General features: G+C 42.1%; 1 protein-coding gene and 3 pseudogenes across 1 annotated transcript; 2 read left to right on the forward strand and 2 right to left on the reverse strand.

The window, feature by feature from the left end:
* Olr1793-ps (olfactory receptor pseudogene 1793) lies at nt 21518–22155 on the reverse strand (annotated as a pseudogene).
* LOC134481114 (Y-linked testis-specific protein 1-like) lies at nt 40767–42954 on the forward strand. Its single transcript, XM_063270956.1, has 2 exons — nt 40767–40893; nt 41927–42954. The coding sequence occupies exon 2, from the start codon at nt 42054–42056 to the stop codon at nt 42732–42734; it is 681 nt and encodes a 226-aa protein (XP_063127026.1). The 5' UTR covers nt 40767–40893; nt 41927–42053; the 3' UTR covers nt 42735–42954.
* Nucleotides 98567–98929, forward strand: Olr1848-ps (olfactory receptor pseudogene 1848; annotated as a pseudogene).
* On the reverse strand, nt 104473–105311 carry Olr1847-ps (olfactory receptor pseudogene 1847; annotated as a pseudogene).

Genomic DNA, 144179 nt, shown 5'->3' on the forward strand with positions numbered 1-144179 from the left:
CCCGGGGTTCGGTCCCCAGCTCTGAAAAAAAGAAAAAAAATAAAAGAAGAAAAAGTGGGGAAAAGCTTGAACACGTGATGACTATGGAAAATTTCTTGAACAGAACCCCAAACAAGTGGCTTATGCTCTACGATGAGGGGGTTGAGAGATTGGACCTTGGAAAATTGCAAAATGTGTTCAAGGCAAAGAACGCTGTCATTATGACAAAATGGCCACTAATACATTGAAAAAAGTCTTTGCCCTCCTATATCTGAAAGAGAATTAATATTCAATATGTACAAAGAACTCAAGAAATTATGCTCCAGAAAGTCAAATAACTCTATTATAAATGGGGTACAAATCTAAATAAATAATTTTCAGCAGAAGAATTTTGAAAGGCTGAGAAATACATAAAGAAAAGATCAATGTCATTATTCATCAGGGTAATGCAAATCAAAGGATACACCAGGCAGAATGGCTAAGATCAAACATTCAGTTAACAGCAGATGCTGGTCACCATGTGGAGAAAGGGTAAGACTCCTCCATTATTGGTGGGATCGAAATGAGTTACAATATTCCAGGAATTACTCTGGGCTTTCCTCAGAACATTGGACATAGTATATGCTGAGGACTTAGCTACCCCACTCCTGGGCATATTCCCAAATGATGCCCCAACATAGAACCAGGACACACATTGTACTATGTTTACAGCAGCTGTATTCATGATAGTCAGAAGCTAGGAAGAACCCAGATGATTTGACCACAGGAATGGGTACAGAAAATGTGGTTCATCTACGTAATGGTGAGTCCCTCAGTAATCAAATACCATGACATCGTGAAATTCATAACAAATGAATGAAACTATGAAATACCATCCGGAATGAGGCAACCAAATCACACACACACAAAACAAAAACAAAAACAAAACAAAAACAAAACACACACACACACACAGACACACACACTCTCAATACCCCAAAAGCTTGAATTACCCAACATACAGTTCACATACCGCAACCAAATCACACACACACTCACAAAAACAAAACAAAAAAACACACACACACAGAATATATATATATATATATATATATATATATATATATATATATATATATATATGTCAAATCTACTTTTAATCTGGTTCTTGTGGTAGGATGTTTCATCTTTATCCCAGAACTTTAATCAAGATCTATTTGTTTTTTTTTTATTTTTTTAGTCATCTGCAGATACATCTTTTTTAGGAATGAATCCTTCTCACTGGAGACCAGAGAAGAGACCTGCAGTTCCATGATTAATAAACGACATTGCAAGACACCAAAGCAAAATGTAAAAGTGTGAATGGAATAAATATTTTAGGACAGTGTTTTGCAAGCAACTTCTTTCATAGGCAGTCTTTGAAGGAGAGCTCTGAAAGTTTGCATTTCATATTTGACTTTTCTGGGACTCTGACTAGAATGTACTCACAACTGTTTGGGATTTTCTTGGCAATTAACCAGTTTGTGAACAGAGATGAATTCATCAAATGGTCTGCTGTATTTGTTAATATTACTACAGTGAGGAACAACAATGCTAAAGCTCTTCATCTGCTTTTCAGACAGCATCCTCATACAAGTGTGGACTTCTGTGGGTTGTGGTAGGGAAAGGTTGAGAACACTGGCTGAGAGCTATAAATGCAGAAGTACATGCTTGAGGGAGGGAAAGGCCAGTGTGTAGATCATAAACAACTTCACAACATTCATTGTTTTAATAATCGTTAGGAAGTGGACTTCTGCAAAATGACTTCAGCAGAACAGCATGGTAGAAAAACAGTAACTGATTCACTGGAGATTTAGATGCACTGGATTGTTAAACATGGGCTTAGAGGTAGAGACATGTCAGCACATGAAGAATGGATAATCAATCCTGTGTGATCTGTTAAGCTTCCCTACCTCATGATTTCAGGCAAACAGCATCAGATTTTAGCACTGAGGAATAGAATAAAACCAATTTGTAGAAAATCCCAATCATAAGAAAATACTGTCCCCCTCCACGACACACATCATCTCTCAGGTGCACTTGCCTCAGCATGACTGAATGTCTGCTGTCAGCACGGGCTTTTCCTGCCACCCCTTTCATACCTGCAGAGCTCCAATCTGCTTCATCTAAGTCATCAGCTCCTCATGCTGTTGCAGGTAGATTAGATCACTGCGTCTGCCTATGAAGTCTTTCTCTATATATAAAGGCGCAAGGAACTGTTCTCACTCCAGTGAGCTGGTGTGAGTAATCTTGAATCTCATTGGTGTTGTTAGGGGCTGTAATGTCTTCAAATCCCAGAAGACCATGTTTGCAAAGGAGTTGATTGAGGACATCTTGGGTATTTCTGTAATAGGGGCAGGTGGGATCGATGAACAGGTCGGCCTTCCCAGACTGGATCTTGCAGTTCACATACACCTGAGCCAGGCTGACAGGGTGCAGCTTCCCAGAAAAGAATGTTGAGTTGAAGATACTGGTCTGTTTGAGAATCGCAATCCCAATGTATTCTTACCCATGCATTCTACTTGAATCCCCATAGAAAACACGGAAGAAAGAAGCTTTTACTTTTCATGTTTGCACTCACAATGCTACCAAACCCTCACAGACATTAGAACCTGCATTCTGAAGATTTATCCGTATACCAGTGACCAGATGAGACATCTAGCCTTTTGGACTAATAAACTAATGGATTCTAGGACTTTACAAATAGTCAGACATTGTTACAGTATGTGGTCCATAGTCTGTGGTCATTGTGCCTAGTCCGATTCCTCTATACAGAGAGATGCATCCTTTACTCTCTGTTGGGGAAAACCAACTACTACACCAGGAATCTAGAGAAGACCTTTTAGAGCAGTTTGTCTCTAGTAAGAGTTTCAGCTCAGTTACAAGTTTCCAATGACCTCATTCCCTTAGTCGGATTTTCATATGATGCTTTGATACAGTCCTTCATATTTTCTATAGTTCTTGTCAACGGAATTAAAATAGCAATAGTAGGGGCTGAGGATTTAGCTCAGTGGTTAGAGCGCTTACCTAGGAAGCGCAAGGCCCTGGGTTCGGTCCCCAGCTCCGAAAAAAAGAACCAAAAAAAAAAAGTAGCAATAGTAACCTATCAATGAAGTGCACAATAATTTATTTGCATGAGTGCAGCAGGGAGAAGGATTGTAGGATAAACAAGAATTGGAAAGCAAGATGGCCTTCCTTCTGAGGACCAAGACCAGGAAACCTGAACTACATAAATATCTGAGGCAAGTTGTCTGAAGTTTGTTCTTTCCTTCAATCATGGGGCTCCTAGTGAAGGAGCTCAGGTCTCAAGAGTTGGCAAAAATTATCTTTATTGCTGAGCCAGGTCAACTGCTGAATACCTCATTCATGGACTGAAGAAACTCTGTATCCATCCTGCTATAATGTGTATATATCTATGTGTCATTCAGATAATGGACACTTCACTGTTGGTTTGAAAGCAACAGTTTGTCCCTGAAGAGACACAGATTCCTCATTCACACATTATTTCACAGGCTGATGGTGGGTCTCATAAGTGCATTCCGGGATTTGCTTTACAATAATCATTCAGTGATCTGGAAGAAACACTTTTTAATGTTGTGAGACCTACTAGAACAATATCCACCATCATTTTCCCTTCCCAGATTAATACTGAATCATTCTCCACCAAAGGTCTGTGGTCTCTGATGAAGGCAGCATCTCCCCAGACTAGTCTGAATATTGCTCTTGGCTCTGCATTTATGATACATCAATGTGATTTCCTTACCACGTTCATTCCCAGGAGAGTTTTTCAATTCTTCATTGCACCCGATGGGTCTAATCTACATCGTCACCCAGGATGAGATTTGAGAGTTTTGCAAATAAATAAATAAATAAATAAATAAATAAATCAATCAATCAATCAATCAATCAATCAATAAAAAAATGAAAGAAATAAAAGAAAGGAAAACTCCAAGCTTATCTCACCATTTGACTCAGAAATCTAAAGTGTTAGTCAGTGTAAATACTAGTGGAAAGACTGAGATGATGAAGTCTCAGCCAGAAGCACTTCTCTCCCCCAGATATTAGTGAAAGACACAAACTGCACTATTGGCATCCAAAGCCTGGAGGAGTTTACTCTGAGCTGAGGACACAATTCTTGTCTTTCCCTTCTTACTTAGGACATTTTTATAATTGCCAAAAAAAAAAATAAATAAATGCCACGAGCTCCCAGGAAAACGTGTATGACCTTCCAAACACTTGGCTTTTGGAATAAAGAAATGAATGATATAAACTCTCTGACTTCCAGGATCCATAAGAACTGAGAAGTGCAGATGCTTCTGAGAGGCACGCAGCTCTGGACTCCCATATGTGGATGGCTCAGATCAAGTCTATCTCTTCAGGGATCCAACTCAACCCCCACCCGGGACTCACTGAGCTTTCCCAAGGACCACGTATTTCTTCCTTTTTTTATACCAAGACAGAAGGCCAGCTTCCTTCTCCCCATCTCTGATGTCTTCATCCTCTTTCTTCTCACTCCCCAATGGCTCGTTATTCTGAATTACAGGCCAGTTAGTAAACCCTAGAGGTCCTGAAGGAATATCAGAAAGGGAGATGCAGTCACAACAACACTGTGACATCACAGTAAAAGCTAAGGATCTCCAGGTTACAATAGAGTTTTCAAGGAGGGCCTAATGGTGATGTCACTGACACCTGCCGTGTCCTACCTGCTGAACAGATTTCCTTACATTGACCAGATACAAGGGTGCCCTTTCCAGGTATGTCTCCTGTGACACGGTGGAATCCTTTACGTACTCCATCTCTCTAAAGCTGCAAACTTCTCTTTGCTTCATTAGTGGTTTCATGCTCTGAATGGTGAAATTTGGTCAGGGACTTGGCATGGGTAGAAAAGATTTAGCAACATGGAGTGTAGGAGATTCTTCTAGATAATATTTTATTCCCAGGTTAATTACTGTGAAATACAATTCAATTTCTATGATTTCTCTGTCTCCCAAAGGCCAGTATTTTCCCTACAGACCTTTAGTTGAATGAATATTGTATTTCACTTTTTATTTTATATTCCTTGATAGCTGATTTTATAAATGTTCCTGAATGTGTACTCAAAAATTCTGATTTCCTCTTCCATTTTTTGCAATGATTTCTCAACAAAGGCGCACAGCTATAGACTGAGTATAACAGTGTAAACATGGTGTACCGACATCAAATGATAAACTCCAAAATCCTATTTTAACCAAAATTTCCAGATATCACTAAAGCAAAGGACCACATGGAGCCTAGAATCCTGTTCTCTAGTCACTTTTGATACCATCTGCAATATCTACATTCCAGTGTCTCAGGCCCAGATTTAAGGGTTTAGGATGTTTTACCATGATTCTTTCTTAAGGCCAAACGTAAGATAGAGGAGGATGGGCAGAAAGAAAATGGCTTCTGGAGCAGTGAAACCTCCACTTCAATAGGTTTATAAGAACAGGAGAGAGTCTATTTGGCAATGTCATTTGTGGATTCTACCTTCTTGACCTAGTTGTGCAGAATCCATGTAAAATTCCACCTATTTTCATAACTGTAGGAGTCACCAAAAGACTATATATATATATATATATATATATATATATATATATATCAGCCACCAAAAGTAGATAAGATTGATGAAGCTAAGAAGTGCATTCTGCAGGCACCCAGATGTAGATATTTCCTGAGAGACACAGCTAGAGCATGTCAAATACAGAAGAGAATGTTAGTGGCAAACCAGGGAACTGAGAACAGACTCTTGTTGGTAGATTTTGAGAAAGGATTACGAGAGTTGAAGGAGATTTCAACACCATAAGAACAACATGACAAATGAACCAGCGCTTCCTGGTACTAGACCAATATTGAAAGACTTTACATGGACAGACCAATTGCTCTAAATGGATATGTGGCAGAGGATGACCTTGATGGGCACCAATGGAAGGAGAAGCCCTTGATCCAACCCAGGATTGTCTTCTAGTTCAAGGGATTGTCAAGGGGCAGAAAGTGTGGTTAAAGAAGGGATAGTGAATAGGTAGGGATCTTATGGGAAGGAAAATGAAAAAGAAAATAATATTTTACATGTAAATATCGAAACATCCAGTTTAAAAAAGCACTAAAATTTGCTAAAAAATAAATAAAAGAAAGATATGAAAGATAAGAAAACTGGCAACTAATCACACCAATTGACTCGGAAATCTAAAGGGGTAATCAGAGTAATACTAGTGGAAAGACAGAGATGATGAATTCTAAACTAGAAGCACTTCTCTCTCCCAAATATCAGAGTCAGATACAAACTGCACTATTGGCATCCAAAGCATCGAGGAGTTTACTCTGAGCTGAGGACACAATACTTGTCTTTCCCTCCTTCCTTAGGACCTTTTTCTTTTGGACAAAAAGAATAAAGGCATGAGCTCTCAGGGAAACAACTGTGCCCTTCCCAACACTTGGCGTTTGGAGTAAAGAAATGAATGATATAAACTCTCCGACTTCCAGGAACCATAAGATCATGGAAGTCCAGATGCTTCTGAGAGGCTCTCAGCTCCTGCTTCCCATATGGGGAAGGTGAAGAACAAGGCGATCTCTTAAGTTACTCCACTCAACACATACGAAGTAATCACTTAGCATTCCCAAGGACCACATATTTGCTCTTATTTTTATACCAAGGCAGAAGGCCAGGTTCCTTCTCCCCATCCTTGTTGGGCATACGGGAGTAGAAGCCTTTTGTCCTCCCTAAGTTTCTCTCCAAGTTCAAGGGAATGCCAATTTGCAGAAAAGGGGGTTTGAGAAGAAGGGGAAGGGAACGTGTATGTATCTTATGAGCAGGAATCCGGGAAAGGAAATAATATTTTAAATTTAAATATAGAAACACCCAGTTAAAAAAAAACAATAAAATTTGCTAAAGAGTAAAAAAAAAAAAAAAGAAAGATATAAAACTGACAACTAATCACATCTATTGACTTGGAAATCTAAAGTGGTAGTCAGAGTAATACTAGTGGAAAGACTGACATGATGAAGCCTCAACCAGAAGCACTCTCTCTCCCAGATATCATGTCAGACACAAACGGCAGCAAACACATCCAAAGCCTGGAGGAGTTTACTCTGAGCTGAGGACACAATACTTGTCCATCCCTTCCTCCTTAGGACACTTTCTTTTTGACAAAAAGAAAAAAGGCCATGAGCTCTCAGGAAAACAACTGTGCCCTTCCCAACACTTGGCTTTTGAAATAAAGAAATGAATGATATAAATTCGCTGACTTCCAAGAACCATAATAACAGGGAAGTCCAGATGTTTTTGGGAGGCTCCAGCTTCTGTTACCCGTATATGGAAGGCTCGCATCAAGGCTGTCTCTTCAGCATTCCCACTCAATCTGAACCAACGACTCACTGAGCTTTCCCAAGGACCACGTATTTGTTCCTTTTTAATTTCCAAAAAAGAAGGCAGCTTCCTTCTCCCCTTCTCTGATCTCTTCATCCTCTTTGTTCTCCCTCCCAAATGGCTGTTTACTCTGAATTAGAGTTCAATTAGTAAACGCTAGAGGTCCTGAAGGGATATCTGAGAGGGAGTTGCAGTCACGACAACACTGTGACATCACAGAAGCTGGGGCTCTCCAGGTTACAAGAGATTTTTCAGGGATGCCTAATGATGATGTCATTGAGACGTGCCACGGTTTACCTTTTAAACACCTTTACTTTCATTGATCAGATTCGAGGGCGCCCTTTCCAGGTATGTCTCCTGGTACACAGTGGAAACCTTTACATACTCGCCTGCATACTCTAACAGCCCCCCTCCAAAAAAAACAAAACAGAAACAACATGCAAACAAAAAAACCATGTACCCGATAGAACAGATTTTATACTAACATACAAACTCAAACATCCCACCAAAAAAACAAACAAACAAAGAAACAAAAACCAAAAATACATGCAAGCAAGAAAATCCTGCACCCGCAACATCAAAATAGCATGAAGTAAATATCACTGGTCATTAATACTGTTAAGCATTAATGGCCTCTATTCAACAATAAAAGGACAGAGGCTAACAACAATGGATTTAAAAACAGCATCCGTCATTCTCTTGCATTCAAGAAACACACTCCAGCAATTGAGATAGACACAACCACAGACTAAGGTTTTGGAAAAGCTTTTCCAAGAAATTGAAACAGGAAACAAGATGGTGTAGCCATCCTAACATCCAGCAAATGAAACCTTCAACCAAAAGTAATCAGAAGAGAAGGGGAAGGACACTTCATATGCATCAGAGGAAAATCCACCAAAATGGCATCTCGATTCTGGATGTCTATATCCCAAATACAAAAGCAGCAACATTAGTGAGAGAAATATTGCTGAAGCTTAAATATCACATCGAACCTCACACACTCATAGTGGGGGACATCAATGTGCCATCTCACCAAGGGCAGGCCATTAAGACAGAAGCTAAAAAAGGAAACAATAAAAATAGAAGATGTAGCTGTCACAGGTTTCAATTATTCTGACCTCATTGATATCTACAGAATATTTCACATGAACACAAAAGTACACACTTTCTTTTCATTACCTCATGGAACCTTATCCTAAACTGATCATGTTCTCCCTCGTGAAACCAACCACAGCAGATACAGAAAGACTGCGCTAACCATTGGATCTTCTCAGAATACCATGGATTAAAACTGGACTTCAACAATAACAAAAAGTCTATAAACTCATGGAAATTCATTAGTTCGCAACTGAAGACTTTTTTTCAGAGAAGACTTGAAAATAAAAGGGTTCTGAGAATTCAATGGAAATGAAGGCACATCTTCTCCAAACTTAAGGGACATGAGGAAAGCAGCGATAAGAGGAACGTGCACATGCAGCACAGAGCGCTTTCATAAAGAAACCGGAGAGACCCCACACTAGCAACTTCCCAGAACACCTGAAAGCTCTAGAATAAAAAGAAGCAAATACATATTAAAGGAGGGGACAGAAAGAAATGATCAGACTCGGGGCGAGAGTGATCCATCAGAAAAAAGAGAATACAAAGATCAACAAAAACAAGAGCTGGTTCCTTGGGGAAATCAACCAGACAGACAAACACTTAGACATATAAAGTAATACGAGGTAAGACAGCATCCAAATAACAAAATCAGAAATGAACAGGGAGCCGCATCGATGGACAATGATGAAAGTCACAGAATCATTAGGTCTCACTTCAAAAACCTGCTGTCTACAAAATTAAATGTCTGAATTAAATGGATGATTGTGTAGATGGATAACACTGACCACAGGTAAACTGAGGTAAGATAAACTATGTAAATAGCTCTACAACCCCTAAAGAGACACAAACAGTAATTAAGTTTCCTCACTGAAAAATCCTCAGGGCCAGATTGATTGAGCGCAGACTCCTACCAGATTTTCAAAGAATTCTCAACCTTCTCCAAAACACAGAAACAGGAGGAAAACGCCAAACTGATTCCAGGACACCACTGTCGCCCCGACACCGAAATCACAAAACGACTCAACGAAGAAAGAATTTCAGACGAATTTCTCTTACGAACATTGGTGGAAAAAATACTAGGTAAAATGCTCGAAAATAATATCCAAGGGCATTTCAATCCGCCATTCAGTGCCATCATGTAGGCTTCCTCCTGAGGATGCAGGACTGGATCAGTCTATGAAAACCCATCAAAGTGATCCACCATATTAACAAACTGAACTGAAAAACAATTCTGCCCTCAGCATTTCCCATTAACGTGGGAGGATTTAACTTTTGGGTAGTTGCATATCATGCAATGTATACATATATACATATATATATATTAATAAAGTAACATATTAAATTGTTGTATCCTAACATTATTATATATAACTAATATTAATAAATTATATTAATATTAACATATTGTATTTATACATTAAATTATTATATTAGTATGGTAAATATAATTAATATTAATATATTATGTTACTACATTAAATTAATATATAGTGATATAATAATATAAGTGATATATCACGTTAATATATCAAAACTAATATATTAATTATTAATATATTTAATATGAATTATTAATATTCACTATTACACAAGGGTGTGAAAGAGCAGAATTGAAGAAACAAGAAAAAATGCAAGACTATCTCATTATATGCTGAAAAAGCCTTTGACCAAATCCATCATCATTCCATATTAATGGTCTCAGGGAGACCAGGGATGTCAGGCACATACCTGATGCAATAAAATACTAAAATAAATACAAAAAATATTACATAAAATGCAATATAGCAAGCCAACAGTTAATACCAAAATAAGGGGGGGGGAAGCAAAAGGCAATTCGACTAAATTGGAGAACGAGAACAGACTGCTCATCTCGCAGCATCCTTTCAGGAAATTCCTTAAATGTTCAGCTAGAGCAATAAGATAACCAAAGGAGGTCAAGGGGATGATATCGCAAAAGGAGAACTCAGTGTATCGCCATTCACGCATCATATAATAGTGAACATATATGATCCCAATGTTTTACCAGAAATGACCTACATATGAAAAACACCTTCAGCCAAGTGGACGGATGAAAAATTAAATGAAAATAATCTGTCATGCAAATGACAGAGAGGCTGAGAAGAAATTATGGAAGAAATGCCAATCACAATGGATATATGTATATATATTATAAAATATGAAAAATAAAATAACTCTAACTCTAACATGTCTGGTGTGAACTCCAAGTCTCTGAAGAGAGAAACTGAGGAAGGTAGCAGAAGATAGAAAGACCTCTCATGCTCACGGACAGGTAGGATTATGGGAGTCAAAGACGCCATCTTACTTTTGGGTGTAGATTCAAATCTATCTCACAGTCAGGTGTGACATGGTTGCCAAGGTGCATGCAGGACAAGAGGCAATCTTGCAGTCACGTGTGGAGTCAAAAACGACATCTTGTTGTTTGGGTGTGAAATGGTTGCCCAATGGGCACATGTGATATCGTTGGATGTGGAAGCAGGGTCAACCTGAAACATCTCTGCCTTTCTAGCATGCAGATGGTGTCACAATTTCTAGATCACATCAGTCACCGAAAATAACGAGGGTAAAAATCTCTGACAGAGTGATGGCGGCCATTACTGGAGAAGGAAATGACTTTGATGTGCGTAAGAACAAACTGCTCATGCCACGGCCATTCTATCACCCCAAGCATCATGGGATGAGGAGCTCTAGATTTAGAGACTGAATGTTTAATGTTTTCTTGGGAAATTTTAGTCTGCTCCCGACGGTTCACTGTTATCAGGAAATATTTGAAGTGGAATACTATGCAGCTATGAAAAATAAGGACATTGTGAAGCTGCGGTCAACTAGATGGAACGAGTTGAGAAACCTGAAACTCCTCTGGGTGAGAGCATTGAAGACCTCGAGAAAAAGGAACACTGGGCCTGGGTCACTGAAGACACAGATGACCATAGAAAATACAAGAGTCATGACTGAGGAAGAAACAGCTGTGTCTACTGGACTATGGAGCAATGGTTAGAGCCCCTACAAGGGGAGATCTCTATTAACAGAAAATTTGATCCAGAAATACTGTTGAGGAAAGCTTGTTGGAATTTCCGACTCCAATGAGCCCATAAAGGAAACACAAAATCTGGTTATTATAATTATAATCTATAAACGTGTATTGGGCAGATCTAACGTTATCATAACTTATTCCCCAACCGTAAAACCCCTTGCTACATGTGCTTTCTCCAGGCCATATGGATTGTTTCCATCATTACTTCCTCCTCTTTTTTTTCAGTCCTCTCCCTTCCCCTCTTACCCTCTTTTGACTCTACCTAACCCCACCCTCAAACCTCTAGTACCAACTTTCCCCTCCAGCTCTCAGTAATAGGCTCTAGCATTTAATGACCAGTTAAAATGGGAAGAAGGTTCATATGCGATCACCTGAGTCCATGATAGAGGGCTAGTCGGGGGGAAACCTCCTTTGAGGAAACAGATAAATATCAGGATACAAATTGCATTTGCTGGGGGAAGAGGAAATCTGAATAATGCTTTCCATATCTATCCAGTGGATTCTGAGAAATTGGGAAATATTCTTCCTAAAGACCCAGCTATACCACACCTGATCTTATATCTGAAAAGACCTGCCATACCGCAAGGACATAAGCTCCATCATGTTTCTAGTGGATTTCTTCATAATGACCAGAAAATAGAATTAAGCCAGATGCCCCTCAACCAAACAATGGCTACAGACAATGTGGTTCATTTACACAATGGAATACTACACAGCTATGAAAAATAAGGACATTGAGAAGCTGCGGTCAAGTATATGGAATGAGAAAGTCTTGTCCTGAATGAGGTAACTGAGACCCAAAATAACATGTACATACTCACTTAAAAGAGGGTATAAGCCATAAAGTACAGAATTCACACACTATGATCTACGGAACCAAAGAGGATAAACATGAAGAAAGACCCAAGAAAAATGCTTGAATTTCACCCAGGAGGAGGAATAAACTAATGAGAGGAGGCAGATGGAAGGAAAGGATTGGGTGGCTGAGGGGATGGGACGGGAAATGGGGTGTGAGAATCATTTCTTGGGAGAGACGGGCAAGAGGGACAGAGGGCAGGAGAATAGACTGAATCAGTGACTGTCCAGGGTGGGCGCTATCTCTATGATTATCCTGCAGTCTGGGACGGGTGAGGCTGCCCTGGCGTCTATGAGGGTGACTTTAGCTGAGACTCGGTGCAGTGGGGATACGGAGACTGAAATGGTCACTTTCTGTATCCACGGAGGACCCCAGGTGGAAGGATAAGGACACAAACACACCCCCAAAATTTTGACCCAGATATTGCCTTCTCTATAATAGACACAGGGACAGAGATTGAAGAGGAAATGAGGGAATGACCAAAGGATGAGTGGCCGGATGTGAGACTTATCCTATGGGCAGACGGCAAACCCTGACATTATTGATGGTCCTTTCTTGCGTCTGCAGACGGGAGGGTAGCGTTATTGTCCTCTGCAGGCCCCACCGAGCAGCCGACTGACACAGAAGCACAGACACACGGACAAATATCGGATGGACCTCAGTGAGTCTCACTGAAGAGCTGAGGGAAGGACTGAGAGAGGCAGAGGAGCACAATGGTCCTCACGTGGGGTCACTAACCTGTCGCCTGTCTGTGGATCCTGTTCTCCCACCCGGCTGCGTTTTCAGGACCTGGTGGGAGACGCTGAATCTCGTCCTGCAGAGACATGATGTGCCAGGGGAGAGGGTGCACCCAGAGGGGTCCTCCACTCTCTCAGAGAAGAAGGGGGGAGGATAGGAGGAGGGACTGTAAATGGTGGGAGCCTGGAGGGGTGTGGTGACAGGGCCGCATTCAGAGTGTTACCTGGTGAATAGATACAACCATTCTAGCAAGGAGGGGGCCGGGGACATGACATCACAAGGACGGGGGCGTGACATCATGGTGGTGGGGCATGACCTCGTGGGGGTGGGGCGTGACATCAGGGGTGTGGGGAATGACATCATGGGATTGAGGAATGATATCATAGGGATGGGGGCATGGTATCATGAAGCTTCATGGAAAATAGTTAGAACTAGAAAAAAAAATCAGCCCGAGAGGGAGCTGAGACCTAGAGACGCAAACATGGCGGCATTTACCTATGGATGGTATCGGCTGTGAGATAAATCTTATTCTATCTACAATCCACACATGCAGAGAGGACACAGGAAAGGAGAAGGCCCGTGAGGGGGAAAGCACCGACCTCTCTGAAAGGAAAAGTGGAACAGATTCTGTGGGTGAGTGAGGGCGACTGAGGACAGGAGAGGAAGGTCGGTGGGGACGATGGAGGGAGAGCGCGGTGCAGAGAGAACCAGCCAGAATTAGGGGACACATGGGTTAATGCAGACACTCGATGGATGCGCTGGTTAATTCATGGTGTCTAGAGGGCAAACTCCGGAGGATTTAATCTGACAGAGAACAAAGAGTCTGAACCTTCAATCCTTTGAAATCGAGCAAGTGGGACCTCGGGGTGGGGATGGGGCACATTCAGTGGAGTCGGTGTCTGAGGAGGTCACATGGAGATCCCTGAACAGCAGACCGAGGCTGGGACAGAGATTATAAAGATATAGCAAATGAGGCTTTCCTGGTACCTTAAGCCTCCATCGATGTAAATGCACCCGAAAACCCCTTCCCGCTCTCCAAGGTTTGTGTAGCCCTCGTTCACCCTGAGTAAAATATATGCACACAGCGCGTCCCTGAACACCTTCTAACAGAGCTGTGACACGGAAATCCTTGGAGCAAATACAAAACTCACTTGCAGGCAGAAGAAGATTCTGTTGACCGACTAGTTCCTGAGTCCCTCTTCATCCTTTTGCACCTGGACACTCGAGGCAGCATACATCAGAGATGTGTGTGTGTGTGTGTGTGTGTGTGTGTGTGTCTGTGTGTGTCTGTGTGTCTGTGTATGTCTCTATGTGTATTTTTATGTGTGTGAGTGTTTGAATGTGTGTGTGTCTGTGTGTGTCTCTGTGTGTGTACGTGTGTGTGTATATGTGTGTATGTGTGTGTCTCTATGTGTGTCTCTGTGTGTGTATTTTTATGTGTGTGAATGTTTGTATGTGTGTGTGTCTGTGTGTGTCTCTCTGGGTGTATGTGTGTGTGTGTATGTGTGTGTCTCTGTGTGTGTCTCTGTGTGTGTGTCTGTCTGTCCGTGTCTCTCTGTGTGTGTCTTTTTGTATGTGTGTGTGTATGTGTGTGTGTGGGTGTGTGCATGTGTGTGTGCATGTGTGTGTGTCTGTGTGTTAATCATGCATAAGCTAACCATCCTCACACACAGACCGTCTGGATTGCTTTTCTTTTGGAAGGTTGGCGAATCTTTCTCTTGTCCTAAGAAAAGACCACACTGGTTCTCACCTCTCTCTGTGAAGTCATGACAGGTTGAGTGATTTTCATGTATGAGGAGTCAGTCCTTGTGAAAATTGCTTTCATGGATACAATAAACCTTGAAAACCACATCTCAACATTTACTTTTCTTAGTCTGTGATCCCTTGAGGGGATTATTCCATTATTATTATTATTATTATTATTATTATTATTATTATTATTATTATTATCATCATCATCATCATCATCATCATCATCTTTATTGTATATTATTATTATTATTATTATTATTATTATTATTATTATTATTCCAGGATTATTTCATTATATTATTTTTGCGCTGTTACCAGTTTGCTAATGTTCACTGATGGCAGGAAGTTTTTGCTTCATGTGGGTCCCATTGGACGGCCATGTTTTGGTTCTTGAAACGGAAAGTTTTATTTACATGTTCCCAAGAGAAAATACATGCAAGTACAGAAAGTTCCTTGGTCTTCTACTTGAGAGTGACACCCTCACGTAGTCCTATGATCTATTTGAGAAACAGAATTTAGACAAGCAATGAAATGGTTGGTGACCAAAGACCCAAGTTAGGGAGACATAAGACAGTTTTTCACAATGTTTCGGGCTTTGGGGATTGGTAGACATTACATAACCGTCTTTTCATTCATTGCAGGAAAAGTCAAAATTATCAAATAATAGTAGGCAGAAAATTTTAACAACATGTGTGTGCTGGCTAATTTAAATTCCCGTATTTCATCTCTAAAACATTATATATTCTCTTTCAGGTTCTTCTTGAAATTCTTTGAAGGCGTGAAAACTGGTATGTGTTTATGTGTTCACATTCATAAACCATGGCCGTCGCTCTAGTGATGGACACGACACGACTGTCAAGAGACAGACTGACTTTCTTGCCAAAGAAATAAAACTTCAACTTCATGGAGGCAGTTTCGTTCTTAGGTGCAGAAGTTTAAAATCCCATGAGAAAGCTTCCTACAGCTACCATTTAATGTATATTGTAATATCCTAGGAAATGGGTTTTCTCTTTGCATGTTGTTTCAAGTGTTATAATCTACAAGAAAGTTTGACTGCGTGTACTATTTGGAGATGTTGTTTTTCTTCTTTTCTATAGATGGATTCTGGGTTGTAGACACTCAGGCATTTTCTGAATCATCTCTAACAGTAAGGGCTGCAAATGAGATGAGTCTTCATTAGGAATAAAGGAGAGAAGACAGATAAGGTAATAGATGACTCCCTGATGTATTTATCCCTGTGAATCTGAGGTGACTGTTGTCATCAACCTATATATATAAACTTTAACTTTACAACAAAGTACACTCACATGAGTTTAAACCTTTGTACTTTTCATTGTGTAAATATTTGCAATAAAGAGAGCTTTCAAAGTGATAAAGTTGTGTGATGTGTGTAACTCATTTAATAGATTCTCTTGTATAACTTAAAAGAATATATAAATGGTTTTCCTTCATGTTGAATGTAATAAAGACAGTGACTCTTCTAACAATATATGTAGTACTTTTGGCCTCCATATAATTTAATATGTTCATCCTAAACATCCACCACAATTACTTATGAGATACTTCCTATACTTACTCAGTGTTTTTTCCTAAATATTGACTTTAAAATGCATTTAGCAGAATAGATATTGAGGCAGATCGAGGGAGGGAGGAAACTGAATGGGAGGGAAGGTAGAGAAGGGAGTGGATAGGAGGAATTAGGTAGAGTGGGTTTGGAGGAATTAGGTAGAGTGAATGGAGGGAAAAGGGAATGGAAATCACAAGTGTGGGGTGCGCATCTCTAGGAAGTGCCAGAGACCTGGGAAAGGTGAATCCCCAGGGTGTCTATTGGGGTGACTCTAGCAGTCGGGATACAGATCCTTAATTGTCCACTTCTGTAGCCAGGCATGACTCCCAGTGATGTGAGGAGAAAAAAACCACCCACAAAACCTTCAATCCAAAATGAACACAGACTACAAGACCTTCAGAGACAGAGATAGATAGAGCAGACATGGAAGGGTCGTCCAACCAATGGTTAGCACAGATTGAGATCTACCCCGAGTGTACCGTGCGTGACTTTCCGCCGGCAAGAAGCACGCGGACATTTAGAAATCCTTGCTATGACCAAATTGTATTTTAATCTTAAAGAGAAGCGCCCGCCGTGCCAAAATGGCAGGCTTATAAACACCCTAGTGCGGCGCAACCACACCTGATTGGTCGCTTACCCATGATCTCAATAGGCACGCCCCGGAGTGGGCAAAGACCTGGCACGAAGGCACTCTTGCACATGCGCACACAGTTAACTTCCTGAAAGGGGGCCGGCTGGCGCGGCGAAGGTTGGCGCCATCTTGTAATGGCGGAGGCTACCCTGGCCTTCCACATGGGGTGCAGTGGAAGCCAGCACCATCTAGTGGTGGCAAATGTTATTGCGGCCCTCTACACCCGAGGGCAAGCAGTGATCTCTGACACTATTAAAGATACTCTATCGTGCTTGCAGACAGATTCCTAGCATAACTGTCCTCTGAGTGACTCTACCCAACAGCTGAGAGAAACAAGTGTAAAGATTCACCACCAAACATTAGCTGGAGCTTGGGGAGTCTTTAAAAAAAACATGTGAAGAATCGAGGCCCAGATGGTATGAGGGACTCCACAGGAAGACCAATAGAGTCAACTCACGGGGACTCTTGGAGTTTGCCAAAGACTGAACCACCAACCAGAGAGTGAACATGGACTGAAACTGAGCCCCCAGGACATAGGAAGGAAATGTGTACATTTTGTATTTTTACAGGTTCCCCCTACAATGGGTGTTGGCATCCCATGAAGATGGAGACCGGTTTTGGGATATAAAGTGAGTAAAAAAAATTAATGAATTTTAAAGACGCAGATATCCCATCTACAGACAACATGTTTTGGGAAAGCCCAATTCTAGTTGTTCGATACCCGCATGAAGACAAAGCCTGTGGAGTGCCTATGCCCTTAGAGGCCATAATCCTTTTCATTCTGTTCTTCCATCAGAGTCCCAAGCTCCACCCGTGGTTTGGATAGTGGGTATCTGCTTCTGTCTGAGTGAGCAGCTTAGTGGAATCTCTGAGAGGGAAGCCATGATGGACTCCTGACTGCAAGCATAACAGAGCGTCATTAATAGTGTCAGGGATCGGTGCTCATCCATGGGGTGGGTCTCAATCTTCACTAACCATTGGTGGATCATTCCTCACTCGCTGCTCTATGCACGGCCCCTGCATGTCCTGTGGTCAGAATAAATTTTGGGTCTAAAGTTGGTGTCTCTATCACTCCATTTGGGTTGCTCTCTGGCTCCAGGAGATGACTTCTTCAGGTCCATATCACTGAGGCTGTGAGTCTCAGCTAAGAAAACACCCATGATTCATGGGCATCTCTTACCCCAGCTCTCTGCCTTTCTTGATGTGACCTCTACCACCCCACCCCATCCATCCAGGCTGCTGTGTCTGGCCTCAGTAGCAGAGGGTGTGATCACAGAGACTGGATATGCAAGGTGAGGGGATACCCGTGGGGTCCCCTCCTGCTCAGAGGAGAAAGGGCTGGGGGAAGGATTGTGAGAGGGGTGAACTGGAGGGGGGCAGTGTGCAGCATGGAAAGTGCATAAATAAATAACTATGAAAATAACTAAGTCTACTTGAAGGTAAGAAGCAGGTGTGTGTGTGTGCATGTGTGTGTGTGTGTGTGTGTGTGTGTGTAACTAAGTGAATTTGAAGATAAGAAGCAGGTGTGTGTGTGTGCGTAAGTAAACGTGACGGTAAGAGCTGTTATGCATGTGTCTGTGTGTGTATGTGTGTGTGTGTGTATATATATATATATATATATATATATATATATATATATATATATATATATATATGAAGGTAAGAAGCTGGTGGGTGTGTGTTTAATATTAAATTATCACATTTGAGAAAACCGTGGTCTATGCAAAAGTCAGGACAGCTTAGGCACTATATTCACAAAGAAGTGGCATTTGCTGAAGATGAAGAAATGATTCGGTGATTAATAGCATTATCGGTTCTTCCAGAGGACCTGGGGCCGATCCCCAGCTCCGGAGTGACAGCTCACAAGTGCCTTAATTTCAGCATCACGGAATCTCACACCCTCTTCAACCTCCTGGACACTAGGCACATGTGAACATGCAGGTAAAACTCTTACATTTGTACAACAAAAATAATAAAAACAGAAGAGCAGTTCCTAATTGACATACTTTGATTTTCGTGAATATTCATAGTGATGATCACAGTCAAATAAACACTTTATTGATCTATAATGCAATCAAAGCCACTAAAAGTTAATGATCACGAGTCACTTAAAATCTATTTATTAAAAAAATTGCAATAAAAATTTGCAGTTTTCATTAATTAAATTTTTATTAATATACAAATTAATAAACATTGATGTTCTCATATAGAGCTGAAAATAATACTTTCCACATATTTGTTTTGCTTTTATAAATATTGCAGCTTGTGGTTAGTTTGTTGTTGGTTTTTGTAGGAGTTTATTTCCAGGTATTAACCCATAAACTCTATAACCTCATGCAGAATACACTACAGGAACGTAGGCTCTCCTGTGTTGAATCCAGGAAGGTTGCTATCTGTTTTCCTTCTTGTGTGATCAATTTTCTCTACGTACAATTCAAGGATATTTTTGTTCTTAGATTCTTGCAGTTTTGTCAAGCTGACAGCTGATAGCTGATAAATGGAGAATATTTAATTTTTGAAGATCACTTTTGAAGCTATTTCCTGATGTCTGCACTATCAATGTTCTCAATTTTCAAATTCGTGGCCAAATGAACAGCTATTCAGGGACTGAACATGACTTATAGCTACTGTTGTTTTGACTTTTTGAAAGAAGAAATAAGATAGGGATGGTGTTTGGAGTAAGTGACTCTGTGGGGGAAAACGACATAAATAAATTAATAAAATAAATAAATACAAGAAATATAGCAGAATTCAAACTATACAAGTAAATCAGATTTGTTTGATAGGTAAAAGTATGGTTTTATATCTTAACCTAATTTCTGAAATCTATATACTTTAATCAATCTAATGACTAATTCTCAAAAATCAGAAAAATTAAAAAAAATGTTACAAGTAACACAGTAGGTTGACCAAATAATAACAACAATATTTCTAGAACTGTACACTTTCTATGCCCGTATCCAATCCAGAAATCCAGTTGACATTTAGTTATTGCATGAATTATGTCATTCTATTCTGTGATAATTCATCACTATTTTTATCTTCTGTGATCACACCTTTGAAGATAAATAATTACTTTGCTAGAATGTCTCTGAATTTGTATTTACTCAGTGATTTTTCTCTTTTAGGTTGAGATTATACGTATTTGACACAGATACCTAAATGTGTTTCTTGCTTTGCTTATCACAGTTAAGCATTAGGAGGACGCCTGTCATCTTAACAACACACAATTACGGAGCAATGAAATTATTTTAAATTATTTTCCTTTTGTAGATAAATTATTTTAATGTATTGTTCTTTCGTATTTCCTATTAAAGTAATAGAAGTTATAGGAGAATCACCTAAAGCCTAAAGAAAGACTGTGTGTCTCTTCAATACTTTAGGCTTTATTTTCACCATCTCGGTCATTTTTTACTAACATTTTGACCTGAATGGTCCTTACTGCATGTAAGTAGACTCAGAAGCATGAGTCCGAGGATTATGTAATTATTGTCTTTCTGTTAGTGTGACTCATGCCTAAAACATTACTGTAGTTTTAGTGTCATGATAATTTTTCTTAATGTCTTCCATTTTTTCAGCACAATAAAATGGAATTTTATTTTTGTTTCATTACACTCATAAAGACTCAAGATTCTAATTTTATGTTATTTTATTTTCTTGTTGAATAGCAACGTGAATCTAATTATCTGACACTAGCTGACTTTTATATTTGTATTCTGTCACTTGTAAACCCACTGAATTCCTGTATAATGAGTGCATGCATACTTGTGTGTGTGTGTGTGTGTGTGTTTGCATGTGTGTCTATGCTTGTGTGAGTGTGTGCTTGTGTGTGTTTGTGCGTGTGTGTGTGTGTGTGTGTGTGTGTGTGTGTGTGTTTATCTGAAACTATGATACTGATGTAGAATCACCTGGCTGAAATTTGTTTAAACAGCGCTATTAGAAATCAAAAAGTGGAGTAAAGACTACTCCTCTTCCAAAATGATAGGCCCTGGGTGCCCAGAACTGACCAAATGGAAGAGAAACCAGAGGCTAAAAATTCACTGTCCTGAGAACTACTTACCAGTTCCAGTCCAATGCAATGTATTTACATGTACTGAGGGATATGGAATTGTAGCATAACGAGCTGAGATCATTTACAAACAATTTCTGGATTGGATAAGAATGGACACAGAGAATTTTCAGGGCCCCTGAGACATTAGCATGTGGTTTAAACTCTGTCCAGAGTTAAAAATTTTAAGTACTGGACTGATCTACTAAAGTAATTTAGTAGCAAGCAAACTTTACAATTCATTGCAATTAAACATGGTGGTGAATAAAGGGAATACACTAAACAAAGTTATGTTTCTTAAAGTTTGTTTCAAGACAGCAAGAAATATCACAGTGATTTTGTTTTCGTTCTTTCACAGACTTTGCACCTTTTTGAAACAGCACTTTGGGATCCTTAATTACCTATTTATTATCAGAACTTTCTTCTGACCCAGAGTCCTTTTCAGTGCTGCCGTGACTTCTTGGTTCATTAAGCTATAGGTGATGGGGTTCAGCATGGATGTCACTGTGGTATGGACTATGACCAAGAATTTATCAACTCCTTGTGGGTGGTTAGATTTGGGCCTCAAGTAGTTTTGTCCCAACCCTGCAAGGCAACCTATTCCTCATGAAACAATTGCCAAATGGGCGCATACCTCACGACTCATTTGGGTTGCATAGTGAAGCAGGGCCATACGGTGGCCAAAGGCCATGACTGCCAATAGGAAACACTGAGTTATACAAAAAGTGTGAAGAACAACATCTGCGGTGCACATCCCTCCTGAGAGACTCCTCAGATCTCACTCACACGGCTCTCCATATCTTGGGTATGACAGAGCCAGTGTGACCAATTTCCAGGATACATAAGTTCACCAGAAAGAAGTGCATGGGGGTGTGTAGAGATGGACGGGTGCAGATAGCAAAGGCCATGAGAGCAGGATGAGGGTGAACAGAGGGAGCATTCTCCAGGGACCTCACAGTTCTTGGCAATTGCAAAGCATTTGACAGACAAGCCCCTTTCCTGCCACAAAGTGCAATTGACACACTCGACACTCATCTCCAGAAACACAGAGCAGTAAGCCATTAGTAGGATTCTTGCAGATAAGATATATTAATTTTTTTAGTATTTTAGAGGCTCAGTTACATCAGAGTCAAAGTCTTTGTCTGCAGTCACAAAAATCAAAGCTTAGAAAAGATTTTTTCTCACATAATTTCATAGCTAATACTTTCTCTCTTAACACCAGGGGATTTTTCAAAGTGTGATAAGCATTTAGCCAAGTGTCCAAATACTTACAATAGAAGGTGGAAACATGTAGTCCTGGATCTAATGAAGCTCAGGCAGAAGGTTTACCTTGGGTCTGAGTTCAGTTTCACATGCTGCATAATCAATCATTCAAACGAAGGAAAAGAAAACCTTGACTGTATCTCGATTTTTACCCATTCTTATCATTAACTAGTTATCAATGTTATACAGAAAAACTGATCAATCCACTCATCTCTATGCTTTCCTGATGACACAGGTATAGCCTCTCCAACTACCCTGTATGTGTGTTGGGCCCCGACTATCCTCTGATTGCTATTATGAATATTCAAACCCACACAATAAAGGTATCATTTCCTCAAGACTCATTATTTTTGAAGACAAAGTAATATCAAATAATCATTTGATAAATAAATGATTACTGGTTTTAATACATAGAATTAAGGCAAGGCACATCTCACTATCTGCACAGTAACGACGTCGTCAGAGAACATTTTTAAGAAGTGTACAGTGAGCCATGAAAGTGAAGAAGGATCAACCAAACAACACCAGACCCCTTCATTCCACAACCTTCAATATGACAGCTGGCATTTGTAACTTAATAATTACTGTCTCTTTATAGAATATGTTTTCTTAGCAGACATATCACTGCATAGGCATTAAATGTCTGTTTTCTTAATATTGTTCATGATATTCTATCAATCGGTCTATTGATTTAAATAAAGAAAACAAGAATAAAAGATGTATTGTCTGGATATGTAGTCCATGCTAACCTGAAATTCCTAATTTCTCTCCCTCAGTCTCTTGAATGTGAGTATTCTAAGAGCAAGACATGGTGCCTGGCTTGATAGAAATTCCTTCCTATTCTTTCATCTCAACATCTTAGAATTCCACCAAACTACCTGTATTTCTGTACACATAGTATCTACACAGTTCATTCCTCTTTGCTCACTTTTGCATATGGCACCTGCTGTGTGCTTGCTTGGTTACTTACATGGAAAACTGTTCAGGTCCAGCACAGCCTTGTCTGTTTTCAAATATCATCCTTCTCTTCTGTCTATAGTTACACTCTGTTTTTCACAATGTGACTGCTAAAGTAGCTGTTAGCTCTGTGGTGGTGACTCTTTCTCACCTTGTTCACATTGTAGCCTTATATGGAGACTGAGTATGGACTGCAAAGTTCTTATCATTATGTTCACCATCCTCACCAATCTATGAGTTCTCGTGTAATGAGAAGCTCCTTGTTTAGCTTACTTTGGATCCTTGGAGATTCTGCCAGTCCCTTCCCATTATATCTTCTGCAGTTCAGTCTCATGTCCTTCAAATATTGGAACGTGGCAAACTCATTTTTCTCCCCGTCTGATAACTTTTCCCTTTAAATGAGATGGCCTTTCCTGTTTTGTGGAGTGTATATGTCTTTGCTGAAGTTTGGGTTTTCTTTCCAAAAATACATCACTTTTTCCTGACAAGTGAATAGGAGATATCACCAGCCTGTTAGGCTCTCTCTCTATTCACTTGATATAATGAAATGTCAGAGATATGTGAGTAGATCAGCACATGGTTGATCCACAAATCAAATGTGATTTTCAGTATTTCCAAATTATAAATAAACATGTTACCTATGTTTAAAAATACCGTATAAGACAAACACACATACACCCACATATGAACACACACTCACACGTATGCCACATACACGTGTCGGCTTATATATTCATGCAGAAACACAGACACAGAGAAACACAATAGAGAAAGAGGACATGGAGATTTACATGAATTAAAATGTCAGTATAAACAACAATGCAGGGTAACAGTATTTCTTTACATCCTTTTTCATCATTTGGTCAATTTTAAATGCAGCGAAGAAAAAAAATGTAATCCCTATGAGTTTGCTTCTGTGTTAATTAAGTTAATTTCCCAAATCACTTAAGTTGACCTGGTGTTGCATGCTTGTCAGCTACATGGGACAAGAGCATGAGTGCATGTCTACACACAAACATTTTAGATTTACCTTTGTGTAAACTCTATTTAGGGGAGTTTCTCATCACAACACATAATTTTTGTTTCTATTCACTAGTTGATCACTAGATTAATTTTCTATTGGGGATAATGAAAAACACAGATACCCAAACAACAACAACAAAAAAGCAAAACAATACAAAGTTTTCTCATAGGAGCAGATGACATAGTCAGGTATACTAGCTCATTAGATCTATTAGATTAGATCTGCACTCATTCATGAAAAACTTATAAAAATCTAAGTGTAGAGAACATAGGACAGACTTAAAGCTCTGACAATTAGGAAGCAGGAGGTCTGTTGTACATACATGACCATCAGTGGACTCTGCTCTTGTAGAAAAATTGCTGGAATGAAGAGGATTCTATTGTGATGCATTTCACACTTATTTTGATGTACTGTAAACATTTCTCCATATTAAAACAAACAAACAAAAAACAAGTAAACCATCTTCCCACAGACAAAACAGAAAATGAATACTTTTCTAAATTTGAAATATTTTTAAAGCAACGTACTTTTCATTAGTAGTTTCTGTATTTGTATAGGTAGCTCGCTAGTTAGAGAGTGAGGCCTTGCCTCTCCCAGTTAAATTTCCAGAATATCAACTCAAGAACCAGAATGTTATACTTACATTTGAATTTGTGCAATAAAAATGATTCAGGAGAAATCCTGAGGTTTCATAAAAGAAAGCTTACTAAAGTTAAAAGCACACATTGCACCTGACATGATAATAGTAGGAGATTTCAACAACCCCCTCCCATCACTGGAGAGATCATGGAAACAGAAATTAAACAGATATGTAGAGAAAGCAATAGAAGTTATGAACCAAATGGATTTAGCAGATATTTATAGAACATTCCATTCTAAAAAATAAGGATATACCTTCTTCTCATGATCTCGGGAACCTTCTTCAAAATTGACCACATAATCGATCCCTCAACAGACCTTAACAGATACAGGAAGATAGAAATAATCCCATGCATTCTCTCAGATCACCACACACTAAGACTGGTCTTCAACAATAACAATAATGACAGAAATCCCTCATATACATGGAAGATGAAAAATGCTTTACTCCATGACAACTTGGTGAAGGAAGAAATAAAGAAATTAAAGACGTCTTAGAACTTAAAGAAAATGAAGATAAAACATTCCCAAACATATGTGACACAAGGAAACAGAGCTAAGAGGAAAACTTATAGCTCTGAGTGCTTGCAAAAAGAAACAGGAGAGAGCATATGTCAGGAGCTTGATAGCACATGTAAAAACTCTAGAACAAAAAGAACTAAGTAAACCCAAGGGGGATAGAATGCAGGAAATTATCCAACTCAGAGCTGAAATCAACGAAGTAGAAATGAAAAGGACGATACAAAGAATCAACAAAACCAGGAGCTGTTTCTTTGAGAAAAACAATAAGATAGATAAACCCTTAGCCAAACTAACCAGAGGTCAGAGAGACAGTATCCAAATTACAAAAATCAGAAATGAAAAGGGAGACATAACAACAGAATCTGAAGAAATTAAAAAAAAATCATCAGCTTGTGCTATAACAGCCTATATTCAACAAAACTGCAAAATCTGGAGGAAATGGACAATTTTGTAGACAGATAACAGGTAGCAAAGTTAAATCAGGAATATATAATCTATCTAAACAACACCATAACTCCTAAGGAAATAGAAGCAGAAATTAAAAGTTTCCCAACCAAACAGAGCCCAGGTTGAGATGGGTTCAGTGCAGAATTCTATCAGACCTTCTGAGAAGACCTCATACTAATATTGTCAAAACTCTTCCACAAAATTTAAACAGACGGAGCACGAGCGCATTCCTTATATGAATCCACAATTACTCTTATACCTAAACCACACAAAGACTCAGCACAGAAAGAGAACTTCAAACCAATTTCCCTTATGAATATTGATGAAAAATACTCAATAAAATTATGGCAAACAGAATCTAAGAACACATCTAAAAAATCATCCATCATGATCAAGTAGACTTGAACCCAGGGATGGAAGGATGGTTTAATATAGGAAAATTCAAAATTTAATCCATCATGTAAACAAACTCAAAGATAAGGAGCACAAGGTCATTTCATTAGATAGTGAGAAAGCATTTGACAAAATTCAACTACCCTTGGGGATAAAAGTCCTGGAAAAATCAGGAATTGAAGGCTCATATCAAAACATAGTCTAAGAAATATGCAGCAAACATGTATCTACCATCAAACTAAATGGAGAGAAACTTGAAGCAATGCCACTGAAATCAGGGACTAGACAAGGCTGCCCAATCTCTCCCTACATATTCAAAACAGGACTCCATGTGATAGCCAGAGAAACCAGACAGGAAAAGAGGGTCAAAGGGATTCAAATTGGAAGGGAAGATATCAAAATATCACTATTTGCAGATGATATGATAGTATATACTTAAGTGACCCCAAAAGTTCCACCAGAGAACTACTTAACCTGATAAATAAGTTCAGCAAAGTGTCAGGGTATAAAATTATCTCTAACATACCAGAAGCCTTCCTCTCCTCAATGGATAAACAGGCTGAGAAAGAAAATAATGAAATCACACACTTCACAATAGTCCCAAATAATATAAAATATCTTGGTGTGAGATTAACCAAGCAGGTGAATGATCTGTATGAAAAGAAGATCAAGTATCTGATGAAAGAAATTGAGGAAGATCTCAGAAGGTAGAAAGAGCTTCCATGTTCATGGATTGACAGGATTAATATAGTCAAGATGAACATTTTGCCAAAAACAAACTACACATTCAATGCAATATCCATCAAAATTCCTACTCACTTCTTTAATAGAGATAGAAAGAGCAATTTGCAAATTCATTTGGAATAAGAAAGAGCCAGGATAGCTAAAACTATTCTCAACAATAAAAGAACTTCTGGGGGAATCATCACCCATGAACTCAGGCAGAATTACAGAGCAACAGTGATAAAAACTGCATGGCATTCATACAGAGACAGATGGATAGACCAGTGGAATAGAATTGAAGACCCCAAAATGAACCCACACACCCATCATTTGATATTTGGCAAGGGAGATAAAACCATCCAAAGGAAGAAACATAGCATTTTCCAAAAATAGTGCTGATTCAACAGAAAATCAGCATGTAGATGAATGCAAATTATCCCATTTTTATGACCATGTACAAAGCTTAAGTACAAGTGAATCAAGGACCTACACATCAAACCAGAAACACTCAAACGAATAGAAGAAAAGGTCGGAAAGAATCTTGAACACATGGCTTCAAAGAATGACGTCTCCAAGCACCTCTCCTTGGAACAAGTGCTTGTTCCTATGGGGGTTGTGGGGGGGCGGCGGCATTTCAACCTCAGGCCCTGGAGAGTGACGGGTCCAGAACTTCACGAGACGGCTCAGCGTGCGATGACTTAGGTGAAGAACCACTAGCTTCCTCACTTCAACTAGCCCAAGGAAGGATGCTCTACTCAGTCTCGCTGCCTTGGAAAGACACCTTCATCCCTGTTGCTCATGCCCAAGGCTTCCTATGGTCCTCACCTGTTTGCTTCTGAGTCAGCTGAGATGTGTTGACACACCTCACTGTGTGCGAGCTTTCCTTAGGAGCTCTAAACCCACTACCCGTCCTGTACACTCCATCTCTATTGTTCTATTTAGCTTCATTTTTTTTCTTCACAAAACAGGAGCAGGAAGTGGATGTCTCAAACGGCTGATGATTGCAGTCTTCTAAAGCTGAGGCCCAGGTGAACGAAATGAATTGTGGGCAGTGCCTCACACAGACAGATCTTTATGCCTATTTTCTTGGCTTTTGATGATGTTTAAAATGTGAGGTTTTGGGGCAGGAAATTACAAAATGGTAGCAATAACGAACCATCGTGTGTCTCCGTTAAGGTTTGTTTTATTCAAAGTGACAAACGCTCCTCCCATGACTCCATATTGAAGGAGGTGAAGAGGTGAGCTAAGTCCATAAAACGATGGCCTTAGGACCCAGGGCTGGCGGTTGTCTTCCCCAGGTTGTCCTTCAAATATATCTTGCCACCAACCGGTTATAGCTGCGGTTCACAACCTGTGTGTGGGTCACGATCCCTTTGACAAACTTCAGTATCCAAAATGATTACCGACTACGATTCATAACAGAAGAAAAATTACAACTATGAAGAAGCAACAAGAATAATTGTGTCATCAAGGGTCGTAACAACATAGGAGCTGTGTTAAAGGGGCAGCATTAGGAAGGTAGATCACTGACTTATATTCCAAGAAAGAGCGTCTAGCTATGGGCCAAATAAACAAAATACAGGTTCTCCAGCATGCCAGAAACATGGATAAAATGCAAGCTGGGGAGATAGTTTTGTGGGAATCGGTACCTGCTGTGAAATTACCAGCACCTGCATGACAGCCCATAACCCATGATTGGAGGGATAATGACAGGACACATGGAGGGTCCCACGGCTCCAGCCACATATATAGCAGAGGATGGCATTGTCTGTCATCAATAGGAGGAGAAGCCCTTGGTCCTCTGAAGGCTCATTTCCCCAAACTGGGGGAATGCCAGGGTGTTGAGATGGGAGTGGGTGGGAAGAAAAGCATCATCACTGAAGCAGGAGGAGAGAGAATGGGAAAGAGGGGATCCAGGAAAGGGGATAACATTTGAAATTTAAATACATAAAATTCCAATAAAAAAAGAGTCAGGAAGTGTTTATTTTGACCCATTGTTTGAGCTGGTACCATCCATCATGATGGGGAAAGCATAGCAACTGGAGAGTGATGGTCACATTGCAGACCTGGAGGGTGTTCAGCTTTCTTTGTTCTTTCTTTCTTTCTTTCTTTCTTTCTTTCTTTCTTTCTTTCTTCCTTCCTTTGTTCCTTTGTTTCTTTGTTTGTTTGTTTGTTTCTTTCTTTCTTTATTTATTTCCTGTTTTAAATTCCATATATGGCTGTTTCCCTTTCTTTTATGAATCTGTATAAAAGATACATATACAGAAGCCACAAGAAACTTAGGGAAGAAAAGCAGGTATAGCTGTCAATAAGACATGGGAGGCCACAGGCTCAAGTCAGTTTCCCTCACGACCACATGTGTACTCACCAATACAGGAGACAGGAGCAGGGCACAGAACTGAACAAGAGTAATCAATGCTTGTGAGCCACCATGTTGGTGCCAGGGTCTGAACTCAGGTCCTCTGCAAGAGCAGTAATGGTTCTCAACTACCAAGACACCTCTCCAGTCACACACAATCATTGTTTATACAGCCCCCCAAACACAGCACCACTTGATGTGTGTAAACACGCCTACTAGACGTGTGGTGTGATTTATTTCTGTGAGTGTTCAGTCGGTGTGATACAATCGCTCTTGTGTTCATAAATTTTGGCAAAGCTGTTTTCACTTGGAGGTTCTCTTCATGCTCAGCTTTGGTGTTTACATACATCATCAAGAGAGGAACCGCCCTGTCAGCCTACCCCCACCTACCCCCGATTTGCAGCTATGCCTGCCTTTTTTCACTAAGTTAAACACCACCTCAGACTCTACTCTTTCATTTTGTTCAATGTAGGAGACTCTCCAAAACCACAAAATGGCATCCCAGATGCAGAGGGAAGAGTTTTGCTGTTTGTTACTTTGTTTGCTCTTAGTTGCTTTTTCCCACTTCCACTGGTTTGAACTTGTGTCCCATTCAGAGGCAGGTACTTAATTCAGCCAGCGTTTTGAGAAGGGCTGTGGGTGGAGTGTGATAAAAGGAAAATTACTGGAAAGAACTCAGTGGGATTTCGTCGATAAATACAAAATATTTACTGACTTGATTTTTCACTCACACAAAACCCTGGACAGCACTGACTCGAAATAAAACTTCACATCTGACTATTTGCTCCAAGGAACTAAAAAAACTTAAAGACAAAATTGATCCAACAAAATAAGCCCTAAGTTGTAATGATTGACCCTCTATAAAGAGAAACATTAAACTTTTTTTTAAAAAAATGATGTTTTGATGTTCTTGTTTAATAATTTCATATACTTATATAATGAGTTTTAGACCTTTCCTTTCTGTATTTCCCTTCCCAATTCCCCTCCCTCATCCCCCTCCCTCATTCTCCCATCCCATCCTTCAGTTCTCCCTTGCTTCCTCCCTCATCCTCCTCCGTCATCCCCTTGGTCAACCCCTTCTCTCACGCCATTCCCTCTCCAATTGGCACCAATATTCTCAATAAGTCCCCCCTCCTATTTCATGTCTCCTTTCTGTGTGTAGTCCCTAAGTTTAATTAATTACATGAGTACAGAGGAATTCGACAGAACAACTGATCTACGGGTACAAGAATGAAGAAGGGAGTGAAGCAGAAATTTCTGGTTTCTTTGGAGACTCAACTGTGTCATGGATGTTGTTCTGGAAACTGTCTTAGGGGAGGATGTTTTGGTGAGAACAAACACATGGTGTTTCTGGTCTCTGCCTGGGAAAAGGGCACGTGATGTTTAGAAAGGCTACGAGTATAACCCTGGACAACAGTCGGCAACCCCACGGCATTGGCTAGCCTTGCCACTCTTCGCTGATGCTCAATGGACTTTGATTACACTGGTCTTCATGGACCATGCTGTGGCATTGGTTCACCTTTCCTTCTTCACTGACCACTGTTTGTCATGGCTTTGTAGAGAGAAAAGCACCAGAGAACTTCTTGTGGTGACATTGCGGTGGCTTCTTGCTGCCTCCTCGAACCCAGGCCAATTGGAAGAGCTCAGCAATTTCTTCTGGGTTGAACTGTCCTTGGTGATTCGTGAATGGTGTTTGAAAGTAGATCGACCTACCTCAGCTGACTCATGTCAACTGAACTGATATCCTGATGATGAAGATTGCAATCCCCCCAGAGAACTATTTTTAAGCAGGTCCATATCGTCCTTTGTTCGCCCTAATATCCTTTCCTTTCCACTACCTCTGGTGGGTGGTGGGATAGAGGAAGGTGAAAGGGTGTAAAAACTCTTACTAAAGTAGGTCTTGAAAAATCTAAGCCTGCAGGATAGAACCCTCCTCCAATAAAAGTTGATTGCCAAGGGAGGGGAGGATCTTTATGGCATCTCCCACCTGTGATGAAGTGTGGAGGGGCCCAGTCTTGATCCCATGACCATAGCTGCCATCAGTTTAAGAGTTCAATGACTAGGTCCAATCTGAAAGATATCCTTTTGCTGTCCCCTTCCCCATCTTCTGGTTCCTATATTCCTTCCACCCACTCTTTCATGATGTTCTCTGAGCTGTGGAGGAGAAGACTTAGCTGTCCTATTTCCACCTGAACAGTCCAACACCACTGATTCCCAGCAATTTGTCCAGCTGTACGTCTCTGCCCATGGTAGTCAAAGGCTTCTTGTCTGATGAGAGATGAGTGCATCGCTGATCTGTAGATACAAATATGGATGTTTGGAAGGAAGTTCGACAATGTATTTAGCATTAGCTTCTTTCATAGGACCTATATCACCATAATCATAGGTTCTTGACCAGTTTATAGAACCTGGTGTGTATTCCCTCGTGTGGCATATGCCTTGTATGCAATTGGAAAGCCACTGGTTGCTCCCATGACTGCGATGCCACTAACACATTAGGGGCACATCTTGCCTGACATTTTAGCTTGAATGGTTCACCCCCAAGTAAGGTTGTAGATGATTTTCTCCCCTGGAAGCCTACATAACACTTTCTTGAACCAAGAAGGCTAGCCATTTTAGAAGATGCTTCCACCTAAGCTTCAGATTGACACTTCTGTGTTCTGTGACCAAAAGGATTCAGTGTCCTCAGCAATAGGGTCTTACCATCAAGTTCTGGAGGGCTACGAAGATCAATGGCAACAACCTGTAAAGTTGTGAGGGATTTTGGAATCTCGCTGGTCAGCAACATTCAGGAAGACATCCCACATCTGGGACTGTGATTTTTGCTTAATTTTGGTTTTCTATTGCTCTGATGAATACACTCACCAAAGCCAGCTTTGGAAGGGAAAACTTTATTTCATCTTATCTCTTCCAGCCATCATCAAGGAAAACCAAGACAGGATTGTGAAACAGAAACTACAGAGACTGCTCACTGGCTTGCTTCTAAGCACACATTCAACTACCTTTACAGAGTCCAGACACACCCGCATAGGGCGGTGCTGCCCACAGTAGACCAGGCTCTCCTACATCAGTGAACAGTCAAGGAAATGCCACCTGGACATAGTCAAGGCCAATCTGATGGAGGAAGCTCCTCGATAGAGGTTCTTTCCTCCTAGACTAGCCATCACAAGAAATCAATGAAAATAAAAAAAGAAAAGAAATCAATAGCTTCAGGGGGAGCATGGCTTATCCATGGAGGGTGCCTCAACTGAACTCAACAGTTGATCTTGTAGATATATTCTGTAACCTGTTTTATAACCCCTCTCACCAAACCACGTTCTAACCTAATCACCTAAAGGGAGATGGAGTGGAAAGTAAGTTTAAAAAAAAATAATTGGATCAGAAAGAAATGCTTCTTGGAAATAAAGCAAAAAAGGAAGCATTTCTGCATCCTAGATTCTTTCCTCGCATCATCCTTGCAAAGATAATGAAACTGTTACGTTCCAAGAACAATAATATCCTATGTTACAAATCATATAAATAATACTGCTTATCATTCATAAAACACATTGGCACTAATTGTTTTGATGTGTTTTTCTAACTCACTCCTAATGTAGATCTGATGAACTGGAATTGTTCGCCTGCTCACTTATACATGAGGGAAGTGAGGTTTAAATGTCGAGCCAATTTCCCAATACTCTAAGCTAATAAATGGCAGAGTAAGACAGCTGCACTTTCTCTGACTTCATGGCGTGGCCTCGTGAGAAATGCAATTCAGGGAACCTTGGCAGGGAATTCCAAGGATCAGTACATGGCAGCTGAAAGTTGTCTTGGATGCAAGACTGGGAGTGAGACTCAAGTCAGCCGAGCCCCAGCTCAGGATTCCTGAAACAGAATACCAGAATATGTTACAGAGCGAGGAGACTAAACTAAACATCTGGGAGTCCTCAGCAGATTGTACAGATCCAGGGCTGAGGGTTCATAAGTATGTTGGTCTTTGTGGGGGTGGAAAGGAACACTTATTTAGATCCCCACCTCCTACTATGTGCTACTACAGTGGAGGCAATGCCTTAAGTCCAAGGTTTTTTTTTTTTGTTGTTGTTTTGTTCCTGTGTATGTGTGTCTGTATCTGTGTGTGTGTGTGTGTGTGTGTGTGTGTGTGTGTGTGTACATACGTGCACGTGCAGTGTATAATGTAGGGACTAATCCATTTCTCTTCTAACTTATTCATTGAAGCTGCATTTCTCAGTCAAACCCAGAGTTCACCAATATGACTAGTCCTGACAGCTATCTTGCCCTGGGGATCTGCCCTATCTCTACCTCCCTGGAATGGGATTCTATGTGGGACACAAAGCCTGCCCATCATTTACCTGAGACCTGTGGGCCATCTCCTCACCTTCTAAGGTTCAAGTCTTGGTGTTGGACCCATCTCCTTTACTTTTGTTTTCTTATTCTTCTTTTTTTTTGTCTTGATTATAATATCAGAACCAGGTTAAGGTATGACTGGCTCACTCAAACAATCACTCAAATCCCGCCACACAAATGTGTTCTAATAAGGAGGAGGACCCTGCTGACTCTCTGTTCTGTAAAGTCTGACCTTAACAGATGAGTTAAAGGATGGGATTATCCCAGTGGGTGATTGTGGATGCTGTAGTTGATGTTGAGGGAGGCTGGCAAATGAGGGGACACAACTGAGTCACTTATAATAACAGATACAAAGCTGAGTGTGGTAGTGCATTCCTATATTCTCAATACTCGCGAAGATCACAAGTTCAAATCCAGCCGGGCTACATAGTAATTCCAAAGACAGCCTGGGCTACATCGTAAATCAAGGCCAGCCTGGGCTACAGAATAAGTCCATGGCCAGCCTGGGCTACATAGTAAGTCCAAATACAGCCTGGACTATATCATAAATCAAGGCCAGCCTGGGCTACATAGTAAGTCCAAAGACAGCCTGGGCTACATATTAAGTCCAAGGCCATCCTGGGCTACATAGAAAGTCCAAGTTCAGCTTGGCCTACTTACATGACTCTTCTCCAAACAACAACAGGTTGTATTTTTTTTCCTTTTTCGTTTCTGTCTCTCCTATTTCCTCTACACTGATACCAGTGCTGTAGTTTGGGGGTGTGGGCAAGAAGTTTCATCATGTGTGATGGTCCAGGATCTACCAAGCAGCACGGCAGACCAAACAGTGCAGCAAACAAGTCTGTTTCGATTTTTGCAGAAAAATATGACACATGGGAAGTGCTGTCTGAAGAATTGTCTCTAAGATGGGACAACGCCTCGGGAGACTGGGCTTGGATCTTGTGCTAGTTTCCTCGTGAGAAAAACAATGATGTTCTCAACCAGAGTCTGTATTGGGAATACAACACTGTGCTTCCATTTCAACACTGCACAATCTCCATATGGCAACCCTGGAAATCTTGTCTGATACTAAACAGATTATAGGAGAGACAAGTTGAGGATAAACACTGTCATTAAAAAGAGTTTAAACGATGAATAATTTTTTTTTAAATTTTTGTCTGCGGTACCAGGTTCAGTGTTCTGCATAAACTCTAAAACATGGTAATTTCTTTTTTTTTTTTTAAATCGCCAAACAGAATGGATCTTATATTTTTCTATCTAGGTCTAATCGAGACGTAAAAATAAAATTCTTTGTTTTAAAAAAAACTGATTGTGTTTTATTGGCTTTTTTTTGTTAATTTCTTATTTTTAGTGTTTAGTGTTTTGGGCTTCATTTTAACAATTATTTTTTCATTGAATTAATTATTTTCTTACTTTCTAGTGTAGATAAAAAATTAGGTTGCTGGTCTTTGTTTCTAATCTAAGAATTAGTGTTGTAAATAAAGTTTCCACTTAGCACCTCCATAGTTATGTCTCACACATTTTGATAGTATGTTTCCTATCTTCTTCTTTTTTTCTTACTGTTACATAGTTTCATTATTTCTTGACATCTCTATTACTTGTGAATGTGTGATTTAATGTTTCTGGACTGGGAGACTCCTGTTGTCTCTCACTGAAGACATCTATTTTAGTTTTGTTGTATTAGCGGAACAGATCCCGAGGGGCTGGATATGCAGCTCAGTGGACAGAGTGCTCACTTGGCTCTCACACAGCTCTGGGCTCCACCTACAGTACCTCATCAGCCTGGTGTGGTGGTCCATCCCCATAGTCCCATTACCAGGAGGAGAACCAGGAGTTCAATATCATCCTTGGGTGCATAGTGTGTTTGAGGCCAGCCTGGGCTACATGAAACCTATATACAGAAACATGTCCCACAAGACATCCTTTCTTAGGCATTTGCCACAATTTGTTCTGTGGTTTCTGAGTGTCTGAAAAGTCCAGGGTACTTGAAGGAAAAGATCATCCTGCTGCTAATAGGACTGTCAGTCAGAGACATTGGCTGGTGAAGCCATCTCATCCCAGCTGGTTTTCTGTTGCTGATGGGCTGATCCAGGTCCACAGCTTTTCTTTTAATCACCCTCCTTCCTTTTTAACTGTACCCATTCTTGCTTCCTGCTGAGGCTGTGATGGAGTTAGTGACACAAAGAATTGGGGTCTCCTTCCTGCCCACTGATTCTCTCAACAATAAGTTCTTTCTCTGTAGAAATAGTTTCTCTGTTGCCTACATTATCAGAAATAAATAGAACACTCTTTTCTGTTCTATTTTGACACTGGGTTTCATTATGTAGGTAGGGCTGGCCTGAAACTCACTGTATAAACCAGGTAGGTCTTGAACTCACAGAGATCAGCTTGCTTCTGAGTGCTGGGATTAAAGGGGCATACCTGGGTCCTTCTTTTTTTAAATTTTTTTTAAATTTATCTCTTTGGGGTGTGTGTGTGTGTGTGTGTGTGTTTGTGTGTTTGTGTGTGTGCATATGTGTGTGTTTATGTGAGTGGGTATGTGTGTGTTTGTGTTTGTGTGTGTTTATGTGTGTGTGTGTATGTGAGTGTGTGTGTGTGTGATTGCGTGTGTATGTATGTGTGTATGTGAGTAGGTGTGTGTGTGTGTGTGTTTGTGTTTGTGTGTGTGTATGTGTGTGTGTGTTTTGACCAAAGAGTCCGTCAGATCCTCTGCACCCTGATCCTCTGCAAGAGCAACCAGTGTTCCTAAGCAGTGAGCCGTCTTCCCAGCCCCTTCTGCCTGCTCTAAACTCCACTTCATTGTTCATCTTGCCCAGACATGCCTTTAATTCCTACTCTTAGTGTTTGTTTTAATTCAGTGATTCCTATTCGATTTTCTCTTGTTTTTTTCTATTACATCACCAAGATGACGTGTATCCTTTTGTTTTGGAAGTTTCTCATTGACAACGCTTGAATCCTGGCTTTAAAATCCTTGCTGATGATTCTGACATGGGTTTTCTCTTGGTGCCACCACCAGGGAACTGTTTTTTCTCCTCTGCTTTTCATTTAGGGGGATGGTCATGGTGTGACGTGATTTCCATTTTGACATCATTTGTCTAAGATGTCAGCAGTCCTGACACTGTGGGTGCAGTGGCTGTCTATCCTTTATAACCTTATGGTGGTGTTTTGGTTTTTCTGGATTTGCCTGATTGAATAAAAGGGATTATACCTCCAGTCCACACCGACAGGCATATCTTAGAGGAATCAGGAAGAGAGGTTCTCGACCTTCCTAACGTAACCTTTTCATACAGCTCCACCAACTGTACAATTATTTCATTGCTACTTCATAACTTTAATTTTGCTATAGTTATGAATTGTAATGTAAATGTCTGATGTACAGGATATATGATATGTGACTCCTGTGCAAGGGCCATGTGAGATCCCAAAGGGATCTCAATCCAAGGGTTAAGGACCACTGATCTGGACTTAGTGGGATGCCCTTACCGACGTAGATGGGTTGCCCAGTGTTGCCGGGGATAAGTCTCCATCTCTGGAAGGCAAAGGATCTTCCATGATCAGGCTTTTTCCTGGGTCCTTCTGGAATAGTGGACATACTCTTGATGGTTACTGATGGATCAACTGACTCCAGGCAGTTTTCTTTTACATCATCGAAGATGAGGATTCTAAAATGGGTTCTGCTAGCCAAAAGCAGTGGCTGAAGCTAACCCTCACAATCTTTCCCCTTCCCTAATGGCTCCTTCTCCGCACAAGGCCTACAGTACATGTCTGAGTCCCTCCCAAGCTGCACCTTTCCAATCTACACTCTTCCTCTGTGCTGTTTCTTTCACGAAGAGCACACACGCTAACCCTGAACCCATGTTGTCTTCAGTCAGCACTAAAAACCTATTACTCTCTGCCAGTTTCGTTTTCCCGTATGACACGGTTGCTCAAAATTCTGAGTCATATTCACGCATGTATGGACAAACAGAATGTCACCGATTGGCTAGTCTATAATGATGCAGATTCTGTATGATTCTGATTCAGAAGCCTGTAAATCAGAGATGAAGAGACCATCGACAGAGGAAGAAGTTCTTGTGAGATGTTGTCACCACAGAAGGGATCCAATGGGCTAGGAATACAAGACAGGGAGCCAAACTCCCTTTCATAATTGAACCTTTTTCCACAATAGCATCATTAATGGATCCTTATTTGTAGGTCGCATCCCTCTTGACCTAATCAATTCTTCACAACTACATTTTCACTGGGGATTCATCTTCAGAAAATTACTTCTGGGAGAACACATTCAAACCAGAATTGAGGGTGAATATTTGGAAATCTATAGTGGGGGTGGGCATTATTCTTCCCACGTCCTGTACAATTAAGATCTCTAACTACCTCCTTCCCCACGGTAGCATCACTGAATGACGTGAATTCCGGGTGATTGATGAGGTAGAGACACCAAAGCTCACTGCCATATCCTGTCACCAGTATCAAGCTCGAAACAACAAGAGCCACCTGTGGGAAGATAAATATGAATAAACTTTATGATATCTCTAAACTATAAACCCCCAATTTAATCAATACATTGTTTAAACTCAGTTCTCTTATATTGATGTGCTTTAAATGTACAAGTCAGTGGGCTTGCAGGTGACTCCTTGTACAGGTTTATACTGTACATTAGCCATCTTCATCCTCACAACTCACCTCCATTTTTACCTACACACACTCACATACACACACACACACACACACACACACACACACACACACACACACTCCTGCTCCCCGTCCTCTTCCTAAATGCCCCCTTTCACATAATATCCCTTATTAAAATCTAAATTTCACAATCGTCTGTTTGAGTCTGGCTTGTTTCACTTAACATATTGTGTTTTACACTCCCATCGGTTTTTCTGAGAACAAAACCCTTTGCTCTTACACATAGATGAGAATCACATCAATGTATATCACATTTTTTAAGCCATTCATCCAGTGATCAACAGCTAAGGGTATTCCAATGGCTTGTCTATTGCACACAGTGTGGCAATCAGAATGGATGTGCAGGGTCCTGGGTAGTTTTTATTATCAGTTTGACTCAACCTGGGAAGAAGGAGCCTCAGCTGAAGAACTGCCTCCATCAGATTGTCCTATGGCCACATTTGTAAGGATTTTTTTTGATGGTTGATGTGGAAGGGTCTAGCCCACTATGGGGAGAGTCATCCCCTATGAAGGTGGCCCTGGGTTGTATGAGAAGGAGAGAAAGCTGAGTAGGTCATGGATAGCAATCCAGTACCCAGCATTTCTAAGTTGTCTCTACTTCCTTTCTTGCCTCCAGAGTCCTGCCTGAATTCCTGCCCCAACGTCGCTCAGTAACAGACTAGTACCTAGAAGATAGAGTGAGACAAACTCTTTCCTCCTCAAGTTGACGGCTATGACGTGATTGTTCTTCTTGTTGCCTACTTGTTTTTCCCTTTTTTGAAAGTTGTCTCTGTTTATTGTTCTTAGAAAGATGATATTACCTGTTGCCTCATGGGCTCTCTGTCTCTCACAGTGTCTCTCTCTGTCTCTGTCTCTCACTGTATTTGTGTGTTTGAGTGTGTATATGTGTATGTTTTTGTGTGTGTTTGGGTGTGCATGTGTGTGTGTTTGTGTGTGTATGTATGTGTGTGTTTGTGTGTTTGGGTATGTATGAGTGTTTCTGTGTGTATGTGCGTATGTGTGAGTGTGCATGGGCGCGCGTGTGTGTGTGTGTGTGTGTGTGTGTGTGTGTGTGCGCTTTCCAGGCTTAAGAAAATGCCCAAGGCTGTAAATCTCAGCAGGTGCCTAGAGAAGGAAGATGAAGGGGAGAAAAAGGGGAAAAAATCATGTCATGTGAGTTAACCCCACATTGAGGTCAGCCACATAGTGGACAACAGTCACATAATGGCAGAGGAGTCATAAGAGCAGAGAGAGAGGAAAACTCAAAGTGTGAAGGAAAATGTGCTTAAAACTAGGATAGAAGTGAGAAAAAGAAGACGGTGCACTTAGAAAAGTGGACAGATTTTAAAAAGCTGCCATAAGTTGTTAAGCTCTAAGTACATTTAAAAAATTATAATGTTAATGTGGAAGGGAATTACTGGGGAGAGGGAAGGGAGGGTCAGAGTGTAGTGGGTACAGGGGAGGGTTCTGAAAAGAATCCTTTTGAAGATCTGAAGAACTATGTGACACAAACTATTAAAGTGCCCTGTAATTTACAGGTAAATTCCACACTTACCTGCATCCAGTATTCTGTCTACCCATATTTCAAAAACAAAATTACGTCATCTATTTCATCCTGTTTTGCTGCATTTGATCTAATAAATTCCTTGACCTGAAGTGCTGGTTAATTTTAAGACATTTAAAATACGACTGGTCGATATCGGGTTTGTCATCAGTTTATCCCGACTTTGGAAGCAGGTCCAGGAGCTAATTTTTCCTCGCTCTTTGCAAAGAATCCATAATTCATGATTGCCATTGACTTCAATACAAGGTATTTAATCCTGTCAAATTCCAGCTTTGTTTGAATAAAAATGGCCCTCCTCTAATTGTGGGTTTGACAAAGCTAATTTTGGGGTGCTATCCAGTGGGCTGCCTCGGAGAGAGAGGCTAGCAATATTTCTGATATGGAGAATGACGTAAAGATAACCAAAGGAAAGATAGGAGCTGGGAAAATAACCACCAAGGATGTTGGTGACTCAGAAACCAAAGACTTTTTCAGAAAAAAAAATGCATGAAAAGAGCTTCTTGGTCAGTCTGTGACTCGAGTCATCAGAATATTTGGGTGGGGACTTTATTTTGGGTCTCCAGGAGGCTACAGGAGAAGCTAAAACCTAGATGCTGGACGTTTCTAAGCGTAACTAGGGAAGGAACTGGGCTGAGAGGGCTTCTATGATGTAAGCAGAGCCTGGATGATGTCACAGAGAGAAGGGTGGAGGTTGCGCTTCTCTTCCACTTGGGGGCGCTAGACTCCCCTGAAGGTGGGTTCACTATCTTCGCAGCGGGCTGTGAAAGCCAGTTCAGCTCCTGAACCCCACAATTGTTCAACAGGCTTTTGGACACTGACCGGTTTCAGAAGACAGAATCTGGACGACTAGGACATATTCACTCGGTAAATACGTTTATGAAGATAACTGGGACCCTTGTAGCCCAGAAAGCTAAAAGTTTTCCCTCGTACAGCGAGTAACCGTATGTTCTGATGTCTTCCACGTTTGAGAGCTCGGCGGATGGTCTAGGCTAGTCAGTCTAAGAGTTTATTATCCTTTGCTAACAATATCTAATTCATAATCCTACTAAAATGCCAAAGCACCTCTCTGTGCCTGTGCATTTTAGGAGATAATATTTCTTTTTTTTTTTTTTTTGGTATTTTTTTTCAGAGGTGAGGACCGAACCCAGGGCCTTGTGCTTGCTAGGCATCTGCTCTACCACTGAGTTAAATCCCAACCCCAGGAGATATTATTTCTAAATGGCTGTTGCCTACATAAAATCCCTTGATGCGGTTGAAGATGCAACAGCGTCGCAGAATAAACCTGGGGCTGGGTCAGGATGCACAGTACAGAAAGCCAGTGGACTAGTGTGCTGTGTCTCTGGGCAGACACTTGTGGATGTTGCCACATAGTTCATAGTTAGAGGGTAGTAGAGGGGTGTGGCCACCCTTCTGGCTCCTTTGTTATCCTTTCTCTGTTCTGCTTGCTTAAAGTGGGGACAGGGATACTTAAACCCACACTGACCTAGCCATTCAAGGAGAGGTTCCTCAGCAGAGGCAAAGTGCCTCGGGCTGAAGAACTGTGTCTGAATATCTTATTCTGAGCTGTTGAGAACCATTTTTTCATTTCCCTTTGAACTTTAGATTTTGATTTTTGAGGCAGGGTTTTTCTGTGGGTAGCTTTGGCTACCCTGGAACTAACTCTGTAGACCAGGCTGGCCTTGATATCACAGGGGTCTGCCTCCCTCTGCCTCTTAAGTGCTGGAATTAAAGGTGTGCTCCACCATTGCACAGCCCTCCTATGAACTTCTGATTACGACAGAATAAGATTCATATGCTCAAACCTGTTTACCATCGCCTTCCTCACCTGCTCCAAAGTTCTCTTAGACTAGAGCCTTGGTCCATCGCCCTCCCCACCCCACCCCCATTGTTCTTGCAGGCACTCACATGACAGAGGCACCAGCATTCTGTCTGGTTTAAGCAGGCGAGCTCTTCAAACCCAGGCCATGGGCATGTATGAAGCCTGAACACAGAACGATAGCCACAAGACAGTGGACCAGGATGCCATGGCCTACCACACTATGTCTACAGCCATGAAGAAGAGGATGTCTCTGAGGAGGATGAGCACACCATCCACACAGAAGCGGGGGAGGAGGCGGCCTTCTCCCCAGGCCCTGGGGAACATTGTGGGCTGCAGAATTTCTCACGGATGGAAGGAAGGTGATGAGCCCGTCACCCAGTGGAAGGCCATCATTCTAGATCAACTGCCAACAAATCCCACTCTCTATCTGGTCAAGTATGATGGAATTGATTGTGTCTACGGACTGGAACGTCACAGTGATGAGAGGACTTTAAAGCTTAAGGTCTTGACTCACAAAGTAGTGTTTCCTCAAGTGAAAGACGCACATCTCGCAAGAGCCATGGTTGGCCGAACGGTGGAGCATAAATTTGAGGGCAAACATGTCTCTAAGGAGAACTGGAGGGTGGTGGTCCAAGCCCAGGTGCCGATCATGAAGGACTGGTTTTACATCACCTACGAGAAAGATCCAGTCCTATACATCTACCAGCTCCTGGATGATTACGCAGAAGGTAACCTCCGTATCATTCCAGAGACTCCTTCAGCAGAGGTGAAGTCAGACGTTGACAGCGACATCTTAACAGGTCAATGTGTGCAGTTCACCAGAAGCGACCGGTCCAAAAAGATCGGCAAAGTCATTTACCAAGGTCTAGCCAAGCCTTCTGTGTAGTTCACCAAATTTGATGGCGACGTCCACATCTACGTCTATAATCTGGTGGAAAAGATCCATTAAGGTGAAATGCACAAAGTGAGCGGGACATAGATGGGGAACTTATAGGATTGGGGGGAAAATGTTTGTTTTTCTGTGTTTCAGATAACCAAGGGCCTTTGACAACCCCAGTATCTTTTCCAGTGGAATTTGTTTTGCTCTAAAAATTAAAATGTGCGATGTGACGGGTTGTGTGTGAACACTTTGGTGGAGGAGATGGACTGTGGTGGATGGAACATGGAGAGGAAGCCAGAAAGGTCAAGGCTGTGAACAGTAAGTCTGATGTCACGTAGGCTAAAACAAACAGAACTGAACTGGTCTGGTATTTAGGAAGAGAAAAGAACTGGAGATGAGGCTTAGAGGAGCAGGGATGGCACGGGGGAAAAAAGATGGTTGTTTAGGAAGCAGAGGAGAGGGGCCAGACATAGATAGACTCTCTGAGGTGAAGTTTGAGGGAGAAACAGACAGTTGGGGAAAAAGGGGCAGGGAACAGGGAGGTGATCTTGGAACTCAAGGGGAATCCCAATAAACTGATCCAAGCAGACTGAGAATCAGAGAAAGTCAGGGATTGTTTGACTAACGAAACCTAATGAAACCTGTTTCTCATCTGTAGATGTATTATTTTTAATTATGTTGGTGGGGGCAGGGCATGAATACAGGAGACCACAGAGACAAGAATAGTCAGGTCCCCTGGAGCTGGAAGTAAAGGTGATTGGGAGCCATTGGACATGAGCTCAAAGAACAAATCCAAGTCCTCTTTCAAAGCAGACGAGATCTTGATCCATTGGTCATCTCTCCAGTCCCATAAGTCATCTTTTTAAATACGTCCAACCTTCACATGCAGAGAAGAGACCAGGATGAGGGTAAGAAAGATTAAATTGATGGGGATGTGGAAGAAAGACTAAAGAACACATGAGGAAGTATAGGACACTGAGGGACGAAGGAATTCCAAATGGAGTTCTCAAAAAGTGAAGCAGGAGACCAGGAAGAACAGAAAGGGTCTAGAATGAGTTGAACTTGGGCCACATCAATATTGGTCTCTTTGGTTCCTTAAAGAATAGCCAACCATCACTACAGAAGGTTGATGTGAGGTGGAGGCTTCCCCAGAGGACATTTTGACGAGGATAACTCAAGAGTAGTGAATGCCAAACCAAGTTTTATCTATCGATTCCTGAAAGTATCATAAAGCCCATTATTTTGTATTATCAGTAAAAGTAATTTAAAAGGGAAGATGAGGAGGCTGTGAGCTTCTGTCAGGTGTTACGTGGATCCTGTGTTTAGCTTCCCTAAGCACGTTAGACTCTGTTGCATCCTGTAATATTTTTGAGGTCTCTTCTCAATGCCCCTAGATGACCACAAAGAGCTCCTCCACTGGCTTGTCTTCCCTGGCTCTCCTTCGACTGGATGGCTTCCTACACCTGTGGGCCCTGTTACCCTATCTAGCCCCAGGAAGTTCCCGTCTTTTACTCCCATGTATGCTTATCCTCAGAAAACTCTTGATGGTGCCTCCAATGCAGAGGTGCTGAGCTCTTTCCTATGCCATTTGCCGAGACTTTAAAATGCTTTGTGGTTCCTGACCATGTGGCTCTCTCCTCCTGAGAAGCCCCTGTGCACCCCATGGGGTCTCCCTGAGCCACATTTACGCTCCAAGAGTTTCTTTGGAGACAACCATATCTTGGACTCATTCATTGCTGTTTCTTCTCTCAAGAATAAGTTTCTCACTGCAGGACTTGAAAATACTTTCTATAGTTGATTAATTCTGCTATTTGGGGGGTTTTATACTGGCAGGTTGTCTGACGGTTTTATTGCTCCAAAAAGACACAATGACCAAGGCAACTTGTAAGGGACAACATTTTTTTGGGGGTTCTTTTTTTTCGGAGCTGGGGACTGAACCCAGGGCCTTGCCCTTCCTAGGCAAGCGCTCTCCCACTGAGCTAAATCCCCAACCCCAAGGGACAACATTTAATTAGGACAGGATTTCAGATTCAGAAGTTCAGTCTATTTTCATCAAGGCAGGAATCATGGAAGCGTCTAGGCAGACATGGTGTTGGAGAAGAAGCATATCACCCCCACAGTGATATGCTGTCTCTAACAAGGCCACACCTACTCCCACAAGGCCACGCCTCCTACTTGTGCCACACTTCCCATGCGACAATCACATTCTAACCACTGCCCTGATTTTATGCCAAGCTAGAGTCATCAGAGAAGAGGGCGCCTCAGTTGATAACATGCGTCCATAAGATCCAGCTGTAGGGCATTTTCTTAGTGATTGGTGGGGGAGGGCCCGGCCCACTGTGAGCGGCACCATTCCTAGGCTGGTGGTCCTGGGTTCTATAAGAAAGCAAGCTAAGCAAGACATGAGGAGCAAGACGGTAAGCAGTGCCCCTCCATAGCCTCTGCCTCAGTTCCTGCCTCCAGGATCCTGTCCTGTTTGAGTTGCTGTCCCAACTTCCTTAGCTGATGAGCAGCAATGTAGAAGTGTAAGCTGAATAAACCTTTTCCTCCCTAACTTGCTCTTTGGTCACCGTGTTTCCTTACAAGAATGAGAACCCTAAGTAATACAATTTCTTATAGAAAGAGTGAGTCTAGTAGAGCCCCAGACGCTTACCTCATAACCACAAATAGAGACGTATAGACACTTTGTTTTAATTTAAAGGTAAGACTTGCTCATGTACTGACCTGTGACGTTCTAGTTTGCTTCCTTCTCTCCGTGATGAATGCCATGATCAAAACTAACTTGGAGAGGAAAGGGTTATTTGCCTTACAGGTTACAGACCACCACTGAGGGAAACCAGAACAGGAGCTTGAAGTGGTAACAAGGAGCTCTGCTTGTTGGCCTGCTCCCTGTCTTAGTCATTGTTCTGTTGCTGTGAAGAGACACCATGGTCAAGGAACAACTATAATGAAAGCATGTAATTGGAGGCTCCCTTACAGTTTCAGACGTCTGGTCCATCATCATGGCAGGGAGCATAACACGGGAGCAATAGAGAGCTACTGCTCTGTAAGCAGAGAGAGAGAGAGAGAGACAGAGACAGAGACAGAGAGAGAGACAGAGACAGAGAGAGAGACAGAGACAGAGACAGACACAGAGATAGAGAGACAGAGAGAGAGAAAGGGAGGGAGGGAGAGAGAGAGGGAGGGAGAGAGAGAGGGAGGGAGGGAGAGAGGGAGGGAGGGAGAGAGAGGGGTGAGGGAGGGAGGGAGGGAGAGAGAGGGAGAGAGAGAGAGAGAGAGAGAGAGAGAGAGAGAGAGAGAGAAACTCTGGGAAGCATGGGGCTCTTGAAAACTCAAACCCCACCCTTGTCGACACCCCCACTTCCTTCAGTGAGGCCACAACTCTTAATCCTTCTAATCCTGGAAAATACTGTCACTTTCTGTTAACTAAATATTCAAATATATGACTGCAGGAGCCTTTCTTATTCAAACCGCCACTTTCCCCATGGCTTGCTCCATTACTATTTCTTACAGCCTAAAAGGCTATTCTTTTTACACATGACTACAGATGAACTTGCCCACAATGGTGGGCCCTCCCACAAGAATCATTAATCAAGAAAATGTTCCATAGACTTACCCAAAAACTAATCTAATGGAGGCAGTTCTTGAATTTTTCTCTCTTCTCAGTTGGCTCCAGATTGTCAAATTGGGGGAAAAAAAGAGAAAGAGAGACCCAGCACCGTAATGTTTCCCTTACTCCATGTTACATACTCACCACCAGCCACTGTCTTCTCTCAGTGTATAGACACACTTCCCTGTATGGCAGAATTGAAGAGTAACTACTGTCACCAACATGAACACTCGAGGATATATGACAAGAAATGAATATATTCTACAGCTCCCAACGCTAAGCAAAAGCATTTTAGTGTGTGCTGCACTTACTGGGAGACTGTCAGTCACTGGCTATTTAATGGGTCACAGTAGACCACAAAAGCAAAAAGTCAAAAACTACATATCATCTCCTCTCAGCAGGAGACATAGCCCTTTCTCAAAACCCATGAAATTATCTGTGGGCTTAGATTTTTTCAAAACCTACTTTATTTATGGTTCTTAAACACTTCAACCACCCTTCCAGCCCAATAATAGAGGTAGCAGAGAGAGAAAGTTAACAGGAAAAGGGAGAGAGTTGTGGACCTATTTAGAAGTAATTCTTTGGGGTAACTCCAATCTTCATGGTGCAGTATGGTCCAATAGCAAACACAAAACACGAATCAGTAGCAGTGCCTTGAACTGTCAGAGACCCCAAGGCTGTAACCAACAAGAAGCAGCAGAAGCAGCGAGAGGCTGCCCGGATAGCACAGGCTCTTTTGTGCATTTCTCACTATGGAACGAAGACCAGCAAAGACCATCGAAGTATTGCAAGGTGTAGCAATGTAAAAATGTCCTCTCCCTCTCTGTGGGATTACATTTATATTCTCCATAAACATTCTGTCCCCCTTCAAGCGTGTGCTCCAGCTAAATATCTTATGCCTTCTCATGTGTCTGCTTCAGCAAAACATCCTCTCCTAACATAGCTTCCAGAAAAACATCCTGTGACACAAGTGAGATTCCAAAGAAACCAAAATTTTTCCACTTCATCTAGCCTCATCTCACACTCGGCCGTGACGTCACAAAACGTATAATGGCAGCCTTGCAAGGGTCCTAGGCCTCAGCCTCATCAGCCACTGGAGCTTCTGCAATTGCACTCCGTGAGACTCAGCCGCTATCGTGAGCACAACCTTCACTTATTCCCGTAAACATTGTGCTCTCTCCATCTTTGCTCTCAGCCAATAGCTGTCCAACTTCCAGCCAACTCAGCTTTGACCAGAAAAACCCTCATCAAGAAAGCCAATGAATTTGACTTGATTTTTTTTTTTCCCTGACGGAACGGAGTGTTCTCCCTGCCTGGTTACCCTGGTGTCTGACTCATCTGTAATAAAACCCACTACTATTAAGATCAAAGTCACAGGAACTATTACAAATAGCAAATCACACGACAAGCATCACAGTTGGCCAAGCCTTTTCTGCAGCCTTATTAAAGTATAATTTACATACTTAAAAATCCATTTATTTTAATTGTGTAATTTAATGATTTTACAGCAAAATTTATAACTTCCTTCCCTTTTTTAATACTCATTTCCCACTAGTTCATACGATATCAAAGTCTATTAAAAACACAGAAGTGAATTCAGGAGAAGGACCAGAGTGGGAAGCAGGAGGTCCTTGATTTGCTAAGACGACAGATACATTGGCAGAATCTTCTGGATAAAACCACTTGGAAAACATTGGGTCTTCTCTTAGCGTGCAGCCTCCAGACAAAGAGTTTAAAGGATTGAGTCTTGGGTCCTCCTACATCAAATCCGGACCTGACCTGGTATGGTCACCATCACTTTTGGCCACTTTCATGTTAATCCATTCATCACTCTTACACGTTGCCTAGCAACTCACATAGTAAACAAACTTATTTTGGTTCATGGTTTCATAGGTTTTGGTCCATGGTAACATGACCATGAAAGGGGCACGGTAGAGCTCAACTGCTAACCTCACTGGGATCCAAGAAGCATCAACACAGGAAGAGACCAAGGACAAAAAAACACCCTCCAAGACATGCCCCAAATAACCAAGTCCCTTAATTTCCTATCTCCTCATTTCCTGCCACCTTCATACACATCCATCAACAGATGAACTCATTGATTACAACCCACTGGATCCAATCGATATTCATAGTCCCACCTTTGAACATTGTACTGGGACAATGTGTATCTTAAACCCATAGGGCAGGGCCAGAAGGTTGTGTCAGAGGTCTAAACGTCACCTCACACTATAAACAGCTGGGTACGTTTCTCAACATCCCCTATTTCTTTCTGGGACTGAGCTACACCATGTCTGCATTGCAGCATTTTGTCTGGGGTGAGATACCATCAGCAGTCAATTGTAAAGACGCCCCCCACCATGTGTGTGCTTGAATGTAAAATGGGACATCTATAATATAGACACACACGCATATACACAGACTCACAGAGAGTGGCAAAAAGGGATGGAGTTGAGTCTTAGGAACCCTCAAGGAAGAGGGAGTGGAAATACAAGATACAGATGTCAGCGAGAACCAGAACAAAGCAGTGTCTTCTATACACGACAGGACCACTATCCCTCAGCCCTAGCTGATAGGGAGAGTCAGTTTTCTACAAAGATATAGCTGGTTATAAGCTGGCCAGGCTCCAGGGGCTTGCCCAAGGCTCATGAATTTATGGGCAGCATAAATGACTTGGGTGGGTTGTTACAGAGGACAGAAAGGGAGCTTGAAGTTGGGAGAAGGGATTAGGTGGGGATGGATCAGGGAGGAGTTAGGAAGAGACGTGAGAAGTAAATTCTATCAATATATAATGTACAAAGTTCTCAAGGAACTAATAAAAGTGGTTTTTAAAATACCATATCTGTACTGAACACATACAAACCATTTTTCTTGTCATCTCCTAAATAACAGCCTCTCATGATTTCATTTCATTAAGTACCAAAGTAATGCAGAGATTATTTAAAATGTAGGAGGGTCTGGGGAGATGGAAGAAGGGTAAAGCCAAGTGTGTGGTCACACATGCAAACACGAGTGCTTGGTATGGGAACAGGAGGATGACCGGGGCTTCCTGACAGTGAGCCTCACCTCAGGTTCAGCAGGGGACCCTGTCACAAGGGAATACAGTAGGGAGTGAAGGAGCAGAACACCCTCTACCCTCCCCCAGCCTCTGCACTTACATGTCTCTATGATCACACGCACACATACACACATATAAATATGACTAGAGTATACGAGAGGCTTGCATAGGTTATATGCAAATGCAGTGTCGTTTTATCCAAGGAACCTGAGGACTTTAGATCATTGGGAGTCCTGGGCCAACTCTCAGATGACACAATATATCTCCTTATTGTGCAAACGAATCCTTGGTTGAGTGTGTCAGTGACTCCACACAGTTCTCCTCCTCTAGGTTCCTGTGTATCACAGAGAATGATCTGGAAATACTGAAACAAATATAAACTAAAGGCTTCGTTGGGGTTTCTAGGCTTGCATTAAAATTATATTTATCATGTTTTATTAAATGGAAGGGAAATCTTCAGCTACCAGCAACAATAGACTCAATCATGTTGGCTTCTGTTTTATCCCATTATGAATAGCAATTAATTGCACATCAATAGCTCCCCATGCTTTGAACTAAATCAGGATGAAGGAATATGTTTCCGTAACCCCTATGTGGATAATCAAGTAGAAAGGGGGGAGGTATGATGCCTTTGGCTTATGGGAGAGTGATGGCTTGATTGGAAACTTGTTATGCAAATAACCCTAAACTCTGAGATATGAAATGTAATGATAAAATATACTACCAAATGTTATGGACACTCATTACCTGATTTCTTTTAAAAGAAAAAAAACATACTTTAGGATTTTGAATAAGTGTGACCCTCAGAGGTTCAAATACTTGAATATGTTTGGTTTCCAGTGGGTGGATTGTTTAGAAAGGATTGGGAGTTGTGTTTTTGTTAAAAGAGATGTGTCAATGGGAGGTGGGGGCCTTGAGATTTCAAAAGCCCACCAGGCTTCACTCTCTCCCCCTCCCTCCCTCCCTCCCCCTTTACCTCTCCCTCTCTCTCTCTCTCCCTCTCTCTCTCTCTCTCCCTCTCTCTCTCTCTCCCTCTCTCCCCTCTCTCCCTCCCTCTCTCTCTCTTTCTCTCTCTCTCCCTCTCTCCCTCTCTCTCTCCCTCTCCCTCCCTCTCCCTCTCTCCCTCTCCCTCTCTCTCTCTCTCTCTCTCTCTCTCTCTCTCTCTCTCTCTCTCTCTCTCATCTGGGGAGCAGGATGTGGGCCCTCAGGAACTACTCAGCCAGGCCTGCCTGCCTGCCAGCCTGCTGTCATGGTGTCTACCACGATGGTCCACGGACTCACCCTCTGAAACTGTAAGACCACAATTAAATGTTTCCTTTCATACATTGATTTGGTCACGGTGTCTATTCACAGCAATAGAACAGTGACTAAGGCACACATCTTCCTGTCTATTTTTCTAATACTTCTGTATTTATTTCATTAAAGTTACCTGTTGTCCATTGGACAGTTTTATGAATAAGTTTCAAGTTTAAAGACAAATAGTGAACAATAGGAGTGGCACTACTAGGAGGTTTGGCCTTGTTGGAATGGGTGTGATCTTGTTGGAGTATGTGTGTCACTGTGGGCATGGGCTTTAAGACCCTCACCCTAACTACCTGGAAGCCAGTCTTCTAGCAGCCTTCAGAGGAAGATGTAGAGCTGTCAGCTCCTCCTGCACATGCCTGCCTAGATGCTGCCATGTTCCTGCCTTGATGATAATAGACTGAAAATATGAACCTACATGCCAGCCCTAAGTAAATGTCCTTGTCAGACTTGCATTGGTCATGGTTTCTTTTCATAGCAGTAAAACCCTAAAACATACATACATATATACATATACACATACACCCAAGATTACACACACACACACACACACACACACACACACACACACACACACACACCATTTACAGGGATTTTAGATCTAGCCAGGGCCCCTGCGGTTTCATTGGTCGATCTGATACACGAGTTCATGGAACATGTCTCTCTCTGTTTCTTGTTCTAGGAAGTACATCTGCAGACTCGCTTCATTTTGCTTTATTCTCCTCTTCAGGCTTAGAAATCTCAGCTTACAGAGAGGGGAAGACGGGAACTTGGTTAAATAGCTCTTTTTGTCTGTGGGTAGCTTACATCTCAAGTCACAAAGGGAAAATAAATATAACAAGAAATAATAATACACATCCAAACCGTGATGGGAAGTTCATATCCGTTCCCCTTAATGAATGTCAACTTTGGAAATTGTAATCCACAATGAGATGAGACTTTTGAAAAATCCTAATTCTCAGGCAGGCTTTGGTATTTCTCTTTCCCTGAAAAGGAACACAACTAGAAAAAGACAGAAGGTAGGTTGCTTTTGTCCACAAATCAAATCAGAAGCATTTGATAATGATCATAGAGGGGCTACCCTATGTTTACCAAAGAATAAAGTAATATGGGGGCGGGGGAGACATCTAGAGAACAGTTGGTGCCTTATAGGTATTAAAAAAAATTCCTGAAGTGAAGAAATAATATTTGACAAAAGAAAAAACTAGGTTTTCATTAGGCAGAACTGTTTTTAAAATAGCCTTCATTTGAGTCATGGAAAGAGGGGGGTGGAGCAGGTCAGTCTGTAGATAACTAAAGTCATTCCCATCAAAAAATTAAGAAAAATGTGGATTGTTAATGGACTTGAATAAAATTAGAAATTTTATCTTTCAAAGGGGAAAAACTGTGTTCCAGAGAGAGAGAGAGACAAAGGAGTGTCCAAACTCATACTTGATTCTTTCAATAAATCTACCGGTAACTCATGTGTTTGTTGATATTTGGATTAAAACGCAGGTTGGATATCTCGACTTAAGAGTGTAACACGTGGGGCTGGGGATTTAGCTCAGTGGTTAGAGCGCTTACCTAGGAAGAACAAGGCCCTGGGTTCGGTCCCCAGCTCTGAAAAAAAGAACCAAAAAAAAAAAAAAAAAGAAAAAAAAAAGACAGTTTAATGTGTGTGAATAGCTGCCAGTGGAAAGACTTGTCCTCGGATTTCTCAAAAGGCATGAAAAAGCCGCCGTGGAGTTACTGGATTTTGTTTCAAAGACTTTAGCTCCTTGTCTGCAGGGATGCAGGGCCTCAAAGGAAGGGCCTGAGACGTCCTAAGAGGTAGCGTCCAACAACTGAGGCCATGTGCACAGAGGGAGGTAGCCTTTCTCAGAAAATGGAGCTACGAGAGCTAAAAAATGAAGGCGACACATGGATCAAATCGCTGTAATAGAACGACGGCAGCCAGTTCACAGAGCGAGGCAGCTGTCAGCGACTCGGCCAAGAACTAAGAGGATTTGAAAAGATAATAACAACACAGAGTTCACAGAAGCCACTATAGACTCATGGCGTCTGCGAATTTAATCCATGTGCTCTGGGCAGAGAAAACAATCCAAACCAGAGATCCCTCTTGCTCAGCCCGACGGAACGCTGTGCCGTGTCCCGGATGTCCCATGTCAAGGACTCAACCTAGATGCTGGAAGCCTGTGAGAAACCTGAACTACGTCATTTCAGTGCTGACACCGGAAATGGCTCAAGTCTCCACCTTCATTGGAAGAAGAAATAAGTCACACAGCACCGGAAGTAATCCTTGCCAGGGTCTCTGTGAGGTCGGAAGTGGACACTGCCTACACGTGTCGGGTTAGCCCACACAACTGAGGAAATGGTTTTTAAATTTAAACACAATTTCTAATAACTAGTAACTTTTAAGTGTCCAGCTTTAGCACAAGCTTCCAGATTCACAAGCTTCACTGAACCTGGTGAAACATTTCCTACTGTCCTAGGAATCCTAGACGTGAGAGGAAACCAAGGCAGCCTGCGCAGCCCACGTCAGTCTCCATACAAAGTGCACTTTGCAGGCTGACACCCACACGGCTAGTCTACAGTTCACCAATCCTGGTCATGAAGGCATCGAAAAACAGTAGACGCCCTCCCTGGTAGAGCGTCTGTCTCTGGTTCCTGCCTTCTGGAGGCTCCACGGTCATTCCACACTTAACTCTCCATCATCCTGTTCACAAGTGTCTGGGCTTTATCTTTGACTTAGGAGTATATTTTAGTCCTTTAGATCTCTCTCTCTCTCTCTCTCTCTCTATTTCTTTCTCTCTCTCTCCTTCTCTCTCTCTCTCTCTCTCTTTCTCTCTCTCCCTCTCTCTCTCTTTCTTTCTCTCTCTCTCCCTCTCTCTCTTTCTTTCTCTCTCTCTGTCTGTCTCTCTTTGTTTCTCTCTCTCTCCCTCTCTCTCTCTTTCTTTCTCTCTCTCTCTCTTTCTCTCTCTGTGTGTTTGTGTGTGTGTTTGTGTGTGTGTGTTTGTGTGCGTGTGTGTGTCTGTTTGTTTGCGTGTGTGCTTGTGTGTGTGTTTGTGTGTGTGAGTGTTTGTGCGTGTGTGTCTTTTTGTTTGTGTGTGTGTTTTTGTGTGTGTTTGTGTGTGTGTGTGTGTGTGTGTCTGAAAATGTTATAAAGGTTAACAAAAAGAAAAAGTTTCTGGTTCCAGTAAACATTTAAAATAAAGATTCTTTTTTTTAAAAGCTTTATTCATTTATTCCATGTACGTGAGAACACTGACACTGTCTTCAGACACACCAAAAGAGGGCATCAGTTCCCATTACAGATGGTTGTGAGCCACCATGTGGTTGCTGAGGATTGAACTCAGGCCCTTTGGAAGAGCAGTCAGTGCTCTTAACCACTGAGCCATCTCTCCAGCCCTAAAATAAAGTTTCTTAAGGAGCAGTTTAGCGTGGGAAGCAATAAAGACCCCATTTATGGATGAGCACTCAGTCTCTTTAAACTCCTGGGACTCGGGAAGCATCTTGGACAAGGAGGTGGGAAGAGTGTAAGACCCAGAGGGTGGGAAGAAGGGCTGTGGTTTGCTGTCTTCTGGACAGGACGTGGCTGCTGCAATCGTGAGCTCACAGCAGCTGTGGTCACCTGCATAGGTCTATAAAGGACCACCAGCTAGACAGAATCCCTTAATGAGGAGGTTTTCGGGTGCTGATGGCGGCTGGGGTAAAAGAATTTTTTTTCTCTGAGGGTTTGGTCACTGGTAGAATTCTCACATGCCTGTAGATGGTCACACACCCATAAGTACATAACCAATGCTAATTGGGCTTAGTGGTTATAGGTTGAGAAAGAGGATATGAATTTTGAGGGATGGTTATTGGAAGGGAATTTGGTGAGAGCAGAGGGTGAAATGGAAGAGTTTATGGCCATGTTTCATTGTATACATGTATGAAATTCTCAAGGACAAAGACAATTTATTATTTAATAGAAAATTTAGACTATTCGCTTTAGCTATGTAATATAAGGCTGTAGGTGTCTAAAGAATTCAAATATTGAACATAAATCAAACAAATTGACTGCCTTATTATTTAAGGAGCAAATTATACATACTTAATGTAATGCACTTTCTCCCTCTTTCGGTCTCTTTCTATATCTTGTCTCTCTCTCTCTCTCTCTCTCTCTCTCTCTCTCTCTCTCTCTCAAACACACACACAAACACATACACACTCACACATGCAGGTGCATACTTACATTATTTTTATGTCAACGTATTAAAATTCATGATACAATCAATATGAAGGAATAGAGGTTTGTTTAGGGCACACAGTCACAGTCATTGGGTTCAGACTGTCGTGGCAATGACCACATGGCCACAGTGTATTGATCTGCGTCACTGAGAGCCTGCATGAGCCCTGCTTATATTTGGGTGGATCAGGCGGCCAAGAGTTCGGTCTGAACCAGCCAGTTCCCTCCTTCCTGCCCCAGTGACCTACTTCTGCTAGGGCACAGCCTGAAAGATTCCTCCACCTTCCTAGACAGTGCCATCAGCTTGAGACAAAGTGTTCCCACAGCTGAGACCCTGGGGAAATTTCACACTCAAGCCCCAACGACACTGAGCCAGGCAAGTGCGAAATGTTTTGTAAAAACAGTTTAATTTCAGTTCTGTAAACAGGACAGGGAGGAACCCTTTGACATGGATTGATTTAGTCTTTAGCTTACAGAGTGCACCCCCAAAAGATACATAGTGTAGAAAATGCACAGTTTTTTATGTGGAAGCATGGCACTGAAAACAACACACTAATGAAAGTAAAATGCAAAGAACTGGGATATATAGTGACAATTCCAATCAGTGTGAAAGGCTCTTTTATTTACATATGTGAGCTGTCGTTATTAGTTCCCTACTGGGTTGATTTTACAAGGAAAGAAAATTGCAAGCTCTGCCAATCCCATCGACCACGGTGTTCTTCATCTCGGTGTTAGGGGGCTCCCATCTAGGGATTAATAATCAGGGTTTGACAACAAAATCCATCGTCTCAGTACTTGAGGCTTTAGGGGAGAAAGTGAAGTTACAAGTATGTAATGCCCTTTAGTGTCTTCTCTGCCAGTCTGTTGTATGCATGCCTTGTTGTTGACTATTGTCGTTGGTGGTGGTTGTTGTTGTCTTTAAATATGAAATGTTGAATGCGAGGGCAAGTGGCAGGGATCCGATAGATCTTTGCATCCTCACTTTCTCCTTCCCATCTCACGCTAAGTCTCCCAATCCTCAGCTATCATTCATATACACTAAAATAACCCAAATATACTGAAACAAGGTGAAATCAAGACAGTGACACAACTCAAATATACCCAAACAAGGAAAAGTCAAGATGCACTTGCCGTCTCTAATTTGTGTTTACATGTTGACCGTAATCGTCTCGTAAGCCATAAAAACCACAAGATGGGTCTTAGGAGGATCGGAGGGTGAAACCGCTTGCTGCCTAAGTAGACCCGAACTCAGATCCCAGTCACCATGAAACAGGCAGGGGAAACCTGTAACCCCGGGGACAGGAAGGGGGAACAGAATCACTAAGGTCTTCTGGCTTCCAGCCCGGATGAATATATGAGAGTTTGGGATCAGGGAAAGACACCACCTGTCTTAGTTAGGGCTTAACTGCTGTGAGGAGACACCATGACCAAGGCAACTCTTAATAAAGGAAACATTTAATTGGGGCTGGCTTACAGTTTCAGAGGTTCAGTCCATTATTATCATGGTGGGAAGCATGGCAGAGTCCAGGTAGACATGGTGCTGGAGAGTGTTCTATATCTATATCCGAAGGCAGCCCAGAAAGAGACTTGCAGCCACAGGCAGCCAGGAAGAGCATACATCTTCCTCATTGGGCAGAGCTTGAACACTAGGAGCCCTCAGAGCCGGCCTACACAGTGACACACTTTCTCCAACAAGGCCACCCCTACTAGTGGCACTTTCCATGGGCCAAGCGTGTTCAAACCACCACAGTGTATCCAAAGAAAATGGCAGAGAGACATAGAGAAAGATACTGCATGGTATCCTCCTGTAGCAAGGTGCTGCAACCCTCCCCCCGCCACACACACATTAACCCATGCACATGTGCACACATAAGCAGATTTATTTACTTATTTATTTACTTTGTCTTAATTTTTTTCCTTAAGAACTTGGTACATACACATAATGTGTCTGAGCAAATCCATCCCCATCCCCTCCCCTCAAGTCCCTCCCCTTTCCTCCCTCCAAATTCCATCTGCATTTTAATAGAAACTGCAGAGTCCATTTCATTCTGACTAGATGGGTGGGGTGGGTACAAACATCCAGGGGAGCATGGACAGCCATCACGGGCCAAATCCATGAGTAAACGGGCCCTCTGCCCTGTAGTCATCACTTCCCAGTAGTTCCTCAGTTGGGGTAGAGGAGCTTCCAGAGTCTCCACCCGTCTATTCTGGGATTTATCTTTGCAGAATTTGTAGATGGGATCCTGGACACTGTGAAACACATGAACGCACACACACACACACACACACACACACACACACACACACACACACACCAAAACTAAAAACCAGAGAATGTTTTTTTTCCTTTAATATTCTATTCATTTACTATACATACGAGCACACTGCAGCTGTCCCCAGACACACCAGAAGAGGGCATCGGACCTCACCACAGATGGCCGTGAGCCACCATGTGGCCGCCGGGACCCGAACCCAGGACCTCGGGAAGTGCAGTCGGTGCCCCCAACCACTGAGCCATCTCTCCAGCCCCAGAGAATGGTTTTTAAAAGGTTACACAACGTCCTAAATTCAGTTCCTTGGCGGCGAAATATTTGAATTCCACACCAGATCGTAATACTATCTATATAAAATTAAATTATTCAAATGAATATTTTAAAGTACAGCAGATCTTTATCTGTTAAATAGCAGAGGCTGAACGAAATCAGTTGGTGCCAAACCTCCCTACGCCTGCACAAGAAAAATTGTAAATCAGTGTTCAAAAGTGTGATTCCACAAGGGTTAGGGGGTCATCAGAGATCAAGGACTTACAGGATAGTGTACGGAGGCTCAGTAGACCAGACAGGTGGACCATAAGCAAAGAGCCTGGAAAACGGGCCATTCATACCTTGACAACCTTCAAAGTCTAGGGTAAACGCAGGGATAGGTAGCCCCCGAAGTGGGAATAAAAAAACTTTAATACATTTACAGGACACTTAGATTCTAAATACAGTGTGGACTGGAATCTACAGTGTGAAAGACATAGGAGTAGTAGTGTCCAGTTTTCCCCTTACTGTGACAAAATTGTTTCATTTAGGGGCTGGAGAGATGGCTCAGCTACTCAGAACCCTTAGCATCCTCACAACTGACTCTGGCTCTGGAGATCTGCCTCCCTCTTCTGGCCTTTGCAGGTTCTGCAGCCACATGACATAACACAAAAAAGACCCACGAACAAAAGTAAAAACCAGAACTTAAAATGAATCATTTAGTTGAGGTTAATGCACTGAGGTTTGTAGAGAGAATCTCTTAAAGCATCACCTGTCAATAAAAAAGTCTATGACCTTTGAACTGAGGCAGGAAATAGAAGGCGGAACCCTGGCAGGAAGAGAGGATTCTGGGACATAGTGTACAAAAGGAGACCCAGGGAGGGACGCTGCGGCAGATGCTAAAGGAGATGTTGAGGAAGATGCTAAGAAAGGGGATGAAAGCGCAGTACATAACCATGTAGAAGACACAGAATAATTTGAATGGGTTAAATCAGTTAGTCCGGAAATGAGCCAAAGTTTGTGGCTTAGGAATTTGTTAATAAATAATTGGTTTCAGAGTTGTCATTGGGGCAGCAGGAGATGGGAAGGAAAAAAAGTACTTTTTTTCCAAAGGTTAATTTCTCCTAAGTATTTTCATATGATGATGTAAGATGCTAATATATGGAAATCATGTATAGGTTATATGGGAAACTTCAACTATCCTAGAGATTTCTAAATAAATGTGTTTTTTAATGCAAACTCGGTAGTGATATTTTTCTCCACTTCCATTTTTCAAGTCTCTGTCTATTCTAAAGTATATGTGTTTATTTTATCTACAGTAGAAAATGTTCTTGTGATGTAATGAAACATTAGTGAGCCCCACTAAGATGCTTTCTGGAAGTCAGTTAACCTCAGGCACTGAGAGCTGTGATGACTTAAGATGGGCCCAAAGCCCTTTTGGGATCGTGATCTTATGAGCATGGGCTTGTGGACACATTCACCCCCAAAAGTGACCACACACACACACACACACACACACACAGCCGACATCACTGACTAACTATACCTCAGCTAGATCTGTGGCTTTGAGAACCTGGAGGAGGTGGCACTGGGTTTATATGGCCTTACACTTTGACACAAGCAGACAGCCACACTCACAACTCTCCCTCTGGTCCGCCTCTTCCTTCACAACGAGTTCCAACACAATTTGTTATTTTTGATTTTATCCATCCAGTCCGGGCATCCGTCCTCCAGATCTTAACTTTTTTGTTCAGAGTGTGTGTGTGTGTGTGTGTGTGTGTGTGTGTGTGTGTGTGTGTAAGAGAGACTCTGTGTGTGTGTGACAGAGACAGAGACAGAGAGAGAGAGAGAGAGAGAGAGAGAGAGAGAAATGATTAGTCACCCAGTTAACAAATGTGCATGCACACACATGTGGAAGCCCAAGGTACACTCAGGAAATATCCTTAATATCTTGTCTGTCTTGTTCACTGTGGCAGCAACTCTCACTCACAGGCAAAGCTCCTTTTGGTGTGGGTCACCGTTCCAGACAGCGTGCTCTGGGCATCCTGCCTCTGCCTTCCAAGGTGGACTTATAGGATGGTATCCACATCCACGGGGCATCTATGTAAGTTTCTGGGGAGCAAGTGCTTAACTGCCAGACTCTCTCCCTAGTCCCTTCCAGAACTTTCTGTCCCAACTCCCCTTTACCTTTCTTTTTGAGATTTATCGAGTATGCTTGACAAATGGAGACTGTATACATTTGGAGTATGAGGTATAGTATTCTGATCACATTATACATTGAACAGATATTTTAATATAAAGCTCATTCTCTCTCTCTCTCTCTCTCTCTCTCTCTCTCTCTCTCTCTCTCTCTCTCAGATCCACTGTCTTAACATACTCCACATACACAAAACCTCAGTGATAATCAGTTCACTGTTCCAAGTCTCTGATGTGTTGTTCATCCCGTAACCGAGTGATGTTGTACATACTGTCCAATCTACTTCTCAAAAGGAAAAATGAGCACGGCAGTCACCGGTTAAAACACTCAAATGGCTCCATGACACTGAGGGTAAGTTGGAAAGCCCCTCTGTTGAAGTCCCTCTGTTGATAGACAGATGCTGTTCCAGAAAGACCAAAAGCTTTGACACACCATCCCGAGCCTGGGAAATCATAAATTTAGCTTCTTGTGTTTGTAAACTGAACAGAAAATGGGGTTTACAAGACAAGGAGAATGTAAAATTACGTGTTGCTAGAATACTCAGTCACATAGGTTATAGAGAGGCTGAACTCAGGGTTCCACAGGGGTGTGGTTGGGGGAGTCATGTGTGTGTATGAGTTGAGTGCCTGTTCCCAAGTGCGACGGCACATACGTGTGTACATATGTGCAGAGATGAATAGAATGTGCATTATCTTCCTCACTGCTCTCTGTCTCTCAGTGAACCACAGCCCACCATTTTGACTAGTGTGGCTGGCCAGGATGCTCTTGGCAATCCACCTGCCTCCACCCTACCATGTTGCAGACATGATTAGTCATGCCTGGAGTTTTACAAGGGTGCAGAGAGAATTTGAACTCTTTGGGCTTTCAGAGCAAAGGCTCTTGCCCACTGAGCTTTCTTCCCAGTCCCCATCAGGATATGCTCTATCACAACCTTCATGCCCTGCCTTCAGCTGTGTGTGTGTCTCAGTGTATGAAGGGATATTCTCTCACAGAAATGGTTCCATCCCCACATTACACCCAGAACAGAGTGTCTCTTTTATCAGGAGAACTAATTCAGAGGTGGACATGTTCTGATTGCAGCCCGTGAGGGACACAGAAGACTGGCTGCATCTTCAAGTCTTGGGCTTTCTTACCCTGTGAACTAAAAGCTGGTGTCCCTCCCTGGAGGATGGAGAAAAGGAGAGAAGGATGAGGGAAAGAGAAGGAGGCAAAGGTGTAGGGGAGAGGTTGAAGTCACATTAAAAGTTCTGAATTAGCATCAAACCTGAAGAGTAGACAGGGAGAAATTGACAGTGTTACTGCTGTCACCAAACACACACACACACACACACACACACACACACACACACACACACACAGACACACACACAGACACACACACAGACACACACACACAGACACACACACGCGCGCACACACACACACACACACACACACACACACACACGTGTCTGCTGTGCTCAGGTGTCATTGCCCCACTAAATAAAATGCTCTATTAAGCTTATCTGTCCCTCTCACGAGTAGCCTGTAATTAAATAACCGCCTTTTAAAATCCTGCTAGTCTGAAAGAAAGCCATTTGAGCATTTTCCTTAGCTGATGAATTACATGGACCAGTGGTCCTTGATAAACAGGCCTGTTCTAAAGCGATGCATGAGAAAAAGTAAACACTTCTAAAACAATTGATGGGGGATTAGATCCCACGTCTTAGCCTCACTCAGTAGACTCTGTCCCTAGCAGGGAGCAGAGCCCAACTAGGACCAGCTGCAAGACTGATCTTCCAGAGAGTGTAAGATCCAGGAGGGACACTTCCTGGACTCTGTCAGACCTTGCTTTTTCCAGAACAAATGCTGTTGCTGCCCATGCTGAGACACTGAAGCCGAAAGAGTGAGGACAAAACAGCTCCCTTTGGGACTATCTCTCCTAAGGAAGTTACCCATCAGGGCCAGAGGTTTTTCACTGCTGCTTCAGGGCCTGATCATGGCTGTGATGGATGTCTGTGGTGCTGACCTTTCATCATAAAGTTCTTTCTAAAGAGTTATTTGTCTCCTCTTCCTTCACATGGAACCCACCATGCCATTTACATAACAGATGTCAGCGTATCTTTTTAAAGAGAACACAACTCAATCCAATTCTACCCTCTGGCATCCAAAACGCTTGTCATTTCCATAGCCATGTACTTCAGAGTGCAGACTCACTCCTGAACCAAAAATCTCATCTAAATCAGTTCCTGGTGAGACTTGGGTATGATTCCCCATGGGGCACATGACTGCACCGTTTATGAGTCTACAGAATCAAGAAAGCAAGATGCATGCTGCAGCTAGCAGAAACTGGTTAACTATAGCCTCTGATCAACTCAGCATCATTTGAAGAGAGAAAAAGACAGACAGACAGACAGAGAGACATACAGACAGACACACACATGAGTGGGGGCTTAGCAAATGTCTTATTGTGTTATTGTGTTGGTCTGTGGACAGGCCTATGTGGAATTGCCTTGATTGTTCACTGACTTAGGAGGGCCAAGCCCACCGTGGGCAGCACCATTCCCTAGGCAGGTCGTTCTGAGATGTATAAGAAAGCTAGTGGAGCTGGAGCAAGCCAACAAGCAGAGTCCCTTGGTGGCATCAGCCTCAAGACCTTGTTGTGGTTCCTACTCTGACTCCCCTCCATGACCTGAAAGTTGAATTCAAAACATTTTCCTCCCCTACACCACTTTCCATCCAAGCATTTTATCACAGCCACAGAAAGGAAACTGGAACAGACTCCATGGGGCAGCAGGGAGGACTGAGGCCTCACAGATTCCCAGTAGCCTGAGCTTGCAGCTTCTAGCTCTTCTATCACTGTAAGCCACAGTGACCTGGGCAGGCTCAAGAGAAGGTTGGACAGGCGGCATTACCCAGGAGATGACACAGTCACTTCTGTCCTTATTCCACGGACAAGAAAGAGTGCTAATGACCCAGCGGTTATAACGTTTAGCAGTGGGAACAGAAAGAGAGGAGGAACTTAATGCTTCCCACAGGGCCAACGAGAGGACCAGAGGCAGAGGAGAAGCTGGACTCTGCAGTGCATTTCCTGTGTGGGCTCACTTCCCCCACCTAGTAACCAAACAGAAGGTTCTAAGTCAAGAAAGAAAGAAGAGAGCCTCAAGACAAAAGAAACCCAAGTATCTCAATAATGCCCCTGCCTCAGCGGTACTGCCCAGAGGTTTGTGGGTCTGTGGACATGTCTATGAGTAACTGCTTTGATTGTTCACTGATTAGGAGGGTCAAGCCCACTGTGGGTGGTACCATTCCCTAGGCAGGTGGGTTCTGAGCTGTATAAAAAGACCCAGTCTTGGAGCTTGTCCACTGCTCATGTGGTGTTTTTTCAGCTTTTTGTTTTCTAACTGACAGAAAGGGCTACAGTATTGCCTACAGGAAGCATTGAGCCTGCTGCAGAAAACTCAGCATCTTACTGTAAAAGAACTCAAGGAAAATTCCAGATCTCATTAAACAGATAGCGGCCACCTTCCCCCCTTCTACAATTTCTAGTCATTAACGAATTTTTAAGCTACCGTTATCCCACCTTAACCACAGCACATTCTGATCTTCATAAGACTGATGGCACTCAAGCAGTGCAAGCCACCAGACAGAGGACAGAGGTAACAAATCTAAACATCCACTGCTGTTCCCAACTCAAATGCTTACAGAAGCCTTTTCAACCTTCAGTCAAAACAGGCATCAAGTTTCTCTTTACCTACCCTTTAGTTGTCAAAACATTTGCATGTCTAAGTTCTATCTGTTAAAGTTTTGGGATACTCCTCTCTACTTTATGAGCCATTTACCAGCAGATACCCTCTGTGCCCACTTGTGCTTCTCCAGGTATAGATCTGTCTCTTGTGGCAACAGGCAGGGGGCTTCCTCCCAGCAACTCTGAGGAGCAGCGCGATGACACTTTATGGAAATCACGGCACGAGAGAAGAGAGGAAAGGTGTCCTTCTACGGCTCATAGACAAGAGGTCAGAGACCTGAGTACCTGCTTCTAACTGAGTACAGAGGCACTCCCACAATGTGAGTATGAACTGTGCTGGGGTCTCCAATCTATGATAATATTCACTTTTGGTCCATCATTTCCTGGCAGAAGGAGAAGACACACAGCTCCATCTAAACTCACACAGAGAAGCAGGCTGGTTACGGCGTGGAGGACAAGAATAAGTAGCAACAACACAGACATACACTTACATGCATACAGACATTCATGAAACATATATCCACATGCATATGCACACCAAGAACATGTGCACAGATGCATGCATGCACACATAAGTATACATACATGGAACGCACTGATAATTTTATAAATACACATATACATATTAGCGTGTGTGCACTTAGTTTCACACATGTGATACCATTATACTTATATATACAATATACCATATATATACAACACATACACTCACATATATATATATATATATATATATATACAAGAAATACATATACATATATATATATACACATATACATATATATGTATATATATACATATATATCTATATCTAGATTGATAGATAGATAGATAGATAGATAGATAGATAGATAGATAGATAGATAGATAGATATGTATATAATCCTAGTTTTGTGGTATCTGATTTCTGTATTCACCCTCGAAAAAGTCAGCCATTTGGTGCCCATTCCAAAATATTTTTCTTTTAAAATGCATGACTGCAAAGAAGCAGGTCACTAGGTCAGTAAAGTGTCTGCCTCACGTATTAGTCTGCCTCTCTACAGCTGTGATAAAACACTGTAGCCAAAAACAACTTGTAGAAGGAAAACATTTCTTTGGCTTGCACCTTGGCTTACCAGCTTTTGTGGGCAGTCAGACAGGAACTCGAGGAGAGAATTACAAAGGAATACTGTTCACAGCCTTACTCACTACCCATGCTAAGTTGACGTTCTCATGAAGCCCAGACATCCTGGCCTAGGAATGATGACACCCACAGTGGGCTGAGCACAGCTTCATCAACTGTTATTCGAGACAGTCTCTCACACATTAGGCCATAAGCCAATCTGATGGAGGTAGCTCTTCAGTTGACGTTCCCTCTTCCCAGGTGACTCTATGTCAAGTCTCTTTTAAATTATGTTACGATGTCAGTGAAAACTAACAGGATACCTCATAAGAATGAAGACCTGGGTTTGATTCCCAGAACCCACATCAAAATGTGAGTGGAGAAAGCTTCTAATGCCAGTTGGGGAAACAAGGACAGGATCCCAAGGATCTTCTGACCACCACAGCTGGCATGATTGGTAATCTCCTGACCAATTAGAGACCCTGTCTCGAAAACACAGAACATGCCTGAGGATGTGGCTTGAGTTTGTTCTCTGATTCTACCAGAATGTGGAGACATATACACACATCTGCACACATATGCATATACACACACCCATGTACACACCTTAGATAAATAGATGATAGATATTAGATAAACAAATGGTAGATAGATAGTAAATAGGCAAATTATAGATAGATAGACAAATGATAGATAATAGACAGACAGACAGATAGATAGATAGATAGATAGATAGATAGTAATTAGATGGATGGATGGATAAATAGATGATAGATTATAGACAAATGATAGATTAGATAAGATAGACAGCCAGGCAGACAGACAGATAAGATAAATAGACAGGATTGTATTTGAATGCAAGTACTACAGAAGAGATTGGAGCCCCCCCTCCTTCCCTTTCAGAACATAACCTGTGTTACAGGGGAACTCACAACTTCCCCAAAGGAAACAAGCATCCTTTTCCAGCAGAGATGTAGAAACAGATGTTTATGTTTTCCCTGTGCCTGCGTTGGTCAGCACTGTGTATCACAAGATGAAAAACTTGCCACCATAATTAAGTGTTAATTTCGTTGTGGCAGAAAATAAAAGAACTGCACCTCAGTTAGCAAGGAAGGCAGCTCCAAACAATGACTACATTTGACCCGAGCTTTGCTGAGCCCTGAAGTAAGAACTGTGGTTCCCTGGAGGCCCGAGCCACCACACAAGGCTCCTGTAGAGTGAAAAGTTCCTCTCCCTACACGAGTGATAGTTCTCCTTTAACTTTAAGCAACTTCTGTACTGGCTGTGTCCTCCCTGAAGCAAGTGAGGTTATTGTAGTGCTGTAGGTTCATGAAGTATTGGATCTGGCCAATGTTGATGTGGATTGTAGGATGGCTTCCTGCCTGGTGGTATCTGGACCAGCACAGAGGTGCAGGGATGAGGGGCGAGGATGAGGAACATCCTTCCTCCCCTGGGTCCTCTAGAACCTGTGCCCAATACCCTGCATTAGCTTTGCTCCCTTTGCTACCTAGTTCAGGTTATATTAACATAGGGTGAATTCTGCTACTTTTTAACCTACATGAATGTCTAGCAGCTTATGTTACGTGACCTGTCCTGGGTAGACCTGAACAATGTGTGTTCACCTCATGTAGACCTCCGACTGCAAACGATTCCAGCCAGGTCTACCTTATCATGGCTATTCAGGAGCAGACAGTGCCTCAGACAACTCTGTCCGTGAAAACCCACACCAGCATGGGTGACACTCAAAATAGTTACATCCTGTAGCTTTCAGCGCAACTAGCAGGCAGCTCCACCAAAGAAGCCCCCTTCATCATGGCTGCCCTCGACCCCCGGGGCAATTGTTCTCATCTTATTGCTCTTTGGAACAGGATCTGAGCGTCATAACCTCGAGAATCCTAAGCCTTAAAGGTTTCTTAAGCTTCCTGAAACTTCTGAGCTTCTTTATTCCCTCCTGAAGGGAATGCTTCAATTCCAATGGATTCCCAACACAACCCATGAGTAAATAAACCAGAGGTCCCGAAACAACGTTCATTCAGTCAATGTAACTAAAGCCAGAGGAAACAATGTTCTTGCTAGTGATGTCCTTTGGATACTAAACGTCTCCCAAGGTCCCGTGCTAAGGGAGGGAGTGCTGTATAGAATGGCTGTTGTTTCCCCAGCAGCACATCCTAAGACCTAAGGTGTGCAGTGTGAAAGAGCCAGGATCCCTGCCCAACTCCCCGGCCTCAAAGAAGAAGATACAAGAAACCCAGAGAGGAAAATAGTTAACTTGCAACAACCTCGCCCGCTACTTACAAAGTTGTGATTTAGTTGAACAGAAGATGTCCCGCGCGACCTCTCGCCAGCAAGAATACGCAGGAACACACGAATCTTTCTGGAGCCAAAATGCTTATTCTTTATTAATAATTGAGAGGGCACCTGGGACGCCAGCATGGCGCGGCTTATATACACCCTAGCGCGGCGCATCCACACCTGATTGGTTGCTTAACCATGATCTCATTAGGCACGCCCCAGAATGGGCAAAGACCTGGCAGGAAGGCAATCTTGCACATGGGCACACAGTTAACTTCCTTAAAGGAAGTCGGGTGGTACGGCGGAGCCAGCGCCATCTTGTAATGCCGAAACTATCTCGGCCTTCAACGTGGGGCGCAGTGGAAGCCAGTGCCATCTTGTGGTGGCGAATGTTATTGCGGCCCTCTACAAGAAGAAACTACATCTCCCAGCTCCACCCCTTTCCAGAGGTTACTTTAGCATTAGCTCAAAATTTCAAACCACAAGTAAAGGGACCCAGAGTGATGCTACCGGAAACTGAGGTGAGCAAACAAAACTGTGCAATGAGGATGCACAGGAAACACAAGGGAGCCCGCAGCATGCTGGGCTCAGTTCTACCCCTCAGGCTGCCGCCCCCTCCCTTCTCCACAGAGTGCACCTGCCTTTGCAGGCAGAAATCCACAAGTCCTGCCCCTCTAAGCAGCTCTGACAAGCTCCCAGGGGAGTTAAGAAGGACTTCCTACACCATCAGCCATGTCTCCTCTGTGCTGACATGAATGAGACATGAAGCTGGGGGAAGTGGAGAGAAGAGAGGCTCACCTGGCAGAGTATAGTTCTCACAGTTCTGCACATAAAGACCCATCCTGAATTCTCAGATGGTGATAAACAGAAGGGAAGGAAGGAGACCCACACTGAGCAGTCCTGGGGCTGAGAGGATTTACCTGGTGTCTAGCACTAAGAGAGGAATAGTCCCACACATGCAGTGCCACTGTCCCAGGAGAAGCCCCAGCAGTGGCTCCAGCAGCAGACATCCCACTAAGAGTTGGCTGCTCATCCTATCAAGAATAGCACTTGCTTAAGAACAGGGTCCTGACTACAATGGGCCCTGGGATATACAACCACTCAACCCAGAGAGCTGAGATCTATGACAGGATGTACACGGGTTATCTCAGGGCAAGCATCTCCCCCTCTGTGTGCCCATTTCATCCCCACTGGGCTTGGGCCAAGTTGAAAGCAGCAAGGGATTCAGTGTGATGCCCCAAAGTGACTACAACCCATGCCCATACATGGGGGATATCACAACAGATGCTCCTTCTCTCAGCATTCTAGAAGGTGAGTGTCTAGAGCCTAAGTGTCAGTAGGGCGCACGCAAACACACACACACACACACACACACACACACACACTCACACACACACACACACACTCAGAGAGAGAGAGAGAGAGAGAGAGAGAGAGAGAGAGGGAGAGAGCTTCCTGCCCCTCCCCTTGTTTCTGCAGGATGCCACCATCCTTTGCTTGTGGACACATGTTCCATCCCTGCCTCTTTGTCACATAGTGACGTCCTCTGCTTCCCATTCTTCTCATGGGCTCAGAAGTCCACAGCAATGGAGCAGGAGCCAACTCCAGTCCATATGTGATCAGCTCAATGGGTAAGGCCCTGCCTGCCAATCAATGACACACATAGACATTTGCATGTAAAGATGTCAACTCGTCATTCTGGAGGGAGACAACAGCGTCTTCACCAACTCATCATCCAGCACAAAGCCAGAACGGTACCCTTGGCTCTCAAGACTGCTTCTAGTTAGTTGAACTGCTATTAATTGCTCTAATCAGTTCCCTTACTGTCATAACAAAGTACATGACAGAAGATAAAAGAGGTTTCCACTGTACACTGAGCTCCCATGATATAGAGAAACAGGCTGGATCAGGGACAGGCAGGCCATGCACCTCGCAGTCTGCCTCAGTGGCTCTATGGCTGCCAGCTTGTCCCCGTGTCCAAGATGTTCCACAATCCCTTCACAATATGGTGCCAGCAACTGAGGTCCGACTGTTTAAACATGTGTGCCCCATAAATGAGAATTTCTAGGAAGAAGCTCTCTGCGAAAGCTGACTAGCGGCTGGTTAGAACTGCAGTGGTGAGGACATGTTTGAATGTTTCTCATCCAGAGGCTACTTACCTGAGAGTTTAGGCCCAGAATTCTTTGCCTACCTCTTTGTCAAAACTAATCTATGTCAGAGATTTAAAAAAAAAAAAAAACCTTTTGGAATCTATTAACTTAGTAAACCCCTAGCTACCACCAATCCAAAAGCTAAGAATGTCATCAGATAGCATCGTGGGGCCATAGAAAAAATCCCCCCAATTTGCTTTAACTGCCTTGCTTGTGTGCCCACCAACATATTTTGCATTTGCCTTGCATTATAATTTTCTTTGTTCTGTAAAACTATGAAACTTCGTGAAACTGCGTCCACACTGGGATAAGGGGTGACCTAAATCTGTGTTCCTGAACCATGATCACTCTACATGGCAGACCTGGCCACTGTCCCGGGCAGACCTCGAGACTGCCCCATTCAGACCTCGCGACTGCTCCGTGCAGACCTCGAGACTGCCCTGTGCCGACCTGGCGACTGCCCCATTCAGACCTCGAGACTGCCCCGTGCAGACCTCGAGACTGCCCCGTGCAGACCTGGCGACTGCCCCATTCAGACCTCGCGTCTGCCCCGTGCAGACCTTGAGACTGTCCCGTGCAGACCTCGCGACTGACCCATTCAGACCTCGCGACTGACCCATTCAGACCTCGCGACTGCCTCGTGCAAACTCGAGTACAGCCCCTCTCGAGCTTTGGTTGTTTCCTGAGATCAATGGTCACTCGAGATTTCCTGCTTTGCCTTCCGGACTTGTCCACAGTTCTCGGGAGAGAGAGAAATACTCAAAGGATACAGCTCGACTGATGCTCACCATGACTCACCACTGCCGAGTCCTTTCACTGCCCCTTCACGGGGTAGTGTTTAGAGAGGACAGAGAGCCTCATCTCGGACTTTACCTCTGACAATGCACCAGCGATTTCCCAGCCTCCATGGCCTGGGATCCCCTTCAGAGTCCCCCGAGATGATTATAACCCCGGAGTGCAGCAGGGGAATCAGTGGAAGGATTCCCAGCCGCCACAGCCTGGAAGCCCATTCAGTGTCCCCCAAGCAGATTATAACAACGGACTCCAATGGGGGAAGAACTTGAGGGTTCCCAGCCTCCGCCCCCTGAGACCGCCTTCAGGGTCCCCCAACCGGATTATAACATCATACCCCAACGCGGGAAGCACTTGAACAGCAGAGACCCGAGCGACTTTCCACCTCCAGGACTACTTAGACGGACTCGGCACAAGTTCAGATGCCCAAAACCGTATGAAGACCAGAGATTCAAAAAACCTGATGCTCGTGTTACAGAAATGCTGCAGAAGCTCAAAGGTCATATAAAGCCTTCAGTCAGTAAGAGGGCCCTAGACCCCTGAAGTGAACTGACAGAAAAGAAGAAATGGACACTTCCACTTCCTCTGAGGGTTCCTGAGGGCATGAGTAATCCACTGACCAAATATAGCAGATCACTGAGTAACCCACTTGCATAATATATATGTCGTATGTATGTAGTATGTGTATAGTATGTATGTGTGTAATATATGTGTATATATGTAGTACGTATGTATGTATGTATGTATGTATGTACACCCATGTGCAGTGACCCACGGAGGGCAGAAGAGGGCATCAGACTCCCTAGAGTTGGGCACCATCTGATATAGTTGCTGGGAACTGAACCCGGGTCCTCTGAGAGTAATGCAAACCATCTTAACTGACATTATTTCAGTTTCCCATCATTTGTGAAACATCTTACCATCCATTGTGTCTTGTACTATGCAGTGTTCATTTCTTGGTGCAATGGTGTCCCTTCAGTCAGGCTGGGTTTTGACGGTCTGTTGAACATGTAAGTCCGTCATGGCAGAAGGATAGCATGGGGGGGCTTCTCTGATGCAAAGAGGGACATTGCACTAACTGCTCAGTCACTGTCTCTGCTGGCCTGCACTCTGCAGCATGTGCCTCCTGCGAAGAGAACAGCTTTCCGTGTTTCCTGAGCTAACAGCCTGTGCAGCCTCCTCTAGGTCCTTCTCTGTACATCCACAGGGGATCATCCTGAGGGATCCCTGAAGGGAAATCCCTGATATAAATTCTCCAGTGCTTACTAGAACCTCAAGCTAAAGCCCAAACTCCTGGTTGGGAAATAAAACCAGCTCCTAGTCCACCACAGCCTGACATCGGGTCCCATCCATCCTGCCTGCCATTCAGCCCACTAACACTTCTATCCTGATAGGGTCAATGATCATATTGGATTAGGGGCCCAGCACACTCCAGGGTGGCCTTCATTATAACCACTTACATCCGCAATGACTCTACTTCCAGTGGATATCACAGCCTGAGCAGCCAGGAGTTGGGATGAAAAGAGAGGCTGGTGCATAAGCCAGACACTCAGCCTGTCTGGGATACTGACTTACTTTATTAAATGACCAAAAATGTATAAAAAATTAGAGAAGTTCACACCCGAAGAATGGATTAACACTTTCATGTCTATCATTCCTTCACCTGCTCTCTATAAGCACCTACTACATCCAGAGACTCAGATAAGCCAGAATTCATTCCCTGTTTCCACTCTAGATAAGGCACAGGTAATCCATCAAAAACTGCTAAGCTGAGACTTTAGGAAACCTGTTGGAGACATCAGTTCAGGAAGCCAGACACCCTGGCCAAGACCTTCGAGATGGGGCTTCACAGAGATGGCAGATTTGGAAAGACGACAAGGTTGAGGACATGATGCCTTTCTTGCTAAGGAATTGGAGACCTGCCCTTCAGAGAAGATGGCTTCAAAGAATGAAGTCTCCAAGCACCTCTCCTTGGAACAAGTGCTTGTTCCTAAGGGGGTTGGGGGGGGCGGCTGCATTTCAACCTCAAGCACTGGAGAGTGATGGGTCCAGAACTTCACGAGTCGGCTCAGTGTTCAATGACTTAGGTGGAGAACCACTAGCTTCCTCACTTCAACTAGACCAAGGAAGGTGCTCTGCTCTGTCTCGCTGCCTTGGAAAGACACCTTCATCCCTGTTGCTCATGCCCAAGGCTTCCTGTGGTCCTCACCTGTTTACTTCTGAGTCAGCTGAGGTGTGTTGACATACCTCACTGTGTGCGAGCTTTCCTTAAGAGCTCTAACCACCCAACCCGTCCTGTTCACTCCATCTCTATTGTTCTATTTAGCTTGATTTTTTTTTCTTCAACGAAACATGAGCACGAAGTGGATTTCTAAAATGGCTAATGCTTGCAATCTTCTAAAGCTGAGGCCCAGGTGAACGAAATGAATTGTGAGCTGTACCTCACACAGACAGATATTTATGCCTATTTTCTTGGTTTTCAATGTTTAAAATGTGGGGTTTGGGGTTTGTTGGAAGGAAATTACAAAATGATAGCAACAACGATCCATTGTGTCTCTCTGTTAAGGTTTGTTTTATTCAAAGTGACAAACGCTCCTCCCATGAATCCATATTTAAGGGGGTAAAGAGGTGAGCTAGGTCCATAAAACGATGGCCTTATGAACCAGGGCTGGTGGTTGTCATCGCCAGTTTGTCCTTCAAATATATCTTGCCACCAACCGGTTATAGCTGTGGTTCACAACCTGTGTGTGGGTCATGATTCCTTTGACAAACTTCAGTCTCCAAAATGATTACCTGCTACAATTCATAACCATAGCGAAATTACAACTATGAAGTAGCAACAAGAATAATTGTGTCATCAAGGGCCGTAACAATATAAGAAATGTGTTAAAGGGGGCAGCATTAGGAAGGTAGATCACTGACCTATAGTCCAAGAAAGAGCGTCTAGCTATGGGCCAAATAAACAAAATACAGGATCTCCAGCATGCCAGAAACATGGGATAAAATGCAAGCTGGGGAGATAGTTTTGTGGGTAGCAGGGCCTGCTGTGAAATTACCAGCACCTTCAGGACAGCCATAACCCATGATTGGAGGGATAATGACAGGACACATGGAGGGTCCCATGGCTCCAGCCACATATATAGCAGAGGATGGCATTGTCTGCATCAATAGGAAGAGAATACCTTGTTCATGTGAAGGGTCAGTTCCCCTGCATGGGGGGATGCCAGGGTGTTGAGGTGGGAGTGGGTGGGAGGAAGAGCATCCTCATAGAAGCAGGGGGAGAGGGAAATGGGAAAGGGGAGAACCAGGAAAGGGGATAACATGTGTGGGATGCCTATGATAGCCAGGGACAGTGAGTTTTGAGTTCAGTAAGAGACTTTGTCTCAAAAACTAAAGAAGAGGAAGATGAATGAAGAGATGTGCAGGGTCTCCCTCTGTTCTTCTCATGCACATACACAGAAATATGTGTAGACACAAACACATACACACACACGCACAGCTGCATTAGGACAAACACTCAAAGAATTTGAATTTAGGATTTAGGTTGTCTTTTGGGTGTCTGATCACACCTTTCCTTCCATAACTTTCACTTGGATAACTATATCAAAGGCATGCATGTCAGATACATTTCCCATTAACATGAGACCATTTTTCTCTGAAACCTATAGGTTTTGATTCGTGTTAGAAGTCATAGACCCAAGACACAGCTACACCTGGAAGGAAGACTTAGATATTTGAGCTAAGAATTTGCATTCCAGGGCCGAGGTCTATGATGTCACGGAATGCAGAAGGTGGTCAATAGAACTGATATGTTCTCGGTGCCTCGCAGTGTCCCTGACTCCCAACGAGGGCTGCTGAGAATAAGTATACATAATAGACTCTAGTGTAGCTATATGTGACACTCTCCTTGATTGTATTTATGAATGACATGAAGTTTTGTTTCTCACAAAGAGAATAGATCATCAAGAGTCTATGCTGACGATGGCCACACCAGGTCCGTGTGAGGGTCCACGCCCTCTCCAGGCTCTGTGGATGAAGACAAGAGAACCCTGTAGGGCTTAGTGATGCACTGACTCTAATTCACATGGCCCTGATATGAGGAGGGCACATATTGATTCTTCTTGTTGTTGCTATGACAAAATACAAAGCAAAAACTTAACGAAGACAGGACTGCTTGTTGACAGGAATCTGAAATAGATGTCCCCTGAGAGGCTCCGCCAGAGCCTTACTGATACAGATGAGGATGCTTACAGCTAATCATTAGACTGAGCACCCAGACACCAATGGAGGAGGAGTCAAAGAATGGACTGGAGGAGCTGAAGGGGGTAGAAACCCCATAGGAAGGGCAACAATATCAACCAACCAGACACCCCCAAGAGCTCCCAGAGACTAAACCACCAACCAAAGAGTACACATGGAGGGTCCCTGCCTCCAGCCACATATATAGCAGAGGATGGCATTGTCTGTCATCAATAGGAGGAGAAGCCCTTGGTCCTCTGAAGGCTCATTTCCCCAAAGTGGGGGAGTGCCAGGGTGTTGAGATGGGAGTGTGTGGGAAGAAAAGCATCATCACTGAAGCAGGGGGAGAGAGAATGGGAGAGAGGGGATCCAGGAAAGGGGGTAACATTTGAAATTTAAATACATAAAATTCCAATAAAAAAGAGACAGGAAGTGTTTATTTTGACCCATTGTTTGAGCTGGTACCATCCATAATGATGGGGAAAGCATAGCAACTGGAGTGTTATGGTCACATTGCAGACCTGGAGGGTGTTCAGCTTTCTTTCTTTCTTTCTTTCTTTCTTTCTTTCTTTCTTTCTTTCTTTCATTTTCTTTCTTTCTTTCTTTGTTTCTTTGTTCCTTTCTTTCTTTCTTGGTTTCTTTGTTTCTTTCTTTGTTTCTTTCTTTGTCTCTTTCTTTCTTCCTTCCTTCCTTTCTTTCTTTCTTTCTTTGTTTCCTTGTATTAAATTCCATATATGGGTGTTTCCCTTGCTTTTATGAACCTGTATAAAAGATACATATACAGAAGCCACAAGAAACTTAGGGAAGAAAAGCAGGTATAGCTGTCAGTAAGACATGGGAGGCCACAGGGCTCAAGTCGGTTTCCCTCACGACCACATGTGTATTCATCAAGACAGGAGCAGGGCACAGAACTGAACAAGAGTAATCAATGATTGTGAGCCACCATGTTGGAGCCAGGGTCTGAACTCAGGTCCTCAGGAAGAGCAGTAACGGTTCTCAACTACCAAGCCACCTCTCCAGTCACACACAATCATTGTTTATACAGCCCCACAAACACAGCACCACTTGATGTGTGTAAACATGCATACTAGATGTGCGGTGTGATTTATTTGTGTGAATGTTCAGTCAGTGTGATACAAACACTCTTGTGTTCATAAATTTTGGCATCGCCGTTTTCACTTGGATGTTCTCTTCATTCTCAGCTTTGGTGTTTACATACATCATCAAGAGAGTAACCGCCCTGACAGCCTACCCCCGCCTCCCCCCCATTTGCAGCTATGCCTGCCTTTCTTCACTAAGTGAAACACCACCTCAGTCTCTACTCTTTCATTTTGTAAAGTGTAAAAGACTCTCCAAAACCATAAAATGGAAACCCAGATGCAGAGGGAAGAAGTTTTGCTGTTTGATACTTCGTTTGCTTTTAGTTGCTTTTTCCCACTTCCACTGGTTTGAACTTGCGTCCCATTCAGTGGCAGGTACTTAATTCAGCCAGCGTTTTGAGAAGGGCTGTGGGTGGAGTGTGATAAAAGGAAAATTACTGGAGAGAACTCACTGGGATTTTGACGATTAATACAAAGTATTTATTGACTTGATTTTTCAGTTACACAGAACCCTGGATGGCACTGAGTCGAATTAAATCTTCACATCTGACAATTTGCTCGAAGGAAAAAAAAGCCTTAAAGACAAAATTGATCCAACAAAATAAGCCCTAAGTTGTAATGATTGACCCTCTTTAAAGAGAAAAATTAATTTTTTTTTTAAAAAAAGACGATTTTGATGTTTTTGTTTAACAATTTCATATACTTATGTAATGAGTTTAGACCTTTCCTTTCTGTATTTCCCTTCCCAATTCCCCTCCCTCATCCCCCTCCCTCATTCTCCCATCACATCCTTCAGGTCTCCCTTGCTTCCTCCCTCATCCTCCTCCGTCATCCCCTCAGTCAACCCTTTCTCTCACGCCATTCCCTCTCTATATTCAGAATAAGTCCCCCCTCCTATTTCTTGTCTCCTTCTGCGTGTAATCCCTAAGTTTAATTAATTACATGAGTACAGAGGTATTTGACAGAACAGCTTATCTACGGGTACAGGAATGAAGAAGGGAGTGAAGCAGAAATTTCTGGTTTCTTCGGAGACTCAACTCTGTCATGGATGTTGTTCAGAAAACTGTCTTAGGAGAGGATGTTTTGCTGAGAACTAATACATAATGTATTTGGTATCTGCCTGGTAAAGGGCTTGTGATGTTTAGAAAGGGTACGAGTATAACCATGGACAACAGTGGGCAACACCACGGCATTGGCTTGCCTTGACACTCTTCGCTGATGCTCAATGGACTTTGATGACACTTGACTTCATTGACCATGCTGTGTTATTGGTTCACCTTTCCTTCCTCACTGACCATTGTTTGTCATGGCTTTGTAGAGAAAAAAGCCCCAGAGAACTTCTTGTGGTGACATTGCGGTGGCTTCTTGCTGCCTCCTCAAACCCAGGCCAATTGGAAGAGCTCAGCAATTTCTTCTGGGTTGAACTCTCCTTGGTGATTCGTGAATGGTGTTTGCAAGTGGATCGACCTACCTCTGCTGATTCATGTCAACTGAACTGATATCCTGATGATGAAGATTGAAATCGCCCCAGAGAACTATTTCTAAGCAGGTCCACATCGAACTTTGTTTGCCCTATTATCCTTTCCTTTCTACTACCTCTGGTGGGTGGTGGGCTAGGGGAAGGTTAAAGGGTTTAAGAACTCTTACTAAAGTAGGTCTTGAAAAATCTATGCCTCCGTGATAGAACCCTCCTCCAATAAATGTTGATTGCCAAGGGAGGGAAGGGTCTTTATGGCCTCTCCCTTCTGTAATGAAGTGTTGAGGGCCCAGTCTTGTGCCCATGACCATAGCTGCCATCAGTTCAAGAGTTCAATGACTAGGTACAGTCTAAAAGATATCCTTTTGCTGTCCACTTCCCCATCTTCTGGTTCTTACATTCCTTCCACCCACTCTTTCATGATGTTCTCTGAGCTATGGAGGAGAAGACTTAGCTGTCCTATTTCCACCTGAACAGTCCAACACCACTGATTCGCAGCACTTTGTCCAGCTGTATGTCTCTGCTCATGGTAGTCAGATGCTTTTCTCTGATGGGAGCTGAGTGCAACCATGATCTATTGATACAAATATGGATGTTTGGAAGGAAGTTTGAAAATGTATTTAGCATTAGGTTCTTTCATAGGGCCTATATCAACCTAGCCATTGTTTCTTGACCAGGTTACAGAACCTGGTATGTATTCCCTCGTGTGGAATATGACTTGTATCCGATTGGAAAGCCACAGGTTACTCCCATGACTGCAATACCACTAACACATTAGGGGCACATCTTGCCTGACATTTTAGCTTGAATGGTTCATGCCCGAGTAAGGTTGTGGATGATTTTCTCCCCTGGAAGCCTACATAGCATTTTCTTGAACCATGAAGGCTAGCCATTATAGAGGATGCTTCCACCTCAGCTTCAGATCAACCCTTCTGTGACCTGTGACCAAAAGGATTCAGTGTCCTCAGCAATAGGGTCTTACCATCAAGTTCTGGAGGGCTACGAAGAACAATGGCAACAACCTGTAAAATTGTGAGGGCTTTTGGGATCTCGCTGGTCAACAACTTTCAGGAAGACATCCCACATCTGTCACTGTGATTTTTTGCTTAATTTTGGTTTTCTGTTGCTCTGATAAATACACTCACCAAAGCCAGCTTTTGAAGGGAAAATTTTATATCATCTTCTCTGTTCCAGCCCATCATCAAGGAAAATCAGGACAAGATTGTGAAACAGAAAGTACAGAGACTGCTCACTGGCTTGCTTCTAAGCTCACATTCAACTACCTTTACAGAGTCCAGACCCACCTGCATAGGTTGGTGCTGCCCACAGTAGACCAGGACCTCCAACATCAGTTACAGTCAAGGAAAAGCCACCTAGACATACTCAAGGCCAATCTGATGGAGGAAGCTCCTCGAGGGAGGGTCTTTCCTCCAAGACTAGCCATCACAAGAAATCAATGAAAATAAAAAAAAAAAAAAGAAATCATTAGCTTCAGGGAGAGCATGGCTTATCCATGGAGGTTGCCTCCATTTGAACTCAAGAGTTGATCTTTTAGATATATTCTGTAACACAACGTTTTATAATCCCTCTCACTAAACCCTGTTCTAACCTAATCACCTAAGGGGAGATGGAGTGGAAAAGTAAGTATTAAAAAATAATTGGAGCTGGAAGAAATGCTTCTTGGAAATAAAGCAAAAAAGGAAGCATTTCTGCATCCTAGATGCTTTCCTCTCATCATCTGCGCAAAGATAATGAAAACCGTTACGATCCAGGAACAATAATTTCCAATGTTACAAATCATATAAATAATACTGCTTATCATTCATAAAACACATTGGCACTAATCGTTTTGATGTGTTTTTCTAACTCACTCCTAATGTAGATCTGATGAACTGGAATTGTTCGCCTGCTCATTTATACATGAGGGAAGTGAGGTTTAAACGTCGAGCCAATTTCCCAATACTCTAAGCTAATAAATGGCAGAGTAAGACAGCCACACTTTCTCTGGCTTCATGACATGGCCTCGTGAGAAATGCAAGTCAGGGTACCTTGGCAGGGAATTCCAAGGATCAGTACATGGCAGCTGAAATTTGTCTTGGATACAAGACTGGGAGTGATGCTCAAGTCAGCCGAGCCCCAGCTCAGGATTCCTGAAACAGAACACCAGAATATATTACAGAGCGAGGAGACTAAACTAAACATATGGGAGTCCTCAGCAGATTGTACAGATCCAGGGCTGAAGGTTCATAAGTATGTTGGTCTTTGTGGGGGTGGAAAGGAACACTTATTTAGATCCCCACCTCCTACTATGTGCTACTACAGTGGAGGTAATGCCTTAAGTCCAAGGTTTTTTTGTTTTCTTCCTGTGTGTGTGTGTGTGTGTGTGTGTGTGTGTGTGTTTGTGTGTGTACATACATGCACGTGCAGTGTATAATGTATGGACTAATCCATTTCTCTTCTACCTTATTCATTGAAGCAGCATTTCTCAGTCAAACCCAGCGTTCACCAATATGACTAGTCTTGACAGCTGTCTTGCCCTGTGAATCTGCCCTATCTCTACCTCCCTGGACTGGGATTCTGTGTGGGCCACAAAGCCTACCCATCATTTACCTGATACCTGTGAGCCATCTCCTCACCTGCTAAAGTTCAAGTCCCAGTGTTGGACCCATCTACTTTACTATTGTTTTCTTATTCTTTTTTTTTGTTTTTCCATCTTGGTCATAATATCAGAACCAGGTTAAGGTATGACTGCCTCACTCAATCAATCACTCAAATCCCTCGACACAAATGTGTTCAAATAAGGAGGAGGACCATGCTGACTCTCTGTTTTGTAGAGTCTGACCTTAACAGATGAGTTAAAGGATGGGATTATCCTAGTGGGTGATTGTGGATGCTGTTGTTGATGTTGAGGGAGGCTGGCAAATGAGGGGACACACCTGAGTCACTCATAAAAAAGGATACAAAGCTGAGTGTGGTAATGCATACCTATATTTTCAATACTCGCGAAGATCACAAGTTCAAATCCAGCCTAGGCTACATAGTAAGTCCAAAGACAGCCTGGGCTACATCATAAATCCAAGGCCAGCCTGGGCTACAGAATAACTACAAGGCCATCCTGGGCTACATACAAAGTCCAAGGTCAGCTTGGCCTACTTACATGAATCTTCTCCAAACAACAACAGATTTTTTTTTTCCTTTTTGGTTTCTGTCTCTCTATTTCCTCTACATTGATACCAGTGCTGTAGTTTGGGGTGGTGGAGGAAAACTTTTGTCATCTCTGATGGTCCAGGATCTCCCAAGCAGCACTGCAAACCAAAGAGGCAGCAAACAAGTCTGTTTCGATTTTTGCAGAAAAATATGACACATGGGAAGTGCTGTCTGAAGAAATGGCTCCAAGATGGGACAACGCCTCGGGAGACTAGACTTGGATATTTGCTAGTTTCCTCGTGATAAAAACAATGATGTTCTCAACCAGAGTCTGTTTTGGGAATACAACACTGTGCTTCCATTTCAATACTGCATATCTCCATATGGCATCCCTGGAAATCTTGTCTGATATTAAACAGAATATAGGAGAGACAAGTTGAACATAAACACTGTCATTAAAAAGGGTTTAAACGAGGAATATTTTTTTTTCTAAATTTTTGTCTGTGGTACAGGGTTCAGTGTTCTGCATAGGCTCTAAAACACGGCAATTTCTTGCTTTCTTTTTTTTTTAATCGCCAAACAGAATGGACTTTATATCCTTATATTTTTCTATCTAGGTCTAATCGAGACGACAAAATACCATTCTTTGCTTTAAAAAAGAAAACTAATTGTGTTTCTTTGGCTTTTTTGTTAATTTCTTATTTTTAGTGTTTTGGGGTTCAGTTTAACAATTATGTTTTCATTGAAATAATTATATTCTTACTTTCTAGTGTAGATAAAAATTTAGGTTGCTGTTCTTTGTTTCTAATCTATGAATTAGTTTTGTAAATAAAGTTTCCACTTAGCACCTTCATAGTTATGTCTCACACATTTTGCTAATATGTTTCCGATCTTCTACTTTTTTTCTTACTGTTACATAGTTTCATTATTTCTTGACATCTGTATTACTTGTGAATGTGGAATTTAATGTTTCTGGACTGGGAGACTCCTGTTGTCTCTCATTGAAGATTTCTATTTTAGTTTTGTTGAATTATCAGAACACATCCTGTGGGGCTGGAGATGCAGCTCAGTGGACCGAGTGCTCACTTGGTTCTTACACAGCTCTGGGCTCCACCTACAGTATCTCATCAGCCTGGTGTGGTGGTCCATGCCCAGAGTCCCATTACCAGGAGGAGAACCAAGAGTTCAAAATCATCCTCGGGTGCACAGTGTGTTTGAGGCCAGCCTGGGCTACATGAAACCTGTATACATAAATATGTCCCACAAGACATCCTTTCTTAGGCATTTACCACACTTTGTTCTGTGGTTTCTGAGTGTCTGAAAAGTCCAGGGTACTTGAAGGAAAAGAACATTCTGGTGCTACTAGGGACTGTCAGTCACGGACATTGGCTGGTGACGCCATCTCATCCCAGCTGGTTTTCTGCCTGCTTCTGTTGCTGATGGACTGATCCTGGTCCACAGTTGGCGCACCCACCTTGTCCTGCAAGGAAGACGCAACACCATCAGATCCTTGTCAACAGCCTTTATTGCAGGACACCTTCATTGCTGATACGGGGAACCCAAGCAGCAAGATCACTCGCCTTATATAGACAGCAGGCTGAGGCTATGCTAATTTTCCTTCAGGGATTGGCAGAGCATGAATCAACTCATTAGCATGATACAGCTCCCTCATTAGCATATTACTGGCCAACTGATGCCAGCTGCAAAGCATGCCCATGCACAGTACCGTTGTTTACCACAGGAGGGCGCCCTACATCCCCCATTTTTTGTTTAATAAAATGACTGGTCAAGATCTGGGTGTCACATCAATCTTGTCATTGCTCCTGTCTTAGGTCGTTCTTATCCAAACTCGGCCTTATCCGTCGTAGAGTTACCCTATTGCCACCGGGCACCATGTATTAGGTTGGTCCGAGCTCGAGGAAAGCTGCGTGTCTTTGGATACAATGGCTCCACATGACAGTGACAAAAATGATCTAGGGCGCACTCTTGATCTTTCAAAGAGGCCAGCCATATATTTGGAGAAGCACCCTTTTTAATGGTGGTCATAGCCTGGTAAACAACCACTTTTGTCTGGCATGTTCTCTTTTTGAATGGCAAATAAGCCAGAGACCTACTCCGCCTACCAGGAGGACAATAACTCCCCAGGCAAACATGCCTGCCCACTCCTTGACAAAGGGAGAAAGTATTGGTAATCCATGAGGTAAAGTCTTCAACTGTGTTGGGGTTCAGCCCCATGCTGCTGAGGACAGCAATACACATCAGCAATTGTCTTGATAGTTGCTCTGCTTTTATGGACCAGTTTCCTTTCAGGTAATTTGAGATTACTTTGCACTGTTGAATATGCTGAGAAAAGTTAACTCGCAAAGGAATAGAGCATAAACTCTAAAAGAGGAAACACAAGACAGCTGCGTCATATGATACAGTGCTTCAAATTGATCTTGAGCTAAATCTATCCTTTGATTGTATAATAGAAGGCCAGATGCCAAATGGGTATTAAATTCTTCGTGCATCTCTAGCACCACTGCAGTTCTTTCTACAATCTGATTGACAGTCTCAGCCGTCTGTATTTGATTGGTCATAGCGATTGCAGCTGTGGTAGCTGCGCCAGCAGACATCACAATGGATGAAATTATGGCTGCTGTAATTCCAGAATCTCTTTTAGCTCTCAGCAAATTAAAAGGAAAGCTATCTGGGTTTGCCTTCACTGGGATTGGCACAAAGGAGGGAATCTTAACCATCACTGCGGTGTCATTGGTGCCATCCCATCATTCAGCCATATAGCAGACTACATCAGAGCTATTATAATTTAAAACACCATTGTTGACATTAGTGCTTATCAGAAAGAAAAAAGGTGATCTAACACATACTGAAGTACTAGGGGCAGTATTATTTGCCAAGAGGTTATTATATTGAACATTGGTCAACCTGGTATCATTTTTTCTGGTAGCTGAAACATTATACACCACAAAGTTGTACCCATCAACCTAGCAAAGGGGGTCAGGGATGTATATGCCCCTTTCACATTGGACAGCACCCATTGAAACTAAGGCATGAGATTATGCTTGCCAGTCTTATTCTCAAAACAGTAGAATTGTTATGAACTGGCATGGGTACCGGCCAGGATCTGGCAATAGACCACAGGGTGAGCGAATTAACCAGTATTACCATTCCCAGTAGTAATAGTAGGGTTCGTATTCTCATCTTCAGGAAGAGCAGAAGGCAAACTTAGAGTCAAGCACTCAGGCAAACATATTGGATTCTCTTGATTTCTGCGGAAAAACACAAACAGCTCCCCTAGATCTCAAAATCACGGGATCTGGGCCACGCCATTTATCAGTTTAGACATCCTTCCACTTTACTTCTGCATTAGTTATAGGTGTAGTAGTAGCATTGCGATCTGCAGTAGAGCGGCCATGCGCATCCAGAATTAAGAAATATAGAGTAAAAAGAGCCAAAGAAAGTTGTTCCTTTGGTGTTCGTCTGCTGGCAATTCCCTCTTTTTGTTTTTTTTATAAGCTCTTTTAAGGTACGATGTACCCTTTCCACAATTCCTTCACATTGGGGGTTGTATGGGAATCCTGTATTATGTTTTTTCTGCATTGTCCGGCAAAATGCCTGAAAGGACTTTGCAGTGTAGGCAGGCCCGTTGTCTGTCTTGCGACTTCAGTCTTTCCCCAGTCTGCACATTCCTCTAAGCAATGGCTAATGGGATTACGAGATTTTACACCCATCATCAGAGTAGCATGTATAATACTGGAACATGGTATCAACAGAAACATGAGCATATTTTATATTTCCAAATTGAGATATGTGTGTGACATCCATCTGCCAAAGTTTTAGTGGGATCAGAACATGAGGGTTAACCCCCACATGAGGGGGTGGTGAAATTGAACACAACTCTGGCAACGTAACACCACATGACAAGCTGCAGCTCTAGAGATTTTAGATTTTTGTTGAAGAGTAAAAGCAGGTACATGAAACTTTTGATGAAATTCTCTAGTGAGATCAACCAGAGCGGCATGAAAAACAAACTCTGTACGAGTACTAGCATCCACCAGGGTGTTGTTACTGGTCATGGGAGCAGGGAAATTAGTATGGGATCGAATATGTTGTATGAAAATTTTATTTTCTCTGGCCCAAATCAAATTTTGTAATTCTAAAGGAATTTGACATACAGTACTAGTCGACCGAATTGGCCCTGCAATTTCAAGTGAGCGCACAGCATTAACTACATAAGCAGAGTCAGAAATAAAATTAAAAGAATCATGATATCTTTTGAAAACTTCCAATACGATTTTACATTCTGTCATTTGGGGGGTACCTGGACTGTATTGAATTAATACTGGTTCTTGAGAATTAACCATATAGGTACCTACACCTGTTTTGGAGCGATCTGTATAAATATCTAACGCTCCAGACAAAGGCTCTGACACAGTGATCTTAGGAAAGACCACTGGGTGTTCAGTAAAAAATTGTAGCAACAGATCCTTAGGATAATGATTGTCAAACTCTCCATCAAAACTACAGCGTAATATGGCCCAATCATCTATCAAGGTACACAATGTTTCTACCTGAGCAGTTGTATATGGTATAATAATCTTCTTGGGTAAAATACCAAAATGCTGAATACAAGATTTAACGCCTAGCACAGCAAGCTGTGCAACAGCAGAAGGGTAATATTCAAGGGTCTTATTAGGAGAAATATGGGGATATATCCAAAGAAGTGGACCTTGTTGACATAATACTCCTGTAGGCTGACGAAAAGTTCTTAGTATACACAAAAGCAGATCTTCCTTTTCACTGTACCTTCTAAGCATTGTCTTTTCTAATCTTTCTTCTACTTTCCTCAAGGGTAATTGTGCTTCTTGGTTAAAGCACGGGTGAAGTAAGCTGAGAATCCCCTTTCAGGATCTCAGAAAGTGGTTGTAAAACTAAATTGGGCATTTTCATATATTGTCGAGTCCAATTTATGCTTACTAGTAATTTTTGAAAATGATTTAATGTTTTTAAATGATCTTTTCCAAATTCAATTTTTGGAGGAGAAATACTATGAGGAGTGATTTCAGTTCCTAAATATTCTCCCATTTGGCCCATTTGAACCTTTTCAGGTGCTATGAACAATTGATTGTTTTCAAGCACCTTAATCACTTTCGCATAGGCCACTTCTATGATGCCACAATCTTTAGCGGAAAGCAAGATATCATCCATAAAATGAATCATTCTTAATTTTGAATTGGTCACGTACAGGCTGTAGGGCTTGTCCTACATAAAGTTGACACATAGTAGGGCTATTTGCCATACCTTGAGGCAAGACCCCCGACTGACACTGCTTATCAGGCTCCTCATTATTCGTAGATGGCAAAGTAAATGCAAATCGCATCCTATCTTGCGGGGCAAGAGAGATCGAAAAAAAGCAATCTTTAATATTAATAATAATAATAAGCCATTCTGCAGGAATGCTGGAGAGTAATGGTAAACCTCTCTGTATGGGACCCATTATTTGCATTTGAGAATTAATAGCTCTTAAATCATGTAATATTCGCCATTTTCCAGATTTTTTCTTAATGACAAATATGGGCGTATTCCATGGTGACCTGGTTGGCTGAATATGTCCCAATTGTAATTGTTTGAATACTAATTCAGCAGCAGCAATTAATTTTTCAGAGGATAGAGGTCATTGAGGAACCCATAAAGGCTCCTCTCCTTTCCACTTAATGGGTATTCCCCCATCAACGGACCCTTGGAAAAACCCAGACCCGTCCTGTCATGTTTTTCTTTTGACAGTACTGGGTCAACTCGTCCTTGTAAGTTTTTCCTAGACCCTTTCTGGGCACGTTTCCAATTTCTGCCATCTTATCCTTGACTTGCGGAGAGTAATCATTAGTCAGTCTCATGTCTAGATTTATTAAAACATATCTGCCCCACAGTGTCACTGGAATATCTGTAACATAGGGAGTAATCTTTCCGGACCTCCTTCTGTATCTCTCCATGTCAATTCTTTGGAGCTCATTAAAGGAGACATTTCATACTCGAAACCACACAGGGCCTGAGATGATGTTTGCGTAGGCCATCTGGGTGGCCATTCATGAGAAGAGATAATAATACTATCTGCTCCAGTGTCCAACAGGCCATGGAATGAACATCCCTCCACAGTCAATGTTAACATTGGACAATCACCCCATTCCAATGAGATAAAGGCAAATCGGGAACCTGTAGATCCCAAGCTCTTATCCCTTCTATTCCTATTTTCAGCAGGAAAGCGCTTATGCAAGCTAGGCAGAAGCAGCATTTGAGCGATTCTGTCTCCTGGGGAAATGGCAGTGACTCCCTGGGGGGAGGCTTCCAGCACTTTTACTGTACCTAAATAATCAGGATCAATTACTCCAGGAACAATCTGTAAACCTTCCAGGGCAGAGGAGGAGTGTCCCAACAATAGCCCAAATGTATCTTTAGGGAGGGGTCCTCTAAAATCTGTATCTACAGGCTGCACTCCCATTTGGGGGGTTAGTACAAGTCTGGTGGTGGAGTGAAGGTCCAGTCCTGCGGAGTCTTTAACGGCTGTCCTCGGTCCTTCGGGTGGCGAAGGAAAGGCCAAGGCCTCTGATTGTCCCGTCCCTGTCTGTCGCCTTGCAGAACCCCATATATTTGATGGCCCTGGGCACATGGGCCCCATTGTCCATTTTTTTGGCCGTGCACCACCATATCCTGTCGCTAGGGGTCGGCCATCCAAGTCCTTCATAGATCTACACTCAGTTGCCCAGTGCCTTCCCTTTTTACATCGTGGATATAGCCCAGGCTGCTTAGGTCTATCACTAGTTCTCCCCTTATTCCTTTCTGGACACTGTCTTCGATAATGCCATTTACTGCCACATTTTAAACAGGTATCCGTGATGGTATTTTTCCCTAACTGTACTACAGCTGCTGCTAGGCCAGCATTAGTCAATGGTCCTCCCAGTTCCCTGCAAACTTTCATCCAAACTTCTATACCTTTATGTTTGTATGGTGTTATAGCAGTCCTACATTCTTTTGTACATTGCTCGTACACTAGCTGCTTAATGAGAGGCATGACTGTATCAGGGTCTCCGATGATCTTGGTAGCAGCCTCTACCATGCGGGCCACAAAGTCTGAAAACGGTTCTGTGGGCCCTTGCAGAACCTTGGTAAGGTTCCCGGAGACTGCACCCTTATTAGGCATTGCTTTCCATGCCTTGATGACTATCTCATCAATTTGGCTATAAACTTGCTCTGGAAAACCAGTCTGGGCTAGAGCGAATCCCCTAGACCCAAAAGCATGTCAGTATCCCAATGTCACTGAGGGTCTACTCATGAGGCCAGATTAATGGCGGCCTGAGTATTAGCATATTCAAAAAGATAAGATTTCCAATCTAAGTATTGACCTGAGGAGAGGCAGGCTTTAGCTAGACTTCACAATCCCCAGGGGTGAGGCAATACCTAGCAACAGCCTCAACTTGAGCCATAACAAAAGTTGCACTGACCCCATAGGTTCTGACTGATTCTGCCAATTGTTTCATAGTCTTAAAGTCAACGGGTTCATGATATCTATGCCCATTAGCATCCAGAAACACTGGAAAACTTATATATATATATATATCAATTCTCTAACATCTACCTTCATGTGTTCCCACGGCCAGACGTGAGGGTTTTAGATGTTTTACCATAATCCTTTCTTCTAACCAAACATAAGATATAGGAGGATGATCAAGGAGAGGAATGGCTTGAGGTCCAGGGAAAACTAAACATCAACAGTTTCATCAGAAAAGGATGGAGTCTATTTGGCACTGTCATTTGTGGATTCTACATTCTTGACCTAGTGGCTCAGAATCCATGTAAAAATTCCACCTAACCTCCAAGCCGTAGGAGCCACCAAATGTGTATATATATATATATATATATATATATATATATATATATATATATATATATATATATCACCAAAACTAGGTATGAATGATGAAGCTAAGAAGTGCTTTCTGCCTGGAACTTTATATAGATCTTCCCTGAGAGACACAGCTAGAGCATGTCAAATACAGAAGTGAGTGATAGTGGCAAACCAGTGACCTTTAAATGCACCTCTTGTTGGTAGATTTTGAGAAAGGTTTACAAGAGCTGTGTAGGTGAGGGGTCTGAGGGTACCTGGAAGAGAATTGGGGACAAGCAACACGAAGAAGGATGCCAAGGCAAGAGTCTGAACCACGCGTCAATTTTATTTTTCTTCATGGCTGAATTTATACCATAAGAGGGGTAACAGAGGGAGGGGGGAGTAAGAAACATTTATGCAGCTCAAGGAAACAATATTCCTGTGGTCAGAAAATCGGCAAATGTCGACAGGATGTCAGAGAGTTCACAGATTTGTCATATTTTTAGTCATCAGGACAACTTTATCACATTATTATTTTTCTTGACCACCAGATTTGTAATAGGCTCCTGCACCTGGCTGGGGATTTTCCATGAACCCAGTCATACTTAATTCTAACCCTAATAATAACATCAACAACGTAGGGCTTCAATGGCTTCACTCCCGACATCTACCCCTTCCTTATAGTGAAATGAATGGTGTCAAATGGCCGTGCTTGTTCTGGAATGAACCCCTCGAGAACTTTGTATGTCTTAGGTTGGAGTGATATTTGTCACATGGCCAAGAGAATCTTTCAGCCAGGGTCCTTCATAGGATAAGGCAGCAACTAATGGCACCGCCCACCCATCACATGTCTTTGGCCTTTATTCGTGAATATATCACTTTCTTCTCCATCATTGACTGTCCAGCTTAGCACACAGGTGTGACACTTTCTTGATTTTTCAGCAAAGGCATCAGGACAGTAGGCAGAAAAGAATGTTGGCCTCATTTGACTGAAGGACAAACATATCCTTACCTGGGCTGGAGGAGATGTGTAGGTGAGTTTGTCCCTCATCAAAGCCTCTTCCATAGCTAGTCTACGATAATATACCTGAACAGAGAACTGCCATCTAATCATATCTATCGACTCAGAAATCTAAAGGGTCATTGTCAGGGAATGATAGTCAGAGCAGTACAAGAGAATAGATATGCACCACAAAACAAGAAAAGATGAAGCTAAGAAGTAGTGCATACTGCCAGGAACCAGATATAGATTTTTCCTGCACACACAGCTAGAGCATGTCAAATAGAGAAGTGAATGCTAGTGCCAAACCAGTGAACTGAAAACGGACCTTTTGTTGGTACATTTTGAGAAAGAATTACAAGATCCGATGGTGCATTCAACCCCATAAGAACAACAATGTCAATGAACCAGAGCCTTTCTTATACTAAAACAATAATCAAAGAGTGTTCGTGGACAGACCTATGGCTCCAAATGCATATGTAGCAGAGGGCGGCCTTGTGGGGCACCAATGGAAGGAAAAGCCCTTGGTCCTCCATAGGTTTCACTGATATTTCAATGGAATGTCAAGGGCCTTTAAGGGGGATTAGAGAAGAAGGGGAGGGGGACCAGTTAAGGATATTATGGACAGAAAGGTGGGAAAGGAAATAACATTTGAAATATAAATATAGAAATATCCAATTAAAAGCAATAAATTTTGTTAAAAATTAAAAGAAAAATGAAATAAATAAAAGAAAAGAGAATTTCCAGCTTACCACATCTATGGACTCAGAAATATAAAGAATCACTGTCAGGGAATGGTAGTCAGAGTAATATTAGTCGAAAGACTGAGATGATGAAGTCTCAAGTAGAAGCACTTCTCTCTCCCCGATATTGGTGTCAGACACAAACTGCACTATAGGGATCCAAAACATGGAGGTGTTTCCTCTGAGCTGAGGACACACACTTGTCATTCTCTTCTTCCTTAGGAGGTTTTTCTTCTGGACTAAAAGAGTAAAAGCCATGAGCTGTCAGGAAAACAAATGTGCCAAGATGAAAACCTGTCTTTTGGAATAAAGAAAGTAATGATATAAACTCTCTAATTTCCAGGAACCATAACAGGCAGGGAAGTCCAGATGCTTCTGAGAGGCTCCGATCTCCTTATTCCCATATGTGGAAGGCTCAGGTCTAGGCTATCTCCTCAGTGGAACCTCAACCCCTACACGGGAATCACTGAGTATTCCCAAGGACCACGTATATGTTCCTTTTTCTATGCCAAGACAGAAGGCCAGCTTCCTTCTCCCCATCTCTGATATCTTCATCATCTTTCTTCTCCCTCCCAAATGGCTGTTTCCTCTGAATAGAAGGCTAATTGGTAAACCCTAGAGGTACTTAAGGAATATCCAAGGTGCAGCTGAAGACACGACAACACTTGTGACGTCACAGAAGGAGCTAGAGCTCTCCAGATGCAAGAGAGTTTTCAGGGAGGCCTAATGATGATGTCACTGAGAACCGCCACGTCCTTCTGCTGAACAGATTTCCTTAGATTGACCAGATTCAAGGATGCCCTTTCCAGGAGTGTCTCCTGGTACACAGTGGGAACCTTTACGTACTACATCTCTCTACAGCTAGTGACTTCTCTTTGCTTCATTAGTGGTTACATGCTCTGAATGGAGAAAGTTAGTCAGGGGCTTGCCATGGGTAGAAAAGATTTAGGAACATGGAACAGAGGAGATTCTTCTAGATAAAATTTTTATTCCGAGTTTTATTACTGTGACATACTGTACAAATTTCTAGGTTTTCTCTGTTTCCCAAAGGCCAGTATTTTCCCTACAGACCTTCAATTGAATGAATATTGTATTTCACTTTCTTATTGTACAATCCTTGATAGGGGACTTTATAAATATTCCTGAATGTGTACTCAAAAATTAAGTTTTTCAATTGCATTTTCTTCAATGATTTTGGCAACAAAGTGGGCCCAGCTCTAGAGTGAGTATAACAGTGTAAATATTTTGAACATACTTCAAATGACAAACTCCCAAATCCTTATTTTATCCAAAGATTACCAGATATCAATACAGCAAAGTACCACATGGACTATAGAATTCAGTTCTCTATTCCCATTTGATATCAGTACTACAATAGCAACCTTAATGTGTTCCTGTACAAGACTTGAGGGTTGGATGTTTTACCAAGATTCTTTCTTAAGGCCAAACATAAGATAATGGAGGATGAGCAGGGAGAAGAATGGCTAGAGGACCAGTGAAATATATGTATATATATATATATATATATATATATATATATATATATATATATATATATGAGGTTCTTCTTCTGGACAAAAGATATATATATATATATATATATATATATATATATATATGTACTAAACCTATATTCAAAGACTATATATGGGCAGTCCTAGGCCTCAATTGCACCTGTAGCAGAGGATGACCTGTTTGTTTCCCAATGGGAGGAGAAGCCCTTGGTTCTCCTTAGGTTTGATACCAGTTAAAGGGAATGTGAAGGCGCAGTAAGGGGGGCTATAGAAGAAGGAGAGGGGGACTGATTAGGGATCTTATGGGCTAGAAATAGGGAAACAAATAATATTTTAAATGTAAATATAGAAATATCCAATTAAAAGAGCAATATAATTTGCTAAAAATAATAAAAAAATGAAAGAAATAAAAGAAGAGAAATCTGCCAGCTAATCCCAACTATTGACTCAGAAATCTAAAGGGACGTTGTCAGGGAATGGTAGAGTAATACTAGTGGAGAGACTGAGATGATAAAGTCTCAGGTAGAAGCACTTCTCTCTCCCAGATATCAGTGTGAGACACAAACTGCACTGTAGGAATCCAAAGCATGGAGGAGTTTACTCTGACCTCAGGACACAATACTTGTCTTTCCCTTCATCCTAAGGAACTTTTCCTCTGGCCAAAAAGGACAGAGGCCATAAGCTCTCAGAAAAACAACTGTGCCCTTTCCAACACTTGGCTTTTGGGATATGGAAATTATTGATATATACTCTCTGATTTCCGAGAAAAATAACAAGCAGGGAAGTCCAGATGCTTCTGAGAGGTTCCCTGTTCCTTATCTTCATATGTGGAAGGCTCAGATCCAGGCTATCTCTTCAGTGATCCCACTCAATGCCTACCCATGTCTCACTGAGCTTTCCCATACACCACATCTTCCTTCTTTCTTTATACAAGACAGAAGGCCAGCTTCCTTCGCCCATCTCTGATCTCTTCATGCTCTTTGTTCTCCCTCTCAAATGGATATTTACTCTGAATTAGAGGCCAATTAGTAAACCATAGCGGTACTGAAGGGATATCTGAGAGGCAGTTGCAGTCAGGAGAACACTTGTGACGTCACAGAAGAGGCTAGGGCTCTCCAGGTTACAAGAGAGGTCCTAATGATGATGTCACTGAGAACCGCCATGTCCTACCTGCTGAACAGTTTTCCTTGCACTGACCAGACTTGAGGGTGCCCTTTCCAGGAGTGTCTCCTGTGACACACTGGAAACCTTTACATACTATATATCTCTAAAGCTAGAGACCTCTCTTTGCTTCATTAGCACTTACATGATCGGAATAGAGAGTGTTGGTCAGGTGCTCGGTATGTATAAAAAAGATCTAGGAACATGGGGTGGAGGAGATTCTTCTGGATAATAATTCTACTCCCAGGTCCATTCCTGTGACAGACAGTTCAAGTTCCTGGGTTTTCTCTGTTTCCCAAAGTCCAATATTTTCCCTCCAGATGTTTAGTTGAATGAATATTGTATTACATTTTCTTATTGTACATTCTTTGAAAGGGGATTTTATATATATTCCTGAATGTGTACTCCAACATTCTGTTTTCCAATTTTATTTTTTGCAATGATATTGGCAATAAAGTGGGCCCAGCTAAAGCGTGAATATAACAGTATTAAATATTGTATACCTACTTCAAATGATAATCTCCCAAATCCTTATTTTATACAAAAATTACCAGCCATCAGTAAAGCAAAGGATAACATGGAGCCTAGAATGCGGTTCTGAATTTCTTTTAGTCTTGAAAAATTTTGCGTAGAGAGTTTTGTGGGTGTATTTCTGTCTTTATCCCTCCACTGGTGGTCCTTCCCGGCTACAGGAGTTGACCTCCTCATGTTCCATATCACCAACGTAAGTCACATCTTAGGTCACCCCATTGATTCATGGGTACCTCCCTTATCCAGGTCTCTTTCTCTTCCTGGAGGTTTCTCCTACCTCCTCATCTCTAAAAGTTCAAGATTTCCTTTCCTTCTCCTGACTATCGGGTCGTATCTCCTGTCCCTTCCCACGCAGGATCCATTCTCCTCTTCCTTCCTTCTCCCACCTAGTTCCTTCCCTCAATCTCCCTCCAAGACTATTTTATTCCCCATTCACATGAGAGTCAATCATATGCTCTTGGGCCTTTCTTCTTGTTTATCTTCTTTGTATCTATGAGCTTTGTGGAGGACGTCCTGTAGTTTATGGATAATATTACTTATAATTGAGCAATTTCAACAACCCTGCTGAATCATATTTTTATAGTTGTATGTTAACATTGAAAATTATAGTTTAGTATGAGTGAATGTCAGGAGGAGCAAATTTAAGTAAAAACCAACTTAAAACATAAATCAAATCACAAATTTTACCAGTTGATATTCTTATAATAATAATACTCTACTACCATGAGTTATTATTGTCTCACAGGTGATTTTTTAAATGATACCAAAATTTGGCAGGCAAGTGATGTTTTTACCAAATAAGTATGGATAATATGACTAAGATCAAATAAGATAAATATATTGTTTTCATTTTGATATCACTTGCTGGCATTTTTCCTCAAACATGATATACAATATAGCATTAAACATTATGGTATTAGTTTTAAATTTTAATATTTATTTTAACCTAACCTATAAAGTAACAGGCTGCCTTATGTTATTTTTGTAGACATTCAACCTCATCCTCGCTTCCTCAGTTCTTTGTTCCCTCCTGCCCTATGACCCTCACCACTTATACTAGTCTCTCTTGATTATTCTTACTTCTACATTCATATCCCACATGTTCAATATCTTCCATACCACACTCTTTAAAACCCTACTCTCTAATCTCTGCGACCTATACCCGCTAAGTAAACTCAAACCACCCACAGCTTCACATAAATACAAGTATATGAAAATGAGATTCTATTATCTACATGAGAAAGAACACATGGTATTTGCCTTTCTGTGTCTTTGTTACTTTACTCGGTATATTTTCTAGTTACATCTATTTTCCTGAAACCATCATAGTTTAGTTTTCCTGGGCTGAATGAAATACCGTTCTGTATATTGTCATATTCTTATGTATCTACGTATCAATGAACATTCCTTACTATTCTCAATAAAACAGCAATAGATTTCTTTGTGAAAAATGATGAGAAACCGAAGATAGAGAAGTCAAGATTAATTACTGACAAACTAAGAAAAAATTTCCAAAGATAAAAATTTGTGGCTATGTTAACTAGATCAGTGTATTTTAACATTAATAAAGGATGTGGTATTTATAGTGTTTTAATACTAATTAAAATTGTAGAATATTCAATACTTTAGAGAATGCTTATAAAATTGTCCATCACTAAGTGATATTTCCGCTAAAAATTTAATCTTTTTATAAAATATTTTGGATATATATACATATATATATATATATTCAAAATAAAGACCATTAAGAAGTTACTGTCATAAAATTCAATAACAACACCAAAGACCAGTTATATGAATTAACAACGGACTAGAAGTTATTGAAAACCTCTCCAGTTAAATTAAGAGACTTAGAAAAGAGATAGCATTTTAATAGAAGTGCACATGTCAAACAAGATACAATAAAATCCCGAAACTCTACTAAGATGGTTACTATGCATTCCTATGTGCTAAGGTTTCATCAACATGGTATATAAAGAGAAGGTATATATCAGAAAAATATATTCATGTTTAACATACTAAATTTCTTCATAAAACCCAAGCAGACACTTCTATTTTTTGTTGCTTATAAAGTATGTACAAAGCACGGATTTTGATTATAACACTAATATTTCAAAACTATCATTACATATGCAAAGATCTTAAAACAAAACCCAGAGTTTTCAGAGCAACCATTCAAACTTAAGAAGGAAAAGAAAACATTTTAAGTACATAGATGTGCGTAATGAAGTCCCCAGCTAACCAGTAACAGACGGGTCAAATTTATTGTTCTATATATTCCATAGAATAGTCTCTCCCAGTTCATTGTTCCTTAGCATACGTTATTGCTTATCTTTCTCGGTTTCTTATCTTCTGAGAGCAGGTGGTATTGGCCTGAAATCCACCATTCTTCATTCACAATATAAAAACCCTTTAGCTAATCACAGAAAAGCCTTCAAAGTGTATTTACATAGGTTTATTTAATACAAATTCAGCTTATAGTTTAAGGGGAATAGTGATGGAAAACATCTTTTCATACATACCGTTGAGGAAAGCTTGTTGTAATTTCCAAACCCAATGAGCCCATAAATAAAACACAGAATCTGGTTTTTATAATTATAATCTATAAACATGTATTGGGTAGATTTAAGGCTATCATAACGTATTCCCCAACCATAAAACCCCTTGCTACATGTGTTTTCTCCAGGCCATATGGATTGTTTCCATCATTCCTTCCTCCTCTTTTTTTTCAGTCCTCTCCCTTCCCCTCTTACACTCTTCTGCCTCTCTACCTAACCCCACCGTCAAACCTCTCGTACCAACTTTCCCCCCCGGCTCTCAGTAATAGGCTCTAGCATTTACTGACAGGTTAAAATGGGAAGAAGGTTCATATACGTTCACCTGAGTCCATGATAGAGGTCTAGTCGGGGGGAAACCTCCTTTGAGGAAGCAGATAAATATCAGGTTACAAACAGCATTTGCTGGGAGAAGAGCAAATCCGTATATCTTTCCATATCTATTCAGTGGATTCTGAGAAAATGGGAAATATTCTTCCTAACGACCCAGCTATACTATACGTGGTCTTATATCTGAAAAGACCTACCATACCGCAAGGACATGTGCTCCATCATGTTCCTAGTGGATTTCTTCATAATGAACAGAAAATAGAATTAAGCCAGATGCCCCTCAACCAAACAATAGCAACAGACAATGTGGTTCATTTACACAATGGAATACTACGCACATATGAAAAATAAGGACATTGAGAAGCTTCACTCAAGTAGGTGGAATGAGAAAGTATTGTTATGAATGAGGTAACTGAGACACAAAATAACATGTACACACTCACTTAAAATAGGGTATTAGCCATAAAGTACAGAATTCACACACTACGATCTACGGAACCAAAGAGGATAAACAAGTAGGAAGGGACAAGAAAAATGCTTGAATTTCACTCAGAAGGAGAAATAAACGAATGAGAGGAGGCAGATGGAAGGGAAGGATTGGGTGGCTGAGGGGATGGGAAGGGAATTGGGGTGTGAGAATCATTTCTTGGGACAGAAGGGCAAGAGGGACAGAGGGCAGGAGAATAGACTGAATCAGTGACTGTCCAGGGTGGGCGCTATCTCTATGATTATCCTGCAATCTGGGACGGGTGAGGCTGCCCTGGTGTCCATGAGGGTGACTTTAGCTGAGCCTCGGTGCAGTGGGGATACGGAGACTGAAATGGTCACTTTCTGTATCCACGGAGGACCCCAGGTGGAAGGATAAGGACCCAAACACACCCCCAAAATTTTGACCCAGAAATTGCCCCCTCTATAAGAGACACAGGGACAGAGATGGAAGAGGAAATGAGGGAATGTTGACAGGATACTTGACTGGATGTGAGACTTATCCTATGGGCAGACGGCAAACCCTGACATTATTAATGGTCCTTTCTCATGTTTGCAGACGGGAGGGTAGCGTTATTGTCCTCTGCAGGCTCTACCGAGCAGCCGACTGACACAGAAGCACAGACACACGGACAAATATCGGATGGACCTCAGTGAGTCTCACTGAGGAGATGAGGGAAGGACGGAGAGAGGCAGAGGAGCACAATGGTCTTCACGTGGGGTCACTAACCCGTCGCCTGTCTGTGGATCCTGTTCTCCCACCCGGCTGCGTTTTCAGGACCTGGTGGGAGACGATGAATCTCGTCCTGCAGAGACTTGATGTGCCAGGGGAGAGGGTGCACCCAGAGGGGTCCTCTACTCTCTCAGAGAAGAAGGGGGGAGGATAGGAGGAGGGACTGTAAATGGTGGAAGCCTGGAGGGGTGTGGTGACAGGGCCGCATTCAGAGTGTTACCTGGTGAATAGATACAACCATTCTGTCAAGGAAGGGGCCGGGGACATGTCATCAAAAGGACAGGGGTGTGACATCATTGGGGTGTAGCATGACATCATGTGGTGGGGCATGACATCACAAGGACGGGGGTGTGACATCATTGGGGTGGGGCATGACATCATGGTGGTGGGGCATGACATCGCGGGGGCGGGGACATCACATCATGAGGGCGGGATTTGCATCATTGGGTGGGACATGACATCATATCGGTGGGGGAATGATATCATAGGGATGGGGGCATGACATCATGAATCTTAAGAGAAAATAGATGAAACTAAAAGAAAGAAACCAGCCCGAGAGGTAGCTGAGACCTAGAGACACAAACATGGCGGCGTTTACCTATGGATGGTATCGGCTGTGAGATAAATCTTATTCTATCTACGATCCACACATGCAGAGAGGACACAGGAAAGGAGAAGGCCCGTGAGGGGGAAAGCACCGACCTCTCTGAAAGGAAAACTGGAACAGATTCTGTGTGTGAGTGAGGGCGACTGAGGACAGGAGAGGAAGGTCGGTGGGGATGATGGAGGGAGAGCGCGGTGCAGAGAGAACCGGCCAGAATTAGGGGACACACGGGTTAATGCAGAAACTCGATGGATGCGCTGGTTAATTCATGGTGTCTAGAGGGCAAATTCCGGAGGATTTAATCTGACAGAGAAAGCAGAGTCCGAACCTGCAATCCTTTGAAATCAAGCAAGCAGGACCTCAGGGGTGGGGATGGGGCACACTCAGTGGAGTCGGTTTCTGAGGAGGTCACATGGAGATCCCTGAACAGCAGACCGAGGCTGGGACAGAGATTATAAAGATATAGCAAATGAGGCCTTCCTGGTACCTTAAGCCTCCATCGATGTCAATGCACCCGAAAACCCCTTCCCCCTCTCCAAGGTTTGTGTAGCCCTCATTCACCCTGAGTAAAATATATGCACACAGCGCGTCCCTGAACACCTTCTAACAGAGCTGTGACATGGAAATCCTTGGAGCAACCACCAACACACTTGCAGGCAGAACAATCTTCTGCTGACTGACTGTTTCCTGGTCCCTCTTCATAATACCACACCTGTTGTCTACCTGGACACTCTACGAAGGAGACAAGAAATGAGTGTATGTGTGTGTGTGTATGTGTGTGTGTGTGTGTGTGTCTGTGTGTATGTGTGTTTGTGTATGTGTGTTTGTGTGTGTGCATATGTGTGTTTGTGTGTGTGTGTCTCTGTCTGTGTCTGTGTGCATCTGTATATTGGTTATCGTCTGTGTGTCTGTGTTTGTGTATATGTGTGTGTATGTGTGTGTGAGTGTGTCTGTGTGTGAGTCTGTATGTGTTTATGTGTCTCTCTGTGTGTGTATACGTGTGTGTGTCTGTGTGTTTGTGTATGTGTGTCTGTGTCTGTGCCTGTCTGTCTGTGTCTCTCTGTATGTATGTCTGTTTCTGTAACTGTCTAGGTCTCTTTGTGTGTGTTTCTGTGTATCTGTGTGTGTGTGTGTGTGTGCATATGTGTGTGTGTGTGTGTGTGTGTGTGTTTGTGTGTGTTAGTCATGCATAAGCTAACCATCCTCACACAGACTGTCGGGATTGCTTTTCTTTTTGGAAGGTTGGCGAATCTTTCTCTTGTCATAAAAAACCACTCTTGTTCTCAACTCACTCTGTGAAGTCATGACAGTTTGAGTGATTTTCATGTGTGAGGAGTCTGTCCTTGTGAAAATTTCTTTCCTTGATACAATAAACCTTGAAAAACACATCTCAACATTTACTTTCCTTAGTCTGTGATCCCTTGAGGGGATTACTCCATTATTATCATTATCATTATCATTATTATTATTATTATTATTATTATTATTATTATTATTACAGGATTATTCCATTATATTGTTATCTCCATTGTTACCAGCGTGCTAAAGTTCACTGAAGGCAGGAAGAAAGATTTTGTTTCATGTGGGTCCCTTTGGACGGCCATGTCTTTGTTCTTGGAACTGAAAGATTTATTTATATGCTCCCAAGAGCAAGTACATGCAAGTACAGAAAGTTCCTTGGTCTTCTACATGAGAGTGACACCCTCACGTAGTCCTCTGATCTACTTAAGAAACAGAATTTAGATGAGCAATGAAAAGGTTGGTGACCAAAGACCAAGTTAGGGAGAAATAAGGCAGTTTTTCACAATGTTTCGGGCTTTGGGGATTGATAGACATTACATAACCACCTTTTCATTCATAGCAGGAATAGTCAAAATTATTAAATAATAGTAGGCAGAAAATTTTAACAACATGTGTGTGCTGGCTAATTTAAATTCCTGTATTTAATCTCTGGAACATTATATATTCTCTTTCAGGTTCTTGAAATTCTTTGAACATGTGAAAACCGGTATGTGTTTATCTGTACACATTCATAAAGCATGACCGTTGCTCTAGTGATGGACAGACGACATGACTGTCAAGAGACAGACTGACTTTCTTACCAAAGGAATAAATCTTCATGTTCCCAGAGGCAGTTTTGGTCTTAGGTGCAGAAGTTTAAAATCCCCTGAGAATGCTTCCTACAGCTACAGTTTCCTATATGTGGTAATATCCTAGGATGTGGGTTTCTTCTTTGCATTTTGTTTCAAGATCTACAAGAAATTTTCGATTGAATATACTATTTGGAGATGTTGTCTTTTATCTTTTCTATCGATGGATTCTGGGTTGTAGACTCTCAGGCATTTTCTGATCCATCCCTCACAGTTAGGGCTGCAAATGCTGCAAATGAGATGAGTCTTCATCAGGAATGAAGGAAAGAAGACAGATAAGGTAATAGATGACTCCCTGATGTATTTATCCCTGTGAATCTGAGATGACTGTTGTCATCAACCTGTCTATAAACTTTAACTTTACAACAAAGTACACTCACATGAGTTTAAACCTTTGTACTTTTCATTGTGTAAATATTTGCAATAAAGAGAGCTTTCAAAGTAATAAAGTTGTGTGATGTGTGTATCTCTTTTAACAGATTCCCTTGTATAACTTAATAGAATATATAAATGGTTTTCCTTCAAGTTCATGTAATAAAGACAGTGACTCATATCAATATATGTAGTAATTTTGGCCTCTATAAAATTTAATATGTGCATATCTTGCCTAAACATCCACCACAATTACTTATGGGATACATCCTATACTTACTCAGTGTTTTTTCCTAAATATTGACTTTAAAATGCAGTTAGCAGAATAGATATTGAGGCAGATCGAGGGAGGGAGGAAACTGAATGGGAGGGGAGGTAGGGAAGGGAGTGGATAGGAGGAATTAGGTAGAGTGGGTTTGGAGGAATTAGGTATAGTGAATGCAGGGAAAAGGGAATGGAAATCACAAGTGTGGGGTGCACATCTCTAGGAAGTGCCAGAGACCTGGGAAAGGCGAATCCCCAGGGTGTCTATTGGGGTGACTCTAGCAGTGGGGATACAGATCCTTAATTGTCCACTTCTGTAGCCAGGCATGACTCCCAGTGATGTGACAAGGACAAAACCCACCCACAAAATATTCAATCCAAAGTGAACACAGACTACAAGATCTTCAGAGACAAAGATAGAGCAGACATGGAAGGAACGTCCAAACAATGGTTAGCGCAGATTGAGACCTACCCCGAGTGTACCGTGCATGACTTTCCGCCGGCAAGAAGCACGCGGACATTGAGAAATCCTTGCTATTAACAAACTGTATTTTAATCTTAAAGAGAAGCGCCCGCCGCGCCAACATGGCGCGCTTATAAACACCCTAGTGCGGCGCACCCACACATGATTGGTCGCTTACCCATGATCTCAATAGGCACGCCCCGGAGTGGGCAAAGACCTGGCACGAAGGCACTCTTGCACATGCGCACACAGTTAACTTCCTGAAAGGGGGCCGGCTGGCGCGGCGAAGGTTGGCGCCATCTTGTAATGGCGGAGGCTATCCTGGCCTTCCACGTGGGGTGCAGTGGAAGCCAGCGCCATCTAGTGGTGGAAAATGTTATTGCGGCCCTCTACACCCGAGGGCAATCATTGATCCCTGACACGATTAAAGGTTCTCTATCGTGCTTGCAGACAGATTCCTAGCATAACTGTCCTCTGAGTGACTCCACCCAACAGCTGAGAGAAACAAGTGTAAAGATTCACCACCAAACATTAGCTGGAGCTTGGGGAGTCTTTAAAAAAACATAAACAAAAACAGGTGAAGAATCGAGGCCCAGATGGTATGACGGATTCCACAGGAAGACGAATAGAGTCAACTCACAGCGACTCCTGGGGTTTGCCAAAGACTGAACCACAAACCAGAAAGTGAACGTGGACTGAACCTGAGCCCCCAGGACATAGGAAGGAAATGTGTAGCTTTGTCGTTTTATGGGTTCCCCCGACAACGGGTGTTGGCATCTCATGGAGATGGAGACCGATATTGGGATATAAAGTGAGTAAATAAATAAATGAATTTTAAAGACACAGATGCCCCATCTATAGACTACATGTTTTGGGAAAGCCCAATTCTAGTTGTTCGACACCCACATGAAGACAAAGCCTGTGGAGGGCCTATGCCCTTAGAGGCCATAATCCCTTTCATTCTGTTCTTCCATCAGAGTCCCAAGCTCCACCCGTGGTTTGGATAGTGGGTTTCTGCTTCTGTCTGAGTCAGCGTCTTAGTGGAGTATCTCAGAGGGAAGCCAGGATAGACTCCTGTCTGCAAGCATAACAGAGCGTCATTAATAGTGTCAGGGATCAGTGCTCATCCATGGGGTGGGTCTCAGTCTGCACTAACCATTGGTGGATCATTCCTCACTCTCTGCTCTATGCACGGCCCCTGCATGTCCTGTGGTCAGAATAAATTTTGGGTCTAAAGTTGGTGTCTCTATCTCTCCATTTGGGTTGCTCTCGGCTCCAGGAGACGGCTTCTTCAGGTCCATATCACTGAGGCTGTGAGTCTCAGCTAATCAAAAACCCATGATTCATGGGCATCTCTTACCCCAGCTCTCTGCCTCTTTCTGGATGTGACCTCTACCTCCCCACCCCATCCATCTAGACTGCTGTGTCTGGCCTCAGTAGCAGAGGATGTGATCACAGACACTGGATATGCAAGGTGAGGAGATACCCGTGGGGTCCCCTCCTGCTCAGAGGAGAAAGGCCTGGGGAAAGGATTGTGAGAGGGATGAACTGGAGGGGGGCAGTGTGCACCATGTAAAGTGCATAAATAAACAAATAACTATGAAAATAACTAAGTCTACTTGAAGGTAAGAAGCAGGTGTGTGTGTGTGTGTGTGTGTGTGTGTAACTAAGTGAATTTGAAGGTAAGAAGCAGGTGTGTGTGTGTGTGTGTAAGTAAACTTGAACGTAAGAGCTGTTATGCATGTGTCTGTGTGTGTGTATGTGTGTGTATATATATATATATATATATATATATATATATATATATATATGAAAGTAAGAAGCTGGTGGCTGTGTGTTTAATATTAAATTATCACATTTGAAAAAACAGTGGTCTATGCAGAAGACAGGACAGCTTAGGCACTATACTTACAAAAAAAATGGCGTTTGCGGAAGATGAAGAAATGATTCATTGATTAATAGCATTATCTGTTCTTCCAGAGGACCCGGGGCCGATCCCCAGCTCCCGAGTGACAGCTCACAAGTGGCTGTAATTTCAGCATCAAGGAATCTCACACCCTCTTCAACCTCCTGGACACTAGGCATGGATGTGTTGCACAAGTGAACAAGCAGGTAAAACTCTTACATATGTACAACAAAAAGTATAAAAACAGAAGAGCAGTCGCTGGTTGACATAATTTGATTTTCGTGAATATTCATAGTGATGATCACAGTCTAATAAAGACTTTATTGATCTATAGTGCAATCAAAGCCACTAAATGTTAATGATCACATGGGTCAATTAAAATCTATTTATTTAAAAATTTGCAATAAAAATTTTCAGTCATCAAATTAAAATTTTATTAATATACAAATTAATAAACATTATTATTCTCATATAGAGCTGAAAATAATACTTTCCTCATATTTGTTTGGCTTTTATAAATTTTGCAGCTTGTGGTTAGTTTGTTGTTGGTTTTTGTAGGAGTTCATTTCCAGGTATTAGCCCATAAACTCTATAAACGCATGCAGAATACACTACAGGAACTTAGGCCCTCCTGTGTTGAATCCAGGAAGGTTGCCATCTGTTTTCCTTCTTGTCTGATCAATTTTCTCTATGTACAGTACAAGGATAATTTTGTTCTTGGATTCTTCCAGTTTTGTCAAGCTGAGAGCTGATAGCTGATAACTGGAGAATATTTAGTTTTTGAAGATCATTTTTGAAGCTATTTCCTGATGTATGCACTATCAGTGTTGTAGATTTTCAAATGCACGGCCAAATGAACAGCTATTATCAATTATAGCTACTATTATGCCTTATAAATACTGTTGTTTTGTCTTTTTTAAAGAAGAAGTCAGAAAGGGATGGTGTTTGGAGTAAGGTACTCTGTGGGGGAAAACAGGAAGGAGGGCAGATTTTGAGACTTAAATAAATTAATAAAATAAGTAAATACAAAAAATAAAGCAGAATTCAAACTATGCAGGAAAATCAGATTTAAATGATAGGAAACAGTATGGTTTTATATTGTAAACTAATTCCTGAATTTTATATACTTTAATCAATCTAATGACTAATTCTCAAAAAATCAGATTATTGAAAAAAAATGTTAAAAGTAACACAGTAGGTTGACCAAATCATAACAACAATCTTTCAGAACAATGAGTCCGAGGAGAATATAATTATTGTCTTTCTGTTTGGGTTTCTCATGCCTAAAACATTATTGTAGTTTTAGTGTCATGGTAATTTTTCTTAATGTCTTCCATATTTTCAGCACATTTAAATGGAATTTTATTTGTGTTTCATTATACTCATAAAGACTCAAGATTCTAATTTTGTTATTTTATTTTCTTGTTGAATAGCAACCTGAATCTAATTATCTGACACTAGCTGACTTTTATATTTGTATTCTGTCACTTGTAAACCTACTTCAATTCCTGTATAATGTGTGCATGCATGCTTGTGTGCGTGTGTGTGTGTGTGCATGTGTGTGTGTGCGTGTGTGTGTGTGCGTGTGTGTGTGTGTGTGTGCGTGTGTGTGTGTGTGTGTGTGTGTGTGTGTGTGTGTTTATCTGAAACTATGATATTGATGTTGAGAATCACCTGGCTGAAATTCTTTTCCTCCACCCTATAGAAATCAAACAGTGGAGGAAAGACGACTCCTGTTCCAAAATCATAGGCCCTGGGTGCCCAGAACTGACGTATGGACTGACCAAATGGTACACAAAGCAGAGGCTAACAATTCACTGTCCTGAGAACTACTTAGCAGTTCCAGTCCAATGCAATGAATTTACATGTACTGAGGAATATGGAATTGTAGCATAACAGGCTGAGATCATTTACAAACAATTTCTGGTAGATTTCCAAATAGCTAAGGATGGATACAGAGAATCTTCAAGGCCCTGAGACATTAGCATGTGGTTTAAACTCTGTCCAGAGGAAACCGCTTAAGTACTGGACTGATCTACTAAAGTAATTTAGTATCAAGCAAACTTTACAATTGTTTGCAATTAAGCATTGTGGGGAATAAAGAGAACACACTAAAACAAAGCTTTGTTTCTTAAAGTTAGTTTCAAGACACCAATAAAGATCACAGTGGTTTTGTTTAGGTTCTTTCACAGACTTTGCACCTTTTTGAAAGAGCAATTTGGGATCCTTAATTACCTATTTATTATCAGAACCTTCTTCTGACCCAGAGTTGTTCTCAGTGCTGCCGTGACTTCTTGTTTCATTAAGCTATAGATGATGGGGTTCAGCATGGATGTCACTGTGGTATGGAAAATGACCAAGAATTTATCAACTTCTTGTGGGTGGTTAGATTTGGGCCTCAAGTAGTTTTGTCCCAACACTACAAGGCAGCCTATTCCCCATGAAACAATTGCCAAATGGGCACATACCTCACGACTCATTTGGGTTGCATAGTGAAGGTGGGCCATACGGTAGCCAAAGGCCATGACTGCCAATAGGAAGCACTCAGTTATACGAAAAAGTGTGAAGAACAACATCTGTGAGGCACATCCCTCCTGAGAGATTCCTCAGATCTCACTTACACAGCTCTCCATATCTTGGGTGTGACAGAGCCAGTGTGACCAATTTCTAGGATACATAAGTTCCCCAGAAAGAAGTGCATGGGGGTGTGTAGAGATGGACGGGTGCAGATAGCAAAGGCCATGAGAGCAGAATGAGGGTGAACAGAGGGAGCATTCTCCAGGGACCTCACAGTTCTTGGCAATTGCAAAGCATTTGACAGACAAGCCCTTTTTCTGCCACAAAGAGCAATTGACACACTTGACACTCATCTCCAGAAACACAGAGCAGTAAGCCATTAGTAGGATTCTTGCAGATGAGAGATATTATTTTTTTAGTATTTTAGAGGCTCAGTTACATCAGAGTCAAAGTCTTTGTCTGCAGTCACAAAAATCAAAGCTTAGAAAAGATTTTTTCTCACATAATTTCATAGCTAATACTTTCTCTCTTAACTCCAGGGGATTTTTCAAAGTGTGCTAACCATTGAGCCAAGTGTCCAAATACTTACAATAGAAGGTGGAAACATGTAGTCCTGGCACTAATGAAGCTCAGGCAGAAGGTTTACCTTGGGTCTGAGTTCAGTTTCACATGCTGTATAAGCAATCATTCAAACGAAGGAAAAGAAAACCTTGAGTGTATCTCGATTTTTACCCATTCTTATCATTAACTAGTTATCATTGTTATACAGAAAAACTGATCAATCCACTCATCTCTATGCTTTCCTGATGACACAGGCATAGTCTCTCCAACCACCCTGTGTGTGTGTTGGGCCCCGACTATCCTCTGATTGTTATTATGAATATTCAAACCCACACAATAAAGGTATCATTTCCTCAAGACTCATTATTTTTGAAGATAAAGTAAAATCAAATAATCATTTGATAAATAAATGATTACTGGTTTTAATACATAGACTTAAAGACAAGGCACATGTTGATGTCTGCACAGTAACGAGGTCGTCAGAGAAGATTTTTAAGATGTGTAATGTGAGCAATAAAAGTGAAGAAGGATCAACCAAAAACACCAGACCCCTTCATGCCACAACCTTCAATATGACAGCTGGCATTTGTAACTTAATAATTACTGTCTCTTCATAGAATATGTTTTCTTAGCAGACATATCACTGCATAGGCATTAAATGTCTGTTTTCTTAATATTGTTCATGATATTCTATCAATCAGACTATTGCTTTAAATAAAGAAAACAAGAATAAAAGATGTATTGTCTGGACATGTAGTCCATGCTAACCTGAAATTCCTAATTTCTCTCCCTCAGTCTCTTGAATGTGAGTATTCTAAGAGCAAGACATTGTGCCTGGCTTGATAGGAATTCCTTCCTATTCTTTCATCTCAACATCTTAGAATTCCACCAAACTACCTGTATTTCTGTACACATAGTATCTACACAGTTCATTCCTCTTTGCTCACTTTTGCATATGGCACCTGCTGTGTGCTTGTTTGGTTACTTGCATGGAAAACTGTTCAGTTCCAGCACAGCCATGTCTGTTTTCAAATATCGTCCTTCTCTTCTGTCTACAGTTACACTCTGTTTTTCACACTGTGACTGCTAAAGTAGCTGTTAGCTCTGTGGTGGTGACTCCTTCTCATCTTGTTCACATTGTAGCCTTACGTGGAAACTGAGTATGGACTGCAAAGTTCTTATCATTATGTTTACCATCCTCACCAATCTCTGAGCTCTCGTGTAATGAGAAGCTCCAGGGTTTACCTTACTTTGGATCCTTGGGGATTCTGCCTGTCCCTTCCCATTATATCTTCTGAAGTTCAATCTCATGTCTCTCATGTACTGGAATGTGGCAAACTCATTTTTCTCCTAGACTGATATCTTTCCCCTTCAAATGACATAACCTTTCCTGTTTTGTGGGGTGTATATGTCTTTGCTGAAGTTTGGGCTTTCTTGTCAAAAAATACATTTTCCTGACAAGGGTAGAATAGGAGATACCAGCAGCCTATTAAGTTCTCTCTATACACTTGATATAATGAAATGTCAGAGATATGTGAGTAGATCAGTCGCATGGTTGATCCACAAATCAAATGTGAGTCTCTGTATTTCCAAATTATAAATACACATGTTACCTAGGTTTCCAAATACTATAAGACACACACACACACACACACACACACACACACACACACACTTACACATACACATGGACAAGCACTCACATGTATGCCACATACACATGTGTGCTTATACATTCATGCAAAACACAGACACAGAAAAACAGAATAGAGAAAGTGCACATGGAGATTGTACATGAATTAAAATGTTAGTATAAACAACAATGCAGGGTAACAGTATTTGTTTACATCCCATTTCACCATTTGGTCCATTAAATATGCGACTAAGAAAAAATGTATTCCCCATGAGTTTGCTTCTGTGTGAAATAAGTTAATTTCCCAAATCACTTAAGTTGATCTGGTGGTGAATGCTTGTCAGCTACATGGGACAAGAGCATGAGTGCATGGCTACACACAAACATTTCAGATTTACCTTTGTGTACACTCTATTTTGGGGAATTTCTCACCATAATACATAATTTTCGTTTCTATTCACTAATTGATCACTAGATTAATTTTCTATTGGGGATAATGGAAAACACAGCTCCCCAAACAACAACAACAAAAAAACAAAACAATACAAAGTTTTCTCATGGGAGCAGACGACATAGTCAGGTATACTAGCTTATTAGATCTATTAGATTAGATCTGTACCCATTCATGAAAAACTTATAAAAATCTAAGTGTAGAGAACATACGACAGATTTAAAGCTCTGACAATTATGAAGCAGGAGGTCTGTTGTACATGCTTGACCACTCAGTAGACTTTGCTCTTGTAGAAAAATTGCTGGAATGAAGAGGATTCTATTGTGATGAATTTCGCACTTATTTTGATGTACTGTAAATATTTCTCCATATTAAAACAAATAAACAAAAAACAAATAAACCACCTTCCCACAGACAAAACAGAAAATAAATACTTTTCTAAATTTGAAATATTTTTAAAGCATCTTCCTTTTCATTAGTAGTTTCTGTATTTGTATATGTAGCTCTCTAGTTAGAGAGTGAGGCCTTGCCTCTCACAGTTAAATTTCCAGAAAATCAACTCAAGAACAAAAATGTTATATTTACATTTAATTTTGTACAATAAAAATTATTTGCGATTAATCCTGAGGCCGCAGGACATATTGATATATCTGCGCACCTCAGCTCACATCCCGGGTGCAAGGAGAAATTGAACAGTGCCTCTGGACATTGGGTATAGGAACAGGAAGCCCCCTGTACCCATGGTTCTGTTCTGCACCCAGGACAGCACTGAACGGCCTAACAGTTCCCTGTACCCAAATCCCATGGGGGAGAATGCTGGACCCTCAGGGGTGTGGATAATCCGGAGAAGTCATGGTAGAATACCCACCTCCCCACAGTACAGACCCAAGGGGGTATCGCACAGAGCGAACTTTGCCCTTAAGAGGGCAAGGACATACAGGAGCAATCAGGGGCAGTAACCTTTGATTCCTGCCTGTGCCTAGAGCTGGAGAAAGGTCTACAGGAGAGCCTACACTCAGGAAATCAGAACACCTGTTCCCAGGAAAGGCTGAAAGCAATCAGGAAAACAGTTCTACAACAGTGATGACACAGAGGACTACAGCATTGTCAAGTCACTCTCAGAAGCAGCAAGACAAGCAAACACCAGAGACAACCCAATGACTAGGGGCAAGCGTAGAAACATAAGCAATAGAAACCAATATTACTTGGCATCAGCAGAGTTCAGTTATCCCACCAAAGAAAATACTGGATATTTAAACTCACCAGAAAAGCAAGATTTAGATTGAAAATTGCAATTGTTGATAATGATGGAGGAATTTAAGAGAAACCTAAAGAATCCCCTTAAAAGAATGCAGCAAAATCCAAGTGAACAAGTAGAATCCCTTAGAGAGGAAACACAATAATCCATGAAAGAATTACAGGAAACATGTCCAAACACTTGGACGACTTGAAAATAGAAATAGAAAGAATAAAGGAAGCCCAAAATTGACAAATATGGAGATAGAAAAACAAAGGAAGAGACAAGGAGGGATAGATTCAAGAATCACCAACAGAATGCAAGAGACAGAAGAGAGAATCTAAGGGGCAGAAGATTCCATAGAAATCATCAACACAACTGATGAAGATAATGGAAAACAAAAAGTTCCTGGCCCAAAACATACAGGAAAACCAGGACAAAATACCTCCCATCACATAATAGTCAGAACACCAACTGCACAAAACAAAGAGAGGATATTAAAAGCAGTAAGGGAAAAAGGTGAAGAGACATATATAGTCAGACCTATAGGAATTACACCAGACTACTCACTCGAGACTATGAAATTGAGAATATCCCAGACTGATGTCAAATAGACCCTAAGAGGGCACTATTGCCAGACCAGGTTACTGTATCTAGTAAAATATTAAATTAATATAGACAGAGAAATCAAGATATTCCATGAAAAAAAAACAAATTTATGAAATATCTTTCAGCCAATCCAGGCCTACAAATGAAAATAGATGGAAAACTCCAACACAAGGAGAGAAAATATATCATACTGAAAGCAAGAATATACTTTCCTTGTAATGAATTCAAAACAGAGACGAACAAACATAATTCAACCTTTAACAAGAAAAATAAAAGGAAGTGACCATCATTATACCTTAATATCCCTCAACATCAATGTGCTCAATTCCCCAACGAAAAGACATAGACTCACAGAATGGATACATAAACAATATCGAGCATTTCGCTTTAGGCAGGAAATACACCGCACGGACAAAGACGGATACTACCTCAGAGTACATGGCTGGAAAACAAATATCCAAGGGAATTGCCTGAAGAAGCAAGCTGAAGTGGGATTCTAATGTCAAATAAAATTGACTTTCTACCAAAAGTCTTTAAAAAAGATAAGGAATGACATGGAGGGTAAAGAGGATGATGACTTCACATTCATCCAAGGAGAAACCCACCAAGATGAACTCTCAATCATATGTATCTATGCTCCAAATGAAAGGGCACCTGCATTCATAAAAGAAACCTTACTAAAGCTCAAAGCATGCAATGCACCGTAGATGATAAAAGTAGGAGATTTCAACACCTCACTCTCATCCCTGGAGAGATCATGGAAACAGAAATTCAACAGAGATGTAGAGAAACTAACAGAAATTATGAACCAAATGGATTTAACAGGTATTTATAGAACATTCCATCCTACAAATAAAGGATATACACTTTTCTCAGAACCTCATGGAACCTTCTCCAAAATTAACCATATAATCGGTCACTAAACAGGCCTCAACATATGCAGGAAGATAGAAATAATCCCATGCATTCTATCAGATGACCACACACTAAGACTGGTCTTCAACAATAACAATAATGACAGAAAACTCACGTATACGTCGAAGTTGAACAATTCTCTACTCTATGACAATTTGGTCAAGGACGAAATAAAGAAAGAAATTAAAGACTTCTTAGGATTTAATGAAAATGAAGATACAATATTCCCAAACATATGTGACACAAGGAAACAGAGCTAAGAGGAAAACTTATAGCTCTGAGTGCTTGGGAGAAGAAACAGGAGAGAGCATATGTCAGGAGCTTGTCAGCACACGTAAAATCTCTAGAACAAAAAGAAATAAGTGAACCCAAGAGGTGTAGAAGGCAGGAAATAATCAAACTCAGAGCTGAAATGAACCAAGTACAAACAAAAAGGACCATAGAAAGAATCAAAAACATCAGAAGCTGTATCTTTGAGAAAAACAAGAAGATATATAAACCCTTAGCCAGACTAACCCGTGGTCACAGATAATCTATCCAAATTAACAAAATCAGAAAAGAAAAGGGATCCACAACGACAGAATCTGAAGAAATTCCAAAAATCAGGAGATTCCACTATAAAGGTCTATATACAAGAAAACTGGAAAATATGAAGGAAATGGACAATTTTGTAGACAGATACCAGGTAGCAAGGTTAAATCAGGATCAATAAACTATCTCAAAGATAGTTAGATAGGATAGATAAATCCTATAGAAATAGAAGCAATTATTAAAGCTCTCCCAACCAAAAAGAACCCAGTTCCAGATGGGTTCAGGGCAGAATTTTATTAAACATTCATAGAAGACTTCATACAAATATTGTGCAAACTAGTGTACAAAATGGAAATGGAGCACTACCAAATGCTTCTATGAAGCCACAATTACTCTTATACCTAAACCACACAAAGACCCTACAAAGAAAGAGAACTTCAGACCAATTTCCTTTATGAATATTGATGCAAAAATACTCAATAAAATTCTTGCGAACCGAATCTAAAAAACAATCATCCATCATGATCAGGAATGCAGAGATGTTTTCATATACAGAAAACCATCAGTGTTATCCAACATGTAAACAAACTCAAAGATAAGGACACATGACCATTTCATTAGATGCTGAGAAAGCATTTGACAAAATTCAACACCCCTTCAGTGTAGGGAGCGTCTCGGTAAAACATAAATGGTGCCGACATCCAGTCTCGTCTGGTAGTACACGATTTATGTGCATGTGCAGGCTTGTCCCCTTGCCAGGGCGGCTGTAGAATAATGAGGTGATCTGGTGCCCTCCTGTGGTGATCAACGGTATTGCACATGAGCGTGTTTTGCACCTGGCGTCAGTTCGATGGGATGGTAATATGCTAATGAGGAATTCATGCTCCGCCTATCCCTGAAGGAAAAGTAGCAGGAGTGATAGTGGGGTGATTCGTGCTCCGCCAATCCCTGAAGGACAATTAGCATAGCCACAGCCTGTTGTATATATAAGGCGAGCGCTTTTGCCACTCGAGGTCCCTGTATCAGCAAACAGGTGGTCCTGCCAGAAAGGCTGTAGAGAAGAATCCGACCGTGTGGTGTCTTCCTTGCCAGATGAGGTGGGCATGAAACTTCAGAATACAAGTTGTGGAAAGATCAGGAATTGAAGGCCCATTTCTAAACATAGTGAAAGAAATATACAGCAAACCTCTAGATAACATCAAACTAAATGGAGAGTAACTTGAAGCAATCCCACTAAAATCTGGGCCCAGACAAGGCTGCACACTCTCTCCCTATTTATTCAAAACAGGACTCCATGTGATAGCCAGAGAAACCAGACAGCAAAAGGGGGTCAAAGGGATTCAAATTGGAAGGGAAGATATCAAAATATCACTATTTGCAGATGACATGATAGTATATAAGTAACCCCAAAAGTTCCACCAGAGAACTTCTTAACCTGATAAATAACTTCAGCAAAGTGTCAGGGTATAAAATTAACTCAAACATACCAGGAGCCTTCCTCTCCTCAATGGATAAACAGGCTGAGAAAGAAAATAATGAAATCACACACTTCACAATAGTCCCAAATAATATAAAATATCTTGGTGTGGGATTAACCAAGCAGGTGAATGATTTGTATGACAAGAAGATAAAGTCTCTGAAGAAAGAAATTGAGGAAGATCTCAGAAGATAGAAAGAGCTTCCATGCTTATGGATTGACAGGATTAATATGGTAAAGATGAACATTTTGCCAAAAGCAATATACACATTCAATGCAATCTCCATTAAAATTACAACTCAATTCTTTAACAGAGATAGAAAGAGCAATTTGCAAATTCATTTGGAATAAGAAAAAGCCAGGATAGCTAAAACTATCCTCAACAATAAAAGAACTTCTGGGGGAATCATCACCCCTGAATTCAAGCAGAATTACAGAGCAATAGTGATAAAAACTGCATGGCATTCATACAGAGACAGATGGATAGACCAGTGGAATAGAATTGAAGACCCCGAAATGAACCCACACACCCATCATTTGATATTTGGCAAGGGAGATAAAACCATCCAAATGAAGAAACATAGCATTTTCCAAAAATAGTGCTGGTTCAACAGGAAGTCAGCATGTAGATGAATGCAAATTATACCATTTTTATGACCATGAACAAAGCATAAGTACAAGTGAATCAAGGACCTACACATCAAACCTGATGCACTCAAACAAATAGAAGAAAAGGTCGGAAAGAGTCTCGAACACATGGGCACTGGAGAAAATTTCCTGAACAAAACACCAATGACTTATGCTCTAAGATCAAGAATTGACAAATAGGACCTCATAAAACAGCAACGTTCTGTAAGGCAAAAGACACTGTCATTAGGGCAAAACTACAACCAACAGATTGGGAAAACATTTTTACCAATCCTATATCTGATAGTGGGTAATATCCAAAATATACAAAGAACTTAAGAAGTTAGATTCTAGAAAGCAAAAAATATACTAATAAAATTGGGTACAGTGAGTTACAAAACATTTTCAGCTGAAGGTTATCAAATGGCCAAAAAACACCTAAATAAATGTTCAACATCCTTAGTCATCAGGGAAATTAAAATCAAAATAAATCTGAGATTCTACCTCACACCAGTGATAATGGCTAAGATATAAATCTTTGGTGACAGCAGATGCTGGCGAGGATGTGGAGAAAGAGGAACACTACTCCATTATTGATAGGATTGCAGACTGTACAACCATTCTGGAAATCAGTCTGGAGTTTCCTCAGAAAATTGGACATTCCATGAACTGAGGACCCAGCTATATCTCTCTTGAACATATACCCAAAATATGGTCCAACATACAACAGAGAAATATATTCTACTCTGATCCTAGCAGCCTTATTTGTAATAACCAGAAGCTGGAAAGAACCAGATGCCCTTCAACAGAGGAATGGATACAGAAATGTGGTACATCTACACTATGAAATACTACTCAGCTGTAAAAACAATGACTTCATGAAATTCTAGGCAAATGGAATGAACTAGAAAATATCATCCTGAGTGAGGATATCACAGAAAAACACACTTGATATGCATTCATTGATAAGCAGATAGTATCAAAAAGCTTGAATTACCCATCATGCAATACACAGACCACATGAAACTCAGGAAGGATGACCAAAATGCAGATGTTTCACTCCTTCTTTAAAAGTTGAACAAAATACCCAGAGGAGGGGATAAGGAGGCAAACTTTATAGCAGAGACTTGAGGACCTGCCGTCCAGAGCCTGGAACACATGTAGCCCAGACATATACAGACACCAAAAGCAGATAAGATGGATGAAGCTAAGAAGTGCAGGCTGACAATGACTGGATATTGATCCCTCCTGAGAAACACAACCAGAATATGTCGAATACAGAGGCAAACGCCATCAGCAAACCACTGAACCAAGAACCAGACCCCAGTTGGAGGAATTAGAGAAAGGACTGAAAGAGCTGAAGGGATTTTCAACCCCATAATAATAACAATGTCAACCACCCAGAGCGTCCAAGGATCAAACCACAACAGAAAGACTGTACATGGACTGACTCATGGTTCCTACTGCATGGTGCAAAGGGTGGTCTTGGTGGAAACAATGGAATGAGAAACATTTTTTCTGACATGGTTTGTCCCCCAGTGAAGGGGAATGTGGGGAGGGGTGGGGAGTCCGTGTGGGGATGTGAACTCCCTTATAGAAGGGTAGGGGGAAGGGTTAAGGGGCTTATGGACTGGAAACCTGGAAAAGGGAATAACATTCGAAATGTAAACAGGAAATACCCAACAATGAGAGAGAGAGAGAGACAGAGACAGAGACAGAGACAGAGAGGAAGCAAGATAAGGGGGGAGGAGGGGGAGGTGGAGGGAGAGGGGGAGGTGGAGTGAAGAAGAAAAAGGAGAAGGAGGAGGAGGAGGAAGATGGAGGAGGAGAAGAGGAGAAGAAGGAGAAGAAGAAGGAGGAGGAGGAGGAGGAGAAGAAGGAGAAGAAGAAGAAGAAGAAGAAGAAGAAGAAGAAGAAGAAGAAGAAGAAGAAGAAGAAGAAGAAGAAGAAGAAGAAGAAGAGGAAGAGGAAGAGGAAGAGGAAGAGGAAGAGGAAGAGGAAGAGGAAGAGGAAGAGGAAGAGGAAGAGGAAGAGGAAGAGAAAGAAGAAGAGGGAATTGAAACAGAAAGAAAACTAAACTTTCATTCTCCCCATTCCCTCTCTTCCTCAGCTGTTGTTGAGGCAGTCGTGTTAGTGAGACGTTATAAGTGTATTTTCTGGTGCTACTTTGAGACACCATCTCAAAGTAAACTTTAGTCTCTTACAATCTCCTTGCCCCTCTTCTGTAATGTTCCTCAGCCTTGAATCAAGTGACGTTTTGTAGATAGAGTCATTGACACTGGACTTGAAGTTTCTATCCTGCATTTTGAATGGCTGGGATTTTCACTGTGATCTTTGTTGCAGAGACTGTAATTAATTCTGTATATAAGGACACATGGCTTTGATTGTTGTTAGGTATGATACTGGCTTAAGTAAGTAAGAGGCTGTACATTCTCCCCCATAACCACAGCTTCCATAGCCTTATATACGTGGGTAAATTACCAGCACCATCCATGTTCATTGAACAGGACATAAGCAAAATTAGAGAGCTGTTGGCTATCACCAAGGTATTTATGCCACTGCACTGCCCTTATGGTTATCCTGCCATGTTGATCATTGTGTTTTACAGGCATCATGTGAAAAATCACTTGAACCTGACAAGAATGATAATTGTAATCACAGGTTATACCAGAAATTAGACCTGTGCCTGGCACATCTTCCTGTATAAGAATATTGACTTTCTGATAGGCAGGAGGATTTAAAAGTTAAATTTAGTCTTAACCAAAAAGAGGAAATTAAAATTTTCCTGCTATAGCATGTTTAATTAATTGAAGCAAAATAAAATCTATTTACTTGATGGTGTGGAAATATCATTTAACAATATAATACTAACTCCTTTTAAGTGATTAAAAGTCACAGATAGTTGTTAGCTGTCATATTGTGTAAAATTGGCATCAAGATTGTGACGATGAAATATTCTATGTTTTATGCAAATGCATAGTAATAATGAACAAAATTTTGTACCAAACTTCATGCTTTATGTAACTAATTGCATGTATTCAACTGTATCTAAGATAATTTCATATTAGCTAGGTGTCAAATGCATAATAACTATGATTAAATTATTAATTAAATATTAAAATAAGCATAGTAGAGTTACCAAGTGGACATGGAAAAATATATTATAAAAATCAAAAAATATTTATTAAAAGCCAAATGATGAAAACATTTTATATATAAAAGCAGCCTGGAGCTAAATGTCACCTTAAAATGTCATAGTGTGTTCCAGTGAGGTGGTTTAGCAAATAAAATTTCATGCCATGAAAAACCAAGAACCTAAATTTGATACCCACACATATATGTTTGGAAGACTTCTATATTCACTACATGACCAGAACACATAAAAGCTTACACAGAATATTAATAATGAGATTAATGAGAACAATAATAATAAGAAAAAGTAAAAACAAAACTCTAGGAACATTTTAAAGAAATAATGTATTGTATTGGCCTTAAAATACGATATTCAACACATTTTCTTAGTACATTAACTATGAAAAGAAAAACTAAAAGGCTTTTACTTCATTCTATATGAAAGCAAAAATACATGAGATGGATTTTGTAAAGAAATAGAGAACTGCACACTGTAAAATTAACATACTCATTGCAAAGGAAAGAAACAGACACTAAACCAAGGTTCTATAAGTAAACATTTGAAGGATTTAGTGCATAATATTAACATATTTAATCCAACACATCTTACTATGATAAAGGAAAGAAAACTGGAAAAAATAATGCGTGAATGTAGTCTCAGCACCTAGAATGTGGCAAGATGTCTCAAGTTCAAAGATACCCTGAAATACATGAGAAAATGATAAATAGGTTGATTTTATTATGGAATAAGTATTGTAGTATTAGCTTAGTAGTTAAGAGCACTTACTGTTCTTTAGAGCAAACATGTTCAGTTTCCAACATCCATGAAGCCACTTGCAACCAGCTGTAAAGCAGCTCCAGGGATCGGACATCTTCTGGTCTCCCCAGGTGTCTGTGTTCATGTGAACAAATCTATACATAGACGTTCACACATAACAGATCATTAAAATAAAAAAGATTCATGAATGTATTTTCTGCACATATTATGAATAGTAAGCCTTCTACATATGCAAATACAATTGATGCAAAGTAATAAGATTGGAAAAAATCACAAATAGTATGAAGAGTAAGTTAAGGATTAATGCTTACACAGTTCAGTAAGCAAAAACGCTAAACTTCACGATTGAATTGCAATATAGATGTTAAAAAGTAACTAGCATTTGAATTTATTTTTATTTACATTCCTGCCATTGTGCCATGTCCCCTCCTCAGTTCCTGATCCCATTCCACCTCTTCCTCCCCTGACTCGAGGAGGATGCTCCCCTGACCCTGCCAGGCACCATAATCCCTGGAACCTCAAGTCTCTCAAGGATTAGGCCAGACCAGGCCGTCCTCGGCTATACATGTGTCAGGGCATCACACCAGCTGGTGTGTCCTGCCTGGTTGGTGGCTCAGTGTCTGGGAGATCTCAGCGATCCGGATTGGTTGAGACTGTTGGTCTTCCTATAGAGGTTGTTCTCCCTTCAACTTCTTCAAGTCTTCCCCTAATTAAAGAACTGACAGAAGTCAGAGACTGATACCTTTTTAAAAGATGTGTACCATTTAATTTTGAATGGCATAGTATGGGTTCTAATATAAAATTGATGGCAATATATATTTATTAGTGTCTTCTGAGATGGAAATTTGGCAATATTTATACAAGTATCCCATTACTTAACAGCCTTGACATCATTCCAACAACGTGTTTTGTAATTTATACAAAATATAATGTAAATAATCACCATTGAGTACTGTGCCTGAGTCAGTGTCCATGCTGATTTTCTGTAGCGAACTTTAGCTAATGAAAATGAAAATAATCTGAAAGGCACAATTAGGTTATTATTTAAACAAATGAGTATACTACCATTTATTAAATGCATGATATTCCATGAAGATTTCCCATGCACCTGTATTCAAGACACATTGTTAAACGAAAAACAAATGACAGAATATTGCATTATGTAATCAAATGCTCTGGGTCCTGCTAAGACTGAACCCACAGTGAACGTGATTTTTGGGGGGAGGGCGGAAATGTGGGGAGAATGGGGAGGGGAACATCCATAAAGAAGGGGGAGGGGGTAGGGGGATGTTGGCCCATAAACCGGGAAAGGGAATAACACTCGAAACGTAAATAAGAAATACTCAAGTTAATAAAAAAAAAAGAAAATGAAAAAATGACCTGTTCTGTCCCACGGTAAGGAGAAACCTGCCTGCACCTTCTGTTCTTTCCAGTTCTTCTCTTTTCCTCTTCTCCTCTGCAGATTGCTCTCTTATGTTACCTATAGTCTCTAAGTTATTCCTCTATACATTTCTTCTCAGCCCAGATCTTTTGGCTCAGTTCTCCTCAGCTCAGTTCTCCTTAGCTCAAACCGGACTTTTCAGCTCAGCCCCTCTACAGCTCAGTCCATCTGTCTCTGTCCTTCCTGTTCAGTCCTTCTCCCTCAGTTCTTCTGTGTGTCTTCTCTTTCTGCTCAGCGCTTAAACATATTTCAGAATACATGATCCCTTGTTACTATCTTCATCACAAGTTCATATGAAAAATCAAAGTATAAATTGAAATATAATTTACAACTGAGAATTTTTACATGAATATCCATCAGGAGTAATTATCTGGCTAAACATTAATCACCAGGGTCAGCTCTATAGGTTCACTGAAGCTAAAACCATAGATGATAGAGAAGTTATTTACAGATAAACCCAGTCAGTATCTTATCATCTGTCCTTGCACCTGTAACAAATCGTTTGTTCTCTTTTTATGACTCTTGATGACTGTTTTGCAACCTCTTGGAATGTGTTCTGAGTAGGAGAAAGTCTGTTTACTATCTCAGAACAATTAACTGGTGACACGTGGGAGACTGGCAGAGTTGTCACTGCAATTCTGACTATTAGAAAGAGACTTATAGCAGTCCCACTATAAAAGAGCTTAATAACCATTGATATAATTTTAGGAATTATTGTAGGATCATTATTAAGAATAAAGATTCATCTATTTGTCTGTATAGCATCACTACGGTACAGTACAACTTCGTAGGCCTGCAGAGATCTGCTCCAATGGAGTGTGCTCTTAATCAATGATTGTTATATATGTCTAATAATACCAACAAGAATAGCATTTTAATAGCAGGAAACTTTCCCAAAATGAATCCCTTACAGCCTTTCTTAATAAGGGTGAACCAGTTGTGGATAAAATAATCCGAGGCTGTCCATCTCAGGATGATCACATGCTAGTTATTAGCTTGTCCTTTTATGGCTCCTGACACTTTCTTCTCAGTCTCACATCGTACCTTCTCCAAAACTGATAATATGATCCATCACAAAACAGGCCTCAACAGATACAAGAAGATTGAATTAATCCCATGCATCCTATGAGATCACTACAGACTAAGAATGGTCTTCAATAACAACAAGAACAACCAAATACCCACATATACATGGTAACTGAGGAATGATGTACTCAATGAGAACTTGTTCAACGAAGAAATAAAGAAAAAAATTAAAGACTTTTTAGAATTTAATGAAAATGAAGGCATAACTTGGGAACACAAAAAAGCAATGCTAAGAGGAAAGCTCATAGCTCTGAGAGCCTCCACAAAGAAACATGAGCTATGATACACTAGCAGTTTGACAGAACACCTGAAATCTCAGAACCAATAAAATTCCAAAGACACCAAGAGGACTAAACAGCAGGAAATAATCAAACTCCAGACTGAAATCAACCAAGTAGAAACAAAAGGAATTATATAAAGAAGTAAAACCACTAGCTGGCTCTTTGAAAAATCCAGAAATAGGTAAATTCTTTATATTCAAATTAAAAATAACAAAATCAGAAGTGAAATAGAGATATAACCATAGAAAATGAGGAAGCTCAAAAAATTATCAGATCCCTATACTTTACAAAACGGGAAAGTAAGGATTAAATGGATAATTTTCTAGACAGATACAATTTACCAAAGTTGAATCAGTATCAGATAAACCATCTAAACACTCCCATAATTCGTAAAGTAGTAGAAGCAGTCATTATGTCTCCCAAACAAAGATCCCAGGACCAGCAAGGTTTAGTACAGAATTCTCTGAGACGTTCATAGAATACCTAATACCAATATTCTCCAAACTATTCCACAAACTAGAATTAGAAGGAACACTACACAGTTCCTTCTCTGATGCCACAGTTATGCTTATAAGTAAAGCAAGCAAAGACCCAACAAAGAAAGAGAATTTCAGACCAATTTATTCATGAATATCCCTGCAAAAATTCTCAGTAAATTACATGCAAGCCAAATCCAAGAAGACATCAAAACAATGATCCATCATGGTCAAGTAGGCTTCATCCTGGAGATACAGTGATGGTTCTATATACAGAACCTGATCACTAATCAAACTAATCTCATTATAAATACAAATTCAATGAAAACAAAACAAGCAATCATCTCATTAGATACTGAGAAAGCATTTTACAGAACCTACCCCTTCATGTTAAAAGTCTTGGAAATATCAGAAATTCAAGGACCATACTGAAGCACAGTAAACACAATATACAGCAAACCAGTAGCCAACATCAGAGTAAATTGACAGAAACTTAATGCAATCCCACTAAAATCAGGAACTAGACAAGGACACCCACTCTCTCCCTACATTTTCAATATAGTGTTCAAAATCCTCGCCAGAGTAGTTAGAAAACAAATGGAGGTAAAGGGATACATATTGCTAAGGAAGTATTCAATATGTCACTATACGCAGATGATCTGACCCCACAAATCCCACCAGTGAACTTCTAAGCCTGATAAACAACTTTAGCAAAGTGGCAGAGTATAAAATTGATTCAAACAAATCAGCAGCCTTCCTCTATCAAAAGAGAAACAGGCTGAGAAAGAAATTACGGAAATGACACCCTTGACAATAGTCAGAAAGCATATAAATACCTCAGTGTGACTCTATCCAAGCAAGTGAAAGATATATTTGACAAGAACACATGTCTCTGAAGAAATAAATTGAATATCTCAGAAATTAGAAAGATCTCCCATGTTCGTGTTTTGGCAGGATCAATATTGTATAAATGGCCATTTTGCCAAATGCAACCTACAGATTCAATGCAATCCCCATCAATATTCTGACTCAATTCTTCACAGTCATAGAAATGGCAGTTTGCAAATTTATTTGGAATAAAATTAATCCCATGATTGAGAAAACTATTCTGAAAAATAAAAGCGTTCTGGGGAAATCACCATCCCTGAGCTCTAGTTGTATTACAGATCAATGTATGATCGAAAACTGTATTGTATTGGTATTGAGACAGGCAGGTAGATCAATGGAATAGAATTGAAGACGCAGAAATGAACCCACACAGCTATGGCCACTTGAAAATTGATAAAGGATCTAAAACCATCCAGTGGAAAAAAAGATAGCATTTTTTAAAATATGTGCTGTTTCAACTGAAGGGAAGAATGTAGAAGAATGCAAATCAATCCATTCCTATCTCCTTGTCGAAATTTCAAGTAAAAGTGCATTAAAGACCTCCACATAAAACCAGATACACTGAAACTAACTGATGAAATAGCAGGGAAAAGCCTCGAACACATTGGTACTCGGGAAAATTTCCTGAATAGAACACCAAAGGCTTTTGCTCTAAGATCAAGAATCGACAAATGGAACTTCATAAAATTTCAAAGTTTCTGTAAGGCAAGGGACACTGTCATTAGTTTCATACAACAACTAACAGATTGGGAAAAGATTTTTCCCAATCCTACATCGAATAGAGAGCTAACAGCCAATATTTACAAAAAACTCAAGAAGATTTACTCCAGAGAATCAAATAATCCTATTTAATAGTGGGCTACATTTCTAAACAAAAAATTCTCAGCTGATGAACACTGAATGGCTGAGAAGCTCCTAAAAATGTTCAACATCCCTAATCGTTGTGGAAATGCAAATCAAAACAATCCTGAGACCCTACATCATACCAGTCAGAATGGCTAAGATAAAAAGTCAGGTGACAACAGACTCTGTCAAGGGTGTGGAGAGAAAGGAACACTCTGTCCCTGTTGAAATTGCAAGCTCTTAAAACCACTCTGCAAACCAGGCTGGAGGGTCCTCAGAGAATTGAACATAGTATTTACTACCTGAGGACCCGGCTGTACCATTCGATGGCATATACCCAAAACTTCCTGCAACCTACAACAAGGACACGTGCTCCACTATGTTCATAGCAGCCTTATTTATAACAGACAGAAGCTGGAAAGAACCCAGATGTCCCTCAAAAGCAACACAGATTCATATAATGGGGTCCATTTACACAATGGTGTGGGACTCAGCTATTAAACAGAATGACTTCATGAAATTCATAGGCAAATGGATCAAACTAGAAAATATCATCTTGAGTGAAATAACACAAACACAAATAAACGCACATACATTTCATGCACTCACTGGTAAGTGGAAATTAGCCCAAGATCTCAGAATATCCACAATAAACTCACATACACTCTGCAGCTCAACAAGAAAGGACAAAGAGGGACGGCTTCAATCCCAATTAGAAGGGGGAAGAAAATTATCATGGGAGGCACATGGAGGAAGGACCGTGTGTGGGAGAGGGGAGTGAAATGGAAATACATTAGAGCAGGATCAGATGTGGGGAGAGACAGGAGAGAAGCACAGAGGACCAGGAGAATGAGTATAGAAAGAAGGAACAGTGGAGGACGGTGTAACCTCTACAATGTCCCAGATACTAGGGATGCGACAGGTTCCCTGGACCCAACACTGATGACATTGGCCAACACACACAACAACAGTGAGATTGAACCTGAAGACTCCACCTGCAGTAGATAGACATGACCACAGTGTAAGGATGGGACCACTCACCCACCTCTTATTAAATCAGAGTTATCCCTGTCTATTGAAATGCAGGGTAAATATGGAGCAGAGGCTGAAGGAAAGGCCATCAGGAGATCTGCAGACACAAAAATGGACACTGTTGCTGATGCTGAGATGTGCTTGCAAACAGGAATCTGGTGTGGCTGTCCTCTGAGAGGCTCTGCCAGCACCTGACTGACACAGACGCAGATATTAACAGCCAACCATTGAACTGAGCCTAGAGATCCCAATGGACAATGTAGGGGAAGGGCTGAGGGAGCTGAAGGAGACTGTAATTAACAACAATATCCATTAACCAGACCCCTCAGGGCTCCCATGGCCCTAACCACCAACCATAGATTATACATGGTCTGGTACCCTACGTATGTAGCAGAGGACTGCCTCATCTCACACCAGTGGAAGGGGAAGCACTTGGTCCTTTGGATGTTTGATGTCCCAGAGAAGAGTGATTCTAGAGGGTGAGGAAAGAATGAATGGGGATTACGGAGTCACCCTCTTAGAGACAAAGAGGAGGAATATGTGAAGGTGGAGTTTATGGAAAGAGGGTAATATTTTATATATAAACAAATACAACGTTTAATGATACTAATAATAAAGGAGTGGTATTTTCCATACATTATTTTACTCCACAGGTTAGCTTGGATCATTTATTGTTGCCTAGATGCGTATTTCTTCCTACAGTTCATTATTTCTTGTTTCTCTGAGGAGTGTAGACTTAGATCTTCCTCTTCATTCAAAGAAGGCATAACACTTAACTCCTTTCTCCAAGCAAAGGTGATTGTAGATATATCTGTAAAAGGCAGGAGGCATTTGTACAATCTAATTTTGGGTCACCAAAAGAATTATTTACAAGCAAAGCTTGTAACACAAACTGTTTGTATTCAATCAACTTACCAGAATTGAAAGCATCCCAGGACTTCTGGCCAGGAAACTGCATACAATGTCAAGAGACATTTAGAATTTCAATATATGTGACTAGAGAAAATACTTTCCATTGTGTAGCATACTCAATATTTCAAAAATATCATCATGGAAAGAATATTAAGAGCTTTAGGACAAGAAAAAATAGTGAGTGAGACATCAAGGTAGAAGCGTCACAGTAACACCTGGAACTCACATGGAATTCTAATATCAATCCCATGCATTCTATGCTCTATTCACATCCTATCACATGTTCATTCCCTAACACAGTCCACCAGTGATTTTCTAGTCCCTGCAGTCTCTGAGGAGCAAGGGTCTGGATCAGCCTTTCCCACTCGGTTATGAGGCTCCAAGACACATCCCTGCACCAAAGCTGGTGTAAGAGGCGCTTGACCGCACAGTCTCCGAAGCGCCCTTTGCCCTTTTCATTCATGTAGCTCCTTCAGGAATCACTTGTCACGACCCCTGACAGTGTGCACAAAACAGGTAGCACTCCGGACTCAAAGGAAGACAGTCGACATGGTTCCTCCTCATTCAGAAAGCTTGGGTGATCGCGCGCTACTACAAGCAGAACTGACAAGTGAGGCAGCTCCTGGCTGGGCCGTGCAGACCTGGCGACTGCCCCGTGCAGACCTCGCAACTGCCCCGTACTGACCTCACGACTGCCCCGAGCAGACCTCGCGACTGCCCCGTGCAGACCTTACGACTGCCCCGTGCAGACCTCGAGATTGCCCCGTGCAGACCTCGCGACTGCCCCGTGCAGACCTCACGACTGCCCCGTGCAGACCTCACGACTGCCCCGTGCAGACCTCGCTACTGCCCTGTGCAGACCTCACCACTGCCCCGTTCAGACCTCACGACTGCCCCGTGCAGACCTCGCTACTGCCCCGTGCAGACCTCACCACTGCCCCGTTCAGACCTCACGACTGCTCCATTCAGACCTCGCTACTGCCTCGTGCAAACTCGAGGACAGCCCCTCTCGAGCTTTGGTTGTTTCCTGAGATCAATGGTCACTCGAGATTTCCCTGCTTTGCCTTCCGGACTTGTCCACAGTTCTTAGGAGAGAGAGAAATACTCAAAGGATACAGCTCGACTGATGCTCACCACGACTCACCACTGCCGAGTTCTTTCACTGCCCCTTCACGGGGTAGTGTTTAGAGAGGACAGAGAGCCTCATCCCGGACTTTACCCTCTGACAATGCACCAGCGATTTCTCAGCCTCCATGGCCTGGGAACCCCTTCAGAGTCCCCTGAGATGATTATAACCCCGGAGTGCAGCAGGGGAATCAGTGGAAGGATCCGCAGCCTCCTTAGACTGGAAGCCCATTCAGTGTCCCCCAAGCGGATTATAACAACGGACTCCAATGGGGGAAGCACTTGAGGGTTCCCAGCCTCCGCCCCCTGAGACCGCCTTCCGGGTCCCCCAACCGGATTATAACATCCTACCCCAACGCGGGAAGCACTTGAACAGCAGAGGCTCGAGCTACTTTGCACCTCCGGGACTACTTAGACGGACTCGACACAAGTTCAGAAGCTCAAAACCCTATGAAGACCAGAGATTCAAAAACCTGATGCTCGTGTTACAGAAATGCTTCAGAAACTCAAAGATCATATAAAGGCTTCAGTCATTAAGAGGGCCCTAGACCCCAGAAGGGAAGTGAAAGAGAAGAAACGGACAGTTCCACTTCCTCTGAGGGTTCCTGAGGGCATGAGTAATCCACTGACCAAGGATAGCAGATCACTGAGTAACCCACTTGCATAATATATATGTCGTATATCTGTAGTATGTGTGTAGTATGTATGTGTGTAATATGTGTATATATATGTAGTATGTATGTATGTATGTATGTATGTTTGTATGTATGTATGAATGTATGTACACCCATGTGCAGTGACCCACGGAGGTCAGAAGAGGGCATCAGACTCCCTAGAGTTGGGGACCATCTGATATAGTTGCTGGGAACTGAACCCGGGTCCTCTGAGAGGAATGCAAACCATCTTAACTGACATTATTTCAGTTTCCCATCATTTGTGAAACATCTCACCATCCATTGTGTCTTGTACTATGCAATGTTCGTTCCTTAGTGCAATGGTATCCCTTCAGTCAGACTGGGTTTTGACGGTCTGTTGAACATGTAAGTCCGTCATGGCAGAAGGATAGCGTGGGGGGTGTGCTCTGATGCAAAGAGGGACATTACACTAACTGCTCAGTCACTGTCTCTGCTGGCCTGCACTCTGCAGCATGTGCCTCCTGTGAAGCCAACAGCTTTCCGTGTTGCCTGAGCTGACAGCCCTTGCAGCCTCCTCTAGGTCCTCCTCTGTACATCCCCAGGGGATCATCCTGAGTGATCCCTTGCACGGAGCCATATTGGATTTGGGCCTAGCCGCTTTTTGACTGCATGGTTCAAAGTGACTCTGGGCTGTTTGGCCACAGAGACTCACCCCGAAGATGACTGCCATAAATCTTAAGATTGTTGGATAAAGCCTCTCCCATGAATTTACGGCACAGGAGTATAACATTCAAGGGATGCCTCAGCTCCCTTCAGCAGATACCTTCCCTCAGCAGATACCAGTTATCTCCTCAGTCAACACCCAGTGTCTCCACCACCTGACCTCATCGCCTGACTTCTTTGCCTCCAGCTATCAATGCCTATACCCTCATCTCCCCCTCCTTCATATTTCACAAAGGTCACTCCCCCTACCTGAAAGCCTTAAAAGCTGCAATGTTCATCCCAATAAACAAGACCTTGACAACAGAACTTTTGCTTGGTCTCCTTCTTCTCTTCACCCCCATTTTGGCCCACAGGTAGAAAGCCTCTTCGGGACCCTGAATAACTGGGTCCCCGCTGGCGGGGACAATCCCTGAAGGGAAATCCCTGATAAAAATTCCCCAGTGCTTACTAGAACCTCAGGCTAAAGCCCAAACTCCTGGTTGGGAAATAAAACCAGCTCCCAGTCCACCACAGCCTGACATCGGGACCCATCCATCCTGCCTGTCATTCAGCCCATTAACACTTCTATTCTGATAGGGTCGATGATCATATTGGATTAGGGGCCCAGCACACTCCAGGGTGCCCTTCATTATAACCACTTACATCTGCAATGACTCTACTTCCAATGGATATCACAGCCTGAGCAGCCAGGAGTTAGGATGAAAAGAGAGAGTGGTACACAAGCCAGACATTAACCCTGTCGAAGATATTGACTTACTTTATTAAATGATAAAAAAATGTATAAAAAGTTAGGAAAATCGCACCCGAAGAATGGGTTAGCACTTTCATGTTTATGATTCCTTCACATGCTCTTTATAAGCATCTACTACCTCCAGGGACTCAGATAAGCCAGAATTGATTCCTAGTTTCCACTCTAGATAAGGCACAGGTAATCCATCGAAAACTGCTAAGCTGAGACTTTAGGAAACCTGTTGGAGTCATCAGTTCAGGAAGCCAGATGTCCTGGCCAAGGCCTTCGAGATGGGGCTTCACAGAGATGGCAGATTTGGAAAGATGACAAGGTTGAAGACGTGATGCCTTTCTTGCTAAGGAATTGGAGACCTGCCCTTCAGAGAAGATGGCTTCAAAGAATGGAGTCTCCAAGCATCTCTCCTTGGAACAAGTGCTTGTTCCTATGGGGGTTGGGGGGGACGGCTGCATTTCAACCTCAGGCACTGGAGAGTGATGGGTCCAGAACTTCACGAGTCGGCTCAGTGTGCGATGACTTAGGTGGAGAACCACTAGCTTCCTCACTTCAACTAGACCAAGGAAGGATGCTCTGCTCTGTCTCTCTGCCTTGGAAAGGCTCCTAAATCCCTTTTATTCATGCCCAAGGCTTCCTATTTTCCTAACCTGTTTGCTACTGAGTCAGCTGAGGTATGTTGACATACCTCACTTTGTGCGAGCTTTCCTTAAGGGCTCTAAACACACAACTCATCCTGTACACTCCATTTCTATGTTTCTATTTACTTGATTTTTTTTCAACAAAACGTGAGCAGGAAGTGGATTTCTCAAATGCCTAATACTTGCAGTCTTCTAAAGTTGAGGCCCAGGTGAACAAAATGAATTGTGTGCAGTACCTCACACAGATCTTTATGCCTATTTTCTTGGGTTTTGATGATGTTTAAAATCAATCTGGGGTTTGAGTTAAGTAAATTACAAAATAGTAGCAAGAACGATCCATCGTGTAACTCTGTTAAGGTTTGTTTTATTCAAAGTGACAAACGCTCCTCCCATGACTCCATATTTAAGGAGGTAAAGAGGTGAGCTAGGTCCATAAAACGATGGCCTTAGGACCCAGGGCTGGTGGTAGTCTTCCCCAGTTTGTCCTTCAAATATATATTGCCACCAACCCGTTGTAGCTGCGGTTCACAACCTGTGTGTGGGTCATGATCCCTTTGACAAACTTCAGTCTCCAAAATGATTACCGACTATGATTCTTTACAGTAGCGAAATTACAACTATGAAGAAGCAACAAGAATAATTTTGTCATCAAGGGACGTAACAACATAGGAACTGTCTTAAAGGGTGAAAGCATTAGGAAGGTAGATCACTTAATTATAGTCCAAGGAACAGCGTCTAGCTATGGGCCAAGTAAACAAAATACAGGATCTCCAGCATGCCAGAAACATGAGATAAAGTGCAAGCTGGGGAGGTAGTTTTGTGGGAATCAGTTGATTCCGGATTGTCAAATTGGGGAAAAAAAAAGAGAGAGAACCAGCACCATAATGTCTCTCTTACTCCATGTTACATTCTTACCACCAGCCACTCTCTTCTCTCAGTGTATAGACCCACTTCCCTGTATGGCAGAACTGAAGAGTAACTACTGTCACCAACATGAATACTTGAGGATATGTGACAAGAAATGAATACATTCTACAGCTCCCAACACCAAGCAAAAGCATTTTAGTGTGTGCTACACTTACTGGGAGACTGTCAGTCACTGGCCATTTCATGGGTCACAGTAGACCACAGAACCAAAACGTCACAACCTACATATCATCTCCTCTCAGCAGGAGACATAGCCCTTTCTCAAAACCCATGAATCTATCTGTACACTTAGATTTTTTCAAAACCTACTTTATTTAGGTTTCTTAAACCTTCTAGCCCTCCAACCAGAGGTAGCAGAGAAAGTTGATAAGAAAAGAGAGAGAGTTGTGGACCTATTTAGAAGTAATTCTTTGGGGTAACTCCAATCTTCATTGTGCAGTACGATCCAATAGCAAACGCAAAATACGAATCAGTAGCAGTGCCTTGATCTGGCAGAGACCACAAGGCTCTAACAAACAAGAAGCATCAGAAGCAACCAGAAGCAGCCCGGATAGCACAGGTTCTTTTGTGAATTTCTCATTACAGAATGAAGACCAGCAAAGACCCCCGAAACCTTGCAAGGTGTAGCAATGTAAAGATGTCCTCTCCCTCTCTGTGCGATTACATTTATGTTCTACATAAACATCCTGTCACCCTTCAAGCGTGTGCTCCAGCGAAATATCACATGCCTTCTCATGTGTCTGCTTCAACAAAACATGCTCTCCTAACATAGCTTCCAGAAAAACATCCTATGGCACAAGTGAGATTCCATAGATACCAAAATGTTTCTACTTCATCTAGTCTTGTCTCACACTTGGCCATGACATCACAAAACATATAATGGCCATCTTGCAAGGCTCCTAGGCCTCAGCTCCACCAGCCGCTGGAGCTTCTGCAAATGCACTCCATGAGACTCAGACCCTTTTGTGAGCACAACCTTCAGTTATCCCCGTAGACATTGTGCTCTCTCCGTCTTTGCCCTCAGCCATTAGCTGTCCAACTTCCAGCCAACTCAGCTGTGACCAGAAAATCCCTCATTAATAATGCCAATGAATTTGACTTGATTTATTTTCCCGGACAGAATGGAGTGTTCTCCCTGCATGGTTACCCTGGTGTCTGAGTCTTCTGTAATAAAACGCACTACTATTAAGATCAAATCAAAGGAACTATGACAAATAGCAAATCACACGACAAGCATCACAGTTGGCCAAGCCTTTTCTGCAGCTTTATTGAAGTATAATTTACATACTTAAAAATCCATTTATTTTAAGTGTGTAATTTAATGATTTTACAGCAAAGTTTATAGCTTCCTTCCCTTTTTTTAAATACTCATTTCCCACTATTTCATACGATATCGAAGTCTACTAAAAACACAGAAGTGAAATCAGAAGGACCAGAGCAGGAAGCAGGAAGTTCTTGATTTGCTAAATGACAGATACATTGGCAGAATCGTCTGGATAAAACCACTCGGGAAACATTGGGTCTTCTCTTAGCGTGCAGCCTCCAGACAAAGAGTTTAAAGGATTAAGTCATGGGTCCTCCTACATCAAATCCGGACCTGACCTGGTGTGGTCAGCATCACTTTTGGCTACTTTCATTTTAATCCCATTCATCACTCTTACACGTTGCCTAGCAACTCACATAGTAAACAAACTTATTTTGGTTCATGGTTTCATAGGTTTCGGTCCATGGTCACATGACCATGAAAGGGGCACGGTAGAGCTCAACTGCTAACCTCACTGTCATCCAAGAAGCATCAACACAGGAAGAGACCAAGGATAAAAAAACACCCTCCAAGACATGTCCTAAATGACCAAGTTCCTTAATTTCCTATCTCCTCATTTCCCGCCACCTTCATTCACATCCATCAACAGATGAACTCATTGATTACAGCTCACAGGGTCCAATCGCCTTTCATAGTCCCACCTTTGAACATTGTACTGGGACAATGTGTATCTTAAATGCATAGGGTAGGGCCAGAAGGTTGTGTCAGAGGTCTAAACGTCACCTCACACTAGAAACAGCTGGGTAGGTTTCTCAACATCTCCTATTTCTTTCTGGGACTGAGGTACACCATGTCTGCATTGCAGCATTTTGTCTGGGGTGAGATACCGTCAGCAGTCAATTGTAAAAACGCCACCGACCATGTGTGTGCTTGAATGTAAAATGGGACATATATAATATAGACACACACGCATATACACAGACTCATAGAGAGAGGCAAAAAGGGAAGGAGTTGAGTCTTAGGAACCCTCAAAGAAGAAGGAGTGGAAATAGAAGATACAGATGTCACCGAGAACCAGAACAAAGCAGTGTCTTCTATACTCAACAGGACCACTATCCCTCAGCCCTAGCTGATAGAAAAGGGAGGGTCAGTTTTCTACAAAGATAAGGCTGGTGATAAGCTGGCCAGGCTCCAGGGGCTTGCCCAAGACCCATGAATTTATGGGCAGCATAAATGACTTGAGTGTGTTGTTACAGAGGGCATAAAGAGAGCTTAAAGTTGGGAGAAGGGATTAGGTGGGGATGGATCTGGGAGGAGTTAGGAAGAGACGTGAGAAGTAAATTCTATCAATATATAATGTACAAAGTTCTCAAGGAACTAATAAAAGTGGTTTTTAAAATACCACATCTGTACTGAACACATACAAACCATTTTTCTTGTCATCTCCTAAGTAACAGCCCCTCATGATTTCATTTCATTAAGTACAAAAGTAATGCAGAGATTATTTAAAATGTAGGAGGGTCCGGGGAGACGGCAGAGGTGTAAAGCCAAATGTGTGGTCACACTTGCAAACACCAGTGCTTGGTATGGGAACAGGAGGATAACCGGGGCTTCCTGACAGTGAGCCTCACCTCAGGTTCAGCAGGGGACCCTGTCACAAGGGAATAAATTAGGTAGTAAAGGAGCAGAACATGCTCTACCCTCCCCCAACCTCTGAACTTACATGTCTCTATGCACACACACACGCACACATACATATAAATATGACTAGAGTATACGAGAGGCTTGCATAGGTTATATGCAAATGCAGTGTCGCTTTATCCAAGGAACCTGTGGACTTTTAGATCATTGGGAGTCCTGGGGCCAACTCTCAGAGGACAGGATATATCTCCTTATTGTGCAAACGAATCCTTGGTTGAGTGTGTGTCCGTGACTCAGTGACTCCACACAATTCTCCTCCTCTAGGTTCCTGTGTGTCACAGAGAATGATCTGGAAATACTGAAACAAATATAAAATAAAGGCTTCATTGGGGTTTCTAGGCTTGCGTTAAAATCATATTTATCACATTTTATTAAATGGAAGGGAAATCTTCAGCTCCCAGCAACAATAGACTCAATCATGTTGGCTTCTGTTTTATCCCATTATGAATAGCAAATAATTGCGCATCAATAGCTCCCCATGCTTTGAACTAAATCAGGATGAAGGGATATGTTTAAGTACAGATAAGTAACGCCAATGTGGATAATCAAGTAGAAAGGGGGGGAGGTATGATGCCTTTGGCTTATGTGAGAGTGATGGCTTGATTGGAAACATGTTATGCAAATAACCCTAACCTCTGAGGAATGAAATGTAACGATAATGTAATGTACAAACGAAATGAAATGTACCAAATGGGATGGACACTCATTACTTGATTTCTTTAAAAAGAAAAAAAAAAACATACTTTAGGATTTTTAATAATTGTGACCCTCAGAGGTTCAAATACTTGAATGTGTTTGGTTTCCTGTTTGTGGATTGTTTAGAAAGGATTGGGAGTTGTGTTTTTGTTAAAAGAGATGTGTCAATGGGAGGTGGGGCCTTGAGATTTCAAAAGCCCACCAGGCTTCTCTCTCTCTCCCTCCCTCCCTCCCTCCCTCCCTCTCTCTTCCTCTCTCTCCCTCTCTCTCTCCCTCTCCCTCCCTCACTCTCACTCTCTCTCTCCCTCTCACTCTCTCTCTCTCCCTCTCTCTCTCCCTCTCTCTCTCTTTCTCTCTCTCTCTCCCTCCCTCTCCCTCTCCCTCCCTCTCCCTCCCTCTCTTTCTCTCTCTTCCTCCCTCTCCCTCCCCCCCTCTCCCCCCTCTCCCTCTCTCTCTCCCTATCCCTCTCCTTCCCTCCCTCTCTCTCCCTCTTCCTCTCTCTCTCCCTCTCTCTCTCTCTCTCTCTCTCTCTCATCTGGGGAGCAGGATGTGAGCTCTCAGGAACTACTCAGCCAGGCCTGCCTGCCTGCCAGCCTGCTGTCATGGTGTCTACCACGATGGTCCACGGATTCACATTCTGAAACTGTAAGACCACAATTAAATGTTTCCTGTAATGAATTGGTTTGGTCACGGTGTCTCTTCACAGCAATAGAACAGTAACTAAGGCACACATCTTCCTGTGTATTTTTCTAATCCTTGTGTATTTATTTCATTAAAGTTACCTTTTGTCCATTGAACAGTTTTATGAATAAGTTTCAAGTTTGAAGACAAATAGTGACAAATAGGAGTGGCACTGCTAGGGGGTTTGGCCTTGTTGGAGTGGGTGTGGCCTTGTTGGGGTAGGTGTGTCACTGTGGGCGTGGGCTTTAAGACCCTCACCCTAGCTGCCTGGAAGCCAGTCTTCTAGCAGCCTTCAGAGAAAGATGTAGAACGCTCAGCTCCTCCTGCACCAGGCCTGCCTAGATGCTGCCATGCTCCTGCCTTGATGATAATAGACTGAACATATGAACCTACAAGCCAGCCCCAACTAAATGTCCTTGTAAGACTGGCATTGGTCATGGTTTCTTTTCATAGAAGTAAAACCCTAAGACATACATACATATATACATATACATATACACCTAGGTTTACACACACACACACACACACACACACACACACACACACACACACCATTTACAGGGATTTTAGATCTAGCAAGGGCCCCTGCAGTTTCACTGGTCCATCTGATACACATGTTCCTGGAACATGTCTCTCTCTGTTTCTTGTTCTAGGAAGTACATGGACAACATCTGTAGATTCGCTTCATTTTGATTTATTCTCCTCTTCAGCTTTAGAAATGTCAACTTACAGAGAGGGGAAGATGGGAACTTGGTTTGATAGCTCTTTTTGTCTGTGGGGAGCTTACATATCAAGTCACAAAAGAAAATAAATATAACAAGAAATAATAATACACATCCAAATCGTGATGGGAAGTTCATATCCGTTCCCCTTAATGAATGTCATCTTTGGAAATTGCAATCCACAATGAGATGAGACTTTTGAAAAATCCTAGTTCTCAGGCAGGCTTTGGTATTTCTCTTTCCCTGAAAAGGAACACCATTAGAAAAAGACAGACGGTAGGTTACTTTTGTCCACAAATCGAATCTGAAGCATTTGATAATGAGCATAGAGGGGGCTCACCCCATGTTTACCAAAGAATAAAGTAATATGGGGGAGGGGAGACATCTAGAGAACAGTTGGTGCCTTATTGGTATTAAAAAAAATTCCTGAAGTCAAGAAATAATATTTGACAAAAGAAAAAAAACTAGGTTTCCATTAGGCAGACTGTTTTTAAAATAGCCTTCATTTTAGTCATGGAAAGAGGGGGGTGGAGCAGGTCACTCGGTAGATAACTAAAGTCATTCCCATCAAAAAATTAAGAATAATGTGGATTTTTAATGGACTTGAATAAAATTAGAAATTTTAGCTTTCAAATGGAAAAATTGTATTCCAGAGAGAGAGAGACAAAGGAGTGTCCAAACTCATACTTGATTCTTTGCATAAATCTACCGGTAACTCATGTGTTTGTTGATATTAGGATGAAAACACAGGTTGGATATCTCGACTTAAGAGTGTAACCTGTGGGGCTGGGGATTTAGCTCAGTGGTTAGAGCGCTTGTCTAGGAAGCGCAAGGCCCTGGGTTCGGTCCCCAGCTCCGAAAAAAAGAACCAAAAAAAAAAGTGTAACGTGTGTAAATAGCTGCCAGTGGAAAGACTTGTCCTCGGATTTCTCAAAAGGCATGAAAAAGCCACCGTGGAGTTACTGGATTTTGTTTCAAAGACTTTAGCACCTTGTCTGCAGGGATGCAGAGCCTCAAAGGAAGGGCCTGAGACCTCCTAAGAGGTAGCGTCCAACACCTGAGGCCATGCGCATAGAGGGACATAGCCTTTCTCAGAAAATGGAGGTAGGAGAGCTAACAAATGAAGGCGACACATCGATCAAATCGCTGTAGTAGAACGACGGCAGCCAGTTCACAGAGCGAGGCAGCTGTCAGCGACTCGGCCAAGAAGTAAGAGGGTTTGAAAAGATAATAACAAACAGAGTTCACAGAAGCCACTATAGACTCATGGCGCCTGCAAATTTAATCCATGTGCTCTGGGCAGAGAAAACAATCCGAATCAGAGATCCCTGTTGCTCAGTCCGACGGAACCCTGTGTCGTGGCGCAGATGTCCCATGTCAAGGACTCAACCTAGATGCCGGAAGCCTGTGAGAAACCTGAACTATGTCATTTCAGTGCTGACACCGGAAATGGCTCAAGTCTGCACCTTCATTGGAAGGAGAAGAAATAAGTCACACAGCACCGGAAGTAATCCTTGTCAGAGTCTGTGTGAGGTCGGAAGTGGACGGCGCCATGATCAATCAGTAAGCACTGCCTACACGTGTCGGTGAGCCCACACAAATGAGGAAATGGTTTTTAAATTTAAACACAATTTCTAATAACTAGTAACTTTTAAGAGTCCAGTTTTAGCACAAGCTTCCAGATTATGTGGTTTCTCAGGCAGAAGAATGGAGCACAAGTAGTGAGTTTGAAACTTCGGAGGTTCCCACTATATGACAGCAAACTAAGAAAAGCACAGAGGTGTGGTGTGGTAAAACAAACTAGAGGAAATCTGTAAAACCAAGAGAGGAGAATTCAGAAGACTTGTACGGGAAAGGCCAGGAACAGGGAATGGCTCGTAGGATCGTCCTCGTTTTCAGAGTTTATCACAGCAAAATTGCCAAAGACTGGTAGCAAAATTACCACTTGTCCCTGAGGACAATCTCTGAACGTCCACACACACACACACACACACACACACACACACACACACACACACACACACACACACAAAGAGAGAGAGAGAGAGAGAGAGAGAGAGAAGGAGAAGGGGAGGGGTAAGGGGAGGGGAAGGGGGAGAGAAGGAGACAGAGACAGACATAGAAAGAGAGACAGACACAGAGACATACACACAGACACACACATGCAGAGATATACATGAAGACACACCCAGGCCAATTGAGGGTTTACAGAAATTTAGCTATCAAAGGACCCGAATATTTGGTGCTAAATTGTGTGAGCTTTGTGGAGGAATGAGTGCAAACCAAATTTTGCAAGTTCTGCAGCCACCTGCATGTTTCTGCACCCCCTTAGCTGTCAGGGTATCGCATACATGGCTGTCACTCCTGCTTTCTTCATTTGTATTTTACTGTGAATCTCCCTTCTCCCCGTTCAATGTGGCCAGCAATTTTCCATGTGGAAGGACTTTACAATGTACTGTGTCTAGGGCGGCAAGGAAAACAATTTGAAAAGAGGCTCAGTGCTAGGGCAAACAGTACAAACAATACATACTTCACCTCCAAAGGAGGGGCTCAAAGAATACAGAGGCTCTGGCTGGTGCACAGGGCCGAGCTTACAAAGTTAGGGCCCAAAGCATCCCTGGGGCCCAACCAGCAGCTCTCATTCAGCCCTCCATGATAATGACTCACTCTCATCTCTTGAGACCAGAGGAAGAAGCATTTGGAAGATCCTCTCCCTAAAAATGAAGCTTGTATGGAAACTCTTACGACACTTAAGAACAATTTTAAATAGGAAAGCACCACACAGTAAAAAAATAAATGGCAGATTTGACAGCCTTCTCTGTGATACCATCACGTGTACACACACACACACACACACACACACACACACACACACACACACACTAGAGGAATAGAACTACATAAAGGATAAATTTCCAGGCACAGATATCTGTTGGAAGGAGGTTGACATTCTAACAAACCTCATCCAAGGACACCATTCAGAAGATTCAGAAGCTCAAGACATTGGTTCACTCCTGGGAGCAGATCACTATCTAACTCAAAGAACCTTTATGGAAAACAAAGACAGATCAACCTAGAATGAGTTAAACCTAAACCCTTTCAAGGCTATTGAAGAATTTTGGTGCCAATCTCCACAGACAGTTTACAGCATAGAAAATGTCCCATGACTGCAGTTTGTATAATACCACTGAACTTGGTGAAACATTTTGTACTCTCCTAGGAATCCTAGATGTGAGAGGGAACCAAGGGAGCCTGGGCAGCCCACGTCAGTCTCCATACAAAGTGTACTTTGCAGGCTAAAATACTCAGGGCTAGTGTGCAATTCACTAATCCTGGTCATGAATGCATTGAAAAAGAGTAGATGCCCTACCTTGTAGAGCCTCTGTCTCTCGTTCCTGCCTTCTGGAGGCTCCACGGTCATTCCACACTTAACTCTCCACCATCCTGTTGACAAGTGTCTGGCCTTTATCTTTGACTTAAGAGTATATTTTAGTCCTTTAGATCTCTCTATCTCTATGTCTCTCTGTCTCTCTGTCTCTGTCTCTCTCTCTGTCTCTGTCTCTCTCTCTCTCTCTCTCTCTCTCTCTCTCTCCCTCTGTGTGAATGTGTGTGTGTGTTTGTGTGTAAATGTTATAAAAGTTAAGAAAAGAAAAAGTTGGGGGTTTGGGATTTAGCTCCGACTACAGAAGAGGCTTGCCTCTAGTGTCCTCCACTGTGGTAAAAAGAAGGTCCAGTTGGACCCCAATGAGACCAATAAAATCGCCAATGCCAACTCCTGTCAGCTGATCAGGAAGCTGATTGAAGATGGACTGATCATCTGGAAGCCTGTAACTGACCATCCTCAGACTCGCTGACAGAAACACACCTTGAAGGGCAGGCATATGGTCATAGGGAAGGGAAAGGGCACTGCCAACACTTGGGTGCCTGAGAGGGTGACCTGGATGAGAAGGACGAGGATCCTGCACCGGCTTCTCAGGAGATACTGGGAATCTAAGAAGATTGACAGCCATATATATCACAGCCTGTACCTGAAGGTTAAAAGGAATGTATCCAAAAACCAATGGATTCTTATGGAGCAGATCCTCAAACTGAAGGCAGACGAGGCCCGCAAGAAGCTACAGGCTGACCAGGCTGAGGCTCACAGGTCTAAGACCAGGGAAGCACAAAAACGCGTGGGAGGAGCACCTCCAGGCCAAGAAGGAGGAGACCATCAAGACTCTGTCCAAGGAGGAAGAGACCAAGAAATAAAGCTTCCTTCACGTCTGTGCATAGTGACCTCACTGTGGCCTCACATGATCAGTCATTAAAATAAAACAAGCCTTAAATTAGAAAAGAGTTACCTTGCCAATGCTGTCTGTTCACAGCAATGGAAATCTAACTAAGACAATGTGTATTCATTCTGCCATTTCTGTTTCTCTGGAAACCCTAATACAATAGTGCTCTAGAGAGAGGAACAAGTACCCACCAGACAACATAAATTCCAGTTTACTTTTCTGGTGAATATGAAGTTGTTGTGGTTTTAATAAAAATACAAACTTGTTGGTTTTTTGTTTGTTTGTTTTGGGGTTTTGTTGCTGCTGCTGCTGCTGCTGCTGCTGCTGTTGTTGTTGTTGTTGTTGTTGTTGTTGTTGTTGTTTTTAAAGAAGAAACACATTAAGCCTCTTCATCCCTGACTGGCTGGCAAACACCCGAGTCCACATCAGCTAAAGCGATTAAGGCATTAGGAATGTGTGTACACAGAAACATAAAGTTATCCTGTCAAGTTCAGATGAGAGACAACATCGGCCATGTGGGCAAGCCTAGAGCCTCAACCATTTAACACAAACAAATCAGGACACACTGTCAGAAGCCTGTCGAGCCAACAGAGAGGAGGGCCTGCGTGTTGTGTTGTTATTTTCTTTTATGTATTTTTGCAGCCACCCTGCTCATTATTCGTGTTTATAATACTAACTCTGGCACTTTTTTCTTGGCTCATCAAATATTTCCTTAATGAACTTTCAGCTCACACACCCACCATCTCCATTGTAATGACTTTCAAATTAAGATCATCTGGACCACAGGGGTTTTTATAACTCTATGATGACAGAAAACACGGGGAAAAGAACCTCTTTCATTGTACTTGAAGAAAGACATAGTCATTCACCTGCAGCCTCCCCCCAGTGCAGACTGTTCCCAAGCTCAGTGCTGAGACCTCTGCCTCATGGGCACCATCAAAGCCCTGAGATGAGCACTTCCTAACAAGGAGGCATTATACTGACATGACCATATGCTGCTCCCTCACCTACAGCCACCGGGTCCCCAACTCCTGGTGTCCCTCCTCTCCTTAAAAGAGAGCTGTTGGGATCCAGGCTCAGCATCATCCATGCCCATAACACAAAGCTCATACCTTTTAAAAATCAGATGTGTTTATATTATCGAATGTGTGAATGTTCTGGCTACACGGAACTGTGTGCACCACGTGCCTGCCTGATGTCTGAAGAGGCCAAGAGAAGGCATTAGATCTCCTGAAACTGGCTAACAGTTCAATTGTGAGCCATCATATGGATGCTGGGAATAGAACCTGGGTCCTCTGCAAGACTAACACGTGTTCTTCGTGGCTTAGCCGTCTCTCTAAGCCCCAGAATCTGTGCCCTGTCCCTGGAGATGCTTTGCTACTCTACAAAACCACATGGAGACTTGGTGACCATCCTCGAGAAGAGACTTCACCCTATCAATGAAGAGGATGCCATGGCTGGTGGTATTGTAGACACTAGGAGACGCTGAGGGAAAGTGCCTTGTATAGGGGATCCTGTGAGAACCAAGACTGGAGGAGCACCCTGGACTGGAGAGAGATTGGGTTGGGCCATTGCAGAAGATAAAAGAGTGATGGTGCCAAGGACATTTGAGCAATCCCATGAACTATCCAGTCTGGGGTCTTAGTTAGGTGTCCACAGTGGAGAAGAGACAACATGACCAAGGACAACATGTAATCGGGGCTGGCTTACAGGTTTAGAGGGTCAGTCCAGTATCATCAAGGCACAGGGCATGTCAGTGTGCAGACAGACGTGGTGCTGGAGACAGAGCTGAGAGTTCTACATCTTCATCTAAAAGAATCCAGGAGCAGACTGTCTCCCACATGGCTGGGAGGAGGATTTCAAGAACTCACCCCCACATGGAGACACCTCCTCCAAGGAGGACAGCCTCCTAATAGTGCCATTTTCTGGGCAGTGCACATTCAAACCACCACAGGGTCTCTTCACATATATGATAATTACACCGTTGTTATAAAGTCTTGCTAAAAGACTCATGATGTTTGCGTGAAGATCATTCGTTGGGTCTTGGTGGCTCTAAAACCCCAAGAACATGAAGTCCTTTATCACCCTGAAGTATGAAATTGGCATGTGTGCACTGCCCCTCCCATCCTCTGCAATATCATAATGTTAAATGTGTGCAGCACCAGTGTGCAGCCTCGTAAGAGCCGGCATGTGTGAATTCTTGAGCCGCACACTCAACAGAATCAGGCATGAGCCTTCTGTACTTTTTTTATGGCTCTGAACTCTGGCCTAGACTGATGGGCAAGTAGTTCTGGGAAGGAAGACTGTTGGGCGCAGCCAAAGGCATGAAGGTATGTGATTTAATTACAGAGATGGAGGAATCTGGCTCGCTTTTTCCTGTAACACATGAGAGATGAAGTCACTCTGCCCAGCCAATTGCAAAAAAAAAAAAAAAAATCATAGAGAAAAGGCACGTAGGATGCTTGTTTTACCTAGACTAGATCATGAGCCCCGATCAGATTTAAATATCCATATGTACAGAGGAATCATTGCTTCTTGGTGCAGAGATGCCATCCTTTTTAAGCACCCTGGGCAAGATCAGGCAGATCTCTGTGTTTGGTGTGAGAACACCTCTTTTCCTGTGTAGTCCCCTTCATGACCACTAAGGTAGCCACATGATCCCAAGTTCACCACCATTCTACTCATTCCCATAAAAAATGAAGAAGAGCACATGATTTGGGGAGATGAGATGGGCAGATTTTAGACCATCTCCTATGCACGGGAGAGAGCAGCGTTGAAAGGACTGGAGAAGACGTTGGCTGACCCCAGGCCTTTTCTCACAGAAACAGCTGACAATCGCCCCACAATGTTCCAGTTATGGGTGTTTCCTTCAATAACAGAGAGTTTAAAATAGCACCCTTTCCTCCACCTCCCTCCCCCAAGTGATGGGCGGCGGGCACACAGGCCACCAGGCTTCCTGTAGGAGAAGCCTCTCTGCTTCCCTCAGAGCAGCTCTCCAAGAAAATAAATAGCATATACTCATTATTCAAATGAGGACTACTTAATGCAGAACTCACCCCCAAACTTTCCAAGACACCCATGGTAATGAGCTCCCAGCTCTCTTCCCCTCCAGTCTGTGATGTCAAGCTGAAGAGCTGCATGTGACAGAAGCTGGGAAGCTGAGGACCCGACAGCAGTTTGACTCCACAGTCTCACAGCTTGCAGAAGTATCTCGGCCCCAAAGCCTGTGTTCAGCCATCCTTTCGGGGGTAAAGGTGGTGTGGTTGGTGACGTGCTCCCCAGAGAGACTCTAAGTTATAAAAAAGGCTCAACTCAAGAGACTTCGAGATTCTCTCTAATTTACACACCTGAACCAGCCCCAGCCCTAATTCCTGCCAAAACATTTCATGCTGACCTTTATTCATAGCCTCACGTCCTTGCTCAACTGACGAGAACACACCTCCAGAGTCCTGGAGGAAGGAGCATTGTGCTTGTGGTTCGAACAATACAGGATAGAGGAACTGGAGAGTTAAGGGTGACGCTAAAATGGAGAGAAGGTATCTTCTGGGGTCTAGCATTTGTCACCTGATGGCTGAGCATCAGAAACATCAACACAACCGACCCAGCCAAGGATGCCTGCAGAGATAGTGCACGTTTTGCTAAAGATATCTCAGTCGAGGTTGAGAAACACATGGGCCTGAAGAGAGAGCCCGTCAGTTAAGAGCATGTTCCAAACTCGCAGGGAACCCAAATTTTGTTCTTAGGATCCACTTAAGCAGCTCACAGCTGCCTGTAAATCATCTCCTGGGAACTTGAGGTCCTTTTCTGGCCGCCAAGGGAATCTGCAAACAATCTGCATGCGCGTGTATGCATGTGTGTGCACACACACAATTGAAACTGTTCTAACTGAGGGTCAAGAAGTGTATGGCCTCTGGTTTCATGCTGTTACTAATCCACTCTCATTCCTAGATCCAAACGATGTAACTCATAAAACCATCTTGGAACTTTATTTACAAAAAGAAAATCACCGAAGAGAAACAAGTGATGGGCTAGAGAGATGGGTCAGTCCTATAGAGCAATGGCTGCTCTTGCAGAGGACCCGAGTTCCATTCCCAGCACCCACGTGGCAGCTCACAACCATCCATAAGTCCAGTTCTAATGGATCAGACATCCTCTTCTGATCTCTAAGGGTACCATATGCATATAGCACACGCACATAGGTGCAGGTCCATATAAAATAACAAAATAAATCTAAAAAAAATTTAAACAAAACAAGTATATTCAATCACTATATTTTACCTAATTTTTAAACTTCACTTTATCCTTCAACCTTGCTGTAAATTATATCTTTTGAACAATGGTCCCCGAAAAGCCACAGAATTGTGTATAAAGCTCTCTCTAAATGCCCATGTTCAAATCAGAAACAGTGACAGTCACCTTCTCTGTGTAATAAACTCACTGATTTCCCCCTGTGGTTTAGTAGGGGATCCAGCTTTTCCTGAATGGAGGACCCTGAGTGGGACAGGAACTGCTCAGGCTGTGACTGCAGTATCCAGTGTCCCCACCAATGCTGACAAAGGACAGAGCCCTCCCCACGGGTCCCACAGACCACAGATGCTGGTGCAATAATCGAGCCTCTTGATTTCCCTCTCTGTGAGGTAAATGTATCCATTCACCTGGAATTCATCCAGAACCTTCAAGAGTCAGAAACATCCTGCAGAACGAAGCAGCGTCTCTGGCCCTCCCCAAGGAGGGGAAGTCCAGTTCACTGAGAAGATGAGGGCACCCTGCCATTGCCACAACCTCCCTGGGAGCAGAGAAGGTGGGCAGAGGAGACAAACACTCTCTTTTTCCCATTCCTCATGGTTCCCATTCCTTACATATTAAACATGCAACTTGCAGACTCATCAGACAAAACACCAGGGGCTGGGAGATGGCTCATTACGTTAGGGATTCAAGTATGATAATTTAAATTCTCAGCCCTGGGCACTCTGTCTGGAGCCGCAGTCATTCCGATGTGGGCTCTGCCAACAGGAAGACATCCGGCTGCCCTGTACAGAGCAATACTGCAGCCCCACCCCCTTTCCGTCTTACATTCACTCACTAATCAATAATCATGGGGTTCAGTGTAAGGGTCACTGGCTTGAAGAAGAGCATGAGAACATCGAGTGTGTGCTAATTCAGCCTGATCACATGATGTTTCCGTGATGTCAGAGCCAAGGTCTCCAGGATACCACCTGGACCCATTCTCTCTCTGATTTAACACCTTAATTGGAAAGGGAATAATGGGAGGATCCTGGAGAAAGTCCAGGGTAGACCAAGTTCTGCCAAGTCCCCAGTAGTGAAGTGGTCCCACAGCCACAAACCCTTTCACCCCTCCATCCACTTAAGCCTGTGATTTATGAATGATATTAATAGAAACCAACCAGGCATAGACATGCCTACGGTGCTATGTCCAGCAACAGATATTCCCTATAGTGGTTGTATTAGAATACCCATAACCCAAGAATGCAGCCCACTCATCAGAGCCAGATCACGTTCACTAACAAGGGCAGTGGTGCACTGGAAAAGGCAGCTGGAACCTAGGCTGTGCCTAAGCTGGTCCTGACTGTAATTGATCTGTTTCTTCCAGAGGGGAAACTGAGGAATGTGACTAGTTTCACATGTGGATCTCTCAGCTCTGATATTGATGTCTTTGTTAGTCAGTGTCTGAGATGGCCCAGAGGCCCTGGGGAATCTGGCTTGGGACAGGAGAGATGCTTTTCATCCTAATTCACCATGGTTCCCCCAAGTGATGACAACATGGTTTGCCTGTTCACTTGATGCTGTCCTGGCCAGTCTGCTGGCTAACAGAGGAGCAGCACCTCTTCCTCTGCATCCAGCAAGGTCTATTCAACCCCCTTCCAGCCCCAGACCTGCTTCTCCGATTTCCTATGAGCACAATGAATCTTTAAAGAATTATAGGGCCCCCAAAGTGAGGGAAACCAAGTGGTATTTGTCCATTTTGCTTGGGATTGACCCTCTCCATGTAAGCCCTTCTCTATTTAAGGGATCAGATACCAAACAGACCCACACAGCCATATCTCTACACAGAAATTCAGGAAAATACTCATATATCAGAGATTCTTGAAATCCAGCTATCCACCCTGTTACCTGCTATGGCCCAACACATGAATAAACACACACACACACACACAGACACACAGACACACACAAACACACACACACACACGCACACACACACAATCTGGCTGGCCGGGATATAGAAAAATTTTCACAAATGCAGTAAAAATTTCTAGGC

This window comes from Rattus norvegicus, chromosome 11 (genome assembly GCF_036323735.1).
Source record: "Rattus norvegicus strain BN/NHsdMcwi chromosome 11, GRCr8, whole genome shotgun sequence".
In the NCBI taxonomy this organism is placed as follows: Eukaryota; Metazoa; Chordata; class Mammalia; order Rodentia; family Muridae; genus Rattus; species Rattus norvegicus.

Excerpts from the sequence above, each read along its gene's own strand:
- LOC134481114 (XM_063270956.1), top strand. The coding sequence starts at position 42,054 with ATGGCCTACCACACTATGTCTACAGCCATGAAGAAGAGGATGTCTCTG.